Source organism: Solanum stenotomum, chromosome 1, assembly GCF_019186545.1.
Source record: "Solanum stenotomum isolate F172 chromosome 1, ASM1918654v1, whole genome shotgun sequence".
In the NCBI taxonomy this organism is placed as follows: domain Eukaryota; kingdom Viridiplantae; phylum Streptophyta; class Magnoliopsida; order Solanales; family Solanaceae; genus Solanum; species Solanum stenotomum.
This window is the reverse complement of record NC_064282.1, coordinates 5,487,573-5,629,373: the sequence shown is the minus strand read 5'-3', so window position 1 is coordinate 5,629,373 and position 141,801 is coordinate 5,487,573. Positions and strand designations below refer to the sequence as shown.

The window sequence follows — 141,801 nt, the reverse complement described above, 5'->3', positions numbered from 1 at the left end:
ACTTAGTTGCGCGGTCAATTGTAAAGGTACAATAGAAAAGTAGATACATATATAGAATAGAGAGTTTCGCATACAATATGCAACACAAAATTAGCTACTCTTTAGGCTTAATATATAGTCAGCCTCTTAAACTTGTCAACACTTATGAAACGTTTTAATTACACACCTATGATTTAAAATTGAAAAATAAACCTTGCACAATTTTATTTAATTAGACACATTAACCTCTAGTGAAAATACTTGAAATTTTATGAGTGGCTATCATATTATCCATTAGTGAATATATTGAAGTTCATAATTAATGGCTTAATATTATAAGATACTATTTACTCAATTTTCTTAGCAGGTAAATTATTAATCCGTTAAAAATAATTGAAATTATATTTTATATTATTTGTAGATACAAACAGCTCATATACTTTGTTTAGAAAAATCCTCAATAAAAACACTTTCCGCCAAATAAAATTTTATATAATATAAATTCAAATAATCGAACTCTAATATAAATAATCAAATAAAATTTTATATAATATAAATTCAAATAATCAAATTATAATATAAATAGTCAAACAAGTGAAGCACGGAAAAAACTTCTTGGTACTTTGTTTCTTAATCCCAAACAATAAACAAAGAGGATGATCATAATTTATAGGCACCAAATTATATAGTGGTAGACAAAGAAGAGAGCAAAGTGGGAATCCAAATACTTGAAGGGTGCAAATGATTTTTTTTAAAAAGAAAATAAATATTTTATCACCTTTTTTGGGTCCTACAAGAGTAAAGACAACTAAAAATTAGCTAATGTGTAGGTGGCGTCACATTCTTTACAAATATAAAAAGCAGCCCCACCCCCTACCCCACGTCTTCCTCGCTTTCCTAGAACCTTCTATTATTACCATTACAAATTTACAAATCCAGATCCAATTTCTCTTCTTCACATACTTTCTTTCATTGCAAATTCCCAAAATAAACTTCAGTTTTTTTTTTTTGTTTTTCCGATGAGGGGGGTTTTCAACAGAAAGCTTTATAGATCTGTGGTCCGGTAGTTTTCCGATGAGATCTGAGTTGATCTGATTGTCCGGCAGCAATTTTACGTGAAAGACTCGCCGGATTTTGTTTCCGCCGGCGAGGTAGATTAGATTTTGAGTTGCAGGGGGCGTAGTATGTGGGTCCAGTTTTGGTAAAGAGAATTAGGGTAAGCCGGCTTGATAGTAACTGGGCCTTGAGTTGTTTTTGGGCCAAGAAGCCCAATTGACAGCTGGAGATAATTGGTCCGGTTTGTAAGGTCCAAAACATGGGTGAATGTGCTGGATTTTAGATTTGCGGTTTGGACTAATTCTAAAAAGATATTATTGGTTGTGTTTGTTTTTTTGTTGAAAATTTCTCCTTCTAAACAAAATACACAAAAAAAAAATAAAAAAATCTTCGGAATTCGTTCAATAACTGATTTTGCAAAAACCAGTAGTGGTTGAGATATAATCTACTAAAAACTGATTTTTTATTTTTTAAAAAAGTAAAAACTTTGGTGTGCTTGGTAGGTTGTACGAGAAAAATGTTGAATATGGAATAATATTAGCAAAGATTACACGTATAAGAAAATATACGAAATAAAGTATTAGTATTAGTAATAAAAACTAAGTTCATATATATTATTTATTTTTCTAAATTCACTTTACCAAATGACTTGATTATTGTTCAAACACAAAGAATTGATTGATACTTAAAAGTAAAAAAGTTAATTTGCCAATGTTCTGTTTTAATAAATCAAGAATATAATTAGGGAGTATTGGCTGGAAATGGCATTGGTTCTACATACTATTCCGTTTATTTTTGGGGTGATAATAAATACTAGTATGAGAAAATGCATTCTTCCTTTGATTTTTGTCACATTTTGTTCGTTCATTATAAGTGAACTCTTCTTTTTATTAAAAAAATACAAAAAACAAGAAAAGGGGGTCAATGTGGAGAGTTCAGTCCTGTCTACGACTTGTCACACATTCTTTAGTGCAGTTACATTACATCATATAATAGGGAGAAATTATGCCCCCACGCCTTTCACACGTATTTATCTCTTTTTTTATTATAATGTTTATTTTTACTCTCATGTAGAATTAATGCGTGTCTGCGAATATTATTATTATAATTTTGTGGCTTATACTAAGTTGTGTGACCACCAAGACCTAGTATGGATAACATTTTAGTTCATTGTGAAATAAAAAGAAGTATCACATACCAAACTCTGTTTTTCTCTGATCCAATTATAAAGATTGTTTGCTAACCTAGAAGGATGATGAGATTATGATCCGTCTGGGAATAAAATTAATTAATCTCTTTTACCAAACCCAAATCATGCTTTGGCATAAATACCAAATTGAATTAGTCCTACAATTGCCCTATGTATGTGTTAGATTTTCTTAGTAATAGAAGCATGAACAACTCAAATGAAAATCCAAAATCCTTTTTTTCCCACCCTACCTTCGGAGGATTAATAATATTTTTACTTATGGGTTTCTCTCATAGATATAAGAAGCTCCAAGTCTAATATATTCCATTTGGGTTGTGAGTCATGATGAGACTTCAACATACACACACAAACTACCACTAACTAATATAGGCTATAGCAGAATTATCTAACAACACCTTCCATACTTTCTTCCATTAGCTTAATATGGTAAAACACATCGAAAACTAAAAGAAAGTATAGCAAAAAATGAATCTACTTATAAAAAGTTACTTCACCAAAATCTCTCGTTCAAGGTCATGTGTTCAATCAGTCACTAATTGTATGTATGCGCCAGATAGAATCAATATTTCACCATAATATATCATTCAAGGTCACATGTTTAATCAGTCACTAATGTATGCGTCAAATAGAATCAATATTTCACCATAATATATCATTCAAGGTCACATGTTTAATCAGTCACTAATGTACGCGTCAGATAGAATCAATATTTCACCATAATATATCATTCAAGATCACATGTTTAATCAGCCACTAATGTATGTGTCAAATAGAATCAATATTTCACCATAATATATCATTCAAGGTCATATATTTAATCAGTCACCAATGTATGCGTCAAGTGAAATCAAATAACTAATACGCGCATTACAATAAGTTATCTACATTACACACCCTAAACCTTTTCTCAAAGGGTACGAAAACACGAAATGCTTCATGTATACATAATATAACGTATGAAATCCGTTACTAACATTATTTTATCCCTTTTGTCTGGTGATAACTTGTGAATAATACAATTTAAAGAGCAAAAAAGAGAGATCAAAAGTATAACTAGTACTCTTTTATTCATCACTTGCTAAATACAGAGGAAAGGATCCCAACAGCAAGAGTCGAGGAGACAACAACAACATAAAGTTGCCAAGCTGCAAACAAAAGTCATTAATCATATAAACATAGTAAACTAGTACTTACTATTTTGAACATAGTAAGTAATAAATAAATCGTGTCACATAAATTAAAACGAAAATGAATGAAGTAATATATAATAATAATAATAATAATAATAATAATAATAATATTACCAAGCCTCGAGAAAACCTGTTTGTCTTCTAGGGGGAGCAACAGTATAGGTATATATAGGGGGTGCCATCACTGGAGGTCCCTCGTAATAACCTGTTGCATTAATTCAAACATTACACTATACTTTTTCAAAAATCTTTGTTAGCTAATTTCATTTAATTTACCTGAAGCTCTTTGCTTTGGTACTTCACTCATATTGTTTGAGTTTTAATTTGGGGGGAAAATGAGAGTATTTATATTGTTTGAATATGTTGTGTCCAGGTGACACCTGGGTTAGTTATCCATTATATATAAATCATATATACAACAGCTTCACCACCGATCACTACTATGGATAAATATAATATTTCTCTTTTATCCTTAGACCTTAATTAGCTTTAAGTTTGAATTCTAGGATGAAAAAATTACTGAATAAATACAAAATATCGAATGAATTGGTGTTAACATTGAAATTGAATTTCTTTTCTTTTAAAGAAAAGTTTCTACGATATTATTTATAACCATATGCATACGAAATTAGATTTGAATGTTTTTTTTTTATTATATATATGGATTACTTGATCAATTACATGATTTATTTAACATCTCGTCATTTTTCTTGTTAACACAGGAAATCTAATTGGTTATTTTAAATTGTGTTTTTAAAATAGCGATTGGTGCACGTACGTATGCAAATTCAAAATTAAGTCTATAAAATATAGCCTTTGTAATTTGAATTAATTTTTGCGGATCCTCCTATCGAAAGGATCGATGAAATTCACCTATAACATGAATTAAGTGAATATACATAGATTATTGCTTTAATATCGCATGTATTTGGAATGTCAACAAAATGGGGAAGGAATTTAAAAGGTACACTACATATTTGACAACCCAAGCAAGAATATAATACGAACTTTTGGAGATCCTTATTATAAAAAAATCATATTATTCCTTGATGGACGTTGTTAATGAGAAATTCGATTGGACCGTTTGTAAATGCCTATTAAAATGAAAAGATCGAATAAATGTGTGGCACATGATTAATCCTTTGCTTCCTGCTTAGTTTTGTTATGTTAGGCTACAATACATGTTCTCAAAAGTAGATTCATTTTTTCTTTACCGTACCTCAAATTATGGAGTAAATTAATCATATGAAAGATGAAAAAACTTTTCTGTTTTCCACTGCATTAATTATCTTTCCTACTGTCAAAATCGTGGTGAATTGTATATGTTCTTTCGTCCTTAATAAAAAAAAAAATTGGATACGAAATTACCTTTAATAAAGAATATTTTACCTCAAATATACCCGAAAAAAAACATTCATTTTCACATGTTTGCGTTGATTTGGGCCTTTTTATATGCTTAATGGTGATGGATTTACAAACTGGCTGTGCAATAAAAAAGATTTAGGGAACAGAAAAAAGGGGGTGGGTGAATGAGGATATGTAAGTTCAATTTTTTGCTTTCTAGTTTACAGTATTACATCCTTCACAATTGTATATCTGGTGGAGTAGTCAAAAAAATTCACTAAAAAACGTTAAAATACGAAGGAAAAAAACACACAAGAGAGGATTCAACGTCTATTACATATTCATTTAAAAAGAAATCAAAATATCAACCTCGTATAAACAAAATATTTTTTTGGCTAAAAAGTTAAATGAACCCTCTTGCTTTTGTTTGGCGCCGCCCCTGCATCTATATGTTGTACACTACTATTCAATAAGGAACCATGGTCCATGGGGTGTGGATTATTAAATTCTAATTTCAACGGTAGAGAACCAGAAATAATGGAACTGCAATTCTCTCAAATAGTTCAATGATTCAAATTAAAGAAGATAATTACTACAATATAACTCCCAACAATAGTGATGTTCATAAAGAACTTATTTACATTACAATTCTTATATATTGGTATATGTACTACAAATTAAAGCATAAAGAAGAAGTGAACTTAATTAATTACAACACACAGATTACAGAGGGATCACAGCAACACTCATCTAACAGGCAGCAACAACACAGAGCTGCTAGACTGCAACAAATCACAACACAAAATAAAAAAATCAAAATGAGAAAACCACAAAAATCAAAATTGCATTACTCCCTCCATCCAAATTTATTTGACACCTTCCCAATGCTTTCATATATCTTTTAAATATTTTGAATCGTTATTTGTTATGAGTTATAGTATTATTTTTTTTATGTATTTTTCAAATATACAAATTTTATTTTTGAAAACTTGAAGATTTCATGCCAGAAATCACAGTCAAACTAAAGTTGTTTGACTCCCAAAATTCTAATTGTATCACATAAATTGAGACTGTGAAAGTTCTAACCAACAATTATTATAGGTAAGTATTTTTATGTAAATCAAATTGCTTACCATCCTTCAAGAAAACCTCTATTATTCTGAGGTGGAGGAGGAGCAGCATATGTTGGTGGTGCCATCACAGGAGGAGGACCTTGATAATACCCTATTTATAAATATTTCACAAACAAAATTAATCGAAAATATATTGATATGCAAAATTTATTAGTACCTTAGACATAGAGAGATTGTTTCAGATAAACAAATCATAATCTAGCATATACAAAATAAAAATAAAAAAATATTTGGATCATGTGTTATTTTTACCTTGACCTTGAGAGGGATATGGATAGCCATATTTTGGTGGTTCATTCATCATGTTTTAAAAAGTAGTAACTCAACAGAGAAAAGAAGAGAAACTTGATATAATGGTATATGAAAACTACAACTTTGGAGTAGATTTATTCTTATGTACTATATATATAAAAAGCTAATCTCACAAAAGCTTTTGATGAGAATATGATTCCTTTCACTTGTATTAATGTTTATTAGGTACTACTTTAATTTGGATGGGGAAAGGAACCAACTAGAAAGAAAAAAAAAAAAAAAAGGAAGGAAGGGTCTAGAAGGAGTAAAAGAGCAAAGGCACCTGCTTCCTTATCTTTTGTAGCATTGTCAAAAATTGCAGCTCCCATATATAGAATAAATTTAGAATTTTTAGTTTATAAATTTTGAAATATATATATATTTTTTATTGAATTTTAAAATTTATTTATACTTATTAAAATGAAAATTTTAATATAAATGTATAATTTAGTTAAAATTATTGAATTTTGTCGAACTAGTAATAAAAGAAAACAACTTGATGGTTATTGTTGTTGCCATCAATGTTCTGTGCTAGGGTAGTTGCAAACAAACCCTCACTATTGGGACATTTGTACAACAGTTTAAAATCTATGTATAACTTCTTTCGAATTTAGATTTAAGTCCCCCACTGCATACATTTAACATAAAATAGAGGTGATTAGACAAAAACATAATAACATAATTTCATATTAATGAGAGGATCGATATGGTTTTAAATAGAAATATGTTAAGGTTGTGTTGTCTGTTTTTTTAAAACTTTTAAATTTGTTGGTGTTTGTTATAGTACTAGTTCTATTTTTATAGTTTTTACTTTTGATATCTATCATCTTATATTATTAATTGTGTTTCGATTACCTCATTATTTTGCTATCGTTATTGTTCTTTTTTTTAGTTGCTCTACACCGGTTTTCTTATGAATTGCTATACGTTATTCTTCTTCTTTTGGATTTGTTGCATTTGAATAGAGAACTTTTTGAAAATAGCTTAATGGTATGATTTGCGTATATTCTATTCTCCTTAAATCTCACTTATGAAATTTCACTCAATATGTAGTTGTATATTAAATGCAAAATGTATTTGAGTATATAAATCTACAGCAATAATCTATTATAATTAAGTATGTTTTCTTACTTTTATTTATAGTAACTTTTATAGTTAAATTATTTGATTTGGTATAAATGAGTATCTTTTTACTCCCTACTACCTAGTTAGGCATTTGGTCTCTAAGCTGACTTTTCACCGACTTATCGCATCAGATTTTTGGAACAATTTTTGGTCAACACTGAATTTATTGCAAAATTTATTTATGCTTTTTTAAGTTTTAACATGCTGGATGGTCCAAAATTAAAATCTAATTTTCACTTTTGAAAATTCATGGATTTTTCAAAACTTCATTTTTTAAGATTGAGACGTGTTTGGAACTTGGACAGCAAAAGTTATGGATATTTATTGGATGCAATCATGAAATGTGAAAAAAAATAATCAAGCACTTCTGACTGGATTAAATTTAATTGATGTTAATTTTATGTAAAATTATTAAAATAATACACATATCTGTTATATCGTATATATTATAATAGAAAATGAATAAATCAAAGAAACAACATTTTATCACTTGTATATATTGTGAAAAATGGATACTGTCAAAATTTGTTTTCGAATTTTATTTTTTGCAAAAAAAGTTCGGTTAATAACTCTGAAATTGTGAAATCGATGAATATATGATATATGTATAATTTATATTAATATATAAATTATAATATATGTGTAATTCAGTAATTGTATATAGTTAGTACATTTTTTTGGAAATATTAGCTGTAAAGTGAAACTATTATTCCCGTGATTTTTTAATATTTTTTTTTCTGTTATTCTCTTTGTTCCCAACTTCCTATTGATGAGTCATTTTCACACCATTGTTCATGGGCCAAAATATACCCATAAGGCAAATCGGTTCTGACCCGAGGAATAATAATTTGAAATTAATATTGGTAAGGCACTCAATCTTCTTATATATATATATATATATTCCTAATGATTTTGGTTAAAGAAAATTAAAGAAATATCATTATTGAATGTTGTTAAGGTTGAAAAAGAATTATTTTATTAAAGAAGACAAAGTGGTTGTGTATATTGTTGAAGGTTTTGATATTAAGAGAAAATTTTAGCAAAAGATAATTACTACTATATATAAGAGGCTAGGAAAGTCGCGGTTTATCAACATGTCTGCTTGCAATTTTTTATTTATTGGACATAAAAGCCCACCCATATTTCCCTGCCAAAAATGTAGGCCCCATGTTTCTGCCTGTTCCACATTTTTTCCAATTAAACTTTTAAAAAAGATTTAATTGACTCTAGAAATTTTATTATTGTGAAATGAATTTGGGTAGGTGTAATAATATCTATTATAAAAAAATTTATGTAAATGATACTACAAATCACAATAATTAACAAATGAAAATATTTTAAATCATATAAGAAATTTGGTTGACTAATTAGAATAGAAGAAGTAACCTATATTATTTGAAAATGACGTTAAAAGTTCTAGAATTCACAAATTAACAACTTAAAATATTTATGATTATTCACGTGAATTGAAATAGGAGTAACATATATTATTCAAAAATTACACAAAAAGTACTATAAATCACAACAAATTAATAAGTTCAAATATTTTATAAAAAACATATAAAATATTGGTTGATTTTTCGAACTTTATTTGTATCACATATGAGATAAAAAGGGAATAACATATATTGGGTCTGTGATTGAGCTTAAAAAAATGTAATATATATTAGGCACGTGCTGGCACGGACATCAAATATCTAGTATACATAATAAGGCTCTATAAATAATTCGGTACTTGCACTCTATAGTTATAGTTTTGTTTGTTATAAAGGTTGCCCGTTTGTATATTTCGCTTGCAAATACACAAATAAGGTAAGTATATACAAATGGAGGTTGCGATTTGTATATTTCGTTTGCGAATATACAAACAGGATAAGATTATACCAATTTTATATTTATACATTTAAAAAAAAAATCAAAACTCTGTTTGTTTTACTTTTCAGGTTCATTTAGGAAAGTATTGTATATTAAATTTTATAATCATTTAAAAATAGATTTGGATCAAATTTATACACGATATAACAATTCCATCCATCAAAACTTGTGACGATCCATCAGGACTTGTAGTTAAGAAAAGTTTGCTCATTCATTAAGATTTTATGGTCAAAACTTAAATAGTGGAACAGGAATTCAGCCTATTTATGTAAATGGATCACCTTATTCCCGTGCTGATGGGCCCAAATGAAGTTGCCAATTGTATATAACACTTGTCTATCTGTGTCAATTCCTCAGTGGACTTATATATGGAAAATAATTCAGTTCTTAAACTGGTCCAGTATTGGTGTTTCTTTTTTTCTTTCAAAAGTCCGGTTCATCGATTAAGGAGAACCGAACTTTCATAATATATATATATATATACATCATTACGTAACATGATTTAAATTTTTTAAGGGTCTTATACTTTTATTTTATCTTCATTTTATTTTTTATTCACACAGAAAAACTATTTTAAAAATACTAAATCAAACCGAATAAAAATAGAACTGAATTGAATTAGTTTGATTCAATATTCAATGCATACTTTTTCAAATTCGAAAACTAAAAAATCAAACCGAAGGATCTTCGCCCACAAAGACAGACAGACTCATCAAAATTTGACTTTTGCTGAAAAAAGGAATAAAATTTGGATTCGAAAATTAGTATGGGCCTGACGCATCTTCACTTTTAAGGTAAGCCCAATAGTACGAAACCCGCAAGAACAAATTCCTTTCACACATTATCGTTTTACTTTTGCATAATTTTATCACTAAAACAGATAAATGGTAAGTGAACGACAAAAACAATTCTCTTCAATTTTATCACTAACAAGCAACACATTTACGAAAAAACTTTGGCAAAAGTAGATTTATGTTTTACTTTAAATTAAGCATCACGTTTTCAACCTCGTAAGTCGTAAGTCTAATGTTCTCACTTGACCCAAATAATTATTGTTTTTTTTTTCCAAGTATTGACATTTACTATCACTTATCAAGAACCTTAGCCCCCTTTTATCTAGAATATGTAGAAATAGCAATTATCGACTACTTTTAAACCTTGTTTTAAAAGATTAGCGTTATGAAATATCAAATTTTACTAGTGGAACTCCATGTTAGTGATTATTTTTCATTATAGCGGTTAAAAATGGTTTTTTCTTTTATGAATTTTACCTCTAGAAACAAGAATTCCATCCTACTATACTACAGACCTAACACTAATGCTATGCTATGCTACTAACCGACAAAATTTGAGATCACATTATACACCAAATTTCAACTAGTACTTAATTAGATTATCAATTGGTCAAAAAACTCTAATTAAGCATTGAATCTCAAATAGATCAACTAAGAGGATAGACATATATAGTGAGCCCATGATAGATCAACTAATTGGATTTGAATTTTGACATATTAAAATAGATCCTTGAATTAATCCGTTTAAAAGTTATTCAGACTAAATGAGTTAAAAAGGATATAACTTAACTCGTCTAACTTTTTTATGTTTTAATATCTTTGTTTGTTTTTTTATAATATTTTAATACCTAATAATTTATTTATTTTTATAATTATATATAACATATCAAATGAAAAAACTGTCCTTTTTGACAATATTTTGACGACATTCTTCATTGATTAATTTGAGTAGCATATCAGTCCAAAGGCTGAGCAAATAAATGAACAGATTAATGATCAACTCAAACTCAAAAAAACTGGACGGATCATATTTTTCGACCAGATAATATTGGGGTATTATCAATATTTATTGAAAGATCAACCTCAACATTAATTTTACCAAAATATTTTTTTCAAATAATCATCGTATTCAAACCCAACGCTTTCAACCGAAACAACTCCTACAACATCAAAAACGAAACTACCATAGTGTTTCTTCTTCTTTTAGGTTTCAAAAAATATGACAAGTGTGGGTCAAGTGGATGTACTCTATAGGAGAAAAAAAAACACTCATGTGAATGCTACTACTCCTTTTGAATTATTCTCCAACGGATATAATTTACTGATAAAAAATAATTAAAAATAAGTTGTTCCCTTAATACTACATAAGATTTAAGGTCATAAATCATACCTAATCAAATTTTAAGCTACATATATTAAATTTGAGGTCATAAATCATACCTAATCAAATTTTGAGCAACATATATTAAATTTTTTTCTTCATATAAAATTTTGACCAAGTAATATAAACTTTCGTCGATACTACTAAGCTCTAAATTTTGGTAAACTTACTTCAATTAAAATTTGCTGTTGTTCTTGGAGGATATATTTTTTTAATTAGGGGGAGCATGACATAAAGATGTTGACCTTTGATTACTTCAATAATTCGTGGAAACAGTTTTGACTAGAAAATTATTAAATCCCTATATCAACTCATTTACGCAACTTCAATAGCATCATATAAGAGAAAATCACATAAATAGTCCTTCAATTATAGAAGTAGGTCTAAAATGGTTCCTGAACTATATACTTAACGGATTTAGTCCTTCAACTATTCAAAAACTTGTCAGTTTTGGTCCATTAACTATACACTTATCGATTTTAGTCCCTTAACTATAAACTTACCTATTTTAGTCCTTTAAGTATTCAAAAACTTATCAAGTTTGGTCTTTGTCCATTTTTTTAATACAAATAGCTTAGGTTTATATTAACAGAATCTATGCCTCAAGAAATTTAATCCTTTAGCAACTTTTTCTGTTGGTTCTCTCTCCATTACTTTTTCTTCAAATTAACCTTACGCGAAGAACCTTAACCTCAACGATTTAAAATAAAATTTACGAGGAAAGAAAATATAAATCATAATTTTATTCAACAGATGATAAAATGAGGCATATTATTGTTACTAATGATTTGAATATGTTAAACTTTATTACAAAAAGAAAAAAGTTATTATCCGTTAAATCCAAAGTTTGTACTCCAACGATTTCATTGAACGGATTTTGTTTAATTTTTCAGAAATGGTAATTTATAAAATGGTAGATTTGCAATTTTTTAAACTTTTTTTTTAAAATAGATCAATTTAATTATTCTATCCATTTTATTTTACGTAAAGAAATTTGAGTAAATTAAATAAAATTCGCATTGATTAGCATGATAAGTTTCTCGAACAAAAACTATCAAAGTTTAGGATGGTGCATATTAAAAACCAAAGCTATTTGTATTTAAAAAAATGGACAAAAACCAAACTTGATAAGTTTGTGAATACTTAAAGGACTAAAATCGGTAAATTTATAGTTAAGGGACTAAAACCGGTAAGTATATAGTTAAGGGACCGAAGCTGACAAATTTTTGAATAGTTAAAGGACTAAATCCGTTAAATNAAAGTTATTATCCGTTAAATCCAAAGTTTGTACTCCAACGATTTCATTGAACGGATTTTGTTTAATTTTTCAGAAATGGTAATTTATAAAATGGTAGATTTGCAATTTTTTAAACTTTTTTTTTTTAAATAGATCAATTTAATTATTCTATCCATTTTATTTTACGTAAAGAAATTTGAGTAAATTAAATAAAATTTGCATTGATTAGCATGATAAGTTTCTCGAACAAAAACTATCAAAGTTTAGGATGGTGCATATTAAAAACCAAAGCTATTTGTATTTAAAAAAATGGACAAAAACCAAACTTGATAAGTTTGTGAATACTTAAAGGACTAAAATCGGTAAATTTATAGTTAAGGGACTAAAACCGGTAAGTATATAGTTAAGGGACCGAAGCCGACAAATTTTTGAATAGTTAAAGGACTAAATCCGTTAAGTGTATAGTTCAGAAACCATTTTAGACCTACTCCTATAATTGAGGGACTATTTATGTGATTTACTCCATCATATCACGTTACATAGTTGCAAACAATTTTGATAATGACCCCACAACCTTCCTAAGTAAAAATTGTTAAATTACTATACCTAAATTAAATAGATTAATATGAACTTACTAAATTATACTAAGATTATGTCACTGATACTTAAATATGTCTATGGAATTAGTCACCCTTAAGAATTGTCTAAATCGCAAAAGGCAAATTTTATGCGATAAACTCAGCTCAAAAGGTATTGAAGGGGAATTTGACTCCCGATCATCCGTATGAATGAGTGAATGACCACCCTCCAAATTAACTGAGTCATCCCGAAGGACAATTATTGAAGTTTATCATCCTAGATATTGTAAGATCATACTGCATACAAGAATCAACTTTGAAGTTTGAATTAGTCCGTTGGTTTTGTGGTTTGAATTGTGAAATAAGTAGACATTTAATAGTTGGTTAGAGTTATGGATACATTAATAATGTATGTATTATTTAATGAGAGAATATATCTATATATATACTACCTTTAAAGAATGAACTCCAAACTTGAATGTTGAATTACTATAATACCCCCAATTAAAAACACTTAATTTATTTTATTTATTAATTTACTTAATTTTATTATATTGAAAGTAGATACATTTTAAAATTAAAGGATTGTGACTTTTTCAACGAGTTGTGACTTTTTTAAAGGGTTGTGACTTTTTTGACGGGTTGTGACTTTTTCAATGAGTTGTGACTTTTCCGAAGGATTGTGGTTTTTTTTAAAGGATTGTAACTTTTCTGATAAGTTGTGCCTTTTTCAAAGGGGTGTTACTTTTTCGATAAGCAATGACTTTTATCGAAAGGTTATAACTTTTCGGATAAGACACAATTAAAACCTATTCATACTACTATTTGGTAGCTATAAATAGAGGAGTTTCCTCACACCTTTAAACTACAGTTTCTTTAAGTTCTCTACTCTTCTTCTTTTTAAAAAATCTCAAGTGTTATTTGCAAAAAATAATTAAGTTCGAAATTTAACAAAATTCAAGGTACCTCATAAGAAAGAGTTGGTGAAAAAATTGTAGCAAATCATTCATCAATTCACACTCGTATTTTTTCTTACCATTTTCATGAGTTAACAGTGACGAAAAGTTATGGGAGAGACAATAATATTAAACATATATGAAAAAAAGCATATGATTTGGGTAAGATATTTCTTCTTTGTTTTTTTTATTTTTTATTCTTTTCCCTCAAACGAAGGAGTTTCTTCCTAATTTTGCTAAAACAGTGGGTATCAACATAGTCCATTGAATTATTAATTTTGATGTTAAATTCACTATTTCAAAAATAGATTTTACTTTTACTTATAATATGATAACATAGCCATGATAATAATTAGTTTTAATGGATATGTATGTAAAAATGAATGGAGAAAGTAAAGTGTTGGTGGCAAGAGATTTAAATCAAATGGAACACTAGAGTGAATATAGCATGAACATATATTTTTGTTTTCCTTCTTTATTGGCTATGTATTGTTCCATATAATTTTTCTTTATGTCACAAGATACACTCCTTACTAGATATATAAAAATAGATAAGAAAAATAGTGATTGATCATAAGATGATGTTAAATCAAATTAATGACTATAAATAGTACTTTAAATTTTATTCATCTATAAAATTTAAATTTTTTATATCATGACACAACTTCTATAAGACATTACATACTTTCATTAGACAACAACTATATTATATGTATGCGGCAGAAAAAAGTAGAAGGCTACAATTCCACAAAGATAATTAAGGTAGAAACTTAATGAAATAAAATATTTTTCACCATAGATGATGTTATTCATATATTAAAATTAAATTATTCTACTGAAGTATATATAACCATCATTTATGATAACAACCAAGTACAATTTTTTTGGTAAAATTACCTCTCTATGATAGACTTACTCAAATATTAATTGAGTAACAATATTTTGTAAATGATATGTTACATATAAAGATAAAATATTGAAATATTTATGTGGTAATTCTTATTAGTGTCATGCACATACTAAATTTCAAGTAGGAATATTTAAGAAAAAATTTCTACTTAAATGGTTTACATCATTTATGTTCATAACCTCATGAGGAAAGGCCATTCATGAAATTTTTTGAATGAATATTTTTTTTTCTATTTGTTGGTTAGATTCGTTTACAAAATTGAGTGAAGTAAGAAATAATATTATTAAAGAAATGTCACTTTCTCCCCTATTTAAACTTTGAATGTATTTTGAAATGTTTTAATGATGTCTGGTCATTTTGACCTCAAAATACAAGTAACTATGTGACAATATGTATTAATAATTTAAAAACGCTTGTCCTATGTTTGTTCAATTATAATTATTTACTAAAAAGCTTTAATTTAGTAATATTAATTCTATTTTACAACATCATATTCTATATATACGATACACAATTGCACGTGCCGTAAAACATATATATATATATATATATAATTTTATGCAGATATTATTTCACCTTCCATATTCTCTCATAATTGATACATATATTAGTTAGATGAGTTTCTAAATATCAAATCAAATATCATATTATATAATTTTATAAACAAATAATTTATCTTTTAACCAATTACTTAAACACTATATTGTTATATTATATTTAATACCTATATAATTCACTTTCGAATCAACTACCAACCACCCTATGGGTGTGGAAATGAAGGAATTTCCTTCCAAGTGTGGGGCATAGTGTTGAAGAAAATTCGAGGCTTCAACCAAAAGAGGTTGGAGGAGTTTCATAAATATAGCAAATGGCATTTCCAAAGAGGTGGACCCCTGATGAGAAAAATATTCCACATGTCCATGGAAATTTTTTTCTCATTTTCTAAAATGGTGATGTAATGTTAATCCTTGTTTGGTTTTATGTAATTTTATCTCATTTATCATTTCCAATGACAATAACATTTAACCAAACATATCCACGCTTGTCAACAGCACTCTATTTTGTTCTTAATTTTTTTAGCCCCTCAACAAAAAAAGGACATCATTTTATAACTTTATTATATTTGAAATTTTACATGTGGAAAGAAATTACGACAATAATAACATATTTGGTAATTGATACAATTCAACGAATTGAGTTTGAAGAGAATAAAGTGTACATAAATGTTATATTTCCATCCTGTGAGGCCAAAGACTGTTTCTAATATATCTTCAGGAAGGAAATTCTCAACGATGACCTTATAACATTAGGTAAATTCAATCTTAACTATTATATTATGTTGAGTCTTAGCTTATCCAAACGAGTAAACATATTTTAATGGGAAATTAAAGATAGTGGAGGAACCAAATATCTAAAAGATATTTGTCTTTTCTTTAAATAAATTCACTTTACTAGTTCTCATTCTAAGGGTATATGTTGAGATGTTTTGGTTTTTGGCATTTTGTAAAATGGAAGTGGCAACTTTTCTCACCATTTATGATAAAGATATGTGTGTGATAATTTAAATTTTGAATTGAGATGTTATTCCAACTATTTAAAGTATATTTTCAGACTATTCAATTACTGTTTTGTCATTGTTTGGGAAGTATAGGAGGTAATAAAGGAATTGGAGTTTATAACAATTATTTTTAGTCAAAATTAAGTATTGGTTTGGTATGAAGGGAGGGAGGAATGTCTATGTACATGTAGTTAGTGAATTACCAGTGTCACACATGCCATGACAAATCATTGAAATGGGCTTGAGTTGACAGGTGGGAATTTAGGTGCCCATTCAGACAAAACATTTAATCATCATCCACAAAACCCAAAACTTTTCTAGTCAATATTAGATCGAGTTCAACACTGATTTATTACTTCAGTGACCTAAAAGTGTTTGCTTCGTCGTTTTCTTTTATTCAAGGGTAAAGCGTAATGGCAGCACATAATTTATACTTATCAAATCAATGAACGCAAGATATATAATGCTGAGGTTAAAATACTTAATTTGATATAAATACAGTATTTAGTAGTACTATCGTCGTGGCAAACTTTATATTAAACTCATCCTATCCTTTTTCTTCAAGTGAAAAAATGGAAAATCACAAAATGCATTGCATGATATATAAAGTAACATATAATCTTGAAGAAGCATAGAATAATGAAACTCAATCTCCACTCAAAATGTACACATGAACATGGCACATAATCTACTAAAGATAAACAGAATTATACTATAAACTCATGCCCAACTACTTTTATTTTATTATTTTTATATGAAAGTTCATATACCTTTCATTAAACAGCTTCAAGAATCACACTGATGTTTGTGTAGGTTTGACAGGTACGACTTTAGCAGCTTCATGAGTTCTCATATCGGAGGTAACCACCGCTTGCGGCGGCATTGCGTGGTACTGCGGTTGTTGTTGTGGTGGCACCATGACACCACCTTGGGGAGGATAGTACATCTGCCTTCCTACTCCACCATCGTACGCCATCTGTGTGTATCCACCTGCATCTGCTACACCAACTCCCATGGTAGTTGCGGGTCTTACCATGCCATATCCTTCCGAATAACCAGCCACCTTTGGAGGTCCCTGAGATTGTAAAGTTGGTGGTGCCGCTGCAACTGTCGGCACTGCTTGTGGTAAACTAGGCATGACATTGTAAACTGGTTGATCCCTGTACGGCTCCTGTGGCATCCTCTGAACGGCGTAGTACCCTTGTCCCGGTGGTCCGGCCATTGGCCTGACAAATTGAGGGTGCTGGTGTTGGTGTTGGTGCTGGTGTGGGTGATATGCTCCGGCGGGTGCTTGATGAATCATGTAAACTGGTTGTTCCATACCGAGACTGCTCGCCGGCAGTACTCCTCCGGGGACTTGTTTTTCCTGCCAATAGCCAACCTGTGCAGGTACTGTACCCGGCACGGTAGGAGAAGCTATTTTCTCCGGTCCCCTCTGAACATAATAGTCACCTCCGGGGAAAGCCGCTGCCAGATTATCGTCGCTTTTCCGACGATACATATTTTGTTGCTCTTCTAGATGCAATCTCTGCAGATCCTGAATGTGCTTCTGGATCGGATCAGTCCCCATCATCCTATCATCCACTCCATGAACCGGCATCTCCGGTTCCTTAACAACTTGCTCAGCATTCGGATCTCTCAATTTCACATGTGGCGGTACCATCCCCTTCTCTGAACCAAACAGAAAATCCGCGTTTCCAACCTGCTGTGGAACAGCCCCCACAGTCGGAGACGCATGAATCGGACCAGAATTCAACGCATCCACAAACCTATCCTTCTCCGATTTCGAATCCTCCGAACCAAAACTCCGGCTCTGCGACACCTCACTCCCAACAGTCGCCGGCGGATTCGCCGGAAACAAAAACAACCTAAGCCTAGCTGGTTTAGGTGAAGCTCTATAAAGACGATCATACTCATGCATCATATGTTCTAGATCATCATCATTAGTAACAGAAATCAAAGCATCAAGGTCCTCACCTGGAAGCTGATACTTAAAGGAAACAGTATCAGTATCACAAATAGCAGCAAGCTTAGAAATGAGAACAGGAAACTTAGTATTCCGCTCAACAGAGAGTATTTTAGTTTCACCGCCGATGTAAGCAAGCTGGTTATCATGAGGTCTAGGGTGAATCTTACCACCATAACTACACATGAATTTGACCTTGTAATTAGGGATTTGATTCGGATCTTCCCATGCGGCAGTGTTTTCAAAATCAATTTCACGGGAACGGGGAGATGAATCGCCGGATTCAGGGTAAGAGGTGTAAGAGTAGTTCTCCATTTTTGGGGGTTTAGGAGGATTTTCTACTGTTTTTTGATAAGTGGAGTCAGGCCATTAGTGAAAATAATGAAGAAGATGGAGGATTTTAAGAGGGCTGTTTGAGAGGGGAATTACTATTCTCACCCGTGACTTTACGGAAAGTGTGTGCAACTTGTTGCGATTGATTTGAGTAGAAAATTACGCCAAGTAACACGAACTCATCATGCTATGAGTCAATAAATGAAAAGTATAATCGTTAAACACGAATTATGTAATTATAATTAATACAAATAATTTTAATTTGAAATATATAAATCACTAAGCTACCAAATTTACTATTTGTCAAACTAACTATTTAGTAACTAATTACATTAATACTATTTTCTTCAACATTAACTAATACATCAAGGGTAAAATATTTATTTATTTTTAAGCAGATGTCTCAGGTTTGACTCCCCTCTGATTACAGACTCGCCTTTGTTAAAAAACATTTTACTTAAATTCAAATTTAGTCGGACTTTAATGTGAATATCGAACACCGAATAAAAAATAAAAATAAAATCAAATACCATAATGTCAAGTGGCACGAAATGAGTTACTTAGCTTATTTATTTTGAGAAGATATTAAATATCAATATTGGCTAGTCTGACATATGGTGGTCAATTTAAAACTTCGACATTATTCATCACACTGTCTATCATCCCTAGAGCTGTCAAAAAGGACCGGCTCAGCTCCACCCAGCTCAAGCCTTACGGGTCAAGGAATTTGAAGGGCTGGGGCGGACTGGCCCTTCATTCGGAAGGGCTTGAATATGCTCAACTCAACCCAACCCTTGAAGGGCCGAGGGCTGGGGCGGGCTAGCCCTTCTTTTTAATTTTTAATTTTATTTTTTTCTTTTCAAGCTTATAATTCTTTAACATCAAGAAAATGAGAAGATTTTCAAATCAAATATGACAAACAATGGTGTTGTTTTAATAACACTAGCAAAAAGCCTAGTGTAATTAGCATGTATCTCACATACCAGATACGCGAGCGAGATAAGTAAGTGATAAGCAAGATTGGAGGGAGGCAAGGGTGCGAGATTTTGTCTATGCATCCTAGATACCTGCAAATCTATTTTGATAGAGTGTATCTAGAACATATTAACCTAATTTTGAATCCATATATTTCGAGATATATGTATCTGGACGTATCAAAATCTGGTAAGATTCATAATATTACAACATAGCGTGTATATAAGTAATTAGATTATATATTAATTAGATTATTGTAAGTTACCCTAATAAAAAGTTTTGACCCCTGAGCCAATCCCGGCCCGGCCCCAATCAAGCCTCAAGGGCCAAGGGTTTATATGGGCCGGGCTTATAAGCCTTAGTTTTAAAAGAGCTTGAAAAATCTTATCCCAACCCTACCCAATAACGGATTGGATTGGACCTACCACATTGGTTAAACCCATTTTGACGGCTCTAATCATCCCTATTGGAAGGGAGTAGGGACTAATGATATTGTCAAACATATCGTGTAACACACTCAAGGTAACTTTAATTAATGCCTTCATATTACAAATAAGACTTCAAATCAAAGGCTAGAATTGACAAACAAATTTTGATCTAACACATATAATTAGGGACAGAAATAAGATTTTTATTAAGAAATAAATTCATATCAATCCCTTTAACTCTATTCTTGATCATATAAAGTTAGTAAAATTCATATATTAGTGTCATAATTGAAACGGTGGATAGTGTATAATTTACCTTGTAATTAAGCATGCAAAACAACTTCGAAACAGGCATTTTACCATTTGGTTTGGACTACACTTTTATCATTTGGATTTGATACGATCAATGTGATGCCTTCAATTCGAACTTTATAAGTCAATTGCTTCAGTACAACTTTTGGGATTACTATATAGTGGCCCTATACTATAAACCTTTTGGTCCTAACTCAATAAATGTAATCCTGATTAATTAATTAGTTATGTAATTGTACCTAAAAAATACTCCCAGAGTAAAAAAGTAGTACATTAGAAAATGACCAAAGAAGATAATAAAAAGTCAATTGTGCCCCTACCAACAAAGTTGAAAATGGTGTGAATTGGGACTTTGACTAACAAATCGAATTGTGCTGGGCAAATGGTTTTTGTCCGTGTAAGCAAACTAACCAGCCAATTAGCAAATGCCTGCAAATTAATATTAATACCTAAATTGATGAATACAGCACATGGTAGTTCATTATCTTGTTCTACATGAAAATGACCTCTCATTTTGTTTTTGTTTTTGTTTTTTTAATGTAGAAGTGAATTGACATGCCTTAATCATATAGAATTAAATTATGTAGTAGAGTACTACTTTTTTTTTTTTATATATATAAGTAATTATCTACTTTTACAAGTTTTCCACCACGCTTTGTTCAATGATGAAGTCTCTCAATATTTATATTTATCATCATGTGATAAGGCGTAACTTGAATCCTTGTCATGCCATGACATGATTATTTCTCATCTGTATATAAGTTTTATATAATCATTATTTAAAGTTAAAACGCAATAATTAAGAAGATATGACTATTTATAATGTTATCCTCACGAGATCAAATCTCAATGTTACGTTCTTACATCTTAATATGCATTGCAGTTAGATTCTCTTGTTCGTTTGTTAAAATATACATATATACACATATGTTATAATTTCGTTTACTTTTACAATGTTGATTTTTTCGTTCACACTCCCACTCACTCAAGTTTTTATTTTTTGGTTGGGGTGGGGATTGAAGGGGATTCTGATATCAAAGATCAAGCCTTTCGATTAATTTTGTAAAAATAAAGATACATGTGAGTCATTTATTTTTTATAATCAGAAATATATCTGCTCTAAATTATAATTAAGTTAAAACATATACCAATCCCTTTTTCCTATATTCAATATCTGCTTTTCTTTTTTACCTTCTAAAAAAAACCTAGGTGAACGCATAAACCATTTGGGAGCCGAAGTCAAAACGGTAACTTTTTCCCTCAAACAAACATAAACGGTATATCAAAAAAAAATTAAATCAAAAGGGTAAAATCGCTCTTGAGAGAGCGATGTCTTTCGAACAAAATTAACATTGTTTGCGCATTTTTTTTAAAAGACTGAAATCGCTGCCCATGCAGCGTTTTTCCTCAAACTTTTTTTTTTTTTGGAAAAACTGAAATCTCCTCAAACTTTTTATTTTGTTTTTGAAAAACTATAATCGCTGACAGCGATTTCCCTCAAAAAAAATAAAATTAATTGTTGCTTATTGATTTATAAAAGAAAAGTTGAAATAAATTTTACATGATTTTACCCTCCTTTATAATGAATCTCATTGTATTTTGCCACCTAGTTGATCCATGAGAACAGCAAACTTTGCCAACAATACTACAGGCACAATTAAAAAGAAAACAAATTGAGGAAAATCGCTGCCCAAGCAGCGATTTCAGTTTTTCAAAAAAGAAAAATTGAGAAAAAACGCTGCCCATGCAGCAATTTCAATTATTATTTTTTTGACAAAACTGCTACTTCAGCAGCAATTTTAATCTTTGTTCGAAAGACATCGCTCCCTCAGGAGCAATTTTGCCCTTTTGGTTTAATTTTTTTTTTTTTTGATATACCATTTATATCTTTTTGAAGAAAAAAGTTATCGTTTTGATTTTGGACTCAACTATTTGGTGGTCTTTTTTTGTCCTTGGATTTGGGACTTGGTGGAAATTAGTGGGGTTGCTTTTGACAAATGTTATCCTTACGAGATCAAATCTCAATGTTCTTACATCTTAACATGCATTACAGTAATGTTTTTTGTTCGTTATGTTAAAATATAAATATGTTATAATTTTTTTACTCACTCTAGTTTTTTTATTTTTTGGTTGGGGTGGGGGTTGAAGGCGAAGAAAAAAGGGTTTTATGTACCCCTCAATTAATTTTATACTGATAGTGATATATGTGAGTCATTTTTATAATAAAAGTTATATCAACTCTAAATAATAAAATTGAGAGTATATCGGATCATTTTCCTTATATTCAATTAATATTGCAATTTTGTTCACTGCTTTTATGTCACAGGCATAGACTTCTATCTTTATTAGTGGAAGAAATTTTTTTCATTTGGTTGACTTTGGAATTTAGACTTGAACATATATCTCTGTTTCTTAATACTTTTCCTTTTTAATTTATTTATCTAATTTTAATTTGACATATAATTTTAAATATTATAGAAAAAATTTTAATCATGTAATCTTAATTTAAAAATATGTATAGTGTCCTAAATTAGAATGTTATTTTATCTTATAATCTTAAATATATTACTAAAATGTGAATAGAATTTTGGATGGTGATTGGTGAACACATGAATGAATAAAATGAATGAGGAAATAAAGAGGGAAAGACCTATGGTCAAACCAAAATGCGACGTCCAACTCACCTTTGTCAAATGCAAATTAATTTCACTTCTTGTTTGTTGAATTTTACCATTTAAGATTTTTATTGTTGAATTCATATTTGAAACGATGTATTCAAACCTAATATATATTATAACTTTAATGAATTTTTACTTATATATCTATATTGCACGTTGAAACTATTGGGTTAACCTAACTGCCACAACTATTTACACATAATTTTTAATTTTTATTTCGATATGTAATTTGAATTTTTTAAGATATATATTTTTTTAATAAAACATGAAAACTTCACAATTTGCAAAAACTATCAAAACTTCCTTAACTCTTATACGATCTTACCAAATATCCACATCATAATCTGTAAACAAGATATCAGAAACATTAATAAATCATGAATCTCTAGGTTTTTTTTTTACATTGAAAAAAACTTAGGTCAACGCATAAACTATTTGGAGGTCTTTATTTGTCCATGGAATTGGGACTTGGTGGAAATTAGTGGGGTTGCTTTTGACAAATTTGGCCTCATGAGCCAAAGATTTAATTTTCTTCAATTCCTCTGATTTTGATTTGTTTTGTCGGCCAATTCTATGTTATTGCAATTGAATTGATAAATCCAATAATCGTTCTCTTGATCATTTTTTTTAAAAAAAAAGTAATTAACATTTGCATAAATACAACCACTTTTTTGCACCCCCTACAATTAATGCAATAAAATTAGCTATTTTTTGTAGAGTTGTAGGATTAATTAATCAAGTGTTTTAATTTGTGGTCCCTTTCATTATCTCTCACACAATGTGATAAACATAAAACTTAATTAGTTGTTTATAACAATGTATTACCTTGACTTCGTATTTCTAAATACGTTCCTTTTCCAAAACTTATAGTTGGACTCAATTCAGAAAGAACTAGAAGGATTACATCTTATTCCGAATAAAAAAAAATATGTGCGAATTAATAAATCAACTACTTGTCGATTATTTTTAAAATATATATGTTGTTGAGAAATTAAAAGAAGCTAGCATCATTGGCATGTGCAAAACCAAGGAGAAGTGTTTAAAAATTGTTACGATCTATTATGATAAAAGAATAGTATAAAAGAATAGTATATACTTATAAGATAAGAAGTGAATATAAACATTAATCAATTATTATATATTAAAATGAACAGCTTTAAGACAGCAATATTCGACGTAAGATATGGTATAGTACTAGTTAAAAAAAGATGCATCAAGCACAAGAACCAGCGTGAATATAATATCTATATATCATGATACTAAACAGCATCATTTGGTTCCACTTTATTTTTCTTTAATAACTTAGAGAAGAGTGTTATATATTGCTACTTATTTCTTTCGTTTTAATTTATATGTGATAGTTTGAATTTTAAAATTCAAAAATTAATTTTGATTGTGAATTTTGATATTAATTTTTTGGAATAATTTTTATATTTGATAACTACATAAATGCAGAGGCGAAGTTAGGTGGGGGTTCAGATGAATCCACTAGCTTTTTCGTAGATTCTATATTTATGTTAGAAAATTAAATAAATATATGTATATTAACTTGTGAACCCCTAAATAAAATTAATTTAGAATCTCAAACTCCTAATCATGGCTTCGCTTCTGCATAAATGTACTAAATGTCATAATAATTGACAATTAAAAATATTTATAAATAGATAAAAAGCTTACGATAAACAAAAAACTCATTTGAATTTCAAAATTAAAAAGTGTTACATAAATTAAAACAAGAACAAATGGAGTACATTGTTTTTCTTTTTAATATTTGTTTATTTTGTATGACAGACGTAAAGGTAAGTATGTTTTAACAATAATTACCAGATAGTTTCCTTCCGACATTTGCAACTTTATTACTATCCTTCAAAGTCAAACAACACATTTGACCACCCATGTTACCAAAAATAAAACTAATTTTAAAAATAATTGCAGTTCTAAATTTTATTATTATTATTTTTTTTTTTTTAACATTAAGAATAAAAAGATAAAAATATAATAAAATTCTCTTAATTTAATAATATTAATTTGAATAAGTATATTAAAATAACTATTCAATAGACTGGTGGACTAAATGATCAATTTTACTGTCCTTAATAGAAACCTTTACAATTTTAAAAATTTAAACCTTGAATAACCCATTTTATATACATTTTTTAAAACAAACAATGTAAGATTTTTTTTAAAATTTTATTTAGAGGTATTTGAGTTGACTAGAATAAGAGGGTGTTTGGATTGATTTAAAAATTGGTCAAACCTACTTTTAAGTTAGTTTTTGACTTAGGAAGTGTTTGACAAGTATAAAAAATAACTTAAAATAAGTAAAAAAAATGACTTAAAATAAGTTAGGAAGTGTTTGACAAGGTAAAAAATGACTTAAAATAAGTCAGAAACCAAAAGTAGATCCCTCCTACTTTTTATTTTTTGACTTAAAAATCATTTCAGTTTAATTTTTTATTTTTGACTTAAAAACTATTTTTTTAAAGTCAATTCAAACGGGCTCTAATACTGTAGCTAGTAGTTGTAATAAACCAATACGTACACATGGGTTTTCTTGCTGGCAACTCGTATTGGAAAAACAAATAAGAAATGCAAACAAAGGAAAAAGGGAAGGAATCAATTAAAATAGCGGCCAAGTTGATGATCGAAGTTTATTACTAGTACTTTTGGTTTTAATTTATGCGATGAATAATGATGATTTTTCATTGTATAAAATATTAAAAATTAAGTTTTATAATAAATTATTATTAAATAAATATTATATACATTGAGACATAAAAATTAATTATATAGTTATGAATGTAGACTATTTTCGACGATAATATACATCTCCAAGTACAACATTTATAATTCCCCTCATTAACGCATTTGATCGATCCCCTCTCTCGTCATTATCAGCCTTCATGTTCTCCCATGTTTATTTATTGGTTGATCCATCGGTAGCCTCTTAAAGTTGGCACAAACTTTTCACTTAGACACCTTAACTAAGTTTTGTTCATTTTAGACACCTCATGTCATGGTCCATTGTGACATTTTGACACTTTTTTAATTATCTGTCAAATATATAAAGTGTTTATAATACACTTATCGATGACGTGTCAAAATGACGAATTAAATAAAGACACGTGACATATATATATAAAATAATTCTCAAATAATGATTTTTAGTGCAAAAAAGGTAACCAATGAGTGAATGACACGTGTAATTTTTGCCCAAAAGATTTTAAACATAAAAAAAAAAACCCCACCCACCCCGACCCCTGCGTTTTTTCCACTCTTCCCCCACCCACCTCTACCCACCCTAACCCCAACACCTTCCCCACCCACATCATCTCCTCGAATAGAATAACAAACCCACAAATACCACTACTCAAATCTAATTTGAGATTATTCATGAATTCATGACTTTCCATTTTTCTTCTTCTTTACAATAGCAGGGGTCTTCGCATTGTCTTCTTTTAATTTTTATTATATCATTATATTATAAGTCCATGGGTTCAAATTCATTTTTTTTGTCCGTAGCATTATCATATTTATTTCTCCATAAAAGGAGTTTAAGTTTTGGGAGATGATGGCTGAAGAATGAGGAAGAAGATGAAAAAAAATAATAAATAACGATTAAATATGCCTTTCACGCGCTGGGAATGAGTGTATTACATTCTCTATGACATATCAGCAAAAACTGTCAAAATGACTTAGCGGGATATGACGTAAGGTGTCTAAAATGAACAAAGTTGAGTTGAGGTGTCTAAGTGAAAATTAGCGTCAACTTAAGGGGGCCACCGATGGGTTTCCCCTTATTTATTAAAAGGCCAAACACATACACACAACCCCTTTAACTTGTCCTCATTGTTCATTTTGACACTGCATTATGTATCATTTTAATATGAAATAGTATATTTATGATTTTATTTATTTTTATATATGTTATTCAATTGTAGTTTCTTATTTTCAAAAAACGACATGCGTTAGTTGATTTTAGTAAAAAAAAAAATTAAAAATTAGCGAACAAACATTAATTCTTTTTTAAAAAATAATAATTTATTTTAAAGATTTTTTCTATATTTTTTGTGTGAAAAATAACTGACGAAATTGTGTTGGTTTTCTTTCTTAAAAAATCATTTATATCCTGAAAAGTCAGTCGAGTTGTAACATTTTTTAGTAGTGTTATTAGCAACGAAGAAGAGTCTCTTTTTTCACTCGTATTAAAATTGCATTTTTTAAAATTCATATTGAGTCATATTAAAAATTAAAAGCGAGTATTTGTATTAAATTTAGATAGCCTAAACGATAAGAAAAATAAACAAATATGTAATGTTATTTAATTTAATTGAATGTTTAAGAAAGAAAATTAAAGAACTTTCGTCGATTTATATTCATGCAAAAATACAGAGAAGATCACAAAAAATGATATTATTATTTCAAAAAATTGTGTTCGTTGAATGTTTAAGAAAGAAAATTAAAGAACTATCGTCGATTTATATTCATGCAAAAATACAGAGAAGATCACAAAAAATAATATTATTATTTCAAAAAATTGTGTTCGTTCTCTAATTTTTTAAAATGAAAATTAATGCCACCCTTAATTTTTTTAAAATAAGAACTGCAATTGAAAAAAATAAATAAAAATAAAAAAATCATAAAAATTAGTATTTGTGTTAAATGGTACATAAAAAAATGAGTTCAAGGGTTAAAATAGAACAACCCTGAGTTGAAGTGCCAAAATGAAAAAAATGAAGGCAAGTTAAAGCGGTTGTGTATATGTTTGGCCTTATTTTTTTATAAAAAAAATAACTTCTATTTTTATTTATTTTGTGTCTCATATATATATAACTTGTCATTTTCTATGCATTAGTCAAAACTTTAGAGTCTGTTTGGTATTAATGCTAAAAATTACTTATTTTAAAAGTGTTTTTTTAAAAATAGCTTTTTAGAAGAATGCTTTTTTCCTTAAAAAAATAATAATTTGTGTTTGACAGACTAATTTGAAAAGTGCTTTTGATAAGCAATTTGTGTTTGGCTATTTTTTTTTAAAACGCTTTTGAGAGTCAAATTACGAAAAAGGGTAAGTATCTATGTACTTTTAATATTATGATAATTTTATAGAGAGAAACCATTTTAAACATCTAATACAAAAACTTTAAATTACATTTTTAATTTAATTAATTAAATGTACATATTCAAATTTTCATTCAATATTATGCATAGATAAAAATTGTTGAAAAATATTAAAAAGAAGATTCGTTTTGTTATTTGTTACCTATTCTCTTGAATTCAGTCTTAGCTATTATCCTTTTGTTTCTTGTTATAATACTCTGAAGTTTTAAAAAATTCAATCTAAAATAAAATAATACATAAATTAAGAAAATAAAAAAAAACTGTTGTTTATTACTTTTTTCGGATGGTCTAAATCTTTAATTGTTACTTTTTCTCTCTCTTTTTTTTAATCTTGCAAAAATATTATTGTTACTTTTATTTTTAATTCTGTAAAATAATACGTAAAATTATATCTACAATATAAAATATAAATAATAATATAAAAACATAAACAAAATTAATTTTTATTATATAAAAATAAAAAATAAAATTATTGAATGAAAATTAACCAAACTTATGAGATATGTTAATTAATTAATAAGGGATATGTTGATAAATATGTATATATGTAAGTGATATTTTAGTCTTCAAAATAATAATTTTTTGTTTCTGCTTTTGTTAAAAACTAAATTTTTTTAGCTTCTACGATTCTACCCAATAGCAAAAAAACTGCTTCCACTTCCATTTAAAAGCGGTTTTTAAGATTTTGTCAAACACATAGAGCCTGTTTGACATTGTTGGAAAAAAAATAATTTTATTGAAAAAATTAAGTGTTTGACAAATCAGTAAAAGTGTTTTAAAATGGAAGCAAAAGCAACTAGTTTGCGGTTGAGAAGAAGCTAAAAATTTCTCCTTTTTTAAAAAAGCAGAAACAAAAACAAAACAAAAAAATATTTTTCTCAAGACTAAAATATCATTTTTCATATATACATAATTACATATTACCAATATATTTGTTATTAATAAATTAGTATATTTCATTAGTTTGGTTAAATTTCATTTAAGAATTTTATTTTTTATTTTATATATAAATATTATAATTTATTTTACGTTTATATGTTATTATTTTATATATTTTACGTATTATTTTGTAGAATTAGATTAAAGGTAACATCAATATTTTTTCAAGATTAGAAAAGAAGAAAAAAAATAACAATTAGATATTTCAGCCACCCAAAAAAGGTATAATATTGATTGAAAATTTAATGATGTAAATTTTAATTTGAAAAATATTAAAAAGTTAATTAATTTAGATATTTAAAGTAGTTTCTCTCTATAAAATAATTATAATATTAGAAGTACATTAATAGTTGTCCTTTTTTGTAATTTGACTCTTAAAAACACTTTTTGGAAAACATTAGCTAAACACAATTTGCTTATGAAAAACATTTTTCAAATGAATTAGCCAAACAAAAATTGTTTTTTTTTTCAAAATCACTTTTCTAAAAAGCCATTTTAAAAAAGTGTTTCTTAAAATAAGTTGTTTTTAGCAGTAATATCAAACATGCTCTTAATTTTTCAATTTTTTTTTTTCTTAAAAAAACACTTCTGACCTCCCAACAACAATGTCAAACAAGTTGTTAGACAGAAATAAGCTAATGTTTGCGTCTTCCATGGTGATCCGATTAGTATACATGGATAAGTTGTCACAATTTGAATTATAATTAGACTTACTACTTTACTGTCGGAATCACTATAATTTCAAGTTATAATATATTTTAATTAATCATTTGAACAAATAATAAAATATTATTAATCTTGTTGTGTATGATTAAAATAAGAACACATATATTAAATGGTTAATTTATTTATATAATGAGTTTTTGTGAACACGTGAATCATTTTTTCTAAAACATAAATTTAAAATATCTAAAAAAGTACTTTATCATAATTAATTTGAGACAAAATGAGTCCTAATACTTGAAATTCAATAATATATTTAAAATATATTTATTATTAAGAAACAAAGAAAATAAAATACATACAAATTTTATTTTTATCTTTACCGGATAAATTTTTTTTTTTGCCAATAACCCTTCTCCTAAAAACAAAAGTTATGCCAAGCAAAATCTACACGAAAATATGACGATAATAAAAAATATAAAGCAAAAATCAACCGTTGAAAATTGGGTAACTGCGGATTACTAACGCTACTTTTAATTAACGCGCAAAAATAAACCGTTGAAAATTAAGCAACTGCTGAAAACTAACGCTACTTCTAAATTTAGGTAACTGCGGATTAGTAACGCTACTTCTAACACTATAATAAGGTGGCGGTGAGTCATATTGCGATTTCTTGGGGCTTACGAATTGAGTATTCGAAGCCCAAAATCGTACCAAACGCCTAAGGCTCAGCCAAACACAATGTACTACTACTATGTCGGTTGAGACCTTTTCAAGGTCCAGACTATGGAGAACTGAATTTCAACTCAATGTCGCTGTCACAATGGAAATTAAAGAAATTGATGTTGACTACTCAATGCATCTTCATTGCTATTTGCCTCAGAGTTTGAGACTTTCAAGACTCTGTCAAGTATGTGTATCATAATTTATCTATCTATCTAGTCAGTTTTATTCGTTTGATTGTATCTGCTGTGTTTTTGTCCAGTTCAAAAATTGTGACTGAAAAATGGGGAAAAAGCAAATAATGTTGCCGGCGAATGAAGTAGACCTTACTGCAGTCAAATATATGCCAGAAAAAATTGAAGGTTTTGTGTTTCATCTTTTTCACTATGATGACATTGGTAGTATCATTTTTTCGCCCTGAGTTTTTTTTTTTTTAATTGATTTTGCAGCTCCACATTTGACGGGGTTTTGGTTCAAGTTGTTTGTTAAAGTAATGGAGGCACCTGTAATTGGTTCTTTAATTGCTAGTCATCTGAAGGAGAAGAATGGGATTACTGAGGTTTATTTACTTGCAATTTTTTGTATCTTGATGCATAAAAAGGAGATCAAGAAATTAAAGAACGGTTGTGTTTTTATTGTCAGATTCTGAAGAATACCGTGATACCAGAGGTTCCCATGTTCATTCCCCAGTTTCCTCTTCAAGGTTCTCTATTAAGCTCTTGCTTATTATCTTTCACTATTTTATTGATATTTTGTGTGTTTAAGTGATACCAGTTAGTTGGGATTAAGTTTTAATCATGTTTGTACATTTGCTTTAAGTCGGTCTAATGTTTTCTAGTGAAACTAGTTTCTAATATTAGATTGGGACGGGATTAAATTAGAGCGACATAACTGATTCCGACTTGCTTGGGATTGAGTCATAATTGTTATTGTGTTGTATATGTATGTATAGTTCGATTTTTCATTATGGAGTAGGAAAATACTTATTCCTTTTAAATATGTCATTCCACTGAGGTGGTGCTGCTTAACCATCTTATTGTACTCCTTGTTATCTCTTTTCCCCCCTATTAGTTGGTGATAAAATAATACTCAGCTGATTTTCGGACATATAACTGGAAAGAAGAATAATATTTCCATGATTTTGTTGAAGTTAGAATTCAGGAATTAAGGTGCTTTTTCTAATGGTACTGACTTGTTTAGTATGTATATGTATAAGAGCCAGAGCCTGGTGTTGTTTGCTTAGAAGAAGATGGAAAACCTGAAGAACGGGTTGCTTTAGCATTGAAGTGTCTTCCACATTATGATCCTACTTGCAGATGGAGTTCTGATTCAGGAGAACCATTCCAATTCCGCTATTGGAAAATTCGTGATTATGGATATGCTTACAGATCTAAGCTTACGACCCCATCTATGGCAAGTGACTTTTCATTCATTGTTTTATTTCGGTCATATTCAAGACTAATAAACCTCTGTCATGCTAAAGGTTGCAGAACACTTTATCTCAGCTATGGAGGTATTTAATAGTAAGCAGCAATCAGCACCACTATTAATCTCATTTGACCCCGAGGAAGTGAGAAGGCAAGCGGCAGCTTCCACTCAAAGATTTGAGGAAGGTATTTTTATTTGTTGATGTGCATAAAGTTGGATCTTGTAAGAACCTACATATGCAATTCACAATTTGTCTTTTTTTCTCTCTAAGTTTACAGCACACGGCATCAAATAAATGATATTCGCTTCCTGCAAATAAAGCTTATCTCAAATTACTGTGCCAAGTCTGCTGATTTTGTTACTAAACCGTATTCCCTTTCATCTTTTTTTTTCTTTAATGATGTGGTCATGGAGGAAACCCATTGTCAATCTTGGATGGGATTTTCATTGCAGTCAAGGATGACATTGATTGCTATCCTCATCCTTCAAAGGGTATTTGTTTAACTTCATATTTCCTCTGTAAATATCTCTGCCATTTTTAGCTGAACATCTTTCCCCATAAAAAAGTGCAGGTGGTTCTAAATGGTTTCATGAGGTTCGCCAGGTAAAGGCAGATGGGGTTTCTGTGTCAAGATTACGAAACAGTGGTGCAATTTTAGTAGGAAAGACAAATATGCATGAGTTTGGTATGGGCACAACAGGAAATAATCCAAATTATGGGTAAACTTGTTTCCTTGTAGGTTATCCAAATTACGGGTAATCTTGTTTCCTTGAACCTACAAATTGTTGAAAAAATGATTTCCAACACAAATAGCAAACATGACTATTTTTTTTTAAAGATATATGCTAAATATTGGCTTTGTGAATGTTGAAGGATTTCAGTCTTTCACATTTAACAGGAGTATGCTAAAGACGTCCCTCAAAAGAACACTTTTTTTTATTTCTCTATCTTCCTTTCTGTTTCAATTTTGATCTTTCCGTGACTGAGTATTGGATGTTCTGTAGCAGTCATTTATGGCTCAACCTTTGCCAACAAAGCATAAGGTTCACCAGAGTGGTTTATTCCTAGTTCATTCTTCTTGATCAAGAGAGGTTGTCGGGTGGTGTTTTTTTGGCTGTTATGTGATCATTGCCACATTTTGACTCATTTAACTGCAGAATAGTAATACTTTTGTTTCCCTACATCTCTTTTGAATGATGATTCTTTACTTAAGTTACATATTTGAATATGTCTAATAAAAAATGTTGTCCAGTCCAGTTATTACATCTTTGTAGTCTTTTTCCTTTGGTTGAGTGACTGAGAGTCTTGCTTGAGTAATATTTGATAAGCCACTCATACAGACCGCTTTAGATATCTTTCCCTTGTTCTCGGAATATAATTTTTTGAAGTGTATCTGGGAACTGTTGTTTCTTGGGTAACTTTAGGTTGAGTGTATATTTTACCTTTCACAGCAGTAATGAGCATTTTCCTATGGCAGTACACCTGGAAATCCGCATAATCCAAAAAGGTACACAGGTGGTTCTTCCTCAGGTTCAGCTGCAATTGTTGCTTCTGGATTGTGCTCAGCAGCATTGGGAACAGATGGTGGAGGTTGTATGACATATTGGGCGTAGTGAATTAGTAATTTGTTTTAAAATGGTTATAGATTTTCAAGATTCATTCATTTGAAGTCCAGGTTCAGTACGAATTCCTGCTTCTCTTTGCGGGGTTGTGGGCTTGAAAACAACATTTGGACGGACTGACCTGACAGGGTAAGTTCATGAATGGCAGGTCAATGTGCATCTATACCTTATTGCTTATGAATTATATTGTTCCCTTCAGGAAAACTTTCTGTCTGCTGTCAAAGCTATGATCTTCTGCCTCATACAACTTGCCTCCCTCGTACTCCAGCCTAAAAATTGTTCTTTTCTTTAGTTATCCCTATTTTCTGGATTCTTAAAGTCTCTACGTTAACATGTATTCTTCAATATCTGTGGAGGGCATTTTTCATTTCGCTTGTGGATAAGTAAAACAATCATTATAAACCTAAAACTCTGTGTAAGGCATGACATCAAGTATATTTTTTCTAGGCCATAGTTAAACTCAAAAGCATTATTTCCCAGGCACTTCATGGTATGAGAAATAAGGTAGCTTTGTTGAGAAGTGATGCCTTTACTGCAGTAGTTTACAACTCTATTCTGCACATCGCTTAGAAATGTAATCAAAGAAGAGCCCTATACACTTTCTACACACACACTACTTACATAATCCATACCGTGATACGACAGCAAAGGAGACACCGAATACATGCACTACTTGCATCTTGCAGATTCATAAATAATTCAGGATTAAGGTATTGGTGAAAAAAAGAAAGGTTTTTGGTTTTCTGTTCTTTCATTACAGAATCCAAAAACAAGAAAATGCCAATGAACTTCATGTCCTGTGAATGCTGTTTGAGTGCGCACAGAAGCAAGCTAATGTGTTCTTACAAATTTTGGTCAGATGACTTTTTTTTGTATGCATGAACATGGAGAGTGATGTTTCATCTAGTCATGTCCAAGAAGCTAGATGCTAAAAAATAATAATATTAAGTTCATTTTATGTTGTGATATGTTTCATTTTGGCCATTGTCAATGATATTAGAATGAACTCCCATACACTTGCAGAATTTGGAAATCGAAAAAAGTTGCCCATATTTGAAATTTGATCAGAAGTACGTGATAATATTTAGGTTAGTTAACTCTATCAGCCATATTTTATAAACATTTTCAATGATTGTGATTGCATGTTGCAAGGGTAGATATGTGTATAATTTTGTCCATCTCTGTTCTTTTCTCAGGTCACTGTGGGAAGCAGGAACTGTCACAATTATTGGACCCATCACAGCTACAGTTGAGGATGCCATACTTGTGTTAGTAATTGGGTTTAACTGCCAATTTCCTTACAAACAAATAGTCAATTCTGGTCATGAAAATCTCTGATATCACCTTACTGTGTACAGTCAAACCATGGATTTTTTTTTATTTACCTCTTTGACTTGATTAGATATGCACCTAGAATTATTTTGGTGTTGCACTGTTTGCACTCTGCATCAATTTCATTTACCTTTATAGCTAAAACAATGGTGAAGAAGATACAACAAGAGCAACATTCGCAGTACAGTCCCACAAATGGGGTCCGGGGAGGCTGGGGAGTACGCAGACCTTGTAAAGATAGATCAATTAGGTTGTATATATTTTTGTAAAAAATAGGTTGTATGTTTGGGGATCTTTTTGTTAAGTTTGGTCCCAGCTATCTTGATCATGGTGATAACCACTCTTATGGTTGATATGTGTTGATTATGGCTATTTCCTACAACTTTTCAGGTATGCAGCAATCTCGGGATCCTCTCCAGCTGATCGAATTCGGCTGAATCCTGTAATCACTCACAAAGTGTACTTTTGCAAAATTTCAAGATATTTTCCTGCTTGAGGGTTCAGTTTTAACCTTTTTTTTCCCTTCATTCGTGTAAATACTTTAGTTAATATTAGTAAATAGAGTATCAGATCATTTTTCAATGTCGAGTTTGACCATCTGTGATACTGAAGTATGTTGGTTACCATAATAACTCAGTTTGGGGTATTTTTCTTCAGAGATCTGTTCTGATCCTGGTTCAGTTTGGGGGATGTTTCTTCCGCTGAATGTCCCATTGTTCCTGTTTTTATACATTCTGCAGTATTCACTCTACTAATATCATGTAAGATTATAGAAGACTATATTAGTTAAATTGCTGAAAATAATTGTGACATTTCCCTATCCATTTTAACCTTGTTGTTTTAGGTCCCCCAAATGGATTTGATATATCTAAACAAGACCAATCTTAAGCATAGGATTAAGTTGATCCTATACTTGTACCGGAGACTGTTGAAGTCGGTTCAATGCCAAATGAGTTATTTTCATTGGATTAAAAAGTTGTACTCTGCATTAAGCATGCTGTTTTCTACTCACATTATTATTGTTTGATTTTTCATTTTGCAGTCCATCCCTTGTTTACCAGATTTATCTTCCAGTGAGAGTTCAAATATCTTGGGATCACTTACCTTGGGAAAGTATACAAAGGTGTTGCACTTCTGTTCTCTTAAGGTTGTTGGTGATTTTAACCTTCTTGGTTGAGCTTTGGCTGATATGAGACATGTTTCACAGTGGTTTAACGATGTTAGCTCGACCGACATATCTGATAAGTGTGAAGATGTCCTAAACCAACTATTTCGTCTGTATGGGTGCAAAGTAAGTCCATAGTACTCTTTATTACGTATGTGATCAATTCTGACAGACTCATTCTTTTTACATCAAGATTATTGTCTATTTCAGAAGACTTTATGTTTAAAGTTCAGGTTCACCTTTCTGGATTTAATTTTGTTTATTTTATTTTTCTTGCTTAACTCTTTGCAATCAAGACAACAGAGATTGTCATACCGGAGCTTCGTGAGCTGCGCACAGCCCATACTGTTACTTTTGGATCTGAATCACTGTGCTTACTGAATCCTGATTGCGAGGCTGGGTATATTTATTTTCCATCATGCTATTTGTACGACTGCTTGTTGTTGTTTGGACTAATATAGAATTTCTTTCATTTTATGTAGGAAGGGAGTTAGATTGACTAATGATACTCGCACAAATCTGGCACTTTTCAGATCATTTGCAGCATCTGACTATATATCTGCCCAGTGTCTTAGGTAAAGAATTAGTTAGTGAATACTTTCATACATGTCGAAACAATTTGTTCAACTATTGTTTGTTAAAGTATCAAATTAGGGATGTGAAAGCTGCTGCAAGTGTATTGTGGATCATTAGCATTTTAACATTTGGTTCGACATTTAGTAGGCATTCCTAGCTTTAACCACATCAGCGATTTTAGGTTTACTTACTTCACTATAAGCTCATTATGTGTAAAATCTTAGAAAGTTACCTGATATTAAATTTTCAATTGGAGGAAAGATATGCTCATAGCTTGTGCACGGAAACAAATTTAAACTCCAATAGAAGAGCATGTCAGAATCCATGTTCTTGTCATTAATTTCATGGTTTCTTTACTCCATAGTTACTTTGCATCTCTGAAGTGCCATTTAATGGTTCTTTTTGTCTATGTTTTGGAAAAATGTCAAGTGCCAAATGTACTACTATGTTTTATCTAAATGTTAAAAGATTTCAGTCTTGCTATGGAATTGCATTTAGAAATATGATGAAGTCTATTCAATTTATTTCAGCTTTCCTGTGTCTCTTATTGCAGGCGAAGGATAATGTACTACCACATGGAGATTTTCAAGAAAGTAGATGTCATTGTAACACCTACCACTGGGTAAACTAATTTCTGTTAACTATTTTCCTTATCTTTTAGTTGATGGAAGTTTCAGGAAGTTGGTTTCAGAAATAGTTATGTAAAAGAGAGTAGAATTTTCTGAAGTCCTCTTGCGATATTTGACATAAGATTGTACTTCAATGGAAGTCAAAGTTTTAGATGATTGGTGCAAAATAGGAACTATATGTTTCTTTTTACTTCACGTGGATAATGGTTAATCAGTGAATGACTCAATAAGAGTATTAAGGATTAGGATATTTCTCATGTCTTTGAAGTTATACCCCATAATTTAGCTTGACGATTGAAGTCACATTTGTCTGATGTTATGATCCACAGAGGATTTCCATTGAATACCTCACTCACGAAGTTTACACATCAAATGGAAATGTATATGTTCATATAGAATGACGTATACTAAGGCTTTTCTACCATATCACAGAATTTTAATTTTTTCCCAAGTAAATTACATCTCCCTTTTTTTTCCAACTGAAGTAGATGGACCAATGGTTTTTGTATGTTGTCATTTATTTCAATCTGTTTGTGGACCCACAGACACTTAAATCCATAAATTTCTATTTTTACTTTTTTTTTCCAGAATGACAGCCCCAGAAATTCCAGAAAGTGCTCTTGCAGTTGGAGAGACAAATTTGCAAGTTGTAGGTAGGTTAACATCTATTTCTATTTTTTTTTTAAATTATCATTTACAAATAAAAAAACATCATTTTATTACTTTGTAGTAGTCATTAGTAGTCCTTGGATATATTAAGTATGAGAATGCTATGCTATTTCACGAGATATCTTATGAATAAAATATTTGATGTTTGACTGGTTGGTAGATTCAGAAATTTGATTTTTGCATGCATTGAAGACAGATTGTACTTTGATAATTAAAGTCCCGAAGCGTTGTATCTCAAAATATTATCAATTCTACAACAGTTCTTTTTGTTGTTATGATGAGCACTTCATGATGATAAACTCTATTTAGACTACTTATTTCATCATTTGCTATTCTTTTCAGCAAGCCTAATGCAATTTGCTATGACAGCAAATGTTCTTGGACTTCCGGCAATTTCTGTCCCTGTAAGTGATATTCATCTTTTTCCTCTTAGGCAGTTATCTGAGAGTAAATCGCATAAAAGGATATGGAATAGAAGGATAAGAACCTGCATGTTGATAATATACAAACAATGCTCCTATTCTAAGCATTTCAAGGACCTGCTCACCTTCTTTCCAATTAATATTGACACACAGCAGTAAAAATGAATGACTGAACGCTCTCTCTCTTCACAACTTTCTCCATTTGTATTTGCACAATCTCTGTTCCCTTTAAAACTAAGACGTCTCTTTGATTGATGGCTACCACCATAGGATTCAAAATTATTCTAAAACTCGTGGATGTCAAATATCAATCAACATCATGTGTTTAAAATTTATTATTGTTATACTTTTCTTTTCTTTTCATGCTTAGATTGGTCATGATAAGCAAGGACTTCCAATAGGCTTGCAACTTATTGGTCGTCCGTGGTGTGAAGCTTCAATCTTGCGTTTAGCTGCTGCAATAGAGGTATTCTCCTCCCCCCCTACCACCACCCGTTCCCAGCTAAAATGTTCAAACAAGTATTGACAGGAGATTTGACTTGTGCTTTCAGGAAATCTCTGGAGAGTATAGGAAGAAGCCAGTGGAGTTCTATGACATCTTGAAAGGGAAGTCTAATTTTAACAGTTTCCATGACTGACTACACTGAAAGAAAGTGAGGAATTGACAGGAATAAGTTTTAAGGCAAAACAAGATTTTATTACAAATATAACTTAAGAGAACGAATGGAACAAAAATATATTTCTTTTTCTCATTTTCTTCACTGCTGGATTTTTGTTTTTAGTTTACAAGAAAAGAGTTTGTTGGATTTCGGAATTTATCTTATACTCCCTCCGTCCAACAATACTTGTCCATTATACTAAAAATAGATGTTCAATAATACTTGTTCACTTTATGAAATTCATGGATAATTTTACACTTGGTTTCTAATTTATCCTTACCATTAATTATAGTCATTTTCCTTTATTATATTCAAAGGGTGATATAGTAAAATTACCTTTTATTTATAGTTTCTTAAGGGGTGTGTCAAGTCAATAGTGGACAACTATTATTGTACAAAGAGAGTAGCTGAAATATGAATATATAGATGTCTCAAGTTTTCGAAAATGTACAATCACTTTCCTATTTCTTCTTTGGACTCTGTCTCTCTTAAACTTCCTTCTTAATTTTGTCTCTCTTAGCATACATGCATATCCATATAAGAACCCTCATCTTTGCTAGCTTCGACTTTTGAATGTGTGCACTCTTGACAAGCCAACACTCTTGTTCCATACAACAAATAACATAAAAAAACAATAATAACAAATTTGATTAGAAATCACAACTGAATTTATTTTTAAAAAAACTAACAGTAATGCCAAAATATTAATAAAAAAGAAATACAAAAATTAAACGTTACAGCGCAGACTAATTTTTTTTATTTGTTTTTCTTCTCACCTTATTTAATTGATTTCTCCTTCAAAATCCAACAGCTTTTTATTGCTAACAGTAAATCCAGTTGAAAAGTTATATTCCTAAATACCACAATTAAACAAAAAGAATCAATAACACAAAAACCGAATTGTAAATTTGAACAAAATTTACTCAATAATGATAAATTCATTTGAAAATATCGAATACTGAAACATACTTTAAAATGTTAGCGTGTTTGTGGTTATGTTTTTTAAACTGATTCTATAATTTATTTCATAAAATTTAGTTGTATTTTGCAACCGAGTATATTAATATGTTTTATTGAATAATTTTTGTTTTTTATTTGAAGATTATGAATTTTAACTAGTTTAGTGTTAGTTTGCCAAAATAGCCTTAGACCATTTCCAATCCACCTCTATTTTACTCTCAATTCTCTATATTTGGAGAGTAAAATAGAGAATGAATCTCCAACCATTCTCTATTCTACAAATTTAGAGAGGTGAATAGTTAGTTCTCCAAATTTGGAGAACTACTGTTCATACTCTCTAATTCACTTTTTTAATATTTTATTATTATTTCTATTATTTTCTAATTAACATATTATTTTACATATAATGTCATTAATTAAATATCTAATATTCATAACTTTTTAAATGTAATAGAATATATTAAAAAATATATTATTTAATATATGCTACTTTAGTCTCGAATTAATAGTATTTTAATTTTTTCTAATTTTCGTCAATAATATATTTGATTTTATTATTAATTTTCACTATATAGAATACACAAAATTAAAATGATAAGATGAAAAATTTAGTTTTGAAAATTGAGGACAAAAATGCTCATTTTGAACGTCGTAATGCGTTACTAGAGCATTTATGGGAGCAAAATAATAATTTTGAAAATTGGATGTTTATGTAATATTTATGTAATTGTATTTCACTTTTATTTGAATTTGTCCATTAATTTGTATATTATATTATATTTTCTTACAATTTATGTTATTTAAAAATTTAGAATAAAATATATTTATTTATTAAATAAAGAATTTGAATTATTTTTACATCACATGAAAAATATATAAAGTAATTATTTGAGAAAAAGAAATAAATGATTTATATTATGAAATAAGAAAATAAGAATGAATTGAAAATAATAATATAATATTGAGGAGAGAAAAAAAAATCTTTTTTAGAGAGTAAAATAGAGAATTGGATTGGAGTTGGTTGTCTGAAAAAAATAGAAAATTCTATATTTGAAGAGTAAAATAAAGTGTAGGGTTGGAGATGTGCTTAAACTGTTAGTTTTGTAGTATGTGAATAAAATTAAAAAGTACTATAATTATTTTAAAATCGAAAAAAAAAAAAAAATCCCCCGAAAAAAAAAAACACTATATCATTCTCAGTTGTCCTCTTTACGCGTCAAGACATCACTCAAGAAATCGCGTCAAGAAACCATTCAAGAAATCATAAATGAGAAGGAAACTGACAAATTCAATCTTAATTTTATAAATTGTTAACAACAGTCCAACTTTCGCTTACTAACTGCCGGCGGCCGGAGACTGGACTTTACATTAATGGCAATTGGGAAAAAAGACAAGGCAATACGCATGCCGGCGGTAACATGACACCATGCCGTTACTTCGCGACCCCCCGATTTCATGCTATCTTACGCCACTCCCCAACAACCTTGCTTTCAGAAGAAGAATTAATGGAAGTCTTCCTTAGCCTTCACTCGCTTTATAAAGGCCTTTTAAATGCCTTTATTCAATGCGAAGACCTTTAACTTTCAGATTTCGAATTTTGGAGTATGTATTTTGTTCATCTCTTTTAATTCTCAATTTATGCGGTAATGTTGAAATTTCGGAAATAGAACTTCAAAAACTTTTGAAGTAATATTTATGCATTTGAAAACAACAATCATACGATTAACAACATAAAATATTTAATAAAAGATATATATATAAAGAAATTCTGATAAAAAAAAATTGGTTTACTTTTGAAATTTCAACTGTGACACATACATTGAGACAAAGAGAGTAGTAATTAACCGATAGATGATATGAATGGTTTGTCTATGTTATTTGTTAGAGATGGGGAAGAAGAGAGTGATGTTGCCAGCGAGTGAAGTTGACATGACGACTGTGAAGTATACAACTCAAAGAATTCAAGGTCTTCGCTATCATTCAAAGTTCATTTTAAGACAAGAGGATAGGGAGTAGTTATTATAAATCTCTGTATTGTCAACCAAGTTATTTAGTTACTGGTAGTTTCAAAAAATTTACTGTGACTTTGATCCTATGGACTTGCAGCTCCATATCTGACTGGATTTTGGTTAAAACTATTTGTAATGTTGGCTGAAACACCAATTATTGGTTCAATGATCATGATTTTCTTGCAGAAAATGAACCGAGGAGCCGAGGTCTGATTCTTAATGCATCCAGTCTCTGTTGTTCTTTATGTTGTATATTCTATGATAACTAAAAGGTCAAATGTTCATGATTGGTAGAGGTTCAAGAATACCGTGATACCGGAGGCTCCCATGTTTGTACCTGAATTTCCTCCTCAAGGTTTGTTGCGATATCATTCTTTCTTCAGTATTTATCTTGATTTTTTGCATGCTCAGCTATCCTTGGTTTACTGATAGACCATTATAATGAAAAGGAACTGCTTGTTTAAATAGGCTTATCTTTCGTTCTACACCAATAGCCCAAAAAAAAGAAAAAAGAAAAAAGGATAGGCTTACTTTACTTTTGTTTCAACCTTTTCTCTCTTTCATTTTAAAAGACCTCTATTTGGTAGAGGGGTGGAGCGGAGGTGGGTTTGACAATATGTGAGTGGTAGGCGTTTATTTCTGGAGGAATAAAGGAGATGACAGGCAAATGCATACAACAGGGACGAAAGTTAAGAAATTTCTTATGATAAAGCTGTTAAAGAAGCAGTTAGCGCTGCGTAGTATAATCTATTTATATCTTTCCAGTAATTAGTTATAGTCAGTTAGATCAGTTTGTGATTCTAGTTATTAAGTGAGCTAATCTCATGTCAAGATCATCTATATAAATTGGCTAACAACCTTATGTAATACTCCTCCGTCTCAATTTATGTGATACCGTTTGACTTGTCACAAAGTTTAAGAAAGAAAGGAAGACTTTTGAAATTTGTGGTCGAAAACACTCTTTGACCATTGGTGTGGCTATAAGGTCAAAAGGTGCATTATAAAGTTAAATTGTTTCTAAATATAGAAAGGTGTCTCCTTGACCATTTTTTCGGTTAGATAAGTTTGTTAAGCTAGTTTTTAAGTGAGGTAATCTCATCTCTAGATCATCTATAAAAATAGGCTAACAGCCTCATGTAATATTCAATAATTCATACACCAATATACCATATTGTTCCTTCTTCTCTCTATGCTCTATCTGCATTTCATCTTCTTCTTTCTTCTTTCTTCTATTGAGGTCATCCATGGTGACCTAAATCACTTCAAAAACCAATGCCACTTGGAGTCACTAACCGACTTTGTATGGCATGTGAATTTAGAGTCAGAACCTGGTGTTTTTGGCTTAGAAGAAGATGGGAAACCTGAAGAACGCGTTGAGTTAGCCTTGCAGTGTCTTCCAGATTACAATCCAGGCTGTATTTGGATTACTGATCCAGCTGCACCATTCCGCTATTGGAAGATTCGTGATTATGCATATGCTTACAGATCTAAGCTTACAGCTCCATCTCAGGCAAGTCATTGTTTTCCCTGTTTTCATGATGTTCATATAAATGTATCATTAGGATAAGCTAATTTTTACATTTTTGTCTTAGGTAGCAGAGAACTTCATCTCAGCTATAGAAGAGTCTAACAACCAGAATCCACTGGTGCCGCTACTAATTTCTTATGATCCTGATGAAGTCAGAAGGCTAGCCGCTGCTTCCACACAAAGATTTGAAGAAGGTACACGGGTGTAAACTTTTTTATGGTCATATACAGACATGTATGCTATTGGGCCATTGTATTACAAAAACATGTCAGGCCTGCTATCTGCATTTGTTACTTAACTCAGCTACTATTTCTTAGTGGTTAGGTTTGTGCAGGAAGTGAATTATCAATCCTTGATGGTATCTTCATAGCAGTTAAGGATGACATTGATTGCTATCCATATCCATCAAAGGGTATGTACTCTAGCTCTAGTCGCCAAAGCATAGTCCTTTGCCAGATTTAGTTACATACTTAATGACTAATAGACAAGGGCGGAGGGCAGAGTGTTGGCTATGGGTTTGGTCGAACCCAGTAGCTTTGGTTCAAACTCTGTATTTGTCTTAATTTTTTTTATTGAATATGCACAAATTATTAATTTAGAACTCAGTAATTTAAGAAGATTAAAAATTCTAGAACCTATAAGCTTCAAATTCTGACTTCGCCTCTGCTAACAGGTGGAACAACTTGGTTTCACGAGATTCATGAAGTGAAGAAGGATGCTGTCTGCATCTCAAGATTACAAAATTGTGGGGCAGTTTTGGTTGGAAAGACAAATATGCATGAATTGGGCCTTGGAATAACTGGAAATAATACGAATTTTGGGTGAGTTTAGCTTACAAGTTGTACACAATAGACAAGAAATTCTCGTTGTTTCATTGTATGTAAGTCATGATGCTAAAGTTCACTTAACGTTTATTTAAGTCACACATTTGGTCAAATATTAAATGAAGTAGAAAACCTGGGGAATAAATTTGCCATGAAGAGAAACTTTAAAGATTTCATAGTACTGTTTCCTTTTGAATTGTGGACTTAATTATTGCTATGTACGTGAACTCTGCCAATTTTTTAAAGATTTCTCAGAACTGTTTCCTTTTGAATTGTGGATTTAATTATTATTATGTACGTGAATTCTGACAATTATATATAGCAATTTAACTTTCCACTCTGTTTAGGAGATGTTTTTTCATTATAAACGGCAGTATGGGTGGTGGATTTGTTTACTTAACAGGACAGCCAGGAATCCACATGCTCCAGATAGGTACACAGGCGGCTCTTCCTCAGGCTCTGCAGCTATTGTAGCTTCTGGACTGTGTTCTGCTGCACTGGGAACAGATGGAGGAGGTTGTCGATGATACCATGTAACTCTGAATCATCTTATGAAATCTTTGTATGTCATGTTTGCTAAAGTTTATGCTTTACAGGTTCAGTTCAGATTCCTTCTTCCCTTTGTGGTGTGGTGGGCTTGAAGACAACATATGGAAGGACTGACATGAAAGGGTGAACTCCTATTGCAGAAGAGTTTTGAATTTATGCGCCTCCTTTCTGATCTATCTAAACCTTGGTAGGTAGAGTTATCCGGTACTTGTGCTAGTGGGAGGTATATGTACCTAGTGAGCAAGACAAGACAAGAAACTGCTCCCTACTAAGCTTCTACCCTAATTTGTGTCCTCCACACCCTCTTATCTAAGGTCATGTCATCGCTAAGCTGAAACTGTGCCATGTCCAGTCTAATCATCCTCCTCCTCAACACGATTATTGTAAATAAAAGGTTTTTTCTTGAAGGTTCTTCTATGTCAAAATGAATATTCTATATTTTGCCTAATTGTATCAATTATATGTGCAAATATGTTACCTTTTGTCAACTTAATTGTAAATTTTCTATGCACATACTTTGTTATTTTCACGCGTTCTTTGTTTTTGCCAGGTTGATAATTCATTATGGAACAGTGGCAATTGTTGGACCTATCACAGCAACTGTTGAGGATGCCATACTGATGTAAGTAGTAAATGGTTTTTTAATGTCCTAGAGTGTACTTGTTTTTTAAGTCCAGTGCTTATAGTTCTATAAATGGTGCTGCGATAATGCAACACGGCTTGACCATCACCACTGTGGAAGAATGTGCCGTTATGTAGCTTGTGAAAATAACTTGCCCTAGTACTTGAATTCATATAATATGCCTGTGAAGTGCTACTATCAGCAGAAGGTTTGATTGCGTTTCTCTCATTATTTCTGCATATCCGGTTCTGCTTTATTTTGCTTAAATCTACCCTCATAAATTTTTTTAGAGGGTTTTCCCCCTTTATCTTGGGGATGGGAGAGAGTGTGTTCCCTGCTCTATTTATGCTTTGAGAGATGAAAGTAGTAAATATACAAGACTCCGTCCTCCCACTATGTGAGTTAATCATTCTATCAATCAACTACTCCTTAACTCTAACTAACCAGGATTTCTCTACTTTTTGCCTTCAATGAGCTTAAGATAAACATTTCAGAAAGCTAAGTCGTGATATCTTACTATCAGGTATGCTGCAATTTTAGGATCTTCTCCTGCTGAGAGAGTTTCTTTGAAACCGGTAATTACCTCAGAAATTGCATGCTAATCATTATAATCTTAGATAGAATGATGTGTCTTTTTATTTTAATTTTTTCCATTTCCTCTTTTTCGTTAAAATGTCATAGAATACAAAGTGATTTTATAGAGTTTTCTAAGCATGTTCCTCCAAAGGCATTGATCGACCATCTACCCTAGTTTGTCCCATATCTTAAAACCCCAGAGGAAATCTGAGGAAAGAGTTGATATACAACTTCTTAGTGTTGGGAACCCTTTGATTCTACCGTGGAGAGAAAGGCTTCTCCAGTGGTACTGCCAGTCTTTTTCTCGCCTCTGGATAAATTCTGCAGACAGAAATCCTGAAGCTGTCGTGAACTAAGATATTGAAGAAAGTAACTTCTGGCTGTTGTAGTAGGACCTAAACATCAGTCCTCGAGAGTACAAAGAAAGAGGTGGCTTTCTAACACCTTTTTCTTGTTTAGATGATCTAGGGAGCATTATACTTCTTATTTGGATTATTCTGGGCTGTGTTTCATATTTAAGAAGTAATTTCACCCTATGAATTTCAGAGCTGAGTTGTGCATGTGTTTATTCCATTAAAGTCCTTTAGTGTTTCTTTACAATGTTTCAGGGCCTCCCTTGTTTACCAAATTTAAGTTCAAGTGAGAGCTGGTGCTCTCTAGGATCACTGTGCTTTGGGAAGTATACTGAGGTAATTGCTTTCTTGTGGAGAAGTGTCTGAAATGTAAATTTCTTGTAGCAGTTATATTGTTTCTTGACTTCCTTCTGCAGTGGTTCAATGATGTTTCTTCAACTGAAATATCTGAGAAGTGTGAGGATGTTCTTAATCAGCTATCAGAAAAACATGGGTGTAAAGTGAGTTTATTTCCCATATCCAATTCTTTGATGCTGTCAAATAATCATCTTCAATCTTGCTTGCTTAGAGTTAAGGGGGTCTTATGAGCCTCAATTTTGTGACTTTCTATTTTCTTTGTGTCTATCATTTTCCCATTTCTGTTTTATCTTAAATTGTTGTCTTTCCCTTAATTGAAGACGATAGAGATTGTAATACCAGAGTTGCATGAGATGCACAATGCACATATTGTTTCTATTGGCTCTGAAGTACTATCTCAGCTGAATCCTTACGTTGAAGATGGGTATGTCTACCTTACTGAGCAGGTCTTTCATGTGCTTGAGCTGGCTTGTCTGTGGCAGTACATGACATGATGGCATTATTCATGTTCTTCTTGATGAATACATTGCAGCTCTTCATTTATATAATAATCTGTTCTTGACCTGATTTCCAGGAAATCAGCGAGATTAACAAATGACACTCGGATAAATCTGGCACTATTTTGATCATTTACAGCGTCGGATTATGTTGTTTCTCAGTGTCTAAGGTGGGGGATGATTTAGCAAATTCTGAATTTGATATGCACTGCAAATTTAGTGGCATCTAAAGATTTATTTGAACTGAGATGTGCATAGCTTGATCATTTGTTACTTGCTTTGGAAGTCTCTGACAATGTTTCTGTTCTTTTGGGTAATGGCTGCATAAATACAACAAGAACTTACCCAGTGTGATTCCACAAGTGAGGTCTAGGGAGAGTAAGATGTATACAGGCCATACCCTACCTTTTGTAGGGTAGAGAGGTTGTTTCCGGTTGCATAAATAAAGAGAAAAATCTTGTCAATGACACAAGATTCTCATCACCATTGCCCGCTTGTATCCAGTGAGAATGAAGGTAGATCTTTTGGGTATTACCTTTTTTGGATCCATAGGTTAGGTTACTACTCATAGATTTGCTCAAGAAAAATCACAATCTCTTTTACGTAAGAAAGTGACTATTAGTCTTCCTATTTTTCTTTTTCATGATCGGTGTTGGGCTTAATACTATGTGTTAACAATCATCTAGATAGGTTTCATTTCTTTTCGTAAGAATGTAGGTAGGATTAAAAAAAAAGGCAGTAGCTTTATGCTCTAAGATTTTGGTCGCTGTGTTGTTCTCTCTAATCTTGTTTATTCTCTCTTGTATCATATACTAATGAAAGTATGCATTCCAATCATTCTTGGTATTTTATTCAACTAACAATAAGTTATTAGATATAATCTCTCTAATTCTTTCAGGCAAAGGTTAATGTATTACCACATGGAGATTTTCAAGAAGGTGGATATCATTGTGACACCTACTACTGCGTATGTACTAACCACATTCTTATCTTTTGGTGATAGTGCACGAAGTTTGTTATCGCTTTCTTGGTAAAGAACACTTTATTATTCACTTGAATGACCATCTATAAAATGTTTTACGCATCTCTTCATGTGCATGCACCTAATCTGTAATGCTAGTGAATAGCATTATTTCCCTCACGATTTCAATTAAATTATTGAATTTGGTCAGTGATGAAGCATGAATAAGATTTTTCTTTAACTGGAGCAACAAGAAGATGATAGTTGGAGATTGATTACTTTGATGATGTTAAATCTAGATATCTAACCTTTAAAATGTTGTGTGTATACTCATCAAAGTTAATATCTTTGAAAAATATACATATATGTGAAAATCAACAGGTTTGTTCATTAATTTCTTCTGCTGGAATATGAATATCTGTGAAACCATCTTTAGCTAACAATTGTTTTCCCAATTCTTCAGCATGACGGCACCCATAATATCACCAACTGCTCTTACAGTTGGAGAGACCAATATGCCAATTACAGGTATGTCGTTATGATATACTTCATGTGTTTGGGAGATGCTGTTATCTGCTTGATGTCTAACCGAGTCTGAAACGATTGATCATATGAGCGCTATAGAGTGATTGCACACACTGTCTTTTGTCTTCGACTTGGTATACCCCAGACTCCCAAACCTTCCCTCCCTCCCCCGGACAACAGTGATTCCTCCACTTTTCCCTTGGTTATTCGATGTCCAAAAATTTTGGTTGGAAATGAGATGCTCTTACAACTGGAGTAACTTCTTGCACATACTGATTTAAGAAGGATGGTCTTCTTTTTAAAAATATTCTTTACTGTGTGGCAACTGGTACCAGTGTGAATTTTTAAAACTATAGTTAGCTGCAAACTACTTATGCATTATCCTCCCTTTTTTTTTTTCTAATGAACTACTTTATTATTTTATTTTGGATAGGTACTACTTTACTGTTTACAATCTTATATTAGTTTTTGTCCTCACACGCAGAAAATCTTATGCGGTTTGTATTAGCACGAAATCTTCTGGGCTTTCCTACAATTTCTGTCCCTGTAAGCATAGCATCTTTATCCTATGTACTTGGGAATCTAGACTAACTGCAGATTGAGTAAAAATAACTTGCCGGAATATTGAAAATATCAACGTTGGAGGCAAACTAAATTTTATACACGGTCTAGATGAACTATATGTTAAAAGATTACTGCATTATCTGCTCTCATCTCTTTTTAAACGTCTACATCAGTTAATTTAAAGCTCATGTTCCCTGGAAAAGTTGTTAATGCTGAACTGCACAAAAAATTGTCTAGTTTAGTTGAAGCCTATGTCCTGGAAATAAAATTGCATTACAAAAGGTTCCTCTGTAACATTTTCAGAACTATCAACTATAAAAACACAATTGTTAATATTAATTATGACGGTACCCAATAATATCTCCATCTGTTTTAAAATTTTGTTGGAATGTTGTATATCAGGTTGGTTATGACAAGCAAGGACTTCCCATAGGAATGCAACTCATTGGTCGTCCATGGTGTGAATCATCCATTTTGCGCTTGGCAGCTGCCATAGAGGTATGGTTACCCTTCCAACAAATGAGTCACTTGCCATTTTCTTGAAAAAGAAGACACCTAATTACTTTGGAACAGTAACAGTTAGAAATGCCAAAATTAACACATGAAAATATGACCCTTACAACACATTCCGAGTTAATGACTTGTCTATTTATTAACTTGCTTTTAATAAATGAGTCTATTTTGACCCGCTCAAATTCAATCCAACTCACTTATTTGATACCCCTAGTAACAGTCGATTTGTTGCTTTTCTCAGGAAACTTGTGCTGGGCCTAAGAAGAAGCCGGTGCAGTTTTATGATATTTTGAAAGGGAACCTGATGTCGCTTTGAGCTTTATACACAATGGTGGAGCTTCTCAGACAAAGACGTTGGTGGTTTGAGAATGCTTATTAAAACTGTAATCTTGAACTATACCTTTCCTCGTTCAATAAAAAGTTGTCTAAGTTTGTATTTCCTTGGGTGGTTTGGTAGGGTGTATAAAAATAGTAATAAAATGGTGTATCAGTAATGCTATGATTAATTATATTAATATTAGTTATGTTGAGATTCTTTCGTATTCACTTTTTGGTTTAGTGTACTAAAAATATCGGCATTGCATAATTATCCATAGACTTCGAGAGCAGCGCTATGTTTAACCATGATAATCCATATATTAATAAACCTCATATCACTAATGTCATTGTTTCTTATGTATAAGAATAGTACTACTAAATATGATGTATAATTAATACAAATATTAGTTATTCATAAGTTGAAAATACTACCAAACAAGAGATAGAATAATATTAAAATTACTATCAATAATATTATTTTCTCTAATACGTCCTACCAAATTGATCCTGAATACTTAAATAGTCGTCTTATAGTCAAGCTATATTAGATCAACTTTGGAAGAAAGAAAGATAAAGAGAACGTACATGAAAACACACCAAATAATCGTAATCCTGTATTAAAATCACGACTCTCAATAATAGTATACTTAAAAATAAGTTAATTCAAAATGCACTTAGAACTTGTTTGACATTACTATTAAAAACAAGTTATTTTTAGGACTTTTAGAAAAGTGCGTTTTTAAAAAAACACAATTTGTGTTTGGCTAGTATATTTGAAAAGTGATTTTTATAAATAAATTGTGTTTGACTAATCTTTTTCAAAAAGTGATTTTAAGAGTCAAATTACAAAAGAAAAGGACAACTATTAATGTACTTCTAAATATGTATATATGAAAAAGATATTTTAGTCTTGCAAAAAAATAATTTTTTATTTCTGCTTCTATTTTTTTTAAAAAAAAATTTAGCTTCTTTTTAATAGCAAAAAAACTGTTTGTGCTTATATAAACACTTAATTTGTTAACAAAAATATTTTTTTCTCAAAATAAGTAACTGCCACATGGAATCGGGCGGGAGACTGGACCTTTTAAGACGAAGCATTTTTTTTTTTTGTCATTTGTGATGCATCATACTCAGACTTTCAAATGCCTTACTCAATTTCAGCATGTTGACAGCTGGCTTCACCGCTTACCGATATTCGGATCTCTATAAAGCAACTGCGTTCTGGAGTATAATTCTGCATCTCTTTCACTAGTAATTAATCAATTGTCGACGATTTTAATAGTTTGAATCGGTTGTTTGTTAGAAATGGGGAAAAAGTTAGTGAAGTTGCCGGCGACTGAAGTTGACATGACGGCCGCTAAGTATACGACTCAAAGAGTTCAAGGTCTTCTTCCTTCTGTCATTCATAATTTGTTTGCAATTTTTTTCCCTTTTTTATGGCTTTAAAAGCTAAATTGCAAGTATTAGATTAGTTTACGTTTGTTAAAACATAAATAAATCAAGAGTTAGATATTCGGAAATACACAAAAAAAAGTATGATAAAGTTGGAATTTTCATATCAAAATGGTGGAATATTGATACATCTTAAAATGTTTGTCAAAGTTCATTTTGAGACATATGGCAGGAAATAGTTGTTGTTATAAATCTCTGTATTGTTATTTCGAGTTATTCAGTTGTGAATTTGCACCTATGGACATGCAGCTCCACATCTGACTGGATTTTGGTTGAAGTTATTTGTCATGTTGATTGAAGCACCAATTATTGGTTCAATGATCTTGATTCTCTTGAAGAACAAGAACCGAATAACCGAGGTTTGATTCTTAATGTGTCCAATTTCTATTTGTTTTTATGTTGTAAATATTCATGTCAAGGGGATGCCATATTCTATGATAGCTGAAAAGGTTAAGCGTTCATGATTGATAGATATTGAAGAATACTGTGATACCGGAGGCTCCCATGTTTATACCTGAATTTCCTCCTAAAGGTTAGTTTCGATATCACCCTTTCTTCAGTATTTATCTTGAAGCTTTCTCTCTCTACGTTGTCTACACTCCTGTCCGTCTTCTCAAAAGTGTGATTTTTTTCCCGCTCAGCTATCCTTGGTTTACGAGTAGACCATCATAATGAAAAGGAACTGCTTGACTTGGTCAACATGCTTGTTTAAATAGGCTTATCTTTTGTCCTATCCCTTATCAAAAAATAAAAGAAAAAGAAAAGATAGGCTTTTTTTTGTTTCAACCTTTTTTTTCTATTTCCTTATAAAAGACCTCTATTTGGAAGAGGGGTAGAGGGGAGGTGGGTTGACAATATCTGGTGGTAGGGGTTTATTTCTGGAGTAATAAGGAGATAACAAGAATATTTTATGATAAAACCAATGCCACTCGGAGTCACTAACTGTCACGCCCTGAAGCTACCCCAGGGGTTAAACACGGGACCTAGGATCACGAGTGACCCCAAGCTAACCCTGAGCTGGCATATCAAGCATACTTAAACAAATCTATGAAAAGATGAACTAATGCGGAAGCTAAATCATGAGGTAACTGAAATGATGGGGAATACCCAATACTGTCTGAATATAAATAAAAACTATGAGTTTAATAACAACTAAAAGAATCTAACTCAAATTTAAAACTGAATCTAACTATGTCTGAATAAAAGTCTCTAACTGACTAGAGATGCTGGGACATGTCCCAGCTAACTCTAGCAAAACTGAAACTAAAAAAGAAAGACTGAATAGAAAACATGTCAATCGTCCTCGAAGAATGAGGAATCACCACTGATACTGCCGAACTGGAGATCGGGAACCAATCTATGCGTGATCTGAGTGCTGAGGTTCTGAACCTACATCACGAGAAGATGTAGCGCAGTGTATGCGTTAGTACTTGAAAGGTACTGAGCATGCAGGATAGGATAAAGCTGAACAAAGCATATAGAGCAATGATATAATCTGAACACGATAGAAATACTGAAATATACTGAAATGAACTGAACTGAATCAAGTACATAACATGCTGAAATTGAATACTGAAATATAACTGGAACCTGGTCAAAGCACTAGAATCTGACTGTGGGAGCTACTGATAACTGACATAAAACCACATGAGCTAAATGTGGAGTCCGATGTCTACGCCCCATCGAGAGGACCCAATATACCTTGCCAAGGGTATAAAGGCATGACTGACGTGATCACTAAATATGATGCCCACAGAGTAGACTTACAAACCTACGGAGGCACGTATTGGGACTATGAGGGTGAATGACCCTAGTCCAACTCAGTATTAAGCCTACTCCCAACTGAATATATGTACAATAAAACATAACTGAATTATAAAGGATAGCTTACTGTTTTGACATGCTAACTGAAAAAGCAACATTAATGTACTGATAATGAAACATTCGTAAACTGAAGCATGATTATCTGATTTACTGGCCTAGCAAGTGTTGGGTTCTGAAGGTGATTAGGGCGTCATGCGGAAGCTTACAATTGCAAATCATAAGACGATAAATTAGACGACACATAAAATTATACTAAAAGAAATATATTATTGTAGGATATGACCAATTGGCCTACATAATTAAAAACTAATCAAAAACATAGAAACTGTAGAGAGAAAATCTCCCCATAAACAAAACTCTTTAAATGTCTACATTGTGGATACTATTGTTATGTGTTAGAAGAAAACAAACCTATATTTATAGAGTCCTAAAACCTTTTCTTACTAGAAAAAGAGTCCTAAAAGGAGAGAATAAACCAAATATAAAAGAATATTATATTTTCCTTTCAGGAAAAGTAAAAACATTTATGGTAATGTTTTATTTTTTTCTTTAAGGAAAAATAAACCTTAAATTATGGTAAGAAAATCAGGGCAAAACCCTAACAGCAAGTGCATTTCATGAACTAGAAGAATTACACCACTAGGGTTCTGAATTTCATGCAAGGAACTAAGCAACAATGTTACAACAACATGATAATCTGATTAGGAACATTCTAACAACTAATTCACAACAATTTCTAACATTCAAGAAACCTAGGTCTAGATAATATTAAGGGAATCAAGAATCTGACTGAATTCTAGAGACCTAATGGGTGAAAGGAACCCACTAGTGAAATTCCACATACATGGTGACGAATTTCACGGAGAAATCTTTCGATTTCGGGGCTGGAACTGACGAGAACTTACTGCGTTCTTGGACTAGGGCTGCTCGTTTTTTCCCTCTTGATTTGCTCTAAGATCGATGAATTTTTTGTGAATGATTGATTAGGTTAGGTTCTAATTAAGTTACTAGGCTAAAACTGACCAAAACCACGTAGGTTAGGGGTTAAACGACGTAGTTTAGGTGTCCAACGCATAGGGAAAAAGACCAAAACGACCCCAACTTAAAAGGACCACGGACCGTGAGGCTGGTCGTGGTCCTTGGTCCAGTAGCTACTGGTTCTGGGGTGCCCTTCCACGGGCAACACCACGGCCCATCGTCAGGACCACAGCCCATGAAGGGCCCCGTGGTCTGACGCCTGGGACTGGTGAACTCTGCCTGGCTCCCACGAGCCCTTCCACGGCTCGTGAGGTGGTCCACGGCCCGTGAAGGGCTCCGTGGTCCACCTCTGCTGGAAAGGGGTGTGAACCACAGGCAGGTCGACGGACCGTGGTCCCTTTCACGGTCCGTGAACCCTGCCATGGTTCACTGGTTCTGGTGATTTTCTGCAGCATTTTTCTAAGTCTGATTTCCGAGGTGTTACACTAACCGACTTTGTATGGCATGTGGATTTAGAGTCAGAACCTGATATTTTTTGCTTGGAAGAAGATGGGAAACCTGAAGAACGCGTTGAGTTAGCCTTGCAGTGTCTTCCAGATTACAATCCAGGCTGTATTTGGATTACTGATCCAACCGCACCATTTCGCTATTGGAAGATTCGTGATTACGCATATGCTTACAAATCTAAGCTTACAACTCCATCTCAGGCAAGCCATTGTTTTCCCAATTTTCATGCTGTCAATATAAATGTATTATTAGGATAAGCTTATTTTACAATTGTGTCATAGGTAGCAGAGCACTTCATCTCAGCTATAGAAGAGTCTAACAACAAGAATCCACTGGCACCGCTACTGATTTCTTATGATCCTGATGAAGTCAAAAGGCAAGCTGATGCTTCCACACAGAGATTTAAAGAAGGTGCTCTGGTATATATTTTCTTATGGTCATATACAGAGACATGTTTACTGTTATCCCATTGTAATTCAAAAATATTCTTGTCTGCTAGAGTGCTATCTGCATTTGACTCAACTTAGCTACTATTTCTTAGCCATTGGGTTTGTGCAGGAAGTGAATTATCAATCCTGGATGGTATCTTCATAGCAGTTAAGGATGACATTGATTGCTATCCATATCCATCAAAGGGTATGTACTCTAGTTCTAGTCACCAAAGTATAGTTCTTTGCCAGATTTAGTTGCATACTTAATGACTAACAGGTGGAACAACATGGTTTCACGAGCTTCGTCAAGTGAAGAATGATGCTGTCTGTGTCTCAAGATTACGAAACTGCGGTGCAGTTTTGGTCGGAAAGACAACTATGCATGAATTGGCCCTGGGAACAACTGGAAATAATGCGAATTTTGGGTGAGTTTAGCTTACAAGCTGTACACAGTAGACAAGAAATTCCCGTAGTTTCATAGTAAGTAATTCATGATGCTAAGCTCACTAAACATTTAATCAAGTCACACATTGGGTCAAATATTAAATGACCTTGGGGGGGGGGGATAATTCATGATGCTAAAAAACATTTAATCAAGTCACACATTGGGTCAAATATTAAATGACCTGAGGGGTGGGGGTTCCATGATGAGAAACCTTAAAAGATTTCATTGTACTGTTTCCTTTTAAATTGTGGACTTAACTGTTGCTATGTACGTGAATTCTGACAATTTTAACTTTCCACAATATTTAGGAAATGTTTTTTCATTATAAACAACAGTATGGGTGAGTGGATATCTTTATATGACAGGACAACCAGGAATCCACATGCTCCAGATAGGTACACAGGCGGGTCTTCCTCAGGCTCTGCAGCTATTGTAGCTTGTGGATTGTGTTCTGCTGCATTGGGAACAGATGGAGGAGGTTGTTTATGATACCATGTAGCTCGTGAGTTATCTTATGAAATATTTGTATGTCATGTTTGCTAAAGTTCATTTTTACAGGTTCAGTTCGGATTCCTTCTTCCCTTTGTGGTGTGGTGGGCTTGAAAACAACATATGGAAGGACTGACATGAAAGGGTGAGCTCCTATTGCAGAGGGATTCCGAATTTATATGCCTGCATTCTGGTCTTCTTAAACCATGGTGGGGTATAGTTATCTGGTACTTGTGTTGGTGGGAAATACATGTTGGTATGTTGGTGGGAGGTACAGGTACCTGGTGAATTAGTTGATGTGCGCGCAGGCTGGCCCCAACACGATTGTTGTAAATAAAAGATTTTTTCTTGAAGTTCCTTCTATGGCAAAATGAATATTCTATTTTTTGCCTGATTGTAGCAATTACATGTGCAAATATGTTGCTTTTTGTCAACTAACTTGTAAATCTGCTATACATACTTTGTTGTTTTCACACTAGCTTTGTAAGTCTTAAATAGGTAACTTTTTAGTCTCATCATTTTTGCCAGGTTGCTATATCATAGTGGAACAGTGGCAATTGTTGGACCTATCACAGCAACTGTTGAGGATGCCATACTGGTGTAAGTAGTTAACGGTTTTGAATGTTCCAGAGTTTACTTGTTCTTGAAGTCCAGTTCTTATAGTTCTATAAATGGTGATGTGACAATGCAAATTGTCCTTGACTATCACCACTGGGGAAGAATGTGCAGTCATGTAGCTTGTGAGAACAACTCATCCTAGTACTTGAATTTATATTATATGCCTGTGAAGTGCTACTATCAGCAGAAGGTTTGATTATGTTTCTTAGTATTTGTGCGTATACAGCTCTGCTTTATTTTGCTTAAATCTACTCTTTTAAAACTTAGAGAGTTTATCTCCTTTTATCTTGGGGATGGGACAGAGTCCGTTTCCTACCCTATTTATGCTTTGAGAGATGGAAGTAGTAAATATACAAGATACCTTCCTACAACTATGCGAGTTAATCAATCTATCAATCAACGACTCCTTAATCTCAAACTAATCAGGATTTTTCTACTTTTTTCCTTCAATGAGCTTAGATAAACATTTCCTGAAAGCTAAGTTGTGATATCTTACTATCAGGTATGCTGCAATTTTAGGATCTTCTCCTGCTGAGAGAGTTTCTTTGAAACCGGTAATTACCCAAGAATATTGCATGCTCATCATTAAAAACTATAATGTATGATGCTTCATTTTTTTTAAAATTTCCTCTATTTCATTAAAATGTCACAGAATACAAATTGATTTTTTAGAATTGATTGACCATCTGTTCTAGTTTCTCCAGTATTGTAAAAACCCACAAGAAATCTAAAGAGGAGTTGTTATACAACTTCTTAGTGTTGGGAACCCCTGTAGTATGTAAACCTTGGAGAAAAAGGCTTCTTGAGTGGTAGTTTTAGTCTTTTTCTGGTCTCTGGATAAATTCTGCAGATAGAAATCCTGAAGCTGTGCAACTCCTGTAATAGTCAGGTTTACGTGAATTACAATATTGAAGAAAGTAACTTCTAGCTGATGTAGTAGGACCTAAACATCAGCTCTCGAGAGTACAAAGTAAGAGGTTGATTCTAACTACTTTTTGTAGTTTAGATGAACTAGGGAGCTTTGTACTTCTTAATCACATTATTCTGGACCCATGTTTCATTTTGCAAAGGTAATTTTCATCGTATGAGTTTCAGAGCTGAGTTGTGCATGTTCCTGTTCCATTAAATTCCTTTAGTGTTTCTTTACTATGTTTCAGGCCCTCCCTTGTTTACCAAATTTAAGTTCATATGAGAACTGGTGCTCTACGGGATCACTGCGGTTGGGGAAGTATACTGAGGTAATTGCTTTTTCTGGTTAAGACGTGTCTGAAATGTTACTTTCTTGTAACAATTAAATTGTCTCTTGACTTCCTCCTTCAGTGGTTCAATGATGTTTTCTCAACTGAAATATCTGATAAGTGTGAGGATATTCTAAACCAGCTATCAGAAAAACATGGGTGCAAAGTAAGTTTATTTCCCATATCCAATTCTTTGGTTAATTTTATTTCCCATATCCAATTCTTTTGGTTATGTCAAGGAATTGTCCCTGTTCATCTGCCATCTGCTTGCATAGAGTTCGGGGGTCTTGTGAGCATCAATTTTGTGAATAACTATTTTCTTTCTATCTAGCTTTTTCCTATTTCTAAAAGGGTTTTGTCTTTCTTCCCTTAATTGAAGACGATAGAGATTGTAATACCAGAGTTGCATGAGATGTTCATTGCACATGTTGTTTCGATTGGCTCTGAAGCATTATCTCAGCTGAATCCTGACCTTGAGGATGGGTATGTCTCCCTTACTGAGCAGGTCTTTCATGTGCTTGATCTGGCTTCTCTAGGATAGTACATGACATGGCATTATTCATATTCTTCTTGATGAATACCTTGCAGCTTCCCCTTTATATAATGATATGTTCTTCATCTGATTTCAGGAAATTAGCAAGATTAACATATGACAGTCGGATAAATCTGGCACTTTTTCGAACATATTCAGCGTCAGATTATATTGCTGCCCAGTGTCTTAGGTGGGGCATAATTTATCAAATTTTGAATTTGATCTGCACTGCAAATTTAGTGGCATTTAAAAAGATATTTGAACAGAGAGAAGTGCATAGCTTGATCATTTGTTACTTGTTTTGGAAGTCTAAGACAGTGGTATTCTGTACTTTCGGGTAACGGTTGCATAAAAAGACAGAAAAATGTTGTCAATGGCACGAGATTTCATTACCATTGCCTGCTTGTATCTGATGAGAATGAAATTAAATCTTTTGGGTATATTTTATTTTGGATCCATTAGTTACGTTGCTACTCATAAATTTGCTCAAGAAATATCATGATCTCCTTTATGTAAGAAAGTGACTATTAGTCTACCTAATTTTTTTCATGATCGATCTTGGGCTTAATACTATGTGTTAAATCATCTAGATAGGTTTTGTTTCTTTTCAAAGAATGTAGGTAGGATGAAAAATAAGAAAGAGAGAGCCTGTAGTTTTTATGCTATATGATTTTTAGCTGATCTGTTTTTCTCTCGAATCTTGTTTATCCTCTTGTGTCTTATACTAATGAAAGCATGCATTTCAATAATTCTTGGTATTTTATTCAGTTATCAATTAGGCTAGAAGTGCATTCTCTTCTGATATAGGCAAGATGCAAAGTTTTTTAAGTACAATACATTATTAGATATAATCTCTCTTATTATTTCAGGCGAAGGTTAATGCATTTCTACATGGAGATTTTCAAGAAGGTGGATATCATTGTGACACCTACTACTGCGTATGTAACCACTAACCACATTCCAATATTTGGGCTTAGTGGATAAATTTTGTTATCACTTTCTTGGTAAAAACACTTTATTGTTCATTTGGATGACCGTCTTGTAAAAATATTACACATATCTCTTTTAGTGCATGCACCTAATCTGCAAATGCTTCCAGCTTCCTTTAGTTTCCCTGATGTTCTTCTTTCCTTTTTTTTCTGTTTTTCATTTGATAGATGCTTGTGAATAGCATTATTTCCCTCACTATTCCTATTAAATTATTGAATTTGGTCAGTGATGAAGCATGAATAAGATTTTTCTTTAACTGGAACAACAAGAAGGTGATAGTTGAAGATTGATTCCTTTGATGATGTCAGATCTAGATATCAAACATTCAAAATGCCTGTGTATACTCATAAAAGTTAGTCTTTGAAAAATATACATATATGTGAAAAACAGCAGGTTTGTTCGTTATTTTCTGCTGTTGAAATATGACTAATCTGTGAACCCATCTTTAGCTAACAATTGTTTCCCAATACTTCAGCATGACGGCGCCCATAATATCACCAACTGCACTTACAGTTGGAGAGACCAATATGTGGGTTTCAGGTATGTCGTTATGATACACTGGTTTATCTGTTTGGGTGATGCTGTCAACTGCTTGATATCTAACTGAGTATGAAAGATTGATCATATGAGCACTGTTGAGTAGTTCCCCCACAATTTTTTCTCTCTCTTCAACATGGTAAACCCCAGACCCCCAAACCTGCCCTCCCTCCTGAGACAACAGTAATTTATCCCACTTTTCTCTTGGTTATTTGAACTCCAAACATTTTGGTTGGAAATGGGATGCTCTTACAGATGAAAGTAATTCTCCCGTTGTTGCACATACTGATTTAAGAAGGATGATCCTCTATTTAGATATTCTTAACTGTAGCATAGCACCTATGTGATTTTTTTAAACTATTAGTTAGCTGCAAATTCTTATGCATTATCCTTCTTTCTTATTTTGGATAGGTACTACTTTACAATCTCATGTTGTTTTTTGTTCTCACACTCTCTCTTCCAGGAAGTCTTATGCGGTTCGTATTAGCAGGAAATCTTCTGGGCTTTCCTGCAATTTCTGTCCCTGTAAGCATAGCATCTTTATCCTATGTACTTGGGAATCTAGACTAACTGCAGATTGAGTAAAAATAACTTGCTGGAATATTGAAAAGCTCAATGTTTGAGGCAAACTAAATTTTATACGTGGTCCAGAACTCCAGATACCCTCTATGTTGAAAGATTACTGCAGTATCTGCTCTTATCTCTTGTTCAACGTCTACATTAGTTAATTTAAGGCTTTTGTTCCCTGGAAAAGTTGTTAATACTGAACTGCACAAAAAATTGTCTAGTTTAGTTTAAGCCCATGTCCTGGCTGGAAAGTCTGAGCGGGATATAAAATTGCATCACAAAAGGCTCCTATGTTAACATTTTCAAAACTCTTTTAAGTCTTAACTATAAAAACACAGTTGTTAAAAGTGTGTGGTTATATATGCTTGACCTATGGACTTGGCCTAATTATAGCTAAGCAGATTAATTTATATTGACTCCATTCACCATGTGCAAACTATAATTATGGCACTACCAATAATATCTCAACTGTTTTAAATTTTTGTTGGAATGGTGTATGTCAGGTTGGCTATGACAAGCAAGGACTTCCCATAGGCATGCAGCTCATTGGGCGTCCATGGTGTGAAGCATCCATTTTGCGCTTGGCAGCTGCCATAGAGGTATGGTTTCCCTTTCAACAAATGAGTCACTGGCCATTTTCTTGAAAAAGAAAACATACCATATTGACCTCAACGCCACTTGGACATAGATCTTACTTTGGACTAGTAACAATTAGGGTGCCAGAATTAGTACATGAAAACATGATCCGTCCATTGATTAACTCAGTCTAGTCTATTTTGATCTGTCCAAATTCAATCAAACTCACATATTTGACACCCCTAGTAACCGTCTATGTTACTTTTCTCAGGAAACTTGTGCTGGGCCTAAGAAGAAGCCGGTGCAGTTTTATGATATTTTGAAAGGGAACCTGATGTGAATTTTGGGATTTGAGCTTATGCATTGGTGGCGCTTCTCAGAAGGCATAAAACTGTAGAAGTGGTTCATCTTCTGTAATATTGAATTATAGCTTTTGTTGCCATGAAGTAAACCTAATCTGTCTAAGCTGGGGGGCCCTGAATGAGTCATGTGGAAATGAGATTAATGTTCAATAAAAAGCTGTCAAAGTTCGTATCTTTTAATGCTTAAATAGTCGTCCCTATAGTCAAGCTATATTAGATTAGTCTGAAGTGTAAAAAAAAAGAGAGAACGTACAGGAGAACACATCAAATTATAGCAAGTTTTTTTTTTTTTTGGGAAATAAAGTTCCTATAATCAAATATAATTTTACAACCACAAATGAAAGTGCATTAATTTCTTACCTGCTTTATTGGCCTAAAGTAGTGTAAAATTAATTTGTTCTATCAAACTTTTCTAAACAGTTGGGCGGGAAAAAAAACAGAATCAATATGTTTGTACAACTTAAAGAAAGTACTAAAAATACCAGCAAAGGAAAATTATTGGCAATACTGATTAGAACTTGACACAAAATTTAAGAAAATAAAGAAGATTCTTGAAATAGAAAAGGAAAGGTTCATTCCTTTTTAAATTAACAAAAAAAAATGTTAGTAAACAAATTGAAACGGAAGAAATATAAATTCGTATCTTTTATATACTTTTGATTAATGACTACTCATGTAATACTTTAAACGCATATGACCATATTTACTAAAATTAATAGAACATGTGAATGTGACTATACATATATTCCTATAAATAATAGTATGGCAATCAGTTTTTTGGGCGGAAGGAGTAATACTTTCCAAAATAAATGTGGATTTTAATCTGCAATAAATGGCAACCAACTTGGTTGTTGTCAATACTCAGTACTCAATTGAATGTCAATACTGCGTAAGGTACCTTATGTCAGTATATATATAGATGTTAATAAGAAAATGTATTGAGTAATATTTTTTGTATGCGTATTGAATAAATCTCGTTCCATTATAATAGTATGTATTATTTTTGAAATGCAAAACTCAACTTGAATGTGTATTGAGTAAATTTCGTTCCACTGTAGTAACTTGTAGATTATACCTCCTTAATTTCAAACGTAAAATTATAAACGAGGAGGAAAATTAGCACGTCAAAACTGAATGAACTTTAAATAATTATTTGAAAACTCAATAGAGTATATTTTAAACAGGAATGGTATCCACAAGAGATAGGTCTTAAATTTATTAATCTCATTTGACAATTCTTTTTTATAATAGCTTTGCTTAAAAATATTCACCGAGCAATTTTTTTTTATTCCCTATCGAACATAAATTATGCATGTAAAGTTTTGTCTACAAAATAAAGGTTTGAGATATTTCAACAAGTTAGCCAATTTAATTGATCACTACAATAATCAGTGTAGTGGTAGTTAGTTAGATAATAGTTATAACTGATTTGTGTTAGATAGAATAAGTCAGTCAAGTTCTTTATAAATAAACATTGTAATCATCAGTTACATTCATATATGGAATATACATAATTCTCTTTCTCTTATGTATTAAATATTCAAATGTGCATTCTTATTTGAGGGATATAAGTAAAAGGTTGTGCCAATTTTAAGATGATGTCGAAAAATTTCGCCTAAAAGAAGCTTCACCACCCATCGATTTTTAAAAAAAAATTAAGGTTATTATTTTATAAATTTTATTATTTAAAAAATTTTTGGTATAGAATCATAGTCTATATAATTACAATTATGATTTAAGAGTATCCATTAACTATAGTCTAAAAGATATAGACCATTAATCAGTTGATAATGACGTATACAAGAATCAACCTCTTTTCAGTGAGGTTTTGATGTATCGCAAAATCCGAAAAGCAGCTTCTAAGTGATATAATTTCGGCTTGTCCATATAAAAATCGGTTGATCACTCCCTCCTATGTTGTAAGTGTAAGCGATGTCTGAACAATAATTAGTCAGGTAGAAAGTAGAATAGAACAGTGTCCTAACAAGTCTCCTACAAATGGATGGATCATCCAATAACTCTCCTACATCTGAGATTAATTTTAAATCTTATTTCGATTTGCATGCAAAAAGATAAGCTTTTATTAAACGGGAAAGGGCCAAAAATATCCCTGTACTATTTGAAAAGGTTTAAAAATATCCCCCATCCACCTATTAGACTAAAAATACCTCTCAGTCAACCTTTTTGGTCCACTGTTACCCTTTAAACTAACAGACTTATATTTTATTATTATTATTATTATTAATTATTACGTGGCGCTTTCTATTGGATAAAGTTTAATTCCAACCCACCAAACTTTCTCCTACCCCTCCCAACCCATATTGACATCCCTTGACCCAAACCCAATTACAAGATCCATTAAAAATAAAAAAGATTGAATCATCTCCTCTCCCCTAAACCTAATAAAAATTGATCTNTACTATTTGAAAAGGTTTAAAAATATCTCCCATCCACCTATTAGACTAAAAATACCTCTCAGTCAACCTTTTTGGTCCACTGTTACCCTTTAAACTAACAAACTTATATTTTTTAATTATTATTATTAATAATTATTACGTGGCGTCTTTCTATTGGATAAAGTTTAATTCCAACCCACCAAACTTTCTCCTACCCCTCCCGGCCCATATTGACATCCCTTGACCCAAACCCAATTACAAGATCCATTAAAAATAAAAAAGATTGAATCATCTCCTCTCCCCTAAACCTAATAAAAATTGATCTTGAAATAGCTTAATAAGAAAAGGGGAAGAAGAAAAATAGGATATTAGGTTTAGGGGAGAAGAGATAGTTCAATCTTTTTTATTTTTAATGAATCTTGTATTGAATTTGGGTCAAGGGATGTCAATATGGGTCGGGTGGGGGTGGGGTAGGAGAAAGTTTGGCGGGTTGAAATTAAACTTTATCCAATAGAAAGACGTCACGTAATAATTAATAATAATAATAATTAAAAAATATAAGGTTGTTAATTTAAAGGGTAATAGTGAACTAAAAAGATTGACTTAGGGGTATTTTTAGCCCAATAGGTGGATGAGGAGTATTTTAAAACCTTTTTGAATTATATAGGGATATCTTTGGCCCTTTTCCGTTTATAAAATAAGAACCCCTCACTTCCAATTTGAAGGTTGCGATTTCGAGTTACCAAGAGAGCAAAAGGGATGGGAGCTCCTAGGGAGGATTAAAAAAAAAAAAAAGAAAAAGTCAAAACAACCACCCATTTATGATTTAACAACAATCCAGAGCAAAATTGTTAGTGGGCCAAATCCAACCCAAAAATGTCATGGTCCTTCCTACGAAAAGTCAAAAACAATATCAACAACCATATCATAAAAAATGATCGTTTAAACTGTCGATATTGTTGAGGAAGTCATCAACATAATTGAAATTGACATTTCACTTTGTTATTGGGTAAATCGATAGCTTACTATTATATATTTATTTGATTAAATATGATTAATAATTTTTTGATATCTATGTGAGTATAGTAAAAGAAAATTAAAATTAAATTATAAGGTGGTTTTTTTTGAATAATTTTTTGATATTTATGTGAGTATAATAAAAAAAATTAAAATTAAATTATATGGTGATTTATTTTGAACCTCAGGATAACCCGCATTCCATATAATCTCTGCCACAGCTTCTGCACTAGTGAAAATATAAACCGTACTAGCCAAATTCTATGTGACAGACTTGACGCGAAAGACATTGAAGGGAGATTGATCCCGGATCATCCAACCGAAGGACTTACAAGGTGATATTTATTCTAGACAAATTAAAAGGAAAGGGTATAAGATAAAATGGGATAGAGGGACGGACTATATATCCCGCGCCCCTATGTGATGTTTTCAACAAAAAGTATTTTTGAACCAATTGGGTTACTAAAGTAAATTCTAAACGTGCGTTCACCTTCTTGCGCACGTTATCATTAACCAGTACTCGCCGGCCGGCCGGTGACGACTTCAATTCTTGCTGAAAGTATTTACCTGTAGTTGTGTGTGATAAGTCAATTTTCTTGAAAGTTCCATAGATATTTTATATGATTTTCTGTATCTTTATTTCTGTGATCGTGATTATGGTGAATTATTGATAGATTGAGTTATTGTATCAAGAAAATGGGGAACAAGCGAGTGATGCTACCGGCGAGTGAAGTTGACTTGACGGCGGTGAAGTACATACCGGAGAATATTCAAGGTTTCAATTATGTGTATCTTGATGTGATATACACTACAATTTTGTATTGTTTCGATTAAATTAATGCAATTTTTTCTTTGAAGCTCCACATTTGACTGGTTTCTGGTTCAAGTTCTTTCTGAACCTGGCTGAAGTACCGGGTATTGGATCTTTGATTATGAATCGCCTGAAGAATGATAACAAATTCGACGAGGTTTGTTTCTTGATATTGTATTTGTATGCAATTTACTTCTTGTTGTGAGTATGTATGGAATGGTTAAATAAAGACTGAAGAAGATTTATTCATGAATGACAGAAGCTGAAGTACACCGTCATACCGGAGTGCCCTATGTTTAAACCCGAATTTCCTCCTCAAGGTTTATTCTTAAACTACGATATCAACTCTCTCTCTCAAAATCAATCAATTTAGATATTTCCATTAGCAATGAAATAGGAAGGTACTTCTTTTGTATTTTATCCTCCACTGACAAAATTGGTGGAATTAGCTCTTTCTTTTTTCTTGAATGAACGGATTTACAAGTCACAAGTAAATGGAACAAAGGGTAGACACAGATTTAAACACCTGTGTATTCTTTTTTATTTATTTTGTACAATGTTCCCTTTATTGGAAAACTTAAGTGGTGGACAAAGATATGTGTTTAGAGTGGGTTAGAGTCACACATAGGTCTATTCCCTTGTATGGACTTGGGTAATGCACCCTCGTGAGGTAGCTTTTGTGGTTGAGTTAGGCCCAAGGTGTCATATATTTACAATCTTGGCAACCAACTTCCGGATTCCAACAAAGGTGAATTTGACCAGGTAAATTAGAGTTACCCGACGGCCAACACCTTGTAGAATGTAGCAAGTAGTACATGTTGGATTAGTAGATGCACACAAGTTGACCAGGTCTATTTCTTTCTTCTTTCTTGTGGGATTTGTGGCTACTCTACTTGTAAGGCTGTGCTGTAGATATTGATGTTGATAAATCCTGTTAAAATTGATGGCATCAATATGGATGCAAAAGATGTATATAACCAGGCATTATATGTCAACAGTGACCTCCTTAGAAAAAAAAAATAAGAAAAGGATGCCAGTGTTGACATTGCCATGATGCAAAGTATTGTTGTATACTTGGCACTAATTCAGTTTGAATTTCCTGACTGTAGAGCCAGAACCTGCTGTTGTCAACATAGAAGAAGACGCGAAGCCTGAAGACCGGGTTGAACTGGCCTTAAAGTGTCTTCCAGAATATGATCCAGCTAGCAATTGGAGTGATGATACAACTGCATCATTCCGCTATTGGAAGATTCGTGATTATGCATATGCATACAGATCTAAGTTTACAACTCCATCGATGGCAAGACACTTCTATGGTTGCTTGGTTTTTGTTTCTGTCTTCTAATCTCTAGGATGAAAAGTTATTCCTTGTGTACAGGTTGCGGAGCGCTTCATCTCAGCTATTGAGGAGTTCAACAATAAGAATCCCGCAGCCCCACTATTAATTTCTTTTGACCCTGACGAAGTAAGAAAGCAAGCTGCTGCTTCTACACAAAGATTTGAACAAGGTATTCTGATATTTACATGTTTACCTTGCTGTATTCATCATTGAATGGTAAGTAACTAATACTCCAAAATTTATCGTACTTGCAAACTGTGCTCAGTCAAAATAATATTTTCATACTGTGGGGAATATGCAGGGAATCCACTCTCAATCTTGGATGGGATTTTCATGGCAATCAAAGACGACATAGATTGCTATTCTCACCCTTCAAAGGGTATGCATTTTAGTTTTCATCTTCGGCCTAGCCCTTTTTCCAAATTTAGTTATATGCTTGGTGCAAACAGGAGCAACTGCATGGATGCATGAGGTTCGTGAGGTAAAGAAGGATGCTGTTTCTGTGTCAAGATTACGAAGTTGTGGTGCAATTTTGGTTGGAAAGGCAAACATGCATGAGTTGGGCTTGGGCACTACTGGAAATAACGCAAACTATGGGTATGTAATTACGCATTCTTTTGTGGAAAGGCTCTGTGTACATGAAATGTTAAATTGCATTTAACCCTTTCTAAGGCAGTCCTCAGACATTTCCTTTCTGTTTTAAATGTCACACTAGCATTCTGATGGAAACCGAGGTTTTTTACTGGATAAAAGCAACAGAAAATACAAAGAGAGACAAAGTTACCTTATCAAAAAAAGAAAATACAAAGAGAGACAAGTATCTCGTATCTCGTGGAACAATAGAAAATACAAAGAGAGACAAGTATCTCGTATCTCTTAGAACAACCTTTTTCTGCATATAAAAGATATATTAACACATGTCTACTTATTACTAGATCTCCTATTATATAATAGGTAATTATAACTACTTCATAACTATTTAGGATAAGGATAGATAACTTCTAGTAACCATAAGGAACTGCCAAATAACTCCTAATAACTGTAAGTAACCGCTCAATGCTCCATGGGTGAAACCTCCTGGAATTTGAGAAGATGCAAATCATTATCTTCTCCTATCTTTCTTCGCTTCTTCCTCCTTGAATAAGGATGGAAGATACGTGCTTTATCACATTCACAGTAACCTCTAACAATTGCTTCCTAAAATGTTTCTATCCTGAGGTGGTATACTCTAGAGTTGTTTATTAGTTGTTGCGAACATACTTTTGCTTCTCTGGCCTTTTTTTTGAGTTAAAAATCTGTGACAGGACTACACGAAACCCACACGATCCAGATAGGTACACCGGCGGGTCTTCCTCAGGCCCTGCAGCTATTGTGGCTTCGGGATTGTGTTCTGCTGCTTTGGGGACGGATGGAGGAGGTTGTACACCTTACACCATGTCAAACTGAAGAATCCACTTATTCAATCTTCAAAAAAAAAAGTATTTTATTGATGCTTGATTTAATGTGTAAGGACAGGTTCAGTTCGGATTCCTTCTTCCCTTTGTGGTGTTGTGGGATTGAAGTCAACATATGGTCGAACTGACATGACCGGGTGAGCTCATTCTACAATTGTACATGTCGCTTATGATATATTTTTCTTGCTAACAGATCTTCCAACTGTATAGCCATTATTCTTGTTCCTCTTTCGTCAACCATCAATATTTCTTGCATTTATTCTGCATCTTCGTTTAGGAGCTTGTGGTTCATATATGCATGTGTATACATTAGTCTAGGATGTGCTTCAATCTTTTATGAATAGTGATGATAGACCATCTCAAATTGGATTTATTATCTCTCCAGATCTTTGTGTGAGTCAAAACAACGTTCACTTCACAATACCATTCCAGTACCCGAAAGATGGTATTATGATCATAAGTTATGCTATTTTCCATCTTACCACATTAATGTTGCCTCAAATCTTTATAAATCCAGTAAGGATACTTCCTGAGAAGCTTTATTTTGATGTAGCATCTCATAGGTTGCTTGCCTATGCTAAGGATTGGATATAAAACTTTAGCTATCAAGATAAAGAAATGAAGAAACTCTAGTTATTCAGAATAAAATTTAGTTATCAAAGTAAATAATTGAATACGGAACCTATTTAGTTGTCAGGTTACATTTTATTAGTCCAAATTAATCTAAGATAATATGGATGTATACCTTTGTCAATAATATGGAGATCATTATCAAGGACAGAGCTTGAAACTACTGTTGGTTGATTGCAAGAACTCCAAACTCAGTGAAGTTCCATAAGTTGTGACTGATTTTGATGCTTAAGCTTAGTACACAATTGGACTGTAGAATAGTGCCTCCAAACTTGTCAGAAAAGAATTCAACAGCCAAACAGTCTTCAATTATATGACAAATCCATATTGGATTTCTTAACTTGGAGAGATAAGTGATTTTGGTGAAATGATTAGTATTTCCACTTATGCATTGCCTTCAGTCAGTTTAATAGTATCAAACCTGTTATCATTTGTACCTTCTTATTATTAAGTCAGTTTTGGGAGTATAGACATACAATCTTTATGGTGTTCCGAATGATTCTTTTTTCATGTAATGGGAGAAAATTGTCTTTCGGAATGGGGCAGATTCACTATAGCGTCTGTTTTGTTTATCCAGGTCATTATGTGATGATGGAACAGTGGCAATTATTGGACCAATTGCTACAACAGTTGAGGACACCATACTTGTGTAAGTTGTCATGGGTTTGAATATGAGAATATGCGTAATCTTAAACATTTGTAATAAATTAAACGAGCGTTGAAATTAGCTGGCCTAATTTTCCTCTTATAAATCTGCTTGCTGATGGTAAAGGACAAACTAAAAGAATCTTATTACTGAGGAAAGGAAATGAGAATGATAGAGCTATGCATAATTGCATATAGATGTAGAATGATTATTCAACCATCTTGTCAGAGCACATAAAAGAACTAATGGTACAAGTGATGTAATGTTGTGTTTTTGTCATGTATGCCACGGAACTATGTCAGGATGAGTCTTCCCGGACTTGTTAATGTAATTTACATGTACTCAACAAGTTATTGCTTTGATAGCTTTATTGGTCTCACTTTTTTTAGAAATATATTTCGGATCAAAATTACACTAGGAAATTGCAATGTGATTTGTTCATATCCATTACTTCATCAGGTATGCAGCAATTTTGGGGTCCTCTCCTGCTGATAGAATCTCTTTGCGACCGGTAACCATCCCAAAAGGCTTATTCATCAGCACTTTTCTTAAACTCTGTATTTCTTTTGACTGTTCTGCTTTCTTCCTTTTCTTCATTGTAATACTTTGTAAAAGTACCTTCTGGTAAACAGGATAAACCTGAAACATCATGTACATGTTTAGAACATCTAAAAACCATGTTCTTAGTTTTAATCTCACCAGCAGACTCTAGATTCATTAAGATATCACATTCATCTTATTGATTTTGGACATCATGTTGGATCAAATGTTCTGTTTCTGTAATTTATCATCTCCCTCTATTTCTTTCAGTCCCTCCCCTGTGTACCTAATTTCTCTTCACAAGAGAGCTTGCAATCTGTGGAATCGCTGCGCCTTGGAAAATATACAGAGGTGACTATACTTCTTCTCACTGAAATAGTTTTTGTATTTGGATATTTCTTTGATAATCTCATGTCATCATCCTTTTACAGTGGTTTAATGATGTCTTCTCAACTGATATATCTGACAAGTGCGGGAATGTTCTCAGTCGGCTATCAGAAAAGCATGGATGCAAAGTAATTCTATTACCATTACTATGTTCTTCATTGCTTTAGCTTGGACTTTGGCAGGTGTATCCTCTAGCTTTGGTTTAGAATTTCAGGAACCATTAGCTGACAATATTGTGAGAATCTGTCATTCAACATGTTTGTTAGTATGTCTAATATTTTTCTTTTATCTCATGGTTGAAGACGGTAGAAATTGTAATACCAGAGTTGCATGAGATGCGCTTAGCTCATGTTGTTTCTATTGGATCTGAATCATTATGCGCACTGAATCCAGACTGTTATGATGGGTACACACTTTTTCTTTGAACATTCTATTATCAAATGTCTTCTTAATAGATCTCAATGTCTTGTTGGGAGCAGCTTCAATTTGTTTCCTGATATCATCTTGGTTCTGTTTTCTTGTTTTTTTGTCTTCAGGAAAGGAGAGAGATTGACATATGATACTCGCACCAATCTGGCACTTTTTCGTTCATTTACAGCAGCAGACTATGTTGCTGCTCAGCGGCTTAGGTGAGACATAATGTTTCTTAAGCTACCTAAAGTACAACAACCTAATCTTAGTCACGAATTTGCTTCAGAATCCAACTGAGAACCGTTTTATTGGTTTAGAAATACGGTGGCATCTGAAATGACTTAAAGCGTCAGATAATTGTAGCTTACCATAGGTTGGATTTTACACTTTATTAGTTGCCAAAACTTTTAAGTTGATAATTTTGGAAACCTGATACAATGCTGTTGAAAGAAGTCAGTTATGTTCCAAACTAAGTATATGACTTGATAAGATTGACGGAATGTTTAACATCCTGAAAGACTGAAAGTAGTGCTTTATACAAGAAACATGACTGACATAACTCCTGTCTGGGTTGTTGCAGGCGGAGGTTAATGTATTTCCATATGGAGATTTTCAAGAGGGTGGATATCATTGTGACACCAACGACTGGGTATGTCAAGGAAGTTTCGGGAAAGTGTGGAATTAACTTTCATATCCTTCACCAAGGCTTACTCTATTCCTGTAATTGAACATATTTTCTCACTTTCCAATGTGCCTACATTTAATCACTCATCTTTTCAAACTATTTCCCTGTTCGGTTTTTCCTGCTCTTTTTTGTGTCCCCCCTTCTATGGTTGGTGGGACTTCTGTGCCTGATATAATATTCTTAGAAATGAAAGTGGTCATGTGACTGACTTGTTAATGTAGATACCTAAAACATTAAATGGCAAGTCCAGTATGTGTAGAGGGTAGATTAGTTTGTTGATACATGTCAAAGTTAGATATATGACATACTGAGCTTCTGTGCATAGGTGCAGTTAATTGTTTTGTTGGAATGAATGCAGCAATGTTCCTAAACTTATCTCTGCTACTTCCGTCTTTTTCAGCATGACAGCACCCATAATTCCACCAGGTGCTCTTAAAGTTGGGGAGACTAATTTGCAAGTTACAGGTTTTTCCCTTCACTCACCCCTTACCAGATATCAACTATGGAGTTAGTTGAAACACATATACTGTTTCTCTACTATTCTCGGACAGCTTGCTGTTTTGAAGTTTCAGGTTAGATTTCTATTCATGTGATGATTACTTTCAGGAAATCTTATGCGGTTCATTATAACGGCAAATCTTCTGGGACTTCCTGCTGTTACTGTCCCTGTAAGTTGTCTCACCTTTCTCCTCTACCCAGGGTAGTTAGTTGACCGATGGTCATTCAGGAATTGATACTCTTTTTAACCATTTTGGAGGGACGTAAAGGCGAGATTGTATCTCATGGATCTGCATTTTGGTTTATCAGTCTTAGGGGATGGGTTTGCATACAATTAAATTGTCTATTGAAAAAGTCCCTGCACTAATGTTTTTCAAGGGTTTGTAGATTTTATCCCAAGATAGTTTTCACAAAAAAAGTAGCAATTGGCATGAAAGCGAAAATAATAATAATAATAATAATATATGTATATATATATATTCCAAAAAGCTTTATCCCCTCCAGAAGCATATTTTAGTCTAGATCTTCCTTCAAATGATCCATAATGTAGGATTTGTTTGTCACATTCAGAATGAGGTATATTCATCTAGTACAACAATGGTAGCTATCGCTATCTCATATCGATGAGTTACATGCTCAGGTTGGTTATGACAAGCAAGGGCTTCCCATAGGTATACAACTCATTGGCCGACCCTGGTGTGAAGCTTCCATTTTGCGCTTGGCTGCTGCAATTGAGGTAATTGACCATTCAACCAAAATAAATGAGAGCAACTACGATTCATTCAAAGCGTCAAATGACCCCTATGTAGAAATGACTTCCAATACCAACACATAACATTGCTCCTTTTCAGGAAACTTGTGCTGAACCCAAGAAGAAGCCACTGCAATATTATGACATTCTGAAAGGGAACTAGAAATCAAAACTTACGCCTGCAGGTAAACAGTAATGTGAATCATGAAGCTTTAAGAAGATGTGGATTCATTTATCAAGATTTTGGTGATTCATATATAGAAACCATCTTGAAAATTGAATGTACTGAGTTTGAGGTACCACTTTATGAAATAAAAGCTGATCAAAAGATTTTGGCTAGACCATTTGAAATGCAAATAGAATCCAGAAACAGGTGAATGCCCGCATAGTTGCAGTGAAAGGGGTTAATGAAATGGTTAAACCTTTGTATAGGAACATTTTGTTCCTAACCTCCCATCTATGATTTCTTTGTATCAGCTGAAAGAAATCATGTAGCATAAGCCGAGACAATTCTCTTGGCTACTCTGTCAGCATCTGAATTCTTATGTGGAAACTAATAGTTGCCACATTCTTCATTTACATCAGAGTGAGCACCTTCTTACTCGCGAAGTTAGTAACTGCATCTTTTGCTGGGTGACATGTATTCAGTGATTGATCAAATATAAATGCTGTAGAACACAAGAGGCTAACGAGAAAAAGGTTATGTGTGCCAAATAAGATCACAACTGTTTTACCTTCAGTTCACAAGCACCATGATGGGCTGCAGAATTGATCATATACTTGGCTTTTACTTTATCAAGCAACTATGACAACTGGGAAAAAATAATCCATATGGTAGTGCCTTGTGCAAGCAGTCCCAGACTATGGTGAGTTTGTCAGCAACAAAAACAACAACAGAACTCTGCATGCAAACACAATGGTTTTTGACAAATAGCAACTCATTTCATCGGAGAAATTTTTTACTGAATCTTAAATGAGAAATAGCAAAGATATATCTAAAAAATGTTTTTTTTTTTTATCGATTTAAATTTTTAAATGAGATGTTCATATAACTTCTATAGGATACATGGAATACAAAATTCGTAAGTCATGATCTGGCAAGTCTCACCACCACCCATTAAAAAAGAATTTTATATAATCTGGCAACTCATTTGACAAATCATTTGCCGAGAGAGATGGGGTAAAGAAAGAAATTTGTTTTCAAATTTAATTAAGGGTGTCCAAGAATAATGGTTGTAGCTATCAAAAAATATTGTGTTATTTAGGGTTTGATCCCAAAACTTTTTTACTCCAATAGACACCTATTACCACTACACCAAAGGCATAACTTTTGTTAAGAGTGCCCAACTTTAAATATATATTTTTTAAATGTAGAATTTGACATATATATAAAACATATTTTTTCGAAGGCTCTAGCTACGCCCCTGATTCGCCCCATAGTATAATTATTATGGAAAATGATCTATTATAATCATTTACAAATTGAATAAAAAAATTACCTTTTCAAATTACTCCTTAGTATAATTATTATGGAAAATGATCTATTATGAGTCTACGACTTGACTACTGACAAATTGAATAGGAAAAAAAAAATACTCTTTCAAATCTCGTGTAAAAGTAAAAGATCAAATCTCTCATAAAAAAAATTATGATTTAACAAATTCATCTCTCTTTATATTAATTTCTTCATATAATTAAAAATATAACTTATTTAATAAATACTTTAAAAAATCAATATGAAGAAGAAAAAATGTCTCAAGTCAAAATTTGAATTATATTTATTTTAATAAAGGTTTAAAAGATGATTAGAAAAAATTAAAATAAGGAAAAATAAGTGTGTAATATCACAAACCGAAAAAGTGAGTTTTATAAAAGAAACCTGAAATTATCCCAAAATAATAATTGGTGGGTATGTAAAGTCGATAATACCTCATAGTATTTGAAATGGTTCTTCAGTGTCATGTTTAGAGGAGATCAGAAATGGCGTCGAAGCTAACTCCAAAGCTCTTCTCATGGCTGATTCTGCCGACGTTGCTTCTCATTTTCCTCTACTCTTTATCCCTTCCTCTTTATGCTCCTACTTCTCCAAAACCCAAAATTCCCGTCTCACCTTCTTGTAATCTCTTCAAAGGCAAGTGGGTCAGCGACCCGAATCGCAGACGCATTTACGATGAGTCCTGCCCCTTTCACAGAAACGCCTGGAACTGTCTAAGAAACCAAAGAGAGAACATGGGTCGGATCAATTCTTGGAAATGGAAGCCCGACAAGTGTGATTTAACTCGGATCGACCCAGTTGGGTTCTTGGGTTCAATGAGGAACAAGAATATTGGGTTTGTTGGAGATTCGTTGAATGAGAATTTCTTGGTTTCGTTTTTGTGTACTCTTAGAGTGGCTGATTCGACTGCAAAGAAATGGAAGAGAAAGGGTGCTTGGAGAGGAGCCTATTTTCCAAAGTTCAATGTTACCGTGGGTTATCATCGTGCTGTTTTGCTTGCGAAATATGAGTGAGCACATTGTTTTGTTCTTTTACCTTGTTTTGATATTGCAATATATTCCTTGGATTCTTGTTATAAATTGTGTTGTTTAGTAGCAAATGCAAAAAATAGTTTTGATATTGTGTTATTTAGTGCAAAGATTAGTTTTGATATTGTGTTGTTTAGTAGCAAATGACAATCTTTTACTAGATATTATTGAGTTTGCACCTAATCATGGTTGCTTATCAACACTAAAAGTTGGAGAATTCATGGCTGTACTGTGAGTTGTGGATCTAAGTTGTGGTTCCCTATATTTATATATTGATTATACAAAATAATGGCTGAGCAACTCCTGATTTGAAGATCATTTCCTACCCACAGCTTATTTCGAATTCTAGTTCTTCCGAGAATAATTTTGAAGGAAGGAGCTTTGGAAGGCTAGGATTCATAGTGCAATTTTCTAAGAAAAAGTCTGTTCATTCCAGGATGTTTGTAGCATTAATTTACTTTTGCTACTTGAGTTTTCATATGCTTGTATTGGCTAATTTAGAAAGTCATATTTTTACAATGAATTTGGAGCTTTTAACTTGAAACTCTTTGTTGTATGAGTTATAACCTGTTGTCTGGTTGAGTGCTCAAGTGGATAATAGAGCTTGAATCATGACTAGCTTCAGTTTCTGATATCATGAAGGGATTTTGTCACTAGAAGAGTGTAGGTTAGCTTCTTGATACGGCTGTTGCTCCTCAATTTTCTTGTAAGAAATCTGCTGACCATTTACTTTAATTTTTGAAACAGTTCTCGTTCTGTCTGGTTAATTACACTAACAGAAGTGAAAACTGTATCCTGTATACCATTTGCATTTCAAAGTTTGTCCTCATTCTTGAATGTTGCCAAAGTTGGATATCAGTCTGAAGTATGGTGTGAGTTTTCTTTGAGTCATAATCTTACTTGCTCATTACTGATTAATTAAGGTGGCAGCCAAAACAGCTAGATGACTCCAACCAAGATGGATTGAAGGGAAGATATCGAGTAGATGTTGATATTCCAGCAGATGATTGGGCTCATATTGGTGCCTTTTACAATGTTCTAGTCTTCAACACTGGTCATTGGTAATTTTATTTTATCTTGATAAAGTGGTCATTGGTAATTTTATGTGCCTTCTTGCTGTTTTTGCACATTAGTTGATATGTCTATCACTTATGTGGTCCAAATAGAATGACCACTTCTCTTTCTCTGTTGATTATGAAATATTGTCATTTTTGTTCAAAGTTTTCTTACATAATATGTTAACAAATTGAATAAAGCATCTGGATGACAGTGGGTTGTTGAGTGAAAATATTAACATCAACTACCTGCCCAACCTTGCAAACACATCACCCCATGTGGATGGAATCTTCAGCCACCTTTGGATGCTATGCTAACCACCTATTGTACCGCTATTGAAACTTCCAAAGTTCTAAAATTTATTCAAAGACATAAAGGTCTGAGCTCCCATCTATCTCCAATAGCATCTCACATTAATCCTAGAAAATAAAAATAAAAATTGATATGTTGCCAAAAAAACAAATTTTGCCATATTAAGTAGAAAAATGTCCGTGTTTTTTAAGTGGAAGGTGTTATCTTTGTTCTTTTAGATGTGAGTGTAGTGGGGAAGAAATTGAAGTTCCAGTGGAGAATGAGCTAGGTAGATCAGCTGGTAATTTGTTGTGTGCAGCAACTTTGGACTGTTAATGATTCCAATTGTGTTTCTTGATAAAACTAAATGATTCTCATTGTGTTTGTTCAAACTTAAAAGCTAGTATTCCTGTAATCACAGGTCGGGCTACATTTGAGAATAAACCAACTAAGACTACTGTATGATTTTTCTCCTCCTGTAGACACATATTGGTATTTGGTACACATCTAATTCTGGAAAAGTGATGGTTCAATTTTATGTGTTTTTACTTTTTCTTGTTGTTGGGGGAAGAGGGGAAAGAGGCCCAGTGGAAGGGGGGAAGCGTCATCTTCTGCTCTTGGTTTCTGTATTCCTGACATGACATTTCAAATTATTTCACCGCATCTAGTTATTAACATATTATCTCAAACTCCTTTGGTTTTAATGGTTATCAATATCTTCTAGGTGGGGCTTTGACAAATTCCCTAAAGAGACACCTCTTGTTTTCTACAAGGCAGGGCAACTGATTCAACCTCCATTGGAGATGTTTGATGGACTTAAGGTTGTTCTCGAGAATATGATTGCGTTCATAGAAAAAGAATTACCAGAGGAAACACTTAAATTTTGGCGCTTGCAATCACCAAGGCACTTTCAGGGTGGTGATTGGAATCAAAATGGTAGTTGCACAGTGGATGGACCCCTTGATGAACTTCAGGTATGCACTTTTTGGTAAATTTGAAATTTTCACTTTCCAAAGGTAATCAACTTGGTTAGCTACTAACAGAGTTTCCCCTTGCATGCATACTAATAGAAATCACTTGAAGATGCATTGCTTAGGCTAAAATCTTATGTCAGGAAAGTTGAAAAATATGGATAATTTGTTAAATAGTTTAGGCATTTAGCAAGGATTTGCCTCCTAAGAAAGCTTATTTTGTCTAACAATTGATACAGAAGTATATAACTTTAACATGTTTGTAATCTAATAAGTGATTTCCTACTGATAGAAAAAAGTGTTAGTTCCCAAATTTACATTTTCTCAGACAATTAGGTTCCCTGTATACTTTTTTGACAAATTATAGGGACTATTATGCACTAGAAAGTTTATTACAGTAAGTAGTGACAAGTTTTCTGAAGAAAATCTTACTGATACCTGAACAGCTTGACCTGTGGTTTGATCCCAGATATAATGGGGTTAACAAAGAAGCAAGGCGACTAAATCATCTGATCGAAGAGGTCTTAAAAGGCACAACTATCAGAAGCCTCGATCTGACTCACTTGAGTGAGTTCAGGGCAGATGCCCATCCTGCAATTTGGTTGGGGAAAAAGGATGCAGTGTCGGTCTGGGGTCAAGACTGTATGCACTGGTGCCTTCCTGGTGTTCCAGATACATGGGTTGATATCTTGGCTCAGCTAATCACTCCTCATATTTTGGAGACAGGGTGATCATTATAGATGGTTGCAAAGCTTCCGTGAATCATTTGCAACTGAGCTCCTGATACATCAAGATGTGGGCTTTTTTGATAACAATCACAAACTTGCTGATCTGAAGGAGGTGGTAGAACCAGTTCATTTTTTTGTGTTCTTTCCCGTACATTCTTTCTATCATTTGGAGGGGTAGGGGTTTTGAGATTTCACCTTTGAGACTGTTTAACCATGTTCCAGGGGCTTTGGTTAGAGATGATGTTTTCTGGTGCTTGCTCTTGGGAGGAAAAGTGGAGGCTGATTATAAGCCGAAAGGCCTAGAGTTTAAACTAAGTTTTTTTTTTCTTTTTTCCCTTTTCAGTTTTCACCTCATACCTCAGTAGGATTTGTTCCCCACTTGGAAACTTTGTAGAACATGTATAAACATTGCTATATATATATATTTATTTATTTTTCCTTTTTTGTTTCCATAGTGTTGTCTCTTCTTTTTCAAATTGTGTTTTTGGGTGGAGGAGGTATAATGTATTATTATAATCTTGTGAATTGTAAAAAAAGATTTGTTCAAGTTGCCCGATAATAATCTATTCTTTTTGCTGAAAATGGCTTTAATTTCTTGTCAATTCTCCTAATTACTCTTCGTTTTCTTTATACTGTAAATTTTTAACTACATTTTATATGTTGTGGAATTCTCTTTTTCCTTTTCTGCAGTAAAATTGGTTTGTTACTCGTAAGTACTCTATGAAATTGGTTCATCATTGTACTACAAACGTCCGAATAAATAATTTTAAAATATTCCTTATACCCTAAAATGTGTTTGTTGAACAAAATTAAGTCATAATTAAAAAAAAAAATGAATAATATTCTTCATTAAGTGAACTGTAAAAGGTAAAATTAAACACCAGACAAAAATTATAGACTACTGAAAACAGATGCAAAAACTTGAACACTAGAAGCAAGCAAGCGAACCCCTAGAGCCCTAATAATCACATAAATCGAAATCTTAAAAATCCCAAAACATCAACGCGAATCCTCTCTCCATGGCTTTGAGAATTCATCTTCTTTACCCAAATCGTTTTCCTTCACAATTCACAAAGTCCCAAACCAATTGGGTCCCTTCTATGTATACCTTCAAGAATCAACCCAAGTTTCACAAAGTCTCGTGCACCAACAACGACGACATGAGCGATATAGACCTGGCCTCAGATTTTGCAACAGAGGTTGGAAAGATGAACACCCAGATGATACAGAAAGAGGAAGCGTTGAAGAAAAGCAAAGAGCTTTTGTTCGTTGAGTTTTGCAACTACACGGGCTTGAAATCGGAGGAAATGAAGAAGAAATGGAAGAAATTCAGTGAAGAGGAACAATGGGTTTTGATTAAAAGTTTTGTTTTAGAATGGGGTGCCCATTTTCATCCATTATCTGCTAGGTCTGTTAAAGAATTAGTTGATGAGTACTTAGTTGAAAACACTTCTGACTTCAATTCTTCTTCTTTTTTCCCTGGTCTCAAAAAATTGATGGGATTTTCAGGGGATGATAATGAATAGATTGGATTTCAGTTTCCCTTATTGACTTCTAGCTTTAAATATTTCTGCTTTTGTTTTGTTAAATTAAACAGAATGGGAATTTGTTTCCTTCAATTTGGAAAGATGCCAAAACATCTTATATATGCTAGAGTTGATGTAATTCCCCACTTTTTTTTTAGCCAAAGTAGAAATCAAAAGGAAGTAACAGACAGAAAGAAGTTGAGAGAGTAAAGTGAGAAGCTTCACAAAGCCCTTATGAACTTGATATATTATGAATACTCCTCTGGAATCAACAAATGGATATATACTCTTCTGTAAGAAATACAACTGCAACTATGGCAGACTTTCCCGCAATCTGAGGGAATCCCTCGTGTAATGTTGGCTACCTATGGCCTAAAAAAAAGAATTTCATCGTGTTCTGTGTACTTTAATTTGATACAGTTAAAACTAGCAAACTGTCAGGGAAGGATCTGAAACGATGATCATTCCTGATTGAACTTTGCTGAACGTTATTGACCTTTTCTAGCTGAATGGTAAAAGAACCTCAAGAGGAATGCTTTTGATTTTGTTCTATCTTGGCTCGTACTTTCTCTTCCAATACAGAAATCTCTGTATCAAGACCAAATATTCTGTTAAGGGCGTGCATATTTTTAAGTATTTCACTCAAAGTTCGGTTTTCTGCTCCATCACATTTCAGATGCTGCATTGGTCCGTGTAGCAGCTTGTTTACTATCCCTAAACTGAGATCATAGATGGCCTTCTTCTTGTTTTGGGGGATATCATCACCCATCTTAGACAAACATTTGTCAACCTCAGCAGACCTAATTCTTTCAGCATATGCCCTGAGCTTTTTTATAGTTGGAACGGTCTCAAGGGAGTCTTTAAGTGCTTCAAATTGTTTCACTTCCTCAGCAATGATGGTCTCAGCTTCCATTTTCTTCCGCAACCGATCCTCCTTATTAGCTTCCACAACCTCTTTAAGATCATCCACATTGTAAACACCTGCACCTTCAAGTTCTGCGACACTAGGCTCCACATTCCGAGGAACAGAAATATCGATAAATAGCCTCCGGCACCCATCTTCAGAGTTCACAGAAGGGAGAGCTTGAACACTCTCCTTTATGAATAAAGGAGCTTTCGAAGCAGTGCAGGTGAATATTACATCAGACTGAGCAGCACATGCTAACAATTCTGAGAAAGGTTTGTATACTATATCAGCATCCATCAACTCCTCACGGATGGCAGCAACTCTGTCCTCTGTCCTGTTAACGACAACCATCTTTTTACACCCTTTAGCAACCAAATGTCTGATCACAAGCTTTCCCATCTTGCCAGCTCCAACAATTAACACACGAGCCGTAGAAGAAGAATACGCTGGAAGTTTCAGCAGAGCAAGCTCCACCGCCGCTGAACTGACTGATACTGATCCGCTGGAGATATTGGTCTCAGTTCTTACCCTCTTACCAGTTGTGATTGCACGCTTAAATAGCTCACTTATTTTCCTTCCAAAGCCAGGGACCCCCTGTCCATTCTTAACAACCTGCTTGACCTGTGCAAGAATTTGACCTTCTCCCAAGACTAGGGAATCTAGTCCAGCAGCTACTTCAAACAGGTGTTGTGTGGCATCTTGATTGTATAGCAAAAACCGGTGTTGGCATAGCTCTGTAACTGGAACTCCACTAAACTGCCAAACAAAGATATTTGTGTCAAAAAAGGTTTGCATATAAAGTGCAACAAAAAATGAACATTATAGCATAGGGCTGTATTTCTTTGAAATCAGGTAGTTAGACCTTTGCAATGACGTTAATGAGCAGGGGAACCAAAGCACAGTAAAATAAACACAATTCCTTCCCAAATGTAGAAATACAGTGTATAAATGGAACAGCAAGTCAAAATCTTTTGTTTATCATTCAATTGTATCTTTCATGATGGAGAATACGCAAGGTAATTCCTAAGCCTTTGAAACCAAGATGAATTTGTTCAAATCTTACTGCAAGCGACATAGGGTAGATGATGCTCATTAGAGTTTAATGCAGTTTTTATATGACAGTGTTGCTAGTTATCACACGGGTTTAAGATGTTAGTCAACAAAAGGAAACATTATGCAGATAAATGATGCTTGAAGAAAAAATTACCTTAGACATCCACTCAGTCACTTCTTTAATTCCACGATTTTGGGCAAGCGCCAGAACATATATTTCAATTCTGTTACAAGTACTCAATACAGCAGCTTCCTCTATATGATTCAAGGAACACAGTTCGCGAATTGCTTGAGGCCATTGTGCTTCTGGGATAGAAACTTTCTCCCGCACTTCAACTGGTGCTGTATGAATGTTAAGTCCAATAACCATGATGCTGCTACTCTCCTTTGTATATCCTGGCACGAAAAAGTTTCCTATGTTAGACTACCTTCTTTCTCAAACATCTTAAGTAAACTCGAACTATCCAACCGCGTATCAATCAATGAACTACAATCCCCAATTAACTAGGGTCAATAATTGAATCACAGAACTCTAGCTAAAACATCATAACTTCCTAGTAAATTTAGAACCTCAATACCACAGATTATAGTTCAATCAAGGTCACAGACTTGAGATAAGAAAAATATCACAAAACTCTAGCTAAAATACCAAAACTTCAAGAGAAAAAAAAAAGAGGCATACGATCAGCAGCAGATGTTTTGAGAAGTTCCAAAGCAGAAAGACTCGATGTTCTAGATTCCTTTTTGCCATTTTTCACCACCGAGTTGGATGATAACTCACATTTAGGGCTCAACGAATGCGATCTCGTCCAATATACCAACGGCTTAATTCTTCGACGACTCCCAAAAAATCTAACTTGATGATCCACAGAAGGAGAAGACGACGAAGAACAAGACGTAGAACTTAAATAATCACAATTGAAACTGCCACCTGTCACAAAGCTGCTCGCAACCGCCATTGAAACACAATTTGTAGAAAACAGCAATAGCGGCTATGGCGAGAGAGCTCCGAAACCCAGATTTGTAATCGAAATTCGGAACAGGTGACAGAATGGAATAGGTATGGAGGTGATGGGTTTGGTATAAAAAAAATAATAATTAGTGAGTGGTGGGATAATATAATTAGGCAATTTTATTTATTTGGACGGAATCGACGATAATAATGGTGGAATAGTAAGATAGTGGTTGGTGATTATTGACTTTTCGGGAATGCTTATTTATAGTTTGGGGTTTTTCGATTATACATATTCCATATACGCGTTGGTTCCACACTCCAAAATTTAATAGGATTAGGAATTGGTCCAATCGTGACTACATTTAGGAACGTGTTAATAATTTCAAATGGTGGTTCCTTTTTTGACTTGGATTTGGAATTGGCACCATATTGGATTAGATTTCAAAGTACGTAAATAGAGTATTAAATCATGTTATTTTTTATTTTATTTAATTATTAAAGGTTGTTTAGTGCATAAAGTGTTCTACGTTAAAAGAATTTTAAAAAAGATTTATATTTCAAGAAATGTGAGATAAATAGTTTATTATAATGCAAGTATTAATATATATTTTCACGGCTCAAATATGTGGCCTACATATCACACGAAGATAGTATTTAGGAATTTATTAAAAGTTGCCCAATGCCTATAGCACTCTCGTTAGCAGGTTTTGAAGAAATGTTGCATCCCCAGAGGTGTGATATAAACAATTTATCCTAATGCATACATTAATTACTATTTCCACTATCTGAATCACTAACCTACATATTACACTTGGGACAATATTTGGAAATATTTTCACGTCCAATAATTATTAAATTATTACCTCACCTGTCTTTTTATAAATCACTTTTGAGGCATGAGTTTGACAATTGATAATCATCGGTTTGAATTTGAATAAAAAAATAGCAAATCCATTTCAAAGTTTTAAAAGTATATTAATGAAGAAGCTTCTTTTTTGTTGAACTATTCCATCTGATCCATTCGGATTGTTGCGGTACAGTGATTAAAAAAAGTACAGATAATTAGCATGCATTCTCATTTAGACTTGTAATTCGTTATGAATTAGGATAATTAGATCTCAAAGTCAAAATGATATTTTTTTCAGCGTTGTAGGCCCAAGAAATTTTGATAATAGAAGGAATTCTTCTAAACCTTTGATTGCACAAAGTCAACTTGAAATTAAAATAACACATTATATTGCTAACACAACTGTTACTCAACAAATCTATATATATTAATATAAAGTAGGAACATAAGCCCGCTGATGTGGCACCCTTTATATCCCAGGAATCACATTTATATTTTTTTTTGTTTTTTTTTCCTTTTTTCCTCTCATTTTTCTATTTATCTAATTTAATTTAACTTAATATTTAACAGTTTATACGTCATTAAAGAAAAAAATAACGGTTAATTAATGCAGCCCTTAACCCTTGCATGAAAAATTTCAAATGACATCCTATTAATTAAATTAATTAAATTTCAGCCTTTCGCCAATCTCTTTTATTATAACAACATTTGTTACACTTTCATTTTTGGTTGCCAAGTATTAATATTAAGTAGGAATAATATTGATCTTTTTTAACATTGTAATTCTATACTTCTGATACATAGAATGACAACATGGCTTCAAGCAGGATGCTTATTTTTGTGTGTGAGTATTTTTTATTTTGATTATTTTATATTGTCTAATCTCTCTCAAAGTCTTAACATTTTGATTCTGATACTTCTCTATGACTAACATTTCTATTTATCTTTATTTAATTATGAGATTTTTGACTTTTGTTTCAATAACTTCTCTCTTCAAATTTTATTCCAGTAAAAGCCTTTTAACTATTCTGATCATGTTGTAAGACTTACTAAATCATTGTTATTACTACTATGAACTATCATGCCTCTTCAACTATAAAAGTACCTAATCAAAACAAATGCCAAATATTTTCTTGAAAAGGCAAAAGACACACATAAGAGAAATTTTTTTCGGAAGATAAAGCTATAGATAAAATGTCCTTTCATAATATGGATTAGAATAGCACTTGCACTTAATGCGATGCACAATATCTAAAGCCTACAAAGAAATAATTAAAAAGGTGCCCTTCTATTCAATGAGTTTTAGGTACATTTGAAAATGTGAATAAAAATTTATCTATCATTAACGAAATATATATGGAATTCGAGTTTTGAAAGTTTTTTTTTTTTTTATAAAAGCACTACATTTTTTATTAATGAACTTTCTACATTGTAAATTCGAATTAGTCATAGAGATAATTTTAGTATGAACTAAATATAAATTAATTGATCAATAAATTTTGATATCAAATAGTTAGTAAAGAATAATGTCTATAAATTCTATCGGTAAATTTCATGTGTTTTTGCTTCACATATAAGAAATGAAAAAGTGTGTCGATAAGTATTCCTAACTATGTTCTTATTAGTGCATATCTTCACTTTCTTACTCACTCTTTCCATCTAATTTGGGTTCTTGAAGAGTTCGTTGTAATCTTAATTTAACAATAGTTATAAGTTATAACAAGGGAATGATTATTAAATTGTCACTTTTATTATTGTACTGCCATTAATTTTAATACCACTCTTGTAACTATTCCGTCAATTTGTAGTATTCCATTTTTTCATCCTTACATATATGTTTATTTACAAAGATAAGAAATTGTAGTTTAGTTTATTATTTGTTTCATTTTTATGTTGATCAATTGCAGCTAATGAAATAGATTGAAACCAAGGCAATTTCATGAAAGGGTTTTAATAGTACTTTCTTTAGGGAGATGAATGATTGTTCTCTATTCACTTTATCAAACATTTCATTTAATATTTAAGAAATTAGATGAAAATTTCATCCATATGTGTAATGCTACTTAGAAGATTCTTTTAACGAGATTATTGAGTTTCTTTAAGGGACAAATAAGTCCATACATATAATTGAGATATTTAATAGGTTAAAAGAAGTATTACAATAAAACTAAATAAGAGAATTATAATATTGTAAATTTTAAGAGGCGAGTGTTATAAGTCAAATTCGAACCATTTAAAAAAGGCAAATTCAAAGAAAAGTGTATGAAATTATCCCCTTTTTCATTCATAGATCTATTATATATATTTATGCTAATTTGCATGTTAGTTCTACATTTTATGCATTTACGTTAGAGAATAACATAATTTTAGTGAAAGCAAACTCTAAGCTCATCCTTGCACCAATGATACCTTTGATTTCTTTATCTACTATTAAATGTATATATTCCTTCATTTTTTTTTTCTTTTTTTCTGTTAAATCTATTATTTTAATTTTTATTATCATGTCATAACTCTATAAAAGAACGCATTCAAATGGATACTAAATTCCTAAATTTTCAATTATGACAACTCTAACACAAAATAATGTATATATTAGATGGTGCTAAAAGATTCTTTTGTTTTTTTTAGTTGATAAAATCAATATCCCAGGAATTTAACTCAAAATATATTACAAATATAAGTATTAAAATTTGTAATATAATTTATTTGGATTTGAAGATCGAAAAAATCATTAAAAACATTAATAATATCATAATTTTATTTAAGAAAAACAAAAAAATATTTAAAATATTTCATAATTTTTTTTTTACCACGCGTAGCGCGGCTTAGTTTCCTAGTATTATACTAAAAGAAGGAAAAATTTTAGAATAATGTTTGGTGTCTTTGAAGAACATAACTTCATTACACATAGATTATGGCAAAAGTTTGTTAGCTTTAAGTGTATATAAAAAATCAATATTATATATGATTAGACATGCACTTTGTTACTCAATAATAATTTGCATTAATTATTTTTATATTTAAGTTATTATATTTTTTAAAAACCGCATAACGCGTGTGTACGTATACTAGTTTAAAGATAATCTGGAAATCTTCTTAATTAAATACACATAATAAATAAAATAAAGGATAAATAATGGTAATGTCCGTAGATACTGTCATAAAAGGTTAAACTGTGGTATCAATTAACGGGCGACCCGTCCTGTAACATCAAACAAAAATATAAATTGAAAAAAAAGAACACAAGAAAAGATTTAAAAATTTAATGGTTTTTTTTTCTTTCTAATGGTGTTTTATCCACATAAATATGATCAGATATTCCAGAATATAGATAAAGTCAGTTAGCTGGAATTTGTGAAGCTGTACAGCGACGGTTGGAGCCTGGAGGATCATCAACACACAATTAACTGAATATATGTGTTGAGAGTAAGCAAAAAAATATCATTTCCATGGACTCTCAGATTCTAAAATTTTCGCCAATTATTCCTTCAAGAAATTTCATTTTCAACTCCAAAAAAGCAGTTCACATTCATGGCCTGTCCAATACCCAATTCAGGGTTTCAGCAGCAAGGTCCGTTCAGAAGTCAGAGGAGGAATGGCGTGCCGTTCTCTCCCCTGACCAATTCCGGATTTTGAGGCAGAAAGGCACCGAGTATGTATAATTTTTATTTCTTCTTTCTTCGATCTGTCGTTGCGCGTATCTGTTTAGGCAATACCAATAGGTCAGGATTATGACACAGTTGTTGCTACAATATTAGGCTTGATAAAATAATTCTGCATTTTGTTCCGGGATTATTATCTATCAAATGACCCCTTAGTCAAAGACTAACAAAGCAGGCAAGCAAAAAAAGGAATATTGCTGATTATTATAGTTATGTTGTGTGAATAATAAAGTGATTAGAATCCCTGATTTTTACTTGACAGGAATCAAGGGAGTGGAGAGTATAACAAGTTTTTTGGTGTAGGCACCTACCTCTGTGCTGGTTGTGGCACTCCACTCTACAGATCCGCAACCAAATTCAACTCACCCTGTGGCTGGCCTTCTTTTTATGAGGGTCTCCCTGGTGCCATAAATCGCAATGTGAGCTTCTTTCCAATCACACTAGCTACATTTGTATGTGACTTTTCACTTTCCAAATATTCTTAGATTGTTTTACCACAACTCTTTTGGTGACTTGAACTCCCAACTTCTTTATTAGAAATTGAGTGCTCCATCAATCTCACTTCTAATGCTAGAGTTGCTATAATTACAAAAAGTTTTCCTTGACATTTTTGAGTTGTTTTGCATGATTTTTCAGCCAGACCCAGATGGCATAAGGATGGAGATAACTTGTGCTGCTTGTGGAGGCCATCTTGGTCATGTTTTTAAAGGTGAATGGTTTCGTACCCCAACAAATGAACGCCATTGTGTCAACAGTATATCCCTCAAGTTCAAACCACCGCAATTTTCTTAATGCCTATATATATTTTCACATATATATATATTCGTCCTGACTACGTACAACTTTGATCTAATAGTCCATTCTTTCATGTAGCTTAGCAACTTCCTGCTAGTCTGTGTATTAGGTGGAAAGGTATAGTGATATTTTGTTTGTAATTATGATCTGTATATGCTTGATGATTTTATTGAAGATAAGTAAAGAAATGAGCTATTTTCATTCAACACATGAGGATCTAACTATTACAATTACATACTTGACTACAATTGTTCTGTAACTTCGATCAGTATTAACTGAATATAGGAAAAACCTACTACACTGTAGATAGAACTACACATTACACTGAAGATAGAACTACACACAACTCATTGCATGACAAAGATACATTCACATGTATTATCCGGCTCAATGAGCAATATAATGTCAACTAGTATTTTCTTAAGGCAAGGTGGTTGGTACTTGCAAATACAATGAGCTGTGAAAAACCAATGGCTTGTATCCATAATGTGTGCAAAGTATGCGCGTCTGCTGATTCATTCGAGGGCAAAGAATTGCATTATGTAGAATTGAACAATCAACATGTGCATCAACTGCACTGAGGATATCATCAAGCAGGTATATTTCCGCATCATGATATATAAACAGCGCTCTGTCAGATGCAGAAAAACTTTTCAGAAGATCAGACAATTCAGTACTCATAGTCACTAGACAAGTACCTTGGCAATTTGAAGAGAGAGAATCACGTCACCTGGAAAGTGCAAGACGAGCTCTCGATCGGTCCATCAGATAAGTTAAATCAGTTCCAAGAGAGTATTGAGTTTCTAGGGGATGGACAAGAGCTTCTATATATCTTGAGTTTCTTGGGGCTGGACAGGAGCTTAGTAGAGAAGCTCGAGTTATTCAGCTGCGGAGGATGAAAAGACTGAACATGATAAATAGAATTTAGTAGTAACTACATTCGATTCAATCTATAATGATACAATATCATTCATCCGAATAAGTTCTTGTTAGGTTTTAAAAGTGTGAATAGGAAATGAAGAGTTCAGACTTTGTCGAAGGGTTATGACCTTTATGAAAGGTTGTACCTTTTATAAAGGGTTGTGACCGTTTGAAAGGTTGTGCCTTTTCCAAAGGGTTGTGACATTTCTGAAAGGTTGTCTTTTTTCCAAAGTGTTGTAACCTTTATCCTTTGTTGGCTATAAATAGAGACACTTTCTCTCATTTTTCTGCATCAAATTCTTCCCTTCTTTTGCATACATTTCTTACAAAATAATATTGATCGATCGTGTCTGTGTGTGTGATTCGTTGCTATCTTTTTGAGTTCGTTGAAATTATCGAAGTTTGAGATACCGTTACTTCTTTAATGATTAATTCGTTTTATCTTGGGAGAAATTAATCTACAACCTCGAGTACTTGAGGGGATTAAGTTTCTTAAGGACACACATTAATGAGTTTTGTGGACTCGAATAATTTTATTTTATTTTTTTTATTATTTTTAATTTGCTAATCTAAATAGAGAAGTAATATTCTTACAAGTACGATTCAGTAACTGGTGCCAAAGGGGATAGGAGTGATCTTATGGCCAAAAGGCCGACAAATGAAGTTGATTGGATAAAAAGATGATACCTCAGCCATTACAAAACTTGGATTAAGCAAGGTGATTGTGGCTGACTACAGAGGTGTATTCAGGATTTTGTAAGAATGGGTGTATTATTACGAAAAGATGCATCTAAGATATAAATTTGATCGGTTTAACCTTTACGTTCTTAACACTAACCGTTAAACTTTAAAAATTATAGGTCCAACATATATAATACTACTAGTTTTAAATTTTAATATACACATTTGATTTAATAATATAAAAATTATACCAAACTAATTTTATTTAGGAATTTTCAATGTTACACATTTGAAAATTTTGAAAGATAAAAGCAAAAAAATAAAAGAAAATTTGATTGAAACGCCAAAAGTGCTACTGATAACCACTTGGAGGGGTGTTAATAACAAAAATAAGATAGATATAAGATTTAAATTTCTATATTTGCTTAAAGAGGTGCACCCAATCTTCATCGTATTATTATATGTTACTTTTAACGTGAGTTCACACCTCTATATTTAAATATTTTTTAAAAAATATAACACTACTATATATAATCTAGAGAGGGGACCATGAGTTCATGTGAACCCACGGAACCCCTCTAGATACGCCTCTGGCTAACTAGTAAAGCAATTGCGATACACCTCCAAAATTTTACTAATAAATTTCATGATTTTATTTTCACTTAAATAATATTTATTGAATATTGTAAAAGAATGTACAAATTTTATATAAAGAAAAAGAAAAACTATCTACTATTTATAATAAATATTTTAGAACTTTGAATTAGATATTTTAAATCTTCCTATTAATAACTATTTTTTTTTAAACAGCATCCCATTACATGTATCACAGACAAATGGTTAACATCTCATTAACTAAAAGTAATATTTTAATTTTATAAATAATAGTATCATTATGTGTGTGAAGTTAGCCAAAACAAATTCTATAAGAATTGAAAGACAGATTCGCGAACAACTCACATCAGAAAATTAGTGAAATTTGAATATCCTATTATCAAAGAAAATGTGCAAACAAGTCAAGATTCAAGAATGTAACTATTTCCTGTACCAAATAAAAGAGTAATTTCCAAAATTTTATAAAGATACGTGAAGTTAGCCAAAACAAGTTCTATAAAAATTGAAAGACAGATTCTAAATTAATGGACAACTCATAGTAGAAAACTAGTAAAATTTGAATATCCCACTATCCAAGAAAATGTGCGAACAAGTCAAAATTCAAGAAAAATTCAAGAATGTAACTACCTTCCTGTACCAAGTAAAAGAGTAATTTCCAAAATTTTATAAAGGTATTTAACTTTGTATAGTAATTAGAATCTTGAACACATGTAAAAGAAAATAACTATAATTTCCTTAGTTCATAATTAAATGGTAGAATAAATTTTTTTAAAATAAAATCATAAAAAGTTTCCAGAAAACTACAAACTTGGGAAGAAGGAAAAGTAAGTGCATGGATGGATGATTCATATAGAGTAAAGGAAAGGGTTGGTGAATTCCCTGCACCATTGTAGACATATTGAAAACTAATTTGCAGTCCATCTCTTTAATTGCTTGGGCATCAACTTAGATAATTCCAACGAATTTGCAGTCCATCCCCATTAACAAAGGCGGATCTATGGATATCCGTGGGGTGTCACGATGCTCAGTGATCTCGAAAAAAATTATATATATATATATAAGAAATTAATATATATTTTTTTTGCCACCCACTAAACAAAATAGTGAACAAATTAATTGGCAAGGCAGGCAATTTGCCACACGGGCAACGCGGGTTCAAACTTCATGAACGGCATTAATTTTTGGAGCTTTTTCTTTCTTTCTTTCTTTTTTTCAATTTTTTTCTTGTCTTTTTCATTAATATGTGAAGAATATTATTGAGAATATATTTAAATAGCAGTTTTTAAAAAATATAAGTTTTAAAAATTATGAGTATTATTATTAGAGTTCTTTTAATTGAAAGGTTATTTCGATCTTTACCACGTTCTTGCTAAGTAAGATGACTAGATTGAAATTAAAAATTTATCCTCTTTGTTATATATTTGCAACAACACATAAAGTCAATGAAATATGAATATATTAAGTTAACACTATTAGATAGTTATGTAAGCTCAAATTTTAGTGTGAAAAATATTTTTGTTTCCTCAAAGTTTCAGCGAATTAATAAGGCCACTAATTCCTAAAAAGAAATAAAAATTGATTTGTTTAATTATCCCTAATCTCATAATATCTAAAAGAAAATATTACTAACATGCATGTTTGATCGATTTATTTATAAAAATCGAAAAAAAGTTAAATAACTCGAATTGTAACCCAAAATTAAAGCAACAACCCGCTTATCTTACTTGAACAATGTGACACCCAGAACCTCCAAATCCTAGATCCGCCCTTGCCCATTAACCGCTCGTACATTGACCCAAAGAACAAATTTGCAGTTCAACCCCAATAATCGCTCAAGTATCGACCAAAGAACAATAGAGGGTATAATATACGGCGACCAAACGAATTTTGAAAAAATTGGGTGTATAATATGTGGGCCAGGTTTATGCATCATTTTGTCTAATTCACAACTTTACTCTATGTTCTCAGCTACATTTTTTTTAAAATATTTTTTGGAAAACAAAAGAACATTATATTGCTGATTGATTGATGTATTTTTTCATTTGGTTAATTTGAAAAAATAATAACATAATGGATAAAATCGGGGAGTAAAATATTTCAAATAGGTAAAAATCACTTAAATTCCTCATCAATTACGTTTCAAATAAAAATCGACATGACTTCTCTCTCCGTTATTCCTCAAATTTCTAATATTGATTATCAACAACATGCTCAATAATGGGGATCAAGGGGGGATCTACGTACAAGTTAGGGGTTCATTTGAATTGCCTTCATCAAAAAATATATTATATATACAAGGTCACATTTTAATATTATGAGTCTATATTATATTATGAACCCTAAAAACTAATGGGAAGCTTAGCTCAGTGATTAAAGGGGTTAATCTCGCGGCTGAGACCGTGTTCGGCTCTCACATTCTAAAAAAAAATTCTATTGTTTTTGCTTGACTTTTCCCGTCGGGGCTCTGAGATGGGATTCATCTGGGCTAGATCTTTATTATTATTATTATTATTATTACTATTAATTATTATTCTTACTTTTTTTCTTTTCTTATTTTTGCTTTATTTATCCTATTTCTTTTATTATATAATTGGTTTTTGTTTAAATTTTTTAAGGTATATTCTTTTCAATTTTGCCTTTTCTTCTTATTATTTTTCTGTTCATTTTTTTCTACACAACTCTTTTTTAATGTATTAACTTGAAGAATACTTTTTAAAAAAGAAAGAAAGATAAATTGTTATTAAATTTGAAATTGAGGTAAAAAAATGTCTTAAATAAATAAGATATATTAAATTTTATCGAATTAAAAATCATGAATAACCTTTTAAAAATATTTATTTAATTGAATTTTCTTTCTTCGATTTCATGGAATTTCTTTTATATTTTCCAATTTTATCCTAAAAAAGATGAAAACTAAATTAAATTTACCTGATTCATTCGTTATTTATCTTTTTTTAATGACTAACCTAATAAATTAAATTAAAAAATCGACAATGTCATTTATGATTTATTTACCTTTTGAATATGCATTATAATATTAGTGACTTAATCCTTACAATATTTTAAAAAAGTTTGTTGATCTTCAAAGTAGTATAATTAAATGGGCACTAGTTAAGAATTTAAAAAAATATCAAGATACAATAGAATACTACAAATAATAGGAAAAAAACACAAAATCTTTTAAACAAGATTCTATGGAGTAGAATTAAAGTAGAAAGACGCTAAACGGATCACAACAAGTTTACGTAAATTTGACAAATTAAAATTAGTCTTTCTCTTTTCCATGCTATAATTTTCGAATGTTTACTTCTTTACATATTGAACCCCTTAGTTGAAATTTTGGTTCCACCACTGAATTAGGACAAGATCGTTCTGCTGGCAGATGATGGCATATCTTGCAAAGCTATTGGCATTGTCATTGATAGCGAGCCGAGATGGCTCGTTGCACCCATCTTGAGCACTACACGCCATTTGGCAAACTTAGCACCAGTTGCATAGTACTTTAATATTCAATTTATGTCAAATTGAAGTCGATTGATTTGAGATTTTTGCTGGCAATGAAGAAAAATTTAGAATGAATATAAAATAAAAAGAAATACAAAACTTTTGGATTAATAATTATTTTAAAATGTAGTTACTTGTAATAAATATGTTAGAAATTTTGACTAGTTAGGTAATTTTTTTTTTATCATATTAAAATTATTGAACTATATGCACTATAATAATAAAGTTACTTAGTTTTACACATTGTAATAATAAAGTCATAACTTGTTTTTATTACATTAAAGTAATTGAATTTTACCCGTCATATTTGTATGGAAAAATTGACCTAACGGTAACCTAAACATACGTTGTATTTTAATGCCGATTATGAAACTCACAAATTTCTCATTTTAAATCTTGATTAAAAAAACGTTTGGGACTTTGGTCAGACATGTTTATTAATTACTCCCTCCGTCCCATTTTATGTGGCAACATTTGACCGGACATGGAGTTTAAGAAATAAATGAAGACTTTGAAATGTTTACCAAATTGCCCTTTAAAAAGTAGACTTTTTTTTCTCTCTCCTCATAAATGTATTGGAGTATTATTTTAAGATTAAGTGGGATCAACAAGGATAAAAGAGGAATTGTACTTTTATAAACTTGCCATATAAGGAAATGTGACATTCTTTTTGGGACTGACCAAAAAGGAAATGTTGCCACATAAAATGAGACGGAGGGAGTATATTTTTATTAAGAAAAGATGTTAAAATGGAAAATTCACAAGTTTGAGGGAAAAGGTACAAGTATCCCCTTAGACTATGATCAAAATTTTATAGACACATTTTAACTTGTTAAAAGTATCGCCTAAAAAATGGGCTTTTCAATGCACAAAATTCAGATACCATAAATGAAAAATCCAAAAAAATAAAATATTTTACCACGTGACTATTGTTATTTTGGGTAAATCTTGTGAATTCACTAATAGTGAGTAAAATTCAATTAATTTAATATAAGAAAATAATTCCGTGATTTTACAATGTAACTATTGCTTTTAACAATTGACTTAGCTGAAGTTTCTATAAAAAGAAGGGATAAGGTACAATATTCTTGCGACAGGCTAGACTATACTGAAATTTTAGAAACATACCTTAATTAAACTAAAGTTTTATTATATTTTGAATCAATTTTTTTTATAATTTTATACACCTTTTGGCTTATGTGACATCAAAATATCTCCCACGCGCCTTAACTGCGTGGAATCACGAAGTATGCCACGTAAGCCAAAAAGTGTACAAAATTACAAAAAAAAATGAGTTCAGGGGGTTATATGACCTTAGTTTAATTAAGGTGTGTCTCTGAAATTTCAGTCATAATCTAAGGAATACCTATGCCTTATCCCTAAAAAGAAATATAACATTTCAAAAATTCAGATTATATTTCATCTCCTTTTTTTTGAAGAGAAAGAATAACACGTCCTATTCCATTTGACTATTTGTCTTTAACAATTGACTTAACTAAAACTTTATAAGAAGAAATATAGCCTTTCAGCGTGGTCTTACAAAGTATGATCAAGGAAGGGTAGATGTACGTACAACTTACCCCTACCTAAGAGGTAGAGAGATTCAGAAAAACCCTTAGCTCAAGAAAAAATAGTCCAAAGCACTAAGGGGTCGTTTGGTTGGGAACTAGTTATTCCAGGATTAACTATCTTGGGGTTACTTATTCTGGGATAACTTATCCCACCATGTATATGGGATAATGTCAACCAAACAAGATATCTAAATTTTATCCCAGGACTATTTATGCTTCTCCCTCACACCAAACGAGCCCTAATAGTTCAGAAAAAGAAGTAACAAAAGTGAAAATACAACAAAACATTCAAAAAAATAACTAATGGAAAATAATATGACAATTGAAGTATAAGAAACAACAAATAGTACTAAAAATCAAAGGACAAAAACCTACCTGAGCAATACTAGGCTTAGTAGTATGGACGGATAGCAAGACAAACCTCCAAAGTGTCTTTCAGATAAACTGGTGCCTATTTTGCCCGGTCATTGTACAAACAAAGTCGTTGAATATGGTTTGTGGTTTCTTCCACTTGTATCAACTCAATATGAGAGCCACATGTCAATTCCATTACTGGAAGCTTGCATCGAAACCGCAGAGAGGCATGTTAAAACTGTGATGAACCAACCAGCAAAGACAACATTAGCTCCTGCAAGACATAAAATGACGAAATCATTAAACTGAATTCATCACATGCAGGATCTTTACACAAAAAGTCTAAAATGATGAAATCATCAATCTGCCCGGACTCTTCAAAGATACCTCCGGGTCTGTGTTGGATCCTCCAAAAATGCATATATTTGGAGGATCTGACATGGGTGTGGCAACATTTTGGAGAGTCCGAGCAAAAGTTACATGGATGGTGAGGATATATATGCCAACTACAACTAGCTAGAGATCGAAGTGTAATTGTTGTTGTAGAGTTATTTTCATGCTAAAAGAAAACAGCAACTCACTTGTATACAATGACTTCGACTTTTCCTTCTTTCCGAGCCTCTGATTCATCAGTCACTTCATTTCCATCAGGAGTACATATAAAATCACCCTCTGAATTTTTCTGCAAGATCTCACTAGAAATATTTGATCTTTTATCCTGCTGTTGAACTTCAGAACAACTGCTAACTTCATCAATTGTTGAGAATGCTACATCAGAGGGGCAAGTAAACTCAATTGGATTTCCCATATATGACTTGCACCTAGCTGGAAATAAGAGGGAGAAAATGCGAAAGCAATGGTAGCTTACTCTGCTATCTCAATGTGGATGGAAAAGAGATGTTTTCTTCTTTCAGATTTCAGTTGGAGCCAAAGTCATCTGCCAAATTTAAGTGAACCAACATATATGTGTGGAATATGAGCTATTTTTCGCCATTCCATACCTTTTTTCTTGCAAAGTCTTTCAAGATGAGGACAGTCTTGAATTGACAAATGCTGAAGAGCATTGAGGTACTTCATTCCTTCTGGCAAAGATATCAAATGTTCGCAATTTGAAATTGCGAGAGATCTAAGAGAGGAAAGTTTAGCAAGCCAGTCAGGAAGATCTGTGAGATGAGGACTGCTATGGATTACCAGACTTTGCAACGTAGTGACATGTTGAAGGCTAACTGGCAATGGGTATAATTCAGGGCAGGAGATAATACTCAAGCTCCGTAGAGACGAGAGATTCTGGAAACTATCTCTAGATAAAGTTAACCGAGGGCAACCCATGATGGAGAGCTGTTCTAAGACTGTGAGATGGAGGAACCCACTTGAAAGATAAATCAGGTTGCTGCAATTCTCAATTGACAAGCTCTTTAGGGAATTGAAACCTGCAAATTCCCCTGATGGCAATGTCTCTAAGCTGTGGCACCCGTTGATCTCAAGGAACTCCAAAGCTTGCAGCTTTCGGATTCCTGTTGGCAAATGGGTTAGTTTTTCACAGTAGCTAATGGTCAGTGACTTCAGATAAGTGAGATGTTCTATCTCTTGAGGAAGAGAAATGAAACTTTTGCATGAAAGTATTTCCACAGTCTCCAGCGATTTGTTATTCTCCAGCAATTTCCCTGAAAGGTGCACTAAACCTTGAAGCGCATCAATCACAAGATTGGAGAGTGAAGACATGTTTACCACAGACTCCAAGATCTTTGGATGACAATCACGGAGCTCCAAATGAAGAAGAGATTGAAATGTTGGAGCAGAGATAAGATTAGGACATTTATCTACAACTAACTTTTGCAGGCGAGGAAATACTGCTGGTCCGTTTTCTATGCAAAGCCATTCTTTTAAGCAGGGAAGGTCCTTGATTGTTAGGTCTTCCAGGGATGGGAATTTGAGGGGTTCGCCTCCATAAAATTCTTCACCAATATGTGTAACTCTATCCATCCCTTGTAGATAAAGTGTTTTGAGAAACGGAAGCTTCCCAAAGGTAGGTAAAGTATCACATCCCCTGCAGTTGATCAAAGCAATCAGAACTAGATTAGGGAGGTCCCAATCTGGAAATCTGAATCCAGGATATCCCTTGATATATAGTTTTTTGAGGTTTACATGTGGCTGAAGACACTCAATGATCCCCTCCACAACATTGTCATTATCCCTTGATAGTGATCTTGATGTAGCATCAACTTCTCTGCAAACCTCGTATGAAGTAGACCCTGTTGACATCCTCACTATGTTCTCGCTTCCCCATTGGAGTCTTAACAATTCAACATATTTCTTCGCCCTCAGATTAGCCAGTGTAGCTTCTTGTTTGTCTCTGATGTTCTCCAGGCCCCTTATACTCAATTCACCTCTTATATGGGGAGAACTGATTTCAGAGATGCTTTCTCCAATCCCTTTGCCCACAATGTATAAAGGCAAAGTTTGAAGCTGAACCAAATTTCCCAGACCAGCAGGGAGGCGAGTCAGTCCATTACATCCCACTATGTTAAGGTGCCTTAAGCCAGTTATATTAGCCAATCCAAAAGGTAACTCCATTAGGTTACCACAAAATGAGAGGTTCAGGGTTTGCAGATTAAAAAGGTTGCAAATAGTATGAGGGAGTGTTTGAATAGAGGTGCTGGAGAGATCAAGGTATCTCAAACATATCAAATCACTAATTGACTCGTGCACCTTCTTCACACAACCACTTAAATCAAGGACTCGCAAGTATTTAAAGTTCAGAGGAAAAGAAGAAGGAATGTCTCCGGTGCAAAACAGGAATTGGACTGTTCGAAGATGTTTGGCACCATACAATTCCTTTGGAAGTGAAGTGGGATCTGAATGGAAAAGGATTGACAGGTGATGAACCCGTGACATGTTACCTTGAGCAAAGTCATGTCCCAATATCACGAAGTCCTGACTCCCCACACTTCGAGCAAGATCATGGATGAGATCATGCATTTTGTATACTGCTAGATCCGTCTCATCAAATTTCTTGACTTCCTGGAAGAATGATAAACACAAAAAGTCATTAAAATACTCGTTGCCTATGTCTTCCAACTGCCTGTTCCTCTCATGACATGTTATCAAGCCTTCAGCAATCCATATGTGGATCATCTTTTCCTTAAGAATTTCATAATTTTTTGGATACAATGAACAGAATGCAAAGCATCGCTTGAGGTGTAGAGGCAACTGTAAGTAGCTCAACCGAAGAGCTGGCAGTATGCCACTGTTACAATTCTCAAGTTTCCAAAGTTCACTCTCTTGCACAAACATCCAATCTTCTCTTTCTCGTTTGAAGCGCAACAAACTTCCCAGTGTTTTTGCTGCCAAAGGCACACCTCCACATTTCTTGATGATCTGTTTTCCAATCTCCAATAGATTAGGATGCTCAGCTTCTTCTTCCTGGCTGAAAGCTCGTTGCTTGAACAAAACCCAACAATCATCTTCAGTCAAGCCTTGGAGACAATAAGAGTTCCCACTATTGACGCAACCTTGGTACTCCGTGTAGTGACAATGATTCTACTTCCTGCTCCACCACTTTGCAATAAGTCGCCCAGCTTATCCCACTCTTCTTGGTCTTCATTCCATACATCATCCAAAACAATCAAGAATCTCTTTCCACCCAATGAATCTTGAAAATGAGCTTGAAGTAGATCCATCTCCAAGAGTTCACACTTCCTTTTTGTTGCAGACTGTATGATGCTTAACATGAGTTTACTTACATCAAAATCCCTAGACATAAACCCATATTTTTATGTCAAAGAAATGAACGACCTTTTCATCATTGTAGACTAGTTGAGCTAGAGTAGTTTTGCCAAGTCCTCCAATACCTACAATTGGGATGATAGAAAGAACCCCACCAGGTTTGCCATCACATGCAGTCAACAAAAGCCCTAAAAGCTTCTTTTTATCATCATCTCTTCCACATATTTTCGATGTTATCACAAACGATCCAGTTACTTTTGTTTGTCATAATCGTCAGCTCGTCTTTCTGTAGTTGTTGCTCTAAGATTTAAGCTAAAGCCTTGCTTTGCAATCTCATCTAGTTCCTTAAGTTTTTTTGGTAGCATTTTTGCAAGGTCAAAAAGATGCTTTGATGGTTCAAAAGGTAGAAATAGACTGCTTACCTGTTTGCCTTTTCCACTGCGATGCTCGCACATTACACTTTCTGCAGTAAATTCATCCAGTAAGTTCTCCAACTGGTAGGCTATGTCCTTAAGCTTCACCAACCAGTTTTCAACATGTTGATCCGTTTCTTGTCGCTTCTGTGCATCATCAAGAAAAGCTCTAGCAGTTGGTAGTGAATTCTGCAGTTTTTCTATGTTTTCCTTCAAATGGTAGAGATCATGGAACTTTTGCACATATGGAGTGGCTAACTTTTCAAGGATCACCTGTAAAACAGGATATAGTACCAAATCTGCCATATATTGCATTCTTAAAATTAAGGAATCGGATGAAGGGTAATAGAGAGAAAAGCTTGTGATTTAGAAGAGCAAACAAAGTTATAAATAAAGAGAATTTCCTACTAAATTACATCTCTCATTTTCTTGTTACACACTGTAATTGCTTATTGGATGACAATTATTTTTGTCTCACATGTATAACCAGCTAACTACGGAGTATATGACAAGTAAATAATCAAGAAACCTCATCCAATGCCATTGATAGATTTGTCTGTTGAGCTGTAATCTTGGATATATCCGTAGAGCAATGGAAATACAGAGAAGACTGAAATTAATGATCGTTATGATTTTGTGAGGATATTCCCTTCCATTGAGATGTGAATATTCCTGCATTTTGACAAATACACGGAGTGCACAATGACACAGACAAACAGAAAATGAGGAATCTTGGACGTGAATTATTAGGAGATGTCTCACGTCTGTCTGAATTACTATTAGAAATGCTTCAATTAACTGCACAATTTGAATTTTGAGACTCTAACAGTTTTAGTTTTACCGCAAATTTGGACATGAAATCTTCAAGTTTTTAAAAATAAAATTTATATATTTGAAAATTGCATTAAAAAATACTCCATTATTTATAAGTTTCAATAATTGACAATTAAAAAGAATATTTGAAAAAGTTATCAAAATAGATTTCTTTGAATCTTAAAATTCGAAAGTATTACTTAAATTAAAACCAGAGAGTAGCTATATACTTTCTGTATTCCATATTAACTGAAATTTTGAGGTTTTTTTCATTGTTCAACATATCGAATTGTTCAAATTTAAGATAGATGTTTGATTTATATATTTATTCTTTCTTTTAATAAAGTTTAATATTTTTCTATGAGATAAATTGTACTGCTTACAAATTTATATTTATGATTTTTATAAAAAACAATAATAAAAAATATAATTTAAATCAGTTCTTAAATATTTTTATTAATAATTATACATTGTCTCACAAATTTAATTAATATAAAATAGGAGTATATAGCGCAAATAATGCAAACCTTCCATTTTTGTGGCGGGAAGAAGTAGTTGCAAAAATAGTTGGCAAAAAACGAGGAGAAAAAAACAAAAATGGTACCCTTACATTTGAGAATAGGTTAAAATTCAAAAGTAGTCTTTAGTCTTTAAATATACATTTTAAACAATTTATTTCATACCGGGACTAGTAAAAAAAAACGTTATATCTTAAAATATCAATGAAAATAAGATAGTAGAAATTTTTTCTCCTAATTTATATTCAAAAATGAATAAAAAAAACATGAAAAATAATTTGAGACAAAAAAAATAATCTAATTTTAATGACATATGACATAGCACTATTGTCTGGTAAAACATAGTAGTATTTTCCTGAAAAAATAAGTAACTCTCTCACATTTAAAAAAATATATTTAACAGGTTAGAAAAGAATTTTTTTCAAAAAATATATAAAATGACAAATTAACAAACTTTTGTAATGGGACCATAAGATAAATAGAGGAAGTAATCTTAGAGAATAGTTCATGTGATGAATAAAAGAATTAATTAAGATTCTGCACATGTGTGACAACTGTTATTAAAGCATGCAAATGGATTAACATAGTTAAAGAGGTAGAATTCAAAGTGTTCTCGAATCTCATCCACGAAGAATTAAGATTTCCCATCAGAGTTTTAACTCAACTCATTTGATACAAATTTTAAGAGATAATTAATTTTGAGATCAATTTTTTATAATTTATTTTAAAATTAATTATTTTAAAATAACTTATTTTCTAACCAAAGAGTTTTTTATTATATTATATTATTTCAACTTTTGTAAGCTATAAAACATAAGAAAAAATTTACTCTACTCATGAATTATAGTAATATACTAATATTTTTAATAAAAAATTTGATTAGAGTTTAGAATTCTTCGATAATATTTTTTTAAGATTTAAATACAAATTGCGCATTTTTATTTGTATGAATAATGAGAGATAAGTAGGAATCTGCAGAATATCCAGTGAGGCTCTCCTGATTTTTAGTTACCATGTATTTGTGAACTACAAACACAAGATTTATTCTCCATTATTATAAAGTTAAAGAAATACAGCAAAAAAGTTTAACTCCATTATTGATTGAGCCAAAAGAAAAGGTTAAAAATCAAGAAAACAAAGGCTTTGGGGAAGGAAGGAAAACAGTTTCCTTCTAGTCAAAGAAATAATATCTTAAAGATTGTTTATTTATTTTCTTTAAATGGGGAAACAAGAACCAGACCCAAAGTCTTTGGATGATTCAAATTCAACACATAAACCTGACACATCAACTGTTGATGTGCCTGTAGCTACGAATATGGCAATACCTTCAATTCCATCGTCATTGCTTCCTCAACCTTCTTGGTTTACTGCCAAAAGGTAACTTTTTCTTTAACCCATTTGCGTGTTAAAGATGGATTTTGTGGTTTTACCAACTGGGTTTCCAAGATTTTTGAATTTCAATGTCTTTACCAACTGGGTTTCCAAGATTTCTGAATTTCAATGTTTCTTGGAATTACAATTATAAGGTTTGATTCGCTTTTCTTGGACATTATAATCGATGAAATTGGTTATGTCTTCTGGTCATCAAGAAACAAAATTCAAGAATGATTTGCGCTGACTTTCTTGACGTAGTTATCTAATGGGATCTCCTAATTGAATTAATACTCTCTTTATTTCCTTCTTCTATATGGAATTACTGAGTTTTGCACGGAGGGTTTCTATTCCAATTCTGTTATATTTGGTATCTTATGCTTCTTGAAGTTGTCAATTTTTTATGCATTCTTGAGATTTTGTTTTCTGTAGTGTTTTTTTCACCTGATATGTTAAATCAAAACTGCACCCCCAAATCCACACAATTGTGACCCTTTTCCCACTTTGCTCCTTTGCGACTCGAAACCCCCAAAATAAAATCTTGGTAGAAACTCGAAACCCCCAATATCTTGGTAGAAGGTAAGAGGTTCTGTCTACTAGGATATCCTGCACCTGTAAGTTGTAACCTTTATTGTTATTTTTTACTTCACCCACACTATTTGCCTCTAATGTGTCTGCTATAAATTATCAGGTTGCTTGCGGTATTCTGTGTGATCAACTTAATAAATTACGTGGATCGTGGAACTATTGCGAGCAATGGTGTTAATGGAAACCGTCGAACTTGTACGAAAGATGGTACATGTTCTTCTGGCAGCGGAATTCAGTGAGTATTCTTTTGAAATTTGCTCTATAGCCTGCTCAACTCTGAAGTGATTGATTAAAGGGAAAAAGATTTGGTTTTCGAGGCTCCACCCTAAGTTTTCTTCCTTGCTTATGTTTGATATTTATTCTCTCTGTTCTTCATTTTCTTGTTGATTTACTAATGCTTATTATTGAGAATTACAATTGTTTCCAGGATAATGTACGTTAATAATATGAATTTTCCACTCCAAATTTAGTAATGGAACTATTTTTTAATTACACATCATCATAATGTGTGCTTAGTCTTATCATGAGCTTGTTTCTGTTTGTTTGCAGGGGTGAATTTAATTTGAGTAATTTTCAGGATGGGGTCATATCATCTGCTTTCATGGTTGGGCTTCTGGTGGCATCTCCAATATTTGCCTCCTTCGCCAAGAGGTAAATCCCAGTATATTACAGGCTTTTGATATCTTGTTGCAGATATATTTCAGACTTAAGAACATTAACTTTGGGAAGTTTATTTGCTGGCGCCTGAGAGAAGTAGGATTTAACAATTGAAACCATCTTTATATGATTTGAGAAAGTGGAAGATTTCATTCATGTTACCTATTAGTTTGACTCTTGATCCTTTTCACCATATGCCAAATGATTTGACCCTTACCACAGGTGAAAACGTTTTCTAAAGACTTAATATAGTATGCAACTTTTCATGCACATGATAGTTGTAAGATTTAGGAATGAGGTTATGACAATATGATGGAAGTGATGTTGAGATGGTTCAAACATGTAAAGATTAGGTGCGGCAGTACACCGGTAAGATGGTGCGAGAGGTTGGTTATAGAAGGTCAATATGTTGGAAGAAATTTTGACTCTATTCTCATGAATTACTTGTTGGTAAAAGATAGCAAAGCCTTTGTAAATATAACAAAAACCATGTTAAAATCCCTATTAGAGGGTTGGGCCCTACCAAATTTTTCTTTCCATTTAACTTCTTTGCTGTAGTACATGAATCTAATTAGAGCAGACCATTGAACTCACAAGTTTAGTCAAGAGCAAATCACACTACATCCTAAAAAAGAATCCTCTTTTACTTCTATATTTGGCATACCTGAAGATGCATTTCTTTCTATGGCTGTCAGAGTTGAAGTAGAACTGTCTTATTTTCAGTTTGCAACTTTGTCATATAATTTGCTTAGGAATAGTATCAGACAGAGTTTCACTAGGGAAAGGAAAAATACGCGAATTGTATGCATATTCTTTCTTCTTTAGTTCAATCAATTGCTTGAGTTTCTTACCCATGTGTTTGTTAAATCTGCAGGGTCAATCCGTTTAGACTTATCGGAGTTGGACTGACAGTGTGGACAATAGCTATTGTTGGTTGTGGTTTCTCAATTAATTTCTGGTTCATTGCAACATGCAGAATGTAAGTCTAACCATATTACTCTTCACAAGCTGTCATGTATTACTCACAATTATTGGGGGGGGGTTGAAGGGGGAAAGCGTATCTTCGTTTACATTAATATCTTTTCTTTTCCAGGCTGGTGGGTGTTGGTGAGGCATCTTTCATAAGCCTTGCCGCTCCTTTTATTGATGATAACGCGCCTGTTGCTCAGGTTTGTTTTTTTAACATTTATGTTTTTTTGTGACTGATAATTTCCAATAGAGGTCGCATTTAATACTACTGCTAATATGATGGTTGTTCTTCGATACTTCTATCCCATTTCATTCTCTGCTGATTACACCGCAATGTGTAAGTACTGAGATCTTTCTTTTCAATATCTGTGCTTAATCAACTTCCTGAGGGTCCAACTAAGCTATTATAACAGTATTCTAGGAAGTCATATATTTTATAATACCATCTTGGTACTTTATTAATAAAACTTGACCTTATAAAAAAAGCAACCTTTGTAGTACACTTGCTGAAAGCTCATGGAATAGTGTAGTGGAAGCAAACAAATATGTGAAGCTCGCTCGCTATGAAAGAAAAAATAATAGGTAGAATTTGAATTACACATTAGAAAAACACAAATTCAAATATTTAACCTAACTTGAATCCTAGTTATCACTGATGATCATTCAAACCCAAAGGCAATAACGGTTAAATCAAAGGAAGAATCAGATAAAGAATATAATTAGATTCAGTTGCAAACAGATTTGCAAGAACCTATTAATTAATATTCCAAACAAGATTCAATAGAAAGGAAGATAGATAAAATTAATCCAGAGAACTAAAAGAAACAAGAGGGAGAACAAAATGAACTCATACAAAAAATTCTACCCTAAAGATTCAAGCTCAATTTAAAGAATAAGATCAATTGGAATAATATGGCCGTTATTACTGGACTTGTTGAAGAGATTAAATATAATCCAGGTATATCTTTTTTATCAGAGGTTGAATCGATCATCAGAAGAAGAATTAGGCCACAAATTAGGATACAATCTCTACACTTAGAGTGCTATTCTTTTCTAAAAAAAAAAAGTCTAACTAATGTAATGATGTAATTCCATGCAAATATGGCTACCCGGTGAATATGAGGTCCCATTCACTATTCATGGCCAGGCAAAAAGGGACCACTAGCCTAGAGAATAGGCCCTGAGTTCACCAGCGTTCCTGAAGATGAAGGGGAAGAAAGAAATCCTAGAGACAGAGTAACCGGAGGAGGCCTGAAATGAAACCGGAAGGGAAGCCACAAGAGTAGGAGTGGAGAGAAAGCGAAAGAGGAAAGGTTAGTGATGACAGCATAGGACACAAAAAGTTCCTTCTCTCTCTTTTGAATCCCAGGGATTGCCTCTCAATATCTACGCCTAGAAAGCGTCAAAATTAGGCTAAGACCTTCAAAATTAGACTTCTCCAAAGGTAAAAACTAACTCAAAATAAGTCTAGGGTTCTAATTATAGTTCCTTTGAAAGTGTGCAAACATAGCTCACCCCCAAATAATTAAAAATCTGACCAGACTTGTGAGGCCATGGAACAGAAAACCCCTTAAGGCCACGGCTTTAATTTTCAGGCCACGACCTCAACTTTGAGACATCATCTTGCATCTCCTGCCTTTTGAGGACATGGTTTCAAGCTTGCAGCCACAATTTCAATCTCATTTCTTCCAAGTTGGCTCCATATTCTCTTCCAATACTGACGTCACAAGCACATATACATATTTATGAGGCAAGCCTTTTTGGCTCTCCTCACGAACTTGCGTTTGATCGCTCCTTTGGATGTTATAAAAAGGCTATTATTGTTAGAATGGGCTTTGGATGTTATCACTTGAGGTGTTAAGACAACAAACGATGTTATTAGTGAGTCAACTCTTTTCTCTCAGATGCTGGAATATTACCCATATTACCTGGGGTCCATGAATCACTAGATTCCCCGATAAAGGAGATATTACCTAGTCCGTGAATCACTAGATTCCCTGATAAAGGGGCGATTTCAATTCCCCATAAAATTTAAGTTAATGACTTAGGCTTGATAAAACTATATCCCTGCTGTGTTTAAAGCAACTTCTGAGGTCATTCTTTAAATTGTTTGACCCACTGAACTTATCAAGTTACTTTATTGAGATGGCTTCTTTGGCTTTTAGACTATTGTGTTTTCTAGTGTTAGAGAACTTAAATTGCTGAATATTGAGATGAAACTGCTTCAAATGGAGTGAATTGGATAATGAGGATTCATATATCCAACTCTGATTAGCTCAGGATTGAAGCTTAGTTTTTTGTTGTTGTCTGACTGTTTGGAAATAAGTATGACTAGGCTTTATGCAGGTCTTCATTTTAAAAAAAATTCAAGTGAACACTGATTTCAATTCACCATTGAACATCAAACTGAAAATCTTTTGTGCAATCACTTGTTTTTTGCATGCTTCTTCAACTTCATTGCTGCTTGGGTATATCTCTTGATGCTTTTGCATATGGTATATTTTTTGAATGCTAATTCTCTTCTTTTATCCAGAAAACAGCATGGCTGGGAATATTTTACATGTGTATACCAACTGGGGTAGCATTTGGCTATGTATATGGTGGACTGGTAATCTCACTCTTCAGCGGTCAAGTTGAATGTTCTCTTGTGGAATGTGATTCATTGTTCATACTAATTTTTACTAATGTTCCACACTTTGATAGGTTGGCAATCATCTTAGCTGGCGTTGGGCATTTTGGATAGAGGCATTACTAATGCTTCCCTTTGCAGTTTTAGGTTTATTTATGAAACCATTGCAATTAAAAGGTAACAGTAAATTAGTCTTTTGGTCTTATCCTGTATGCATTTTCTGATATTTCTTTGAATGTTTATACAGGATTCTCTAACACCGGATCAAAAAAACCATTAACTTCTCCTCTGACTGCTTGCCCAGAAGAAGGTAGTGCCTATTATCATACAAATGTCTATTTCACTTTGTCTACTTGGGCAACAGAGAAGTGTGATTCTTGTCCTAACTTTGATCATTTTTGCTCAGCATGACCTACCTTCTCTGGCATTTTGTCGTTGGAAGTTTCTCTGTGCTCAACTTAGTTACTTTGTGAACAAAAATAGTGTTGGAAAGAATCTTTATTTTGAAAGAAAAATATTAAATTGTTATAGTTGAATGGATAAAAGAACTAGGGGCTTAGTGGAACTCCTCAATTGCTAAAATGGAAAGCTTCTCTGTAGGTTTCTTTACTTAGAGTTTGTCCATGATTATCTTTTGTAGTAATTAAAGGAGTATAGGATAGTCCAAAAATAAATAAATGTGGCCAGCTTGCAGTTCTTCCATTTGTATCAGCTTGATAACATTCTTTGTATGGCTTGATATAAATATACTACTTACTTAGTAATATAAGTTGAATTGGTTGGAAAGTAGGTTAGGTGCTTCGTTGACAAACAGTTGTGTGGAGCAATTAAAATAAAGATCTACTCTTGATCCTTTTCATTTACTTCCACCAGATACAAAGATACTTGAAGTGAAAGAACAGTAAGCGATAGCTTTGTATCTGTGAACTTGATCAGTGTTTCTTAGCTTTTCTCCCCTTTAGGTGTTCTGTATGCACTTAACTTGTCGTGGTTTTCTCGATTGAACCATTATTTGACCCCAACTCTTGTCATTAATGCAGCTGTTTTGAATTGTAGCAATGGTTTGTCATCAACACGGGAAGATCCCAAGGATGGGTAAAAGGAACCTTCATAAAACTTGTGATGTTTTTGATGGTCTTAAGACAGCCAAGATCTATCACCCATCCGGCAAACATGATTAAGTATGAGCAATATGTCTTCTGCTTTCACTCAGTTGACTTCTTTCTTGCTTTGTTCTCCTTTCTACAGTTCGAAAGGTGCTCCTAGCAATTTGAATGAGTTGGCAAGATTTTGGAAGGATCTGAAAATGCTTCATCTTGAAAAGACTTATGTCATCAATGTCCTAGGTATTTTATTAACTTTTGTTACCTTCAATTTTGTTCATGCTACCTCTTCTTTGGATCCCAATATTGGAACATGTTGATGAACCTTTTCTGGATGTCTTTCCTAAAATAAAGAGATCTCACTTATTCTTTAAACTTTTTATGTAAGTTTCTCCACTCTGATTCTCAACTTGAGTGGTTTCTTGCAGGATACATAGCATATAATTTTGTAATTGGTGCATATTCCTATTGGGGACCCAAGGCTGGTTATTACATATACCATATGGTAAGCTCTCAGATCCACTATCCTGCTTCACAACTATTCTCAAGGGTTAAGTTTATGCTTGCATGATTCTGTTAATTTTTCTCTTTCACTGTCCTTGGTTACACATTTTGGAAGTTGCTTTGTACAAGTGAGCAATAACATTCCTTTTGAGCCGAGGGTCTATTGGAAATGGCCTCCCTACCCCACAAAGGCAGGGGTAAGGTGTGTGTACATCCTACCCTCCCCACATACCACTTGTGGGATTATGCTGGGTATGTTGTTGTTTCTATGTACCAGTGAAATGAGCTCAATTTGATCATGCCTCATCCGCTAACATTCTTTTGGTTTGCATCATCTGGTTATGCTGTTCAGCTTTACTTGAACCAATCAAATACCACAAAAGCATTAAGTACATGTTAGCTGATCTGTAATTGGTGTTTCTGCAGAAAAATGCAGACATGATGTTTGGAGGTATTACTGTTATATCTGGAATATTCGGAACCTTGGCCGGAGGCTTTGTTTTGGATCGAATGACGTCCACAATATCCAATGCCTTTAAGGTGGGGTACTTTGTTCCTAAGATTCTGTTTCATCTCTAGAAATATTTCTCATTTAATCCAGTGTCCAATGTGAAGATCATTCATTCTTTGCTAAATATAAAACAAACAAGACTTTCTCAATCTGGGTTAAAATTATCCAAGAAGAACTGATTCTTTTGACTTGTACAACTCTTGCTCCCTGTTTCAATTTTCTCAAATTCGCCGTTTTTAGAAGGATGATCTATGATGTTCATTTTTTATGTTAATGACATATCTTCTCTTCTGGTGTTTTCATTTGAATCCTTCAAAACCCTGCTGCTAATGATGTCACTATTTTGTACTGCAGCTTCTCTCAGTGGCAACATTTCTTGGAGCAATATTTTGCTTTGCTGCCTTTTGTTTTAAGAGTTTATATGCTTTCATCCCTCTTTTTGCAATAGGAGAACTGCTTGTATTTGCAACACAGGTAGTTCTATTAATCTAATCCAGTACTCTTTATTGTAAATTTGTCTACTTCTTTGTACACTAGTTCAATGGAGTTAGCATTTGGAAATGCTTTCTGCAAAATGGTTTTTCCCTAATTTTCTCGGTTCCTTAACTTTATATTATACATAAATGTGATGAAGTGTGTCATTTTTTTAGGCAAAAAAACGTTATTTATCTACCAAAATTGTTTGGATGACTGATCTTATCCCCCCATACATCCTTTTTTTCCATTCTTTTGAAGTTCTCAAAAGAGTAATTGGCTTTCACTTAGTTAAGATGTATAGTAGTTGTATTTTAGGGTTGATACTGTTTGTTTCGAGCTTTACTTCATCTTACATTAAAGCATCTACTGCAGGGCCCTGTAAACTATGTCTGTCTCCATTCCGTCAATCCAGGTTTGAGACCACTGGCTATGGCGATGTCTACTGTTTCAATTCACATATTTGGTGATGTGCCTTCCTCTCCTCTTGTGGGGGTTGTCCAGGTTTGAGCTTGCTTGTTGATCTTGTTTTGCAACTTATATCTTTCTCTCTTTCAAGAGTTCTTTTTTCCGCTTCAAAAGATACAGACACACATTTTATATGAGCTTTGCTAATGTTATACATGGCTTTAATAGGTTAGCGGTGTCCCCATTTTTTATTTTCCTTAATGTTCCTAACCTCATCATTCAGATCCTCTGTTTTGTTTCCCTTTTTCCGGCTATTCCTCTCAATTTGATTCTTGAGCATACTCTTCTCCATTTCTTTCTCTGGCAAACTCCTTCCCATTCCTTTCTCCGACTAAGCCCCCCCCACCCCAAAACCCCTTTTTGTTTTTTCCCTTTTCTCTCCTATATACACACATTGAAAGCAAGCCTTACCATTCGTTGTGGTGTGCCGGCTATCTGCAGCATTGTCACTGAAGTTTTTCTCCTCCCTGCGGGCGGAGGATATTCGTACCCCCGACGACAGAGAACAGTGAAGCTTCATTCAGCCCACTTTCATTGTTTATCGAACATTCTAGTTTTGAAGTTCTGTGAGAACATAATATTTTGTAGAGGGAAGAGGCCTAGTGATTGTTCCCATTGTGCTGTTTCGAATCATCAGTTGGTGGTTGCCTCTTTGGCAGATAATGAATAAGGATGGAAATAAGGAAAAAGAGAATATGCTTTTGTTCCCTCTTCTCATAGCAGTGAATAAAATACCATACAATCTGAAATATGGTGGCTTTGATAAAAAGGGAACCATGTTTTACAAGTGCAAGATTGTTCTCTTTCTCCCCTGATAATCTTCTTTTCTCCTCCAATAGTCACAAGAATGTGGAAGTGCAAGCTGCTTTTGTTTGAACAAAAAATCTGTAGTTGAACTTATAGTTCCTTGTCAAAAAAAAATATTCAGTTCAACTTATAGTACATGAAAGACATGAAGCCTGTAGGATGGTTTCCAATAACTAGTCTAACCGTTAAATTGATTCTGGAAAAGGTCAATTATGGGTGTAGCAGTAGTAAAAGTTATAATTGTAACTATGTCGTTCATTTTATGGTTCTTGATAACATTGATCAATATGCTCCTATGTCTTCTCTTGTACAGGATCGCATTAACAATTGGAGGGTCACTGCTTTGATGTTGACATCAGTTCTATTTATAGCGGCTGGAATATGGTTTATAGGTATATTGTACTCTCATTGAACGCCTCAGAATCCAAATCTTTTTCTTTGAAATGAGTCCTACTTGATATCATTGGCAATACATTTAGGGTGGTTGTTGATGATATTTTTTAATGCACTTTTTTATGTGTAGGCATCTTTATTCACAGCGTTGATAGATCCAACGAAGATAGTGAGAATCAAATAAGTGATGCCGAGAGAGCAAGGTCACAACCATTGCTCAAGGAGAAAAGTAATGAACCAATTGAGCTCCCTGTTGAATCCTCCTAGTATTTGGTTGTGTAGCTACTGGACAAACGAAATGTAAATTCTTTGGTTCTTTTTCTCTTGTAATGGTTGTTTTTAGGCCCGGTTTTGCACGTACCTATTTCACCTTTGTACCTGCCACCTCCCATTGGCACATGTACCATATAACTCTGTCCTCTGAGGCTTAATGTAAATTCTTTGATTCTTATCTTTGTGTAAATAATATTGCAATCCATCAAGAGAAGTAGTTCATATAGGTGAGAATCATCAAAAGTAACTTCAGTATTAAGGTTTGTATACCTCATAATTGACCACATTATATTGTATCTCATTTCTATAGTTCTATTTTTTGCTTTGTTTTTGTTAAAAATAAATTCCTTATATTACTAGGGAAAAAGGTAATAGGATGACTTCTTATCGATTTTGTTCTTATCAGGTCCTAAATCAAAAGATTATTTAAATATCACCATTATCCCTACATAATTATATAAAAGCTTTGACCACAATAAAACCTCTTCACGTACATTACATTTAAAATAACTCTTTTAAATTTGATATTTAGATGACATTAGCTCCTTAGAATTTTCATTGCCTTATAAGATTATTGATAAAACATTGCAAGTAAGCTACACAACACTTAAATGGTTAGAATGGCTTAGCTAAAGGTAAACCCAGTTCTAATTTTCAATTGATGCATTTGGAAAATGAAGATTAATTCATATATCAATACACCTGTTTTCGTTCTGGATAACTTACAAACGCTACTGGATGAACAAAATTATTGATGATAAAATGAAAAACAGTAGCTTATAACAACAAGTCGTCTTAAAAATATGAATTGGCTTCCACCTCAGAAGAAAGAGTACAATCATGGGGACAATTTCCATGTCCAGTTTAGGTTACAAGCAGGAAAACTAGCCGCGACTTAAGCTCTATTAATCAGCATTTATACAAGTGAAAGCTCACCAGCTGCGATTGATCTCTTGACCAGCTTTGCCCAAGATTCATTGGTTTCCGTAATAATCTTAAGAGCGTAATCCTGATAGTGCAAGGTAAAACGATCATTAGCACGGTCATCCAGAGCAAGGGAGAACAGTAATACAAAGACTAAACTTCTTTATCCCATAGAAGGAGACCTATAGAATGTTGTAAGGATTACTAGTTACCAATATAATTATTATACTTTGACATTGTGTGCTGCACTGAATCAAAAGCAATTGCAGGATCTTGCAGTTATATATGAAACCACTGAAGGAGAGGGTGGATTCATCTTATATAACACAATGGGCATGCAAATAAAGCAATTGCCAATTTTCTTTGGTGAAGAGCAATTGCCAATTTTCTAAACACTACTATCATGTCGGTTGGAAAATTTATGTTAGTTCTGTTTGAAAGTATGATGTTTCAAGAAACTAAGGGGAAATAGAAACAAGGATCTTCGAATAAATCACATTCAACCAAAAACTTCTATGAAAGCAATTACCTTGTTTGCTGGCTTGTTGCCAAGAGCAAACCTATTGGCAGGTTTTCCATCAGGTATCTTATAGTCTCTAAACCAGTCCCTGATTGCTGTGAGAGTGCCCTGAAAAATTCACAGAATTAATTCAAACAATATTGACAAGTTAACAGGAAATTAATAAGGAACTTCCCTAATAAAGAATCCACACACTGATTCAATTCACTACTACTGCTAGCAGAAAGGACGATAATAGAAAAATTGAATTGAAAAGGCTTAGCTCAGATGATTAGACTGAGATGCTGCGACCAAAAGACCAGAGTTTCAACCCACATCAGCATCATGTTGTGGGCATTACTCAAAACACAGTTTCTCAAACAGGCTTGCTTCTCTAGTACTGTTAGCATTCAAGAGCATTTACTTCCTTCTAGAAATAGCAAGAAACTAAGGAACTTCATTCAGCAGGTTAAAGTGGACCACTAGTCTCTCTGTGGAATCACTGCTATGTTTTAGTACCATAATCAAGAACATTAAAACTTATCATTACATGTATACTGATATTAACAAGTAAGAATCTTAATCAGTAGCGATAAGATGTGCAAATCATTTGGAGTAGTGAAATTCCAGTACAGAGTTTATCTCGACAACATGTCAAACAGGTAGATTAGGGACAACACAGTTACTTCAAACAGGAAGGTGACTATCAGCAGTTAGAGGTATCATATAACCCACAATAATCTAAAGGAGGAGTTACTAGATGGGCATGATTTTTTTTTCATACAATGTGATAGCGAAGGTAACAAAATGAGACTAAAAAGAATATGGGAACTTGCATTATTTATACAAAAGTTTTTGTCTCCACGAAGCAAGCTATACCAATGTTACTATCTGGTTGAGGAAACAAAAGCTAGATTCACATATACATAGTATTTTGCATGCCTCTGCTATTTCTTAGTCAGTGAAACTAATAGTTGATAGGGAAGCCAATATCCTATAACGGCCGCTTCCACTCATTGGATCTTCGTGTCAGTGCTTACTGTCTCCCATTATCATCGCAACTTTAATGCTTTTCTATAGCTTCGCATAGATAACCTAGAATACTGCTAACTTTCTTTAACGCCTCTCAATCCAACAAAGTATGCAGCTATATTTCAAAAGATATCAAGATCACTCATTTTTTGCATATTATAGTCTTTCTGTTATTTCTATCGATGTTCCTAGGAAATGATCAAGACTTCAAGCTCTAGTTAGCTGGTTCTTATTTTTTTTGAAATAGGTAACTTTGTATTCACACAAGAACTCATCAAAATCGATGAGGTGGGATTTACAAACCCCCAGGGGGTGCCATCATACTCAAAATCCAAAAAGACAACTTTCAAAAATTTACAATTGGCTAATAAACTCCACAAGGCTATCTACTTCCCCCACTAAATTTTGCTTACACCAAAAATACAAAAGACTAAGACATCTCATCTCCTGTGAACTGCTAACCTTTCCTTCATAACATCTCCCATTCCTTTCTTTCCATAGTGTCCACCATATGCAAGCAGGGATATTTTTCCACCAATCTTCTGGTTCTTATGATAAATTAACCAAACTCTTCATTAAAAAATGATAAAGTAACCGTAGAAGACTTTGCAAGACAAGTCTGAGGTAAGCTAACAAAAATTGAAAAGGAGATTCCAAGAAAATTATCTTTAACCGAAGAGGCATATCACAGCACAACAAAGAAAGCGAGAGATAGAGAAAGAGAGAGTGATGCATAAATGTGTTGCACAAGCATAAGCAGTGCGAGAGAAAGGAGAGTCAACAAAAGATAGCAGTTTTATTGCCCTTCAAACATACCGGAAAATGTTTTTCCACATCATCAACATCATTAACAAGTGAAGCTCTTGGATCATCTAGTGAAATAGCAACTATTTTCCAGTCAAGTTCTCCTTCATCAATCATTGCCAGAGCAGCTAAAGGTTTGACCTTCAGAACCTGGCCAATTTTACCTCGGCTTTCCCCAATCTCAACAACATCAACTACAAATGAGAAAAAAACATAGAGAGATTCAACTAATAAGACAATCTCTAACACCATTGTTTTTTCTGTTCTTTTTGTTTTGATAGATGACCAGAAGAAAGTTGTTAACTATTTAGAACTATGCAACCATACCAGGGTCATTATCACCAAATGCCCCCTCAACTTCGGTGTTCGCAAAAGTAGGATCTTCCCATGTTTGAGGAAGCAATCCATAGTTCCAGTGAATATTGTATCTGAGAGATGCATATGAAATACATAACATCAAAAAAAAAAAAAAAAACAGACATCAGAAACTAGACAACTCCAGGCAGCTATGACGACACATAATCAATGATGTACAAATCTCATCAGTCTAAGATTGAGGAGCGAGTGCATCTGTCATTGCTAAACAAAAAGCATATGTAACAGACCTAAACGTATTGACCCACAGAAAACTGCAGTTAACTCATAAAGACAATTGCTTGCAAATGACAATAGGTCAAAATCCCACGCCAACTAAAAGCGGAATGGGTAGGAAACCAAGAAGATAATTACATCTGACAATGTAACATACTAAAAGAATGTTGAAAAATGGCATAATAGGCTTACGGATAGTATCGAAGTTTCCCCTTCTTCGTGTCTTGTTTAATTGGAGTGTGTTGCTCATCTGTAGCAACTTCCATCTTTGCACTTGATTCTTTGGGGATCTCAACAACAAAATTGAAAACACCATCTCCCAAATGTAGTGGTATGTCATGCCAAGGGGATATCTGCACATTACAAAGATATGATATAATATGTTGCAACTATTGTACCTAGACAGACCAAAAGCTCTGTTTTTTTCACTGAGTAAACGCTAACAAAGATGAATATGCTATTTATCCTCACAGTTATCAGTGGATTTTATCGTTGACTTCCCTTCTTTGGATCATTGCTAAACTACAGAATGTGGAAATGTTTCACTGAACAAATTTCATAAACAAATCTCGCAATTAGGCATTTCATCATTGTGTCAATCCATCAACGGATTACATCTCAATCCAAGCTACTAGAGGCCAGAGCTAAGTGATTCTCTGTAACTACTCCGCTCTATTCAGGCTCATTTCACAGAATAGTGAAATTTCCAGACTACAACATCCCGATAATGAAAATCCACTGTCAAGTAGAAGGAAGAGACAAGTATTTACCTTTTTGCCGGAATTGTCTGCAAAAAACACACGGTAATCTAGGGTTTCGGGCTGTCCTTCTTCTATAGTCTGAATCTGTGGATTGTAGATTGCACTGCACGTGAAAAGACGCCTCTTTTGCACCGGTCCGTTTCTGAAGCAAAGGCTGAAATTGTTGGGCCTTCGTAATGGACCTTTCGATAGGAGCGAAGCCGTTAAAGTGTTGCTGGCTGATACCATGACTCTGGCCGCCGCCATTGCTGTTTCGCTGGCAAGTGTTCAGTCCCAAAAGGCAAGAGATATAATTGGAGAAGAGAAAACAGTGAAAGTTGCTAGTGCTGCTGCTATCAGCCTATCACTGCCTTACATCAACCACAGTCCACATATATACAAATGGTATGGTCTGATTCGTTTGCTACAATATTCCTTCTTTGTTTTCCATAATGGAAGGACAATATTTATGACTATTGCGTTTACTTGTTCAATTTTTATATAAATTTAAGTATTATATATATCCAAAGTTAAAGGACAATATACAAACTAAATCAAGTACTCCCTCCGTCCCTTTTTAGTTGTCCACTTTAGAAATGACACACAGATTAAGACAACAATGATTAGCACAGTGAAGTTACAATTTTACCCTTATGACAACTTTTCACTTCAAAATTACAACCACTTATTTGAATTCAAGTGAAATAAATTGGAGGGAAACAACATATACTTTTACAATTTTCAAGAAGTGTAAATAAGGGTATAATAGGAAAAAATTTGTTGTTCTTTCTTGATTTGTCAAAATGGACAACTAAATAGGGACAACTAAAAAAGGAAATATGGACAAGTAAATAGGGACGGAGGGAGTATTGTTTCTTTACCTCTTTGTCTTTTGTATTTTTTTCCCCTCTTTTTGATGTGATATCTTTTATTTAAGTTTTTTTCTCATAATAAATAACTAATCCTTTTTAATTTGGTATCAGCTAGTAATATTTATGTTCTTCAATTTTGAATGTGTATTAGTACACATTTAAGTAGACACACACATTGGCAGCATATGACAATTGTTTTGTGCACAATCAAAGTTTGAGCCAAACTGGGGTCGTTTGGTTGGGAACAAGTTATCTCAGGATAAGCTATCCTGGGATGACCTATTCCACCATGTATATGGGTAACTTATCTCATCGCTATGTTATAAATGGTGGGATATGTAATTCCAAACATGGCAACCAAACAACATACAAATATTTTATCCCACACTATTTTCTTATCCCATCACTATTATTTTTTATACCTCACACCAAACGACATAGTAAAAGCAGTTTTTAGCCAAAAATATAACGCATGGTAAAATCGATACATCATATATCATATCACATATATATATATATATATATAAAAGAGAACCCTAGGTCCGCCTACGTGGCGCCACCACAAACCAGAATTTCCTTTTAATTTATTTATTATTTCCAAAACTAGTCTTCTCTTTTCATGAAAAATTGTGACTTTTATGAAAAGTTGCGATGTCAATGAAGAGTTGCAACTTTAATGAAGAGTTGTGATTTTTATTAAGAGTTGTGACTTTTATGAAAGGTTGTGATCTTTCTAAAGGGTTGCAACTTTTTCAAATAGTTGGAACATTTTCGATAAGGCACAATAAATATTTGTTCACACTATCTTTTGTTATCTATAAATAGAGGGATTTCCTCTCATTTTAAAACAACGAAGATTCTGAACTACTTCTTCTTCTTCTTCTTCCTCTTCATGTTCTTCTTCTTCTTCACAATTAAATTTGTGTATTTTACTCATGTTAAGTGGCTCACTGACATTATTGCTTGTGTTACAGATCCTGATATGCATTTTTACCGTAAATAATTTATGATTATGTTATTAAGGATAAATGATAAGATGCAATACTTTTCATTTTCCTTTACATTATTAATGTTTGTTACTACGTAATCTTGCATGTAAGATAATATAGTGTTTTAGTTTTACTGACGGATAGATTTTAAGTATTATCAAATTTCCACGTGAAGTACGGATAATTTTACTAGTTTTAAATAATTTTGAACTTTGAGGTATATTTAACCTTCTACAAAAGTTAGAAAAATTGTAGTAATTTAAATAGACTAATATATAAAAGAATTTCTTATAAAAAAACATATAAAATTAAAAATAAATTTTATCTTAGTTGAATGGGAATGCCCAATCCTTTATTTCAATTGGTCTTAGTTGATGATCCTTATTAAAGTTCATCGTGTTGAGATCGGCAGCAGCCGTAAAGTAATTAACACACTAGAGTAAATTATGCTTTGAATGATATCTACCTTCCCCAGTAAATGCAAAAAAAGCTTCACGATAATTGAATGAACTATTACTAACCTCAACACTTGGATCCAGAATTTTCTAATTTCACATTGTCAATGGCTTCATCAGAGATCGAGATCGTTTCCGACTCCAATGATCACCAAACTTCTGGTTTTCGAAACCCTAACGAACCAGCCATACTCGATGTTTACTCTGCTTGCGCTTACGGTGATTTTGACAAACTCCGGAAATTCGTTGAAGTTGACGGCGTTTCCGTTTACCAGCCGGACGGCAACGGATATTACGCGCTTCAATGGGCTGCTCTCAACAATTTCGCTGATATTGTCCAATATATCATCGAGGTATTATTATTTGACTTTTTATTAAATGAGGATCAAGTTTTTAATTGTTCATTTGGAGGTAAAGTACGGTATTTTACCCTTGGTGGCGTGTGTAGCACGGGGGAAATGTCCATGCGACGGACAATTCGGGACAGACTGCGTTGCATTGGGCAGCAGTGCGGGGATCTAGTGCAGCTGCCGATGTGTTGTTGCAGAATGGTGCACGGGTCGAGGCTGCTGACGTTAATGGCTATCGGGTAATATATAATACTTGCTGTTCATTTGTAATGTCCAACTATTCATAATTCCGGTATTATTGTTGCTATTTTCAAATCCATCTGTATAAGTTGGTATTTGCAATACAAGATGTGGTTAACCTTTCTAATTTCCTTGGTCTCCTCACGGTTTAGGCTAAGCTGGAACTAAGTTTTTTTGCATTGGTTCCATGATGGAGCTGATACCACTGTCAGGTCTCTGTGTAGCTTCCGGAACATCCAAGTTGTATGCAACAGAATTAATAAAGTTCCTAGTTGTTTTTCTTAATGAGAGTGTCATAGGCTTGTAATTGAAAACCCATAGGTGAAAACCTAAAAGAGAATTTGGTTTGAACTTTGAATTAAAAGGACTACGTTTTGTTTGTTTATTTAGTCTCCAAGTGTAAGGTTTCAATGAAATAAATGATCCATCACCTGTGCTTGTATCGGCAGGGACACTTGGTGCAGATGGATTATACAGAACCTCTCCCTTAATTATTCCTAAATTCTTTTTATCCAAGTTTCATAATCAGTTACTGGCTTCTTGTTCTCGTGCTTCCTCTTGACCATTATTCATCTTCTTCCATTTTCCCCAGACCTAGAGCGCATGCTAGATTTATTACATAATTCAAAAATTGTCAGTGTGAAATCCTGATTTTAGAACTTTCTAGAAACTAATTTTCTTGGATAAGGCTATCTTTGAAGGCTCTTTTTTCAGTTATATCAAATGTTGAAGTATGTGTACTTCCTTTACAGGCAATTCATGTTGCAGCTCAGTATGGACAAACAGCTTTTGTAAATCACATTGTTGCGAAGTATCATGCTGACCTTAATGTACCAGATAATGATGGGAGGAGCCCTCTTCACTGGTATGATTAGCACCCCCAGCATTTATAGACTTATAGTTTGAGTTTTCTGTTTTGAGTTGAAAATCCATCATCTTCTTAAGTGACAAATCTCCCATGACTCTTTGCTATATTTTGGTTCTGATCTCTGGATGTGCTTGTGGTCTGTGTTAGCTTCATGGCAAGTTCGCTTGTAGTTTTATTGGGACTGAAATTATCCTTCTACGTATAGATATTTCTTCTTGCCTTGCCTGAGATCTGGCTACTTCCCTAATCATGAGTACTTAATAAACAAATAAATTCCAAAATATTGCCCTCTTTTATTCTCAGATTTTTTAATTTTAGTCTTTTGTATCTCACTGAACAATGGTAAAGAAACTACTCCCTCCGTCCCATTTTATGTAGCAACATTTGACCGGGCATGGAGTTTAAGAAATAAATGAAGACTTTGAAATGTTTATCAAATTGCCCCTTCAAAAAATAGTCATATTAAAAAGTAGACTCACTTTTCTCTCTCCTCATAAATGTATTGGAGTACTATCTTTAAGATTAAGTGGAACCAACAAGGGTAAAAGAGGAATTGTACCTTTAAATACTTACCATATAAGGAAATGTAATATTCTTTTTGGGACTGACCAAAAAGGGAATGGTGCCGGGATGGAGGGAGTAATTATTTTGGACACCATTTTCAGCTGGCTTCGGGCAGTCTAGGTAAAGTTAATTAAGTATGTGACGTGAACGTGAGAAATTTAAGCGTCAACTATTTTAAATATGTTACCACAAATCTTAGGAGAAGATCCTGTACCACTCTAAGTAGAAGATATACCGTCGGTGAAGCAAAAATGTGGAAGTTTTACATGTCCATGGGAGTTGCTCTAGCCTTGGTTACATGTAGAAATACTAAGACTATCAGATCACAACACAAAAACAAACTCCATATATTTCATATATTCCACTATCACATATAATAGATTCCAGTCATTCAACATACAATAGAAAGTACCAAAATAATTCTGATGACTAAAAAGGTTGTAAACACTACACTGTGCCTAGATCTGATAAGGATGTGTCTTCCTCTTCCTTTATGATTTCACGCTGTTCGAATAAAGGAGTTGATAGGCAATTTGGTCAGAAGTTTGTTTCTTACAAAGTAACTCCCAAACTTCTTTAAAAGATCCCATTTAATAAACTACAGACAGAAAACTGGGGAAGAAGTGTTGTCTTTTAGTTGTAGAGTGGAGAGTAAAGTGGTGAAGGTCCCAACTCGGTGGATTGGTGTTGCACAGGTCTTAGTGGTGTGTAACATCAGGACTCAAGTATGGCGTGGATATGTGAAGTTTGATGTCCATGTTTTCTAGCTTTGGCTATAGTTGGATTGGTAATTTCACCTCTTTATTTATGCTTGCTCCTAACTTCCTATTAGTAGTGTCATCTTAACAAGTCTAAACTGCGAGACTGTATCATTGTTTGACATTGTATACCACTCTTGATTCTGATTTAGTTTTTAGTTTTAAAGCTTTGGTGTTCCTTTCTACTCTCAGTATCTTAAATCTTTTATTCCTGGTATTGCATGCAATTTGGGGCGTTCCGCATTCCCTATTGGACATTGAAAATTTTGTTTTTATCAAACGGAAGGCAGAGTACTTGCCCTCTGGTGTTGGTTTGTGGAATTTAAAAATGAATGTTTTACTAGTTGATCTTCATGATAGTTCTTTATATTGTTATCTCATTTCTTAGCTGCAGTTGTCCATTATGTTATGTTTCTTATAAGTATTTTCCCTGGTATTTCCAACTAGGGCTGCATACAAGGGATTTGGTGATACAATTAGGTTACTTCTATTCAGAGATGCTTTCCAAGGGAGACAAGATAAAGATGGTATGTTTATATTGAATGCACCATTTTCTTAAATTCTCTTGGTGTAAATGTAATGCTTTTGCAAGTTGGGGAGATTTTTGCTTATGAATGTGGCCTGCCAATCATAGTCATTAATTATGATAATTTGATGGAAATGGAAATAATAGATGCAGCACTGAAGTTGGTATGTTCCATAGTTAGTGTTGCTTCATAGTCTATGTTATCCAACAGTTATGGTTGTGTAATAATGTCTTGTAAAAAATGCTTGTGTAAATATGAAATGCAAGTTGCAGTGTCTAATAACTTCTTCTCTCGTCTAAGTTTGATTACAGGTGGAGATTCTAAGCATCTTATTAGTAGTTTGTTTTCTGGTGCTTCTTTTAATAAAATGATGGTCTACATAAATTTTACACTTTGTTAAAGGAATGAGTTCGTGTTTTGTTAGTTCTGGGGAAACTTCTGTTTAGTAGTTCAAAGCAACAGTTTGAACTTGGGGTCTGAATGTCCCTCCTTTTGCTTGAAACTTCATAAACAATGGACAGAAAGAAAGTAACATTGCAGGACTTTTTGTGAAGAATTGTATATTGGCTGTCAAGAGTATATACTCAGTGGAGAATGAAGTCCAGAACTCCTTTGAGCAAGTCTCTTCTTGTTGATACGTTGAAATCAAGTGGGATTTTATGTGTTTTTTGGGATGAACCTTTGGAAGAGGAAGACTTAGAATGTGGTTTGAGGTTTCTTCCTCCTTTTGTTGTGGGATTGCTTATCATTCTTCCATTAATGTATGGGTCCTGTATTTCCATTTTGCAGCATTCTAAGATTTTGGCATGGTCATTTCTGAAAGTTTGGGACTAAGTGTCCACTGGCTTCATGTGTTTTTTAATTGCTCATTTTTCCTCGAGGGTGTTCTAACCATGACTGATGTGAATAATGCTTGGTTTTGGTGATCTTATTTTTTTAATTAAATTTTACTGATTGACCATTATACTTGCTAGTGAATAATACTTTTCTGGAAGAGGATTTGGTTGATCTTATTTTTTAATTAAATTTTACTGATTGACCGTGATAATTGCTATCTACATACATCTGGGCGTCAAATTATTGTTTAGAGCCACAAACATAGTTGTATAATGCTGATACTTCAAAGGTTTGCAGGTTGCACTCCTTTGCATTGGGCAGCATTAAGAGGAAATGCAGAGGCTTGCACTTTACTTGTACATGCAGGCACAAAGGAGGAATTAACAGTCAAAGATAATGCAGGACTTACTCCTGCAGAGCTTGCATCTGATAAAGGTCATCTGCAAATAGCACTTATACTTGTAGGTAACTCCTTTTATAGAAAATATCTCCTTGTATATTTGTGTGTCTGTCCTTTTCCTTGTAACTAGGTTTTTTTTTTTATCCTTGCTGAAATTCATGATGTTCATGGATGCCTTGGATTGTCATGAATTTCACGTCTCAAATAAATACCTTTATAGATGGTGAAGAAGGTATTTTTGATCGACTTCCAACCTGTCCTGTTATTTAATTGAATGTTTCTGGATTAATCTTTCTTGAGCAAAATGCTCCGTACAAGTGGTTTTGTTTATTTCATTATGAGAGGACTGGATGTCTAAAATAATGGGGCACTTAATTTATGATTCCAAATGGTAAAAGCTTCTCCTAATCTCAAACTCATAGCAAAACTTATAGTTCATGAAGTAATGCATGTGAACATGTTGTATGGCAGTTATTAGAACTCATATCTTGCTCTAGTTGTGTGACTCTAATCCCATGAGCTTTTTATTGTGAAAAAGAGAAGTTCGCATGATGAAGCTCGTAAAGCTTGCAGAGTAAGTTTTAGTTTCAAAATGTTCCTTTGCACGAAAGAATGATTGCCTTGTGAGGCGTGAACGAAAATGTTGAACTATATTTACGATTGCGCAATGGAGGAGGGAATGCCTGCAGTGGTCAGGTCATTCTACTATTTTTCTATAAACTGCTCTCAGGTGCTGTTCTATCTATTTTTATTAGAGTTGCAACATCCTTCTCCCCCAAACAAACTCAAAAATAGGGGAAAATTTAGCAGTTAAGATAAATTATGTTACCTGAAATCTTACAATTTTCAAGTACCATGCTGATTTTTCTCTCTATCGTTCTGCAATTACTGTTTCTCATTTTTGTAGCAGTGTCTTGAGGTTGGAAGTATTTTGTCTGAATGACAGTTTGAAATTCAATGTTGTGCAGTCTAATGCCCAACGGTCACAGAGAAAGCAGTGGAAAGACAAGATTTGCCCTGCTAAAATGGGGCATAAAGGTTATGCTCCAATTCTATTCTCCGTTGTTGTTGTCAACGTCATTCTCTTCATCAGTTCAGTCCTCTTTGGTGGGTGATGGTACTTCTAGTGGTATTTCTTTTTGTTCTTTTAATTGGAGGCACCACTAGCTAATTGTTACTGGATCTTGTTTTTGCTAGCTCCTGGTCTTACAAAAGTTACTGCTGTTGTCGCACTTTGGGGATGGACTGCTGTTTCCCTGGCAGTTGCCGCACTCCTAGTGTTAGTTCGTTGCAGTAGGTAACTTTTTCCTGTTTAATTACTCAAGTGATTGAGGCAGCAAAACCCAACTTAATTTACTATGATATTGTGCTAAACGCCTAAACCCAATATGGTATTGAAGTCGATGGGAATTTTTGTGTTTTTTATTCTATTTAAGCAAATAATAAACGTAATCAGAGTATGGCAGTGCCTAAGGGTTCCGCAGTTCAGAGTATGAGGCACAAAAATTTCGAGGCAAATGTTGATACTGGTATAAAGTGCAAATGTTGCTTATAATCTGTTATTTCCCTTTGCCTTATTCTACAAACTCTGTAGTATGATGCACAAATTTTAAGTATGTACTAGATGAGGAACACAGCACTCTGGAACGCCAACAGCAGTCACTGTCATAGAACTGCAAATAACTGACATGTTCCCTGACACATAAAAGTTAACTTGTGTGATTCAGTGATCCATTAAACCCATAAATTTATGAAAGGGGAGTTAGATCTTTCCAAACTGGATTTTGATGAAGTTGAAGAAAAACTGATTTTTTAAAGCAACAGGATCATTTGTTCTTAAAGATGCTTCATCTTCCTTTCCCTTGTTTCCCTTCCCTTCCACCATTATCATTGATGAACCATCTACTCAATCAGTCTTCTCTTTCTTGTCCTTAATGTCACTATGATCCCTAGACATTGTTATAGATTTTTTGGACTTGTCCTGTACAATGTTGGATTTAAATGAATGGGCTTGTTTATCTGGTAATATCCTATTTTTGGCCCTGAAAGCTATAGGTAAACATTTTGTCATACGTGTTCTTTTGGTTAAAATATGTCTGCACTTAGCTTCTCATGCCTTATGGAGCCAAAGATGATTGCTTCATTTTCTTTGCAGTAAAGATCCAGGTTACATCAAAACCGCGGTTGCTGGTCAACCTGATGCTCAGGTACCACTCTCATTTTGGAATTATTCAACAATGATTTTAATATCCTCTAATTTACTTAATGATGTTAGTTGATTTTTCCAGGATCCACTATTGAATATTGATCTGAACAATACTTCCAGTTGGACTGGGAACTGGTCTCAGCTTTGTCCCACCTGCAAGGTTTCTCAGAAAACCTAGTCTTTTTACTACAAGATATATTCTCTGTTGATGTTGCATTTGTATTGTCATGTTGATTGTTGAACATTTTTATGCCAGATCATACGACCTGTTCGGTCAAAACACTGTCCTACTTGCAACCGCTGTGTTGAACAATTCGATCATCATTGCCCTTGGGTCTCAAATTGTGTGGGGAAGGTATGACTATTTATAAGCTACTAAAGGGACGTATGCAGTGTACAAAAATTTGCTAGCTGTTTTTCTGTATGCCTGGTTATTCCTTTTGTTTTGTCCCCTAGGGAACCTGTCTGGTTAGATGCGATACAAATGAGTGTTAGTGGGTGTTTGAACATAAAAATTGTGAACTTCGGAAAAAAGTAGCAGTATTTGTTTTCAAGTTGAAAATGGTATTTGGAAAGTGGAGTTGTGTTTGGGCATGCATACAAATTGGAATTGTTTTTGAATTTTTGTGAGTGATTTGGACTGAAAATTGTTGAAAACAACTTTGGAGTTTTTTGAATTCTTGAAAATTGCAACACTTCTATGTCCAAACTGTTTTCCGGGATAAAATTCTGGAAGAAGTGACAATTATCCATGGTTAACAGGCAGTATTTTGTTGTTTATTTTGTATTCCTGTTCATGACTCCTATGTTTTCTCACATCTTCAGTAAACTATGATAATATTACAGTACTTACATAATCGACACTTCCCTTCTGAGATTTGTCAGGCATCAATTTCATTACTTATTCCTTTTCTTTCTTTTGGCTGTCTTGCATCACTTTGTTGATTTCCTCACTAAATGCTGGTTACAAACACTTCTTGCATATTCCAAGTTGTTGGAGTTTTGCAAGTATTTTCTTAATTCCTGTGCTTTTGGCCATTACTTCATTATTATTTTTGCTGAACCTTGCAGAGGAATAAGCGGGACTTTTTCATTTTCCTTTGTATGGGTTCTTTGACATCTATAATTGGTGCTGCAGTTGCTCTTCAAAGTATGTTAAAAGCACTTTATCTTTAATATTAACAGTCTTAAGAATGCTACTGGTAGCATGCTCTAATAAAGTGACACTGGGTTGTTTAAGACAGTTGGAACCGTTTACCTCTTGCAGGAATTTGGACATCAGTACCATTGTTGGTAGCCGATGAATCGTGGTTACATCATGTTTTCTTTGCGTATCCTGGTGTAATCGCTTTTCTGTTCATGGATGGGGTTATTCTAATTGCTTCTGTAACTCTCTGCGTAATACAGATATCCCAGGTATAGATTAGATTTCTTGGTTTTCTTGTCCTCCTTAATCATTAAGCAACTGAAGCCTATAGTTAGCTTGCTCATGAAAAAATGCCCTTGAAAGGGAATGAAATCCCCCAAACTAGTTAGTATAAATGAACTTGATCCCATATATATCAACAGTTGTATAGTTGCTTCTGAAACCACTGTAGGTGAATTATTAAGCACTCAAGACTTTCCAAGGAAACTTAAGTTTAGCTGTCTCGTCTTCTAGTGTTGGTACTAGTGAATTTGGAGCTATCTCAGTAAGATCATTGATTGTTTAAACAGTTCTTGACATACTTGAAACAAGTTCCAACGTCTTTGATGCACTGGTGCTGGATATGGAATCTGTGGGTAGTCCTTTATGCAGTCTAACTTGACTGACGTGAATTCATCTCTTGTGAGAACTTTCAAAGAGCAAAAAGGAGGCTGGGGTTTATGTATCGGCTACCCTCACCTTTATGAGGGATTTAGTACCTTGCTATAGTATTTAAGAATTAAGAGATGTCTCTTAGTAGGGCATCAGTATTGTAATGCAGAGGAGCTTTCCTTTATGAAACTCTTGTAATTGACGCTATGAACCTTTTTCCTTCCATGCAGATAGCTCGGAATCTCACAACAAATGAGATGGCAAATGCTGTGAGATATGGTTATCTTCGTGGTCCAGATGGGAGGTTCCGAAATCCCTATAACCATGGATGTCGAAAGAATTGCTCTGATTTCCTTATCAATGGTTACACAAATGATGATGAGATAGCATGGCCAGCATTGCAGCACGTCGCAAGCTAGCAGCATTTGTAATCCCTGCTTGCTGAAGGATGCATATATAACCAGACCCCTCCAGGCTCCAGGTGACCTCTTCAGTATTTGTGAAGGATCCTAGGGGCTTTGGTTTATTTTGAGTCTCCCAATGTACCAAAAGAAAAAAATATAAGGGGCTCTGGTTTATTTACATTGTAAAAATATATATCATCCCACAAAAATATAGGGTGGGGGGGGGGGGGGGGGGNGGGGGATCTTCAACTCTTGCTGCATTGAAACTGATACTGTTCTTTGTATATCTTTACATATCAAATATTCGAGTGATGAGAAGACTTTCGAGGAGGAGTCTAAGGCGAATGTGTGTAGTATTATTAAAGAAGAAATTTTACTGTAATTTTATTTCATATTTTAGTTACCGCTATGTACGACATTTACAAATATTCTTTTACCATTACTTGAATATCCAATATTTAATGATGGTTTATAATTACTGTATAAGGTCAAATATGGGTCTCCTATCTTCATCCATCAAATCGTTTACCAGTTGGAGCAAACACAATTTGAATTATCAAATGTGGTCCCCAAAACTAAAACATTACAGTAATTTTTCGTGAACTTGGACCACATGTCCACAACATTAGATCCAATTTGCTCCCATTAAAATCTCTGTTTAGACAGGTCCCAAAAAGACATTAAAACACTGCAACATTTATTCGTTATTTTAACTTTGATAAGTAAAAGGCTGGAAGAATACAACATACAATTTCAATTTGGACTAGTTTTAGATGTCCTAGTGAAAATAAACATGCACAACTAGGAGATCACAATTCGCAAGACCTTATTGCACAGCTCGTTGAACTGTCAAACAAATCAACTTTGTTGGATACCGCTAGGCCATGTCTGATTCTTCACTGGTTTCAGAATGTCTGTGATCTCTGATAATGTTTCTTCATCCATTCCAGCCGTTGCTAGTTCTAGGGCAGCTGCTATATTTTCCTCCACCTTCAAGCAAAAGATATATCATGACAAAAGCCAATATAAAGCCATCTAAAAAGGATGCTTAGTCTAGGCATTCAAATAACATTGCCAGACATTTGCTGCAAATTTTATGTTCCTCAAGCTTCCGGCTCAAGAACACTTCCAGAAAGGACTTGCAAGTTAACTAGTACTCGACCAAACAATCAACTATTCCTTAATCTAAATTAGTTAAGGTCAGCTATATGAAATTCAATCAGCACTCGTTTCTGAAAATGACATGCATACTTCTAATGTATAGCTCGTCCTGAGAGTGACCAATCATCATCTATGCTTCTGTTTTTAGGTGTTGAATCAAGAAAGGGAAGTATGACCACACATGCTTTGGCAGAAAAGTTGACAAAGAACAGATGTCCGAATTTGGAAAAACACCAGACTGCAGGCTCATTCTTTTGTCCCTATTCACTTGCACAATCTTAGAGTCCTGTTCAAAAGGGTCATGATTTTCTACCTCATCCAACTATTTTATCCAATTTGTAGTCTGTATAAGAAAGCAAATCCATTTTTCATCTGTCAAAAAAATAACTTTTCTGTTGCCTACTCTTTTTCCTTTCAGCAACATAGTAAAGCCAGCCAATCCTTTTTAGTGACACATGTAAAATATAATATCAAAAGATGACATGGGATTTATAAATGAAGAATCAGATGTAGAGGATAAAAATCGATGAAAAAAGATAACCTCTTTAACAGACTTCATCCCCACTAGTATGGAAGAAATATCGGTATTTGCTAAGCTGTACTGCAAGGCTAATTTTGAGATATTCTTTCCCTTTCCTTTGCAGTGAACAGCAGCAGCTCGGCAGGCAGCCTGGTGATGCAAATATGCAGACATTTGAGTGAGTAAGAAAATTAAGAAAAAACTCAGTTTTATTTTGGGAGAAGATTCAGGAAGAAGCATTGAAGAGTGGAGAGAAGAACAACTTTGGGAGAGTGGATACAAACAAGCACAAGTTGAAAATAAGACATCTCATATCAAGTTAGAAGCTGTCCATGGATTTAAAAGTCAAGTGTTCGATTTCAGTGAGATCTTCTCTGTGTTGTAATTTCAATATGTAATATCTAGAAGGAGTTCAAACTTTAGTCTGAGTACAATATCCAAACATTCAATCTTCATCTATTGGCAGATCAGATGGGAATAAATGAATACATTGCAGAGATGATACAACATAACAAATCTAAAGCAGGGCACTTTTAGCAAGTAATCCATACTCTTATGGGATAGTATTAGCAAGGGAGAAAAATGAATTATTGACCTTAAGTTCAGAAGAAGCAGGGTGCCACTCTGGACCACCAGCCTCAGTAAGAAGACCCATTGAAAGAGGAGAAGCACTGATCACCCCCACACCCTTGCTCTTCAGGTATGGCAACAGATCCTCCAAAGTTGAATCGTTGACACTGTAGTGACAATATGACAGGATGACGTCAACTGTGCCTGGAGGGACGCGATCAAGCACATAAGTGAATATCCCCAAAGGTAGGCCGGTTATACCAATGAAGCGGATCTTTCCAGCTTGCTTCAATTTTAGAAGGGCGGGAAGTGTCTCATTCACAATCTGTTCGAGACAAAAATAAACATCCACTAAAACTCCCATGCTAAAACTACATATTTCCACAAACAAAATCATGATAAAGTGGGAAAGGAGGAAGAAGGGCTATAAACTTTACTTTCAAAAACAAAGACTACCTCTGGATAATGTCACAAAGAAAGCTAAGATTTTGAAAACCAGACATATCAAACACTGAGAACAAATTACGTAGTTTGATGTGTAATCAATATGACAAGTTGAGGAAGGAATCAAAAGAGATTTACAAGGCTAACATGTCACTTGGCCAAACCTTATGAGGAACTCCCTTCAATATGAAGGAATGGCAAAATTCGAAGTACGAGGATCAAAATATTTTAATAAGCATCAGACATGTACTCGGTTAAGTAAAAGTAAATGTTACATATTTGGAAACAATATAAAAAGTCTTACAAAATCATGATCTTTTATATCATACATATTTACGAACTATTTAGAAATATTGGTGTTAAGAAAGATTCCTAGAATATCAGGTAGAAGAATCAAACCTAAATGATCAATAAAGCACCTGATCGAGGGACCCAAATTCAATATCATGACATTGTAACATATCAACATAATCAAGCTGCAGCCTCTCCAAGCTCTCATTAATACTTTTAGTCACTCTCTCAGCACTAAAATCAAATCCCTCTTTGTACCTCCCACATTTTGTAGACACAATGTACTGATCTCTAGGTACTCCAAGAGCCTTCAAAGCTTTCCCTAGTACCTTTTCCGATAACGTTCCTCCATAATACCTGAAAAGTCACCAATTTTAGAAAAGGACCAATAATTTCAGTAGTTCAACTATCATTTCCGAATTAAACAGCAAAATGATTCAAGATGCGGATCCAAAATTCAAACCACTTATGCAGATTCCCGGTTATTCACAAAATTCAAATAGTAGAGGTTGATCAAAATTTTAAATCAGTGCGGGCTGATAAGACTGCATCCACTACTCATAACACTAAATGCAGATGTAATTCAAAATTCATGCTTTTAAAGACGAAATTCAACTATATGTGTATTTCTAAATACATAATCATCTGCTGGATAACTTCAGTCTAAAATAGAAGATGACAAAGAGATAGATTATGTACGGGGAAGTGTCAAAGAAATTGACGCCGAGGCGAAAGGCTTCCCGGACGGCGGCGAAGGCGTCTTGTTCGGAGACATCGCCGAAAACCTTGCCGAGAGGAGAAGCGCCGAAGCCGACAGAGCTGAGATTGAGTCCAGTGTTGCCCAGTGGTCGGAGCTGCAATGTCTGAGCTGCCATTGATGTAAATATTAGGGCTTTGAAATGTGAAAGATACTCCTCTGCTTCAATGAGAAGATGACAAATGTGATTGGATGAGTGACCCTAAACAAACAGGGAAATCATAACTATGGAGTATTAATGATATCGATATTTCATCAAAATTTTGTATATTTAATACTAATAATATCGATATTTCATCAAAATACTCCTATCTAAAAATAAAATATCACCACCACCCCCTGCCCTTTTTAGGATGCAGGTGAATTCATTATTATCCAAAAGGTTTTGGATACGAGTTTTGAATATAAAGAAAATTCTATTGGAAGCGTTAATCTCAAATGAACTCTATTATATATGATTTGAATTTAATTAAAATTCTAATACGATTTCTGGACATTTAGTAGGAAACAAATTTTTAAAAAAGCTTTATGCATTTACTCTAACTCTAATGCAAACTCTGGACATAGAATAGAAACAAATAAAAAGAGTTAATGCATTTTCTCTTATGATTTGTATTTATCACCCTTTCCTCTTTTAGCTTAATTAAATTAAGGTATATGCATTTATTCTTTGATTTTGTTTTAATCCAGAAGTCAAGCCTAATGAGATTTTACCAAATCCCTAAAAAAAACCCAACTTTATTGGTTCTCCAATATTTCTTTTGATTTCCTCTCAATACACGATTTCATTCGAAAGTTGATGTAAACATTTTAACATATCATTTATTTAATATATATATAGAAAGAGAATGCAATTATGTATTCGATGATTTTAACTGTCTTTTTTTAATTTCTTGTATGAGCAATTAACTTTCATGCATGAAAATGTACAATATATTTTGTATATTTAATGAATTAGAACTCACTTTTAATGTATTCAGTAGTTTTAATTATTAACATAACATTTTTTTCTTTGTATTTCTTTATATGAGCAACTAACATTTTTGTATATCATTTATATTTGCTAAACATTATAAGTAATTAACACTATAATATCGAGTGTTCAAATAATTCCCCCAATTGAAACTTTATTCGAGAACTTTGTCGTGGGCCACTAATGGGCCTGGGCTATATTTGATTGGACAAAGATTTTTCAGCCTGCTTGCTCTTGAAGGTAATTTCACAGTTCACGGGCTCATTTGTACTTTTATCGCTATATTTTGTGTTGGTCTTTAATTTATGTCCCTCATAACAAGTAATTTCTTGCGCATATGGTATATTTTTATGTTATAATCCAAGCTTGACTTCAGTTTCTAAAAAATCTTATGTCCTAGCATAAGTTCAATTGCTAAAGGGCAAAAAATTAATGATCAACTCATTTGAAGGAAAAAACGTGTAATTTTATGAATTTTAAGGTATCCTTTTTGGACACCACTATATAACTGTATATGTCTATTCACTCTAAAATAATTTCAGTGATGTGTTATTTCAAAAAAAAAATAAAATTGAAGTCTTGCAATAATAACATAACTTAGCATAAATGACCAAAGTTCAAGCACTGAATAAACTTCAGCCATATAAAAATTTTGTGATGACTAACTCTAGACATTGTATATCAAATAAACATACAAAAGATTATACCTCATTCTCAAGTTTTTCTTTTTTCTTTGTAAAAGATATCCAAAGCTTATTACTCAATAAAAATAAATATATATAGTCAAACAAAATATATGGAGAATATAGTAGTAGTAAGAATTAGTGGATGGATAAATGAAAAGTTGAAGGTGCAAAGGTCCAACATCACAGGTTGTCATTTGAAATGTCTGTTCATCTATAGACTAGACAAGAGTACTAATATATGGTGGATAACAGACACAGATTAATGTTAAATCACTCATAACTACCCCCACGAGCGTGCATAATAATATTCTCATCGTTTCAATTTATTTCAGGCTGTCTCTTATCCTTTTGATAATTTCTTTATTTTAATTTTTGAGATGACATGTTCAAAAATATAAGTACAAAAAGTCCTTTTTATTTTATTTTTTAACTTTGTTCAATTCAAATTTCAAATCAGACAAAACAAATTAAAACAGACAATAGAGAATGCTTGTAATAATCTTTTCCAGCTATACCTATCAAGTTATATTAAGACATCACTTCTTCAACAACCTTCTTGTTTTATATATAGTAAGCTACTTGACAGAAAGAAAAGAAGATGGGCTTTTTTTTTCAAGATTCTCCCAACAAATTTTGAGATTTTGTTTGGATATTCTAGAGCTAACTTGTTAGTAGTACTCAGCCACACCGACTTTTTAAAAATCTCTTATTTCGATTAAGCTGCTTTCATGTTCTAAAGTTGTGATATTTTTATCATAGATAAATCTTGATTAATCGAGACAGATCTAAAAAGAATTCTCAAGTTAATTGTATATATTGTTTTAAACTCGAACTATAAGGAATATTTGGAAATAATATATATATATATATATATATATATAGAAATTCCAAATCAAACAAGTATCACTGCAACAAAAATAACTTTTAGCGCCAATAAATATACACATTAACAAAAAGTGTAAAAGCCTTTACCAACATTAGGTAATTATCATTAGATCAAATGTCGCTATAGACTTTAGAGACATTTACAAACAACGCTAATTGCTGCTAAAAATATATATTTAACAATAATTAAACTATTGTCGTTAACTAATTCCAGTATATAATTCTTTTGGATACAAAATACTTTTTCAAAGTATATCTGACAAACGAATATAATCTCATGACATATTGATATCACATATATATTAAATTAAACTGACACTAGGAGTAATTCTTTTACATACCAAAATACCTATCATCATATGAAGAAAGTGTATATAATAAGAAAAGTTGTACAGTATTTTAACCAATACGTGCACAACATATTTTCACTAGTTAGTATTTTATAATATATAGTATTGATTAACAGTTGGCCCATATGATAGAATAGTGTTGTTGTATAATAATTATATATAATACTATATATACACTTAAATACTTTTCAAATACTTATATTTTTTTGGTAGGTCGTACTACATGTGCTTAATTATTGGTTAATTTTATTTTCTTTATGGAGCAGTAATTTTTGTTAGTCAATGTTCTTATCAAAGTACCGCAAAATATGGAGGATGATCTTTTTGGATTACGACATAGGTTGTGGGAACATTATGGTAGTTGACGTAGCAGCCAACATAAAGAAAATTGAAAACTAAAATCCAAAAAAAATATATAATAATAATTTTGTTGTTAAAATTTCATTGGCTAAGTGGAGGAATATGAAATATTATAGAAATACTAGTAGCCTCAAAAGTCTTTAAAATTCTGAATAAAACAAAAAAAAAAAGATTATTTTAATCTTAGCTTTCACTAGCTTAAAAGATCTACTTGCAATTTATTTATGTTCATACAGAAAGGTGTTGAAAATTGAAATATACACTAATTATTACTAATATTCTATTGCCACAATAATTAAAAGCCGGTTCACATCAACAACCCGACCCGTGAAGAAAGAAGAAAAAAGGGAGATAGTGATACTTATAACAGTAGTATATATATGAGGAACAAAATTCATTAATGGTAGCAAAAAGTCTCCAACTTTATAGGAGATTAGTAAAAGATTAGCCTTGTCCTGATCTTCTCTTAATTAATTAAAGTAAGTCCCTAATTCCATTAATTACCTTATATATTCTACTTTTATGTATATCCGTTTCCACAATTTAATTTGGCTTTTTTTTGTTTTTGTTCAGGATTTCTCCAATTTGTTTTTGGGAATTTTCAAGAATTTTGGAATTTGTAAGGTACAATTCTATCCACTGCAACAAACAATAAGTTAATTGCTGATAATTCAATTGATAAAACATTTAGCCGCCTGAAATATAGCGGCAAATAGCTAGTTCATTGTCGATAAAAGATCATTTTTGAAGTAGTGTATGTGTAGTTTCAGTGTCTAAACTTTTGAAAATCTAGATAATTTTCGTGAGTTTCTTCAAGATTATTGAATTTAGAATTGAATATTTGTATTTTTGTTGCAGGAAATGGAATATTATGGGTTTAATCAACAATGGCCTATTAGCTCATATGATGAGCTAAGTGCAATATCTATAGCAACTTCATTTGGTCATGAGAATAATTTGCATGAATCATTCATGTCTCATGATCAGCCACTATTAGGCCATAAAAGGCCTATAGAATTGTCCCAAATTGTTGAAGAAAGGCCACTAAAGAACTCCAAAACAAGTCATAGCTGGAACAATAATAATATTATTGAAAATGACCAAATATTGAGCTCACAATCTGTGGTTTCTCCCAATTATTCCCATTTGATGAACTCATCAAATAATTTCACAAACCAACAAGTTGTGACAATGAAGCCCAAAGAGGAAACAACTAATTTGTCATCAAGCAGTATATCTTTTGCAGCTGATCATTGTCATAACAATATGGTTTGTCATCAAGATTCTTTTGCTAATCATAATTATATGATGTTTAAGGCTGCTAATAATTCATGTCAAGGTGCTAATAAGAGTGTTAGCACTAATGGAAAATTAACACAAGCTCAAGATCATATCATTGCTGAGAGGAAAAGACGCGAAAAACTTAGCCAAAGATTCATTGCTTTATCTGCTCTAATTCCTGGACTCAAAAAGGTACTTCTATCAAGCTTATGAATATGTTTGATACGAAGAAAGTCATTTTATTTTTTATTTTTTGAAAGATATGACCTATATGTTTGGAGTTTGTGAATGGTTGCAATTAAAATGAAAAATAAGTCGATAATAAAATTAGCACATTATATCGTGTGATGGTGCTTAATTTGATGAATTTTCTTAGTTTTCAAGATTGATAGTTATGTGTATCATTAATCTTGAAAAGTAAGTGTTGGTTGGACCAATAATAAAGCTAAGTCAAGAGTTCCATATAGTTTCGAAGGAAAATGACTTTCATTCAAAAGCAAAGAAATCCATTTTCCTCGAAATATATTAAAACTGAACATCTATTTTTAGTATAATGGACAAGTAAATATGACTCGCTGGAGTAATATTTACAATTGTCCTATATAAAATAGCTATACTAAAATTTTGGTATGATGAATAGATGGACAAGGCTTCAGTTCTTGGAGATGCAATAAAATACTTGAAACAACTTCAAGAGAAAGTGAAGACACTTGAGGAGCAAACAAAGAAAAAATCAGTTGAATCTGTTGTGTTTGTCAAGAAATATGAACTTTATGGAGATGGTGAAAATTCTTCATCAGATGAAAATTACTCAAGTGGTACTGTACCAGTTGATGAGGCACTCCCAGAAATTGAAGCAAGAATTTCTGAAAAAGATGTATTAATTAGAATCCACTGTGAAAAAAGGAAAGGAATTGTTGAGAAAACAGTTGCTGAAATTGAGAAACTTCATCTATCAGTCATTAATACATGTGCTTTGTCTTTTGGAACTTCTGCTCTTGACATTACCATAATTGCTCAGGTATATTATTTGCTCGTTCACTTTTACTTGTTCACTATATTAAAAATATTTCTTTTACTTTTACTAGAACAATATACATATCAAGAGAAAAATAATCTTTTTTCATGTTTTACCTTTAACGTTAACTACTATATATATGCATTTCATTGTACAGTTCATTATGAACAAGTGAACAGAAAGAATATTGTTTTGAGTTTTAAGTAAAAAATTTTAACCAATCAAGCTGTTTTTATATAATGTACATAATTTTAAGTAAATCTCTATGACATATGATTAATTTGTAACATGGTTTTAAGAATGATTTCTAATATGCTAATATTGGTCTATTACAATTTAAACTACATTGATGTTGTTAGAGAAATTTCGTTCTATTATGTGAATATAACTTAAATTCTAGATTTTATTTTTGTTATAACTTTAATTTTATACTTTACATGTGGTAATTAGGTTATTATTTTATTTTTTTCCTTTTCAAATTCTTAAAAAAGCTTAATTCCATGCAGATGGATGAGGAATTTACAATGACAGTAAAGGATCTTGTCAAGAATTTGCGCTCAGCACTCAAAATGTTTATGTGAAGGATGTGATCGATTGACCAGCTTATCATAATTTCTTTTTAAAGTGTTTGATATAACGAAAGTCATTTTACCGTTCTCTTTTTCCAGTTCCATAATTGGATGTTTAGGCTTGTGAGGTCAAATTCACCCTTTTTTTCAAAACCAAGTCCTTTGAAGCTTGTTTGCCGTGGGGTTAATTAAGTCATTTTGTAGGGAGGATTTTTTTTTTTAACCTCTCATTTTTGCATGGTTAAATTTGTTAATTAACCATGTTCAATTTATCCACCTATTGTAAAGATATAGTTGACCCCATGGCTTAGGCTTTTTTTTTCTCTTTATTGTAAATATTTTTCCACGAGGAAGGTTGAGAAATTCAACGTATACCAAGTGGTTAGAGAAAAGGGACAATACAAGGTTTTTTTTTTAGGGGTGAAAATAGGCATCAAGCTTTGTATCATTAGTTTGCTTTAATTTGTCAATGTTTTAGACATCCTCTTGAAATTATCTTTTAATTTGGAGGGTCTCTTTTGTTGTTATGTAATCTCACTTTTGGTTTATTATATGTAATAAAACCACATTATTGTCAATCTCTTAATTCTTTTAAAGTAGATTCATAAATTCATAATGTCCATTCCCCTTTTGAGTTATTTTTACATCTTTACCTTTACCTCCAGAGAAAACAAAATATATAATGGCATTCTAAGCTGTTATTTTTACCAGACTAAATACTATATTTGTATTATGAAAATCAATTAATAGATACAAAATTTAGAACCTAAAGTAAATTACAATCTTTTTTAGAATGTAGAACCCATAAACTTAAAATCCTATATCCACCCCCTCCCCCCACCCTTCTTCTTTCTATTTTTTTAAAGTAGAAAATTAAAACAAACTAAATAAAGATCTTAAAATCGTTCACATGAAACATGATCTAGTTCCACTAGCTATGGGAGAGTAAATTTCGTATCATTAAGCATATACACCTCCAAAGTATCAAAGTCGCAATATNTCATAATGTCCATTCCCCTTTTGAGTTATTTTTACATCTTTACCTTTACCTCCAGAGAAAACAAAATATATAATGGCATTCTAAGCTGTTATTTTTACCAGACTAAATACTATATTTGTATTATGAAAATCAATTAATAGATACAAAATTTAGAACCTAAAGTAAATTACAATCTTTTTTAGAATGTAGAACCCGTAAACTTAAAATCTTAGATCCACCCCATCCCCTCGCCCTTCTTCTTTCTATTTTTTAAAAGTAGAAAGTTAAAACAAACTAAATAAAGATCTTAAAATCGTTCATATGAAACATGATCTAGGTCCACTAGCTATGGGAGAGTAAATTTCGTATCATTAAGCATACACCTCCAAAGTATCAAAGTCGCATTATGGTTTTCCCTAGAAACTTGAAACAATGGTTTACCTTCTTCAGACATGTTTAATCATGACCTTATTGATTTTCAACAAATATCTATACTCTCGTGTAATATAATAGGTCTAAGTAAATGACATTATATGTCCTCTTCATTGGTAAACTACAATTAAGTAATTTATCTTCTTTTTTTTTTTTTTCTTTTTTTTTGTAAGAACGACAAATAAAGTGGATCTGTAGTAGTATCAAATTAATACATATTTCATTTATATAATCAACTCTACACCTTCATTCTTCTTCGATAAACGCTAATTTTTTTTATTGAATTTAAATTACACCATCTTCGTCTACTTTTAATTATCATAGTTCTTTTCTTAGAGTTAAATTATAAAAAATTTGATTAACATTTTATGATGTATTCTTTCATCATATTGATATGCAAAAAATTGCAATTTATAATATTTTTCGTATAGTTTTTAAATATCTAAATTTTTTGTTTAATCGAATAAATGTAATCTAATTTAACTTTGAAAATAAATCAAATTGACTTTAAAAAGACGCAATATGACAAATAAAAGTGAACGGAAGGATTACAAATCTTGTGTCATGCTGACTACAATGTGACGTTATGCTTCAGCCGAAAGTTGAACATTAGTATTTTGACTATATTCTATTGTATCTCATGTCTCCACTTCCCTTCATAAATTATACAAAGTCCAAACCTTGTTAATTTTTTTCTTAATTCGAATAAACTATTTTCATACGACGTTTTCTTGCAATTTTTGCCATATTAAATAATTAAGGGACCATTATCTTATGCTGATCAAACTTAACTTGTCAGATTAATGTGACAGCCAACAAATGGATAAACAGTTTGTTTAATTAAAAATAATTAAAGAAACTAAATGAGATTAACCCTTTACCCATAACCATTATATATGCTTAATTAATAGTAGCTAATTAACTAGGAATAAAAGTTGGTATAACAATGAGTCCCTACTCCCTACAAGAGATCGTAATCTTTCTTGACAAATCAAGATTCCATGACTTTTCTTTATGTAATGACAATTAGTAGGTAGCTAATTAATGAATAGGATAAATTATGTGTGGAAAATAATATGATACGTATATACGTAGAAGTTGTTTAGGACTTAGGAGATTTTATTCATTCTAGGTTTTTTTCAAAAAAAAAAACAATTTTTTTTATTAAATATATTAAGGCATGTTGTCACTCTTTTTTGTCTTTTTATAGGCAAATGTTGAAACTAGAATAGATAATTTTTGTAGTTGGTTTAGCTAATGACAATATTCAAGGCAATAATTGTACTTAGGCTTGAAAAACTTATATTAGAGTTGTAATAATTAAGATCCTTTCTGATTAAACTGTACTACTTTTGATACGATCTAATTACTATTTGCCAAACTGCTAAAAAAATGATCAAATTGCTCAATTTACAATTACTTCCCATAAATTATGAAAAACTTGCTTATGCGGAAAGAGATTAGTATTTTCTTTGTTTTAATTTATCTATCATAGTTTACAATTATAAAAATTTTCATTAAAAAATATATTGTTTTTTATTTAACAAATTATTTTTTTTAAGAAAAATATCATGAGATGAGAGGAAATCAAGATTATGATTAAAGAAATGATATAAAGTCGATTCATATATAATATACTAACAATTAATATATTTGATATCATAAAAAGGTCTCGTTAAAGCGATTTGATGTTTTTTTAGTATTTTTATATTATTTCGGAGTGTGTTTGGTTCGAAAGAAAATTTTTTCTCAAATATATATTCATATATATAATATGTTTGATTTTGATAAGTATATTTTTTCTTTTGTAGGATCAAACTGAATATGTTATTATTAGTGGTTGGTTAAATATTTTTCTAAGAAAATAAGTTATTTTATATAAAAAAAAAAAGTAATTTAAAATGAATTTCTTAATGAAAATAGAAAACATTGTATCAACTATCAAATATGAACTCTAAAGTAAATTAA

At 32.9% G+C, this 141,801-nt stretch overlaps 14 protein-coding genes, 1 long non-coding RNA gene and 1 pseudogene across 27 annotated transcripts; 10 read left to right on the top strand and 6 right to left on the bottom strand.

Annotated features, from left to right (window-relative positions):
- Window positions 1–5,338: 5,338 nt before the first annotated feature.
- LOC125842843 (uncharacterized) lies at window positions 5,339–6,319 on the bottom strand. The gene is made up of 3 exons (XR_007443948.1): window positions 6,165–6,319; window positions 5,913–6,003; window positions 5,339–5,561 (listed from the first exon to the last, which is right to left on the bottom strand). It is a non-coding gene; the product is annotated as an uncharacterized LOC125842843 (long non-coding RNA).
- Window positions 6,320–17,238: 10,919 nt separating this feature from the next.
- Window positions 17,239–19,053, bottom strand: LOC125866818 (uncharacterized). Its single transcript, XM_049547182.1, has one exon. The coding sequence runs from the start codon at window positions 18,896–18,898 to the stop codon at window positions 17,411–17,413; it is 1,488 nt and encodes a 495-aa protein (XP_049403139.1). The 5' UTR covers window positions 18,899–19,053; the 3' UTR covers window positions 17,239–17,410.
- An 11,748-nt stretch (window positions 19,054–30,801) lies between these two features.
- Window positions 30,802–39,335, top strand: LOC125878319 (fatty acid amide hydrolase-like). Its single transcript, XM_049559549.1, has 21 exons — window positions 30,802–30,939; window positions 31,015–31,114; window positions 31,202–31,311; window positions 31,395–31,455; window positions 31,969–32,165; window positions 32,236–32,365; window positions 32,595–32,672; window positions 32,753–32,900; window positions 33,659–33,771; window positions 33,857–33,932; window positions 35,000–35,071; window positions 35,526–35,577; window positions 36,178–36,258; window positions 36,343–36,426; window positions 36,597–36,700; window positions 36,783–36,875; window positions 37,430–37,498; window positions 38,094–38,158; window positions 38,517–38,578; window positions 38,967–39,062; window positions 39,148–39,335. The coding sequence occupies exons 2-21, from the start codon at window positions 31,036–31,038 to the stop codon at window positions 39,232–39,234; spliced, it is 1,857 nt and encodes a 618-aa protein (XP_049415506.1). The 5' UTR covers window positions 30,802–30,939; window positions 31,015–31,035; the 3' UTR covers window positions 39,235–39,335.
- Window positions 39,336–41,445: 2,110 nt separating this feature from the next.
- LOC125861869 (fatty acid amide hydrolase-like) lies at window positions 41,446–61,884 on the top strand. 10 transcript variants are annotated; one of them, XM_049541783.1, is made up of 19 exons: window positions 41,446–41,817; window positions 42,101–42,181; window positions 42,322–42,431; window positions 42,519–42,579; window positions 43,544–43,734; window positions 43,817–43,946; window positions 44,087–44,164; window positions 44,426–44,573; window positions 44,980–45,092; window positions 45,173–45,248; window positions 45,676–45,747; window positions 46,271–46,322; window positions 46,932–47,012; window positions 47,093–47,176; window positions 48,429–48,497; window positions 48,955–49,019; window positions 49,501–49,562; window positions 49,983–50,078; window positions 61,867–61,884. In XM_049541783.1, the coding sequence occupies exons 2-18, from the start codon at window positions 42,103–42,105 to the stop codon at window positions 49,991–49,993; spliced, it is 1,482 nt and encodes a 493-aa protein (XP_049397740.1). In that variant the 5' UTR covers window positions 41,446–41,817; window positions 42,101–42,102; the 3' UTR covers window positions 49,994–50,078; window positions 61,867–61,884. The 10 variants fall into 10 exon arrangements, with proteins under 10 accessions (XP_049397740.1, XP_049397732.1, XP_049397747.1 ...); XM_049541775.1 differs by lacking the exon at window positions 61,867–61,884 and adding an exon at window positions 50,335–50,386; XM_049541810.1 differs by lacking the exons at window positions 48,955–49,019; window positions 49,501–49,562; window positions 49,983–50,078; window positions 61,867–61,884 and adding exons at window positions 47,354–47,457; window positions 47,608–47,700; window positions 47,869–48,045; window positions 60,391–60,443 and having other exon boundaries at window positions 41,447–41,817.
- On the top strand, window positions 51,518–62,111 carry LOC125861861 (fatty acid amide hydrolase-like). The gene is made up of 21 exons (XM_049541767.1): window positions 51,518–51,637; window positions 51,715–51,795; window positions 52,113–52,222; window positions 52,335–52,395; window positions 55,182–55,372; window positions 55,454–55,583; window positions 55,731–55,808; window positions 55,881–56,028; window positions 56,414–56,526; window positions 56,607–56,682; window positions 57,066–57,137; window positions 57,658–57,709; window positions 58,313–58,393; window positions 58,476–58,559; window positions 58,773–58,876; window positions 59,023–59,115; window positions 59,795–59,863; window positions 60,391–60,455; window positions 60,916–60,977; window positions 61,523–61,618; window positions 61,867–62,111. Exons 1-21 carry the CDS (start codon window positions 51,574–51,576, stop codon window positions 61,933–61,935), a joined length of 1,899 nt encoding a protein of 632 aa, XP_049397724.1. The 5' UTR covers window positions 51,518–51,573; the 3' UTR covers window positions 61,936–62,111.
- A 3,661-nt stretch (window positions 62,112–65,772) lies between these two features.
- Window positions 65,773–73,976, top strand: LOC125861846 (fatty acid amide hydrolase-like). 3 transcript variants are annotated; one of them, XM_049541736.1, is made up of 21 exons: window positions 65,773–65,929; window positions 66,045–66,145; window positions 66,229–66,338; window positions 66,441–66,501; window positions 67,291–67,481; window positions 67,560–67,689; window positions 67,822–67,899; window positions 67,970–68,117; window positions 68,825–68,937; window positions 69,036–69,111; window positions 70,182–70,253; window positions 70,710–70,761; window positions 71,061–71,141; window positions 71,222–71,305; window positions 71,480–71,583; window positions 71,714–71,806; window positions 72,169–72,237; window positions 72,674–72,738; window positions 72,880–72,941; window positions 73,412–73,507; window positions 73,623–73,909. In XM_049541736.1, the coding sequence occupies exons 2-21, from the start codon at window positions 66,067–66,069 to the stop codon at window positions 73,683–73,685; spliced, it is 1,827 nt and encodes a 608-aa protein (XP_049397693.1). In that variant the 5' UTR covers window positions 65,773–65,929; window positions 66,045–66,066; the 3' UTR covers window positions 73,686–73,909. The 3 variants fall into 3 exon arrangements, with proteins under 3 accessions (XP_049397693.1, XP_049397700.1, XP_049397709.1); XM_049541743.1 differs by having other exon boundaries at window positions 65,777–65,945; window positions 73,623–73,976; XM_049541752.1 differs by having other exon boundaries at window positions 65,777–65,942.
- Window positions 73,977–75,439: 1,463 nt separating this feature from the next.
- On the top strand, window positions 75,440–79,521 carry LOC125853228 (protein trichome birefringence-like 12). The gene is made up of 4 exons (XM_049532901.1): window positions 75,440–76,026; window positions 76,969–77,106; window positions 78,117–78,366; window positions 78,810–79,521. Exons 1-4 carry the CDS (start codon window positions 75,503–75,505, stop codon window positions 79,092–79,094), a joined length of 1,197 nt encoding a protein of 398 aa, XP_049388858.1. The 5' UTR covers window positions 75,440–75,502; the 3' UTR covers window positions 79,095–79,521.
- Window positions 79,522–80,010: 489 nt separating this feature from the next.
- LOC125875792 (uncharacterized) lies at window positions 80,011–80,638 on the top strand. The gene has a single exon (XM_049556830.1). The coding sequence runs from the start codon at window positions 80,111–80,113 to the stop codon at window positions 80,615–80,617; it is 507 nt and encodes a 168-aa protein (XP_049412787.1). The 5' UTR covers window positions 80,011–80,110; the 3' UTR covers window positions 80,618–80,638.
- A 244-nt stretch (window positions 80,639–80,882) lies between these two features.
- On the bottom strand, window positions 80,883–83,748 carry LOC125875781 (glutamyl-tRNA reductase 1, chloroplastic-like). The gene is made up of 3 exons (XM_049556819.1): window positions 83,260–83,748; window positions 82,732–82,973; window positions 80,883–82,280 (listed from the first exon to the last, which is right to left on the bottom strand). Exons 1-3 carry the CDS (start codon window positions 83,534–83,536, stop codon window positions 81,141–81,143), a joined length of 1,659 nt encoding a protein of 552 aa, XP_049412776.1. The 5' UTR covers window positions 83,537–83,748; the 3' UTR covers window positions 80,883–81,140.
- A 3,984-nt stretch (window positions 83,749–87,732) lies between these two features.
- On the top strand, window positions 87,733–89,042 carry LOC125875556 (peptide methionine sulfoxide reductase B5-like). Its single transcript, XM_049556541.1, has 3 exons — window positions 87,733–88,031; window positions 88,304–88,460; window positions 88,678–89,042. The coding sequence occupies exons 1-3, from the start codon at window positions 87,829–87,831 to the stop codon at window positions 88,831–88,833; spliced, it is 516 nt and encodes a 171-aa protein (XP_049412498.1). The 5' UTR covers window positions 87,733–87,828; the 3' UTR covers window positions 88,834–89,042.
- Window positions 89,043–97,148: 8,106 nt separating this feature from the next.
- On the bottom strand, window positions 97,149–100,927 carry LOC125852539 (disease resistance protein RGA2-like; annotated as a pseudogene).
- A 2,017-nt stretch (window positions 100,928–102,944) lies between these two features.
- Window positions 102,945–112,919, top strand: LOC125844264 (probable sphingolipid transporter spinster homolog 2). Its single transcript, XM_049523548.1, has 16 exons — window positions 102,945–103,329; window positions 104,015–104,146; window positions 104,461–104,562; window positions 105,443–105,547; window positions 105,662–105,737; window positions 108,071–108,145; window positions 108,241–108,343; window positions 108,414–108,476; window positions 109,207–109,261; window positions 109,415–109,512; window positions 109,698–109,774; window positions 110,200–110,313; window positions 110,639–110,758; window positions 111,134–111,262; window positions 112,347–112,425; window positions 112,557–112,919. The coding sequence occupies exons 1-16, from the start codon at window positions 103,172–103,174 to the stop codon at window positions 112,691–112,693; spliced, it is 1,623 nt and encodes a 540-aa protein (XP_049379505.1). The 5' UTR covers window positions 102,945–103,171; the 3' UTR covers window positions 112,694–112,919.
- Window positions 112,920–113,434: 515 nt separating this feature from the next.
- LOC125869433 (soluble inorganic pyrophosphatase 6, chloroplastic-like) lies at window positions 113,435–117,708 on the bottom strand. Its single transcript, XM_049550018.1, has 6 exons — window positions 117,320–117,708; window positions 116,742–116,902; window positions 116,286–116,386; window positions 115,971–116,152; window positions 114,153–114,251; window positions 113,435–113,708 (listed from the first exon to the last, which is right to left on the bottom strand). The coding sequence occupies exons 1-6, from the start codon at window positions 117,554–117,556 to the stop codon at window positions 113,616–113,618; spliced, it is 873 nt and encodes a 290-aa protein (XP_049405975.1). The 5' UTR covers window positions 117,557–117,708; the 3' UTR covers window positions 113,435–113,615.
- A 1,811-nt stretch (window positions 117,709–119,519) lies between these two features.
- Window positions 119,520–129,020, top strand: LOC125842322 (probable protein S-acyltransferase 23). Its single transcript, XM_049521602.1, has 13 exons — window positions 119,520–119,958; window positions 120,054–120,194; window positions 120,948–121,060; window positions 122,833–122,912; window positions 124,047–124,210; window positions 125,118–125,256; window positions 125,347–125,446; window positions 126,305–126,356; window positions 126,438–126,515; window positions 126,612–126,710; window positions 127,427–127,505; window positions 127,623–127,771; window positions 128,384–129,020. The coding sequence occupies exons 1-13, from the start codon at window positions 119,713–119,715 to the stop codon at window positions 128,570–128,572; spliced, it is 1,629 nt and encodes a 542-aa protein (XP_049377559.1). The 5' UTR covers window positions 119,520–119,712; the 3' UTR covers window positions 128,573–129,020.
- Window positions 129,021–129,253: 233 nt separating this feature from the next.
- On the bottom strand, window positions 129,254–132,513 carry LOC125844747 (L-galactose dehydrogenase). Of its 2 annotated transcripts, XR_007444171.1 has the most exons (6): window positions 132,243–132,513; window positions 131,672–131,900; window positions 130,834–131,133; window positions 130,260–130,388; window positions 129,809–130,061; window positions 129,395–129,547 (listed from the first exon to the last, which is right to left on the bottom strand). XR_007444171.1 is itself a non-coding variant. In XM_049524083.1 (5 exons), the coding sequence occupies exons 1-5, from the start codon at window positions 132,416–132,418 to the stop codon at window positions 129,416–129,418; spliced, it is 966 nt and encodes a 321-aa protein (XP_049380040.1). In that variant the 5' UTR covers window positions 132,419–132,513; the 3' UTR covers window positions 129,254–129,415. The 2 variants fall into 2 exon arrangements, 1 of the variants encoding a protein (XP_049380040.1); XM_049524083.1 differs by lacking the exon at window positions 129,809–130,061 and having other exon boundaries at window positions 129,254–129,547.
- Window positions 132,514–135,972: 3,459 nt separating this feature from the next.
- Window positions 135,973–138,962, top strand: LOC125877050 (transcription factor bHLH18-like). The gene is made up of 5 exons (XM_049558360.1): window positions 135,973–136,033; window positions 136,128–136,178; window positions 136,413–137,027; window positions 137,476–137,856; window positions 138,360–138,962. The coding sequence occupies exons 3-5, from the start codon at window positions 136,416–136,418 to the stop codon at window positions 138,432–138,434; spliced, it is 1,068 nt and encodes a 355-aa protein (XP_049414317.1). The 5' UTR covers window positions 135,973–136,033; window positions 136,128–136,178; window positions 136,413–136,415; the 3' UTR covers window positions 138,435–138,962.
- The last annotated feature ends 2,839 nt before the right edge of the window (window positions 138,963–141,801 follow it).

Coding starts and splice junctions, on each gene's coding strand:
- LOC125866818 (XM_049547182.1), bottom strand. CDS start 18,898: ATGGAGAACTACTCTTACACCTCTTACCCTGAATCCGGCGATTCATCT.
- LOC125878319 (XM_049559549.1), top strand. CDS start 31,036: ATGGGGAAAAAGCAAATAATGTTGCCGGCGAATGAAGTAGACCTTACT. Junction 38,159..38,516: donor GACAAATTTGCAAGTTGTAG/GTAGGTTAACAT, acceptor TATTCTTTTCAG/CAAGCCTAATGCAATTTGCT. Junction 38,579..38,966: donor TTCCGGCAATTTCTGTCCCT/GTAAGTGATATT, acceptor TTTCATGCTTAG/ATTGGTCATGATAAGCAAGG.
- LOC125861869 (XM_049541783.1), top strand. CDS start 42,103: ATGGGGAAGAAGAGAGTGATGTTGCCAGCGAGTGAAGTTGACATGACG. Junction 43,735..43,816: donor AGCTTACAGCTCCATCTCAG/GCAAGTCATTGT, acceptor TTTTTGTCTTAG/GTAGCAGAGAACTTCATCTC. Junction 47,013..47,092: donor GCTTTGGGAAGTATACTGAG/GTAATTGCTTTC, acceptor TTCCTTCTGCAG/TGGTTCAATGATGTTTCTTC.
- LOC125861861 (XM_049541767.1), top strand. CDS start 51,574: ATGTTGACAGCTGGCTTCACCGCTTACCGATATTCGGATCTCTATAAA. Junction 51,796..52,112: donor TACGACTCAAAGAGTTCAAG/GTCTTCTTCCTT, acceptor ATGGACATGCAG/CTCCACATCTGACTGGATTT. Junction 58,877..59,022: donor AATCCTGACCTTGAGGATGG/GTATGTCTCCCT, acceptor ATCTGATTTCAG/GAAATTAGCAAGATTAACAT.
- LOC125861846 (XM_049541743.1), top strand. CDS start 66,067: ATGGGGAACAAGCGAGTGATGCTACCGGCGAGTGAAGTTGACTTGACG. Junction 68,118..68,824: donor GGAAATAACGCAAACTATGG/GTATGTAATTAC, acceptor AATCTGTGACAG/GACTACACGAAACCCACACG. Junction 71,306..71,479: donor CAGAAAAGCATGGATGCAAA/GTAATTCTATTA, acceptor TCATGGTTGAAG/ACGGTAGAAATTGTAATACC.
- LOC125853228 (XM_049532901.1), top strand. CDS start 75,503: ATGGCGTCGAAGCTAACTCCAAAGCTCTTCTCATGGCTGATTCTGCCG. Junction 77,107..78,116: donor GTCTTCAACACTGGTCATTG/GTAATTTTATTT, acceptor AATATCTTCTAG/GTGGGGCTTTGACAAATTCC. Junction 78,367..78,809: donor GACCCCTTGATGAACTTCAG/GTATGCACTTTT, acceptor ATACCTGAACAG/CTTGACCTGTGGTTTGATCC.
- LOC125875792 (XM_049556830.1), top strand. CDS start 80,111: ATGGCTTTGAGAATTCATCTTCTTTACCCAAATCGTTTTCCTTCACAA.
- LOC125875781 (XM_049556819.1), bottom strand. CDS start 83,536: ATGGCGGTTGCGAGCAGCTTTGTGACAGGTGGCAGTTTCAATTGTGAT. Junction 82,974..83,259: donor CAAAACATCTGCTGCTGATC/GTATGCCTCTTT, acceptor TTTTCGTGCCAG/GATATACAAAGGAGAGTAGC. Junction 82,281..82,731: donor TGACTGAGTGGATGTCTAAG/GTAATTTTTTCT, acceptor TTTGTTTGGCAG/TTTAGTGGAGTTCCAGTTAC.
- LOC125875556 (XM_049556541.1), top strand. CDS start 87,829: ATGGACTCTCAGATTCTAAAATTTTCGCCAATTATTCCTTCAAGAAAT. Junction 88,032..88,303: donor TTGAGGCAGAAAGGCACCGA/GTATGTATAATT, acceptor TTTACTTGACAG/GAATCAAGGGAGTGGAGAGT. Junction 88,461..88,677: donor CTGGTGCCATAAATCGCAAT/GTGAGCTTCTTT, acceptor ATGATTTTTCAG/CCAGACCCAGATGGCATAAG.
- LOC125844264 (XM_049523548.1), top strand. CDS start 103,172: ATGGGGAAACAAGAACCAGACCCAAAGTCTTTGGATGATTCAAATTCA. Junction 104,563..105,442: donor TTTGCCTCCTTCGCCAAGAG/GTAAATCCCAGT, acceptor TTAAATCTGCAG/GGTCAATCCGTTTAGACTTA. Junction 110,314..110,638: donor CAATATCCAATGCCTTTAAG/GTGGGGTACTTT, acceptor TTTGTACTGCAG/CTTCTCTCAGTGGCAACATT.
- LOC125869433 (XM_049550018.1), bottom strand. CDS start 117,556: ATGGCGGCGGCCAGAGTCATGGTATCAGCCAGCAACACTTTAACGGCT. Junction 116,387..116,741: donor GGGAAACTTCGATACTATCC/GTAAGCCTATTA, acceptor TGCATCTCTCAG/ATACAATATTCACTGGAACT. Junction 116,153..116,285: donor ATTTGGTGATAATGACCCTG/GTATGGTTGCAT, acceptor TCTCATTTGTAG/TTGATGTTGTTGAGATTGGG.
- LOC125842322 (XM_049521602.1), top strand. CDS start 119,713: ATGGCTTCATCAGAGATCGAGATCGTTTCCGACTCCAATGATCACCAA. Junction 122,913..124,046: donor AGGGAGACAAGATAAAGATG/GTATGTTTATAT, acceptor AAAGGTTTGCAG/GTTGCACTCCTTTGCATTGG. Junction 126,711..127,426: donor TCTCAAATTGTGTGGGGAAG/GTATGACTATTT, acceptor TGAACCTTGCAG/AGGAATAAGCGGGACTTTTT.
- LOC125844747 (XM_049524083.1), bottom strand. CDS start 132,418: ATGGCAGCTCAGACATTGCAGCTCCGACCACTGGGCAACACTGGACTC. Junction 131,901..132,242: donor AATTTCTTTGACACTTCCCC/GTACATAATCTA, acceptor GTGACTTTTCAG/GTATTATGGAGGAACGTTAT. Junction 130,389..130,833: donor CTGCTTCTTCTGAACTTAAG/GTCAATAATTCA, acceptor TTGCATCACCAG/GCTGCCTGCCGAGCTGCTGC.
- LOC125877050 (XM_049558360.1), top strand. CDS start 136,416: ATGGAATATTATGGGTTTAATCAACAATGGCCTATTAGCTCATATGAT. Junction 137,028..137,475: donor TAATTCCTGGACTCAAAAAG/GTACTTCTATCA, acceptor TATGATGAATAG/ATGGACAAGGCTTCAGTTCT. Junction 137,857..138,359: donor ACATTACCATAATTGCTCAG/GTATATTATTTG, acceptor AATTCCATGCAG/ATGGATGAGGAATTTACAAT.